Raw genomic sequence first — 105,950 nt, forward strand, 5'->3', positions numbered from 1 at the left:
AGTTATCAATCAAATGTGTTTATAAAGCCCTTTTTTTTTTTTTTACATCAGCCGATGTCAAAGTGCTGTACAGAAACTCAGCCTAAAACCCCAAACGGCAAGCAATGCAGATGTCGAAGCACGGTAGCGAGGAAAAACTCCCTAGAAAAGCAGGAAGCTAGGAAGAAACCTAGAGAGGAACCAGGCTTTGAGGGGTGGCCAGTTCTCTTCTGGCTGTGCTGGGTGGAGATTATAACAGTACAGTGCCTTGCGAAAGTATTCGGCCCCTTGAACTTTGTGACCTTTTGCCACATTTCAGGCTTCAAACATAAAGATATAAAACTGTATTTTTTTGTGAAGAATCAACAACAAGTGGGACACAATCATGAAGTGGAACGACATTTATTGGATATTCCAAACTTTTTTAACAAATCAAAAACTGAAAAATTGGGCGTGCAAAATTATTCAGCCCCCTTAAGTTAATACTTTGTAGCGCCACCTTTTGCTGCGATTACAGCTGTAAGTCGCTTGGGGTATGTCTCTATCAGTTTTGCACATCGAGAGACTGAAATTTTTTCCCATTCCTCCTTGCAAAACAGCTCGAGCTCAGTGAGGTTGGATGGAGAGCATTTGTGAACAGCAGTTTTCAGTTCTTTCCACAGATTCTCGATTGGATTCAGGTCTGGACTTTGACTTGGCCATTCTAACACCTGGATATGTTTATTTTTGAACCATTCCATTGTAGATTTTGCTTTATGTTTTGGATCATTGTCTTGTTGGAAGACAAATCTCCGTCCCAGTCTCAGGTCTTTTGCAGACTCCATCAGGTTCTTCCAGAATGGTCCTGTATTTGGCTCCATCCATCTTCCCATCAATTTTAACCATCTTCCCTGTCCCTGCTGAAGAAAAGCAGGCCCAAACCATGATGCTGCCACCACCAAACATAACGTTTTGCATTGTTGCCAAAAAGTTCAATTTTGGGTTCATCTGACCAGAGCACCTTCTTCCACATGTTTGGTGTGTCTCCCAGGTGGCTTGTGGCAAACTTTAAACAACACTTTTTATGGATATCTTTAAGTGGCTTTAAATGGCTTTCGTCTTGCCACTTTTCCATAAAGGCCAGATTTGTGCAATATACGACTGATTGTTGTCCTATGGACAGAGTCTCCCACCTCAGCTGTAGATCTCTGCAGTTCATCCAGAGTGATCATGGGCCTCTTGGCTGCATCTCTGATCAGTCTTCTCCTTGTATGAGCTGAAAGTTTAGAGGGACGGCCAGGTCTTGGTAGATTTGCAGTGGTCTGATACTCCTTCCATTTCAATATTATCGCTTGCACAGTGCTCCTTGGGATGTTTAAAGCTTGGGAAATCTTTTTGTATCCAAATCCGGCTTTAAAACTTCTTCACAACAGTATCTCGGACCTGCCTGGTGTGTTCCTTGTTCTTCATGATGCTCTCTGCGCTTTTAACGGACCTCTGAGACTATCACAGTGCAGGTGCATTTATACGGAGACTTGATTACACACAGGTGGATTGTATTTATCATCATTAGTCATTTAGGTCAACATTGGATCATTCAGAGATCCTCACTGAACATCTGGAGAGAGTTTGCTGCACTGAAAGTAAAGGGGCTGAATAATTTTGCACGCCCAATTTTTCAGTTTTTGATTTGTTAAAAAAAGTTTGAAATATCCAATAAATGTCGTTCCACTTCATGATTGTGTCCCACTTGTTGTTGATTCTTCACAAAAAAATACAGTTTTATATCTTTATGTTTGAAGCCTGAAATGTGGCAGAAGGTCGCAAAGTTCAAGGGGGCCGAATACTTTCGCAAGGCACTGTATTTCTGAACTTTCCTAATATTAAGCACATTGTTGATCTTTACAGCAGGAGTATAGCCTACCTGGCTGGCATGAAAAGGAACCACTGGAAAGGCGTCCTCCATTTGCTATTGAGGTGCATAGACATTTTTTTTTTCCCCGGACCCTATTTCGAGACAGGTGCATGATAATGGTCCATTCTAAATCAAAACATATTTCACACATATAAGATTTAGTGTAAAGACAAGATTAAATCAAGAATAGTCTGATGGGTGACAATATTAGCCTATCACTTGTGAATTATATATTATCACTTGTGAATGATGCCCAGCATAAGGCAAGAAACAGAGCATGTCTTTTTTTGCAACTTTTTCAAATCATAGTCGCACACTTCATGTAGTCTAGCCCATAGGCTTATATGATAAAGTTTGTATCACAACTAAAGTGGCCAAATAACTTCTTAAAATTAAGCTTTACAAGGGGTTGAGCGCCTAACTGGCATACATAAGCAGCGTATGAGTTTCAAGTTTGGGGAAGATAATTTTCACCATAAAAATGCACTTTTATAATAAAAGCATCACATGCATAATTGCATTTGCGGTCACTTTTGATAATGGTGTTTTCCCGCTAATGGAACATTTGTGCTTACCATGAGCGTATTGCTGCACTTATAATGTGAAGAAATAGCCTAATAGTTTATCAAAATTGTAAGCTAAACATTTTGATCTGTTGCGTCAACCCCATTGCGTAAAAAAAAAATTATGCTAGTGGTTGTATTAATTTGGGATCTATTGCATCCCACAACTGTTCCAAACTATGTTTGGAATATTTATTTTTCGCACAGAATAGGTAGACTTTTGTCCTATGGGGATAGTAGATTGACATAGGCTAGTGCTTTTGCTGTTCCTTAGGCCTACTCATCTTGTTCTTCCAATATCTTCAATATGCACTTCAGAATTGGATAAGGACGCGTGCATTTGCATCCCCGATGTGTCTGTCTGTGTCTGTCTTCACTTGTAGCCTGTGAGAAAGACCCAATCACCTGATGGAGAGCCATGTGAGTGAGAGGCACTTCGGACTGCGCGGCACTCATAAAGAAGGGCACAACACAGCATTCCGGGCCAAGGGCACAACGGCCACTGGCGCAAGAGGCATGGACTTTTTTAGGGTGCCTCTTTCCCCCTTTTTCCTCTCTCTACCCTACTGATGTTACATTTGCAAAACCCTTGGTTAACATAGAGATTCTGGGAACATCAGAAGGTGGGGGGAAATTAACTATATTCTGGTAATCCAAACAATTTAACATATGCGGTGGTACTTAATGAATATGATGTCAGTTCGGGTTGTCATCTGAGACATTCTCATCAATGATTTTTAATTTCACCTTTATTTAACCAGGTAGGCAAGTTAAGAACAAGTTCTCATTTACAATTGCGACCTTGCGAAGGTAAAGCAAAGCAGTTTGACACATACAACAACACAGAGTTACACATGGAGTAAAACAAACATACAGTCAATAATACAGTATAAACAAGTTTATATACGATGTGAGCAAATGAGGTGAGATAAGGGAGGTAAAGGCAAAAAAAAGGCCATGGTGGCAAAGTAAATGCAATATAGCAAGTAAAACACACAATGATAAGATGACAAACTCTACAGTGGAAAGTCTACACATCAGAGTTATCGGATTCACATGGAATTGTTGTTCAATTTAAATGTTTGAATATGAAATTATTTGTGATGGGATGAAATGTGATTTTAGCTTCTAAAATGTGAGATTTGGGTTTTCATAAGATCTGCTCAATCAGTGGCCCGCCCCTGTGAAGGGACATGGGCTATAAAACTTTTCAAACAGGCCCCCCTCTCCCTTCCTATATAAGCCCTTGACGACAATATAACCTCCTGTTCCGAGGACGACGGTCCGATGTCAGAATGGTTCAGATAATAACTACAGAATGAAGCCAACATCAGTGTGAGCTTTGGTTGCGAAGGGTATGAACTTTGAACTCTTATTCACTACAGAAATGATACCTCCAAGCCATTGAGTTAGCAACAGCAGATGCAAACGCAGGTTAGGAAAGAACAGACAGAGTATCCAGTCTACCACACAACGACGTTACTACAACGTATTTACCAGCAGAGACATTCTTCAAAGGACAAAGGACTCTGTGGGGCAACACGGCCTTCCATCTACCACTAACCTACCGAAGCGCAGCTCAGCGTAAATATTTACATTCTCCTTTATGACGTAATTTGTAATCAAGTTATGATTTAATTATGTGTAATTCTGTGTGATTAGTTAGGTATTTAGTAAATAAATAATTAAACCCAATTTTGTATTGCTGGTTCAACTTGTTAGCCAGGATTCGTGCAGATAACCAAGAATTTAGAACTTTCAGATGAGACTGAATTAAGGTGACGATTAATATTGACTGCTATTGATGTAAAATATTACTAGGTCTTTAAGAGTTTATTCGGAAGATAACAGCTCTATAAATATTATTTTGTGGTGCTCCGACTCTCTAGTTAATTACATTTACATGATTAGCTCAATCAGGTAATATTGATGACGGAGAAATTATTTTATAGATTAGCATGTCATATCACTTAATCTGGCATAGCCAAAGATACGACACTACAGTATATGCAATAATTTCATATACAATTGCATGGTTTCCCTCAGTAAACAGCTGCGGCTTCCGTCCGTATAGCAGGCGTGAGTACTCTGGAGGCATGGACGCTGCTGTTGTGTGCAAAGATAATTACCTTCAGATTGTCCTTCCACCATTCCTGGTACCCGTCAAGGGACTTGCCCGTGGCAGTCCCGTTGGTCCCTTCATCCAAACCTGGAGTCACCATACATATACACATTATATATAACTCACTGTACTATCAGTGTCCATTTCGAAAACTCTAAATTACTGGACACCTATGTGAAACAATGCAACAACCATTACATGTAAGCTGACATTGACTAAAACCAACTAGTGTTGGATCCTGTGTTTTACATTATAGCCATTACCATATATATGATTGACTATTATCTGCTGTTGGCTTGTGTGGATGTATGTATGTGTTTTGCAACATAGCTGACTTGAAACATTGTTAAAAGTTTCAAGGCCATGGGCCTTTCTCATGATGGAAAAATACAGAAGACAGGGCACATTCAGAGCGTGGGGTTGCAGAACAAGCGGTCTTTTGTTAGATAACAGGAGCCAGGTGCGAGATAACGGTATGGAGCATGAGCGCATGGATGTTCTTCACAGCAACAGTTACATCTATCAACAGAAGCGCCAAGAGGCGGGGACCCGCCAGAGCGCCTGCAATAGGCTGAGTAAGTTTAAACCACGCCCAGCCTCTACTGTGATAGACAGTTCCAACCCGTCTGTTGGCCTATCACAGTATAACGAATACTGTTTACATACATCTTGTCAGTTCTCTGTTTTGCCCTGCGAGGTGGGACAGAGAGCCCGTATATACGAAAATTGCATTTACCACTTATTGCTTAGCTAATAAAAAATACATAGAATACAATCGGTGACTCATTGTCATATTTATCCTGATACCAGATTTGAATTGACGCAATTCTAACACTAGCCTAGAGCTAACTAGCTCTTAGTCAAGCAAACTTTAGTTAGCATCAAACTAGCAAACTGTTAAACGCTATTTTCGTACGAATATTAGCACTAACACATTGTGACATCACATATTTACATATATTACCTAAAGTAAACTGAGCCTTTGTTCATAGAAAATAACGTTGAAAAAATGTACAGAAAGTTTGGTCGCCATCTTAATCCCTTCTCTTAAATGTAAACCATTAGCAACCTTGTCTAACTCCATTACTTACAATGGGTAAAGTACCAACCAATTTTTCACTCTGTTAAAATTGCCTTCAAACATCAAACTCAGAGACTTTGTAATTAACCGTGTTACCTCAATATTTTGAGTCATATTGCACGTTTGCACATTACATACCTGAATTAATAGAGTAAAATGATGAGAAGGAAAAACATTAGTGTTCAGAACTAGTCATTCTCCAAGAATGAAAAAGAAATCTCCAAGACCTCACGATCTCACTAATGCATTCCATTGACGTCACAGCTCCCCTAGTGGCAGTAATTATATACATTCATTAAATGTATAATATAACAAACAAAATAAAACATCAGAAATATGACCATACATATGTTATCAACTTATCAACAAATTGTATTATTTTCAAATAAATCTAATTAGACCTATAAACACAGTAGCCCTAAATATTTCCTAATGATATCATAACTTAAATTTAGCCTACTTACTCCTCAATTGGATCAAGGACATCTTGGTAATTATTTTCATCATCTCTAAGGAAACTAACTGGGGCAGACATTCAAAAATCGCTTCTGCCGCTTGTAAAGAAAACTAACAAATGAATGTCTGTGTCGTCGCCGAGCTCTCAAATACTGTGCCTGTGTCTCCTACTCTATGAACGGTCACTGCTATCCAGATTCCTTGGGACATCCTTACCCTGAACCCGAAACCCGAAACTAACACTAAACCATTTTATATTCATACTTGATAGAGGAAGAGACATCCCAAGGATCACGAATAACACGGACCCTCTCGGAAAGCCTATGAACTCCTCTATTCAACTGAAAGCCGTGGACACAACTCTTATTGGTTGTCTGATGTAGGCTACTGGGAACTGGTAATAACACTGTTTGTGATTGGCTAACATACCATAACATACCATACCAATACCATGAGGTGTTGAAGGAAAGACAGATTACCTATAGATTGGACATAATCTTTTCTAGGCCATTAGCGATAACAGAAAATACACAAGCCGTAGGCTACACTCGGAGGCTACTTTGGAATGTCGGCTTGCACAGGGAAAATGGTAAGTTCATCACATTTATGGTTGAGATGTAATTAATATACTGTGCACCTTATGACTTTCATTAACACGCAGGCATCACACAGACGTTAGTAAGGCAGCCACACAGTGGTACGGTTGCCTAGGATTAATTATGTCTGTTATCACCCCCCATACTACATCGGCCGATCTAGCATGTATACATTGGGCACACGTAGGCGAGATGTATGTGTGCTGTCTGGGGTGATGACATGCATGAATGATTGATTGATATATTGATGTAGGCTTTTAGGCCAATATGTAAATTATGTTAAGACAGCTACAGTAAACAGGACTCTAAGTCCTACATCTCAGTGTCATTTCATTAAAAACCTTGAACCCACCTGTCACTGAAAATGGTCTGTTATATTCCATTTCATTCTTAAAATATATGTGTTGACTGAATATACGCAAGTGATGTCTGCTATTGGAATAAAGTATTTGAAGGCAACAAATTGTTGCTTACTGAAACACCCAAAGTCATCCAATTGTTATAATAGGATTTGAAACAATAGACTACCCGTGTGTGGTCAACTATTTCAGCACAGTTTCGTGCTGCTCTGAGACAAGCATGGGACCTGGTCTTGATAAATTAATCCGATATTTATTTTCACTGAATCTCCGTTTGGGTGTGAAATTAGGAGGTGGAAATGTTAGGATTATTTTGCTCTTCACTCGCAGTCGAGAGTAGCCTAGGAAACCCTGAGGTCTACATAGACTAATGTAAAATGCATTTTTGTTCTTCGGAGAATAGAAACACCATAATTTTAATAAATGTATGCAACATTTCTAACAGTATAAACAGCACAACAAATTATAATCAATCCCATATGGTCTGTTCTAACAAAAAAGGTTTTAAAGTCTAGTACAGCCAATATTAAAAACAGTCAAATGCATTCGTGAATTCAATTGCTTTAGTCGACATGTTGAGCTTTATTCATTGTTTATTCACGGCTCCCTTTGTTATTTCATTTTATAACTAAAATGCTTGACTGTATTTAAAGACATGGATGACTTGTATGCTGTGCGTTGACATGCACAAATGAATGAATGATTGATTGATATACTGTATACTGAAGTTAGCATAATTTACCTATTGGCATAAAGGCTAAAACAGCTACAGTAAACAGGACTCTTAGCCTACAACTCCATGTAATTTCAATAACTTCTCAAAGATGCCCTCTGGTGGTCAAACTAACATTAATGGCAACAATGGCTGACAGTAATATATTACGCCATTCACTCAAACTTGCCATACTATTCCGTAGCATGGGTATGACACAATTTTAAGGGAAGAACCACTGTAGGAGGGCCAAGCACAGGAAGTTGCCCTTTCAGTGGTTTAGTTAGAATAGGGTCCAGTATGCAGCTGGAAGGTTTAGAGGACATTTAAAAAAATTAAAAAACAACTTTTGTGCCTCCATTGATCCTAGGTCCTGGCAGTTCTGTGCTTGAAAAAAACTTTGGAGAAATATGCAGATTCAAAGAGGAGTCCGTAATTTGCTTTCTAATGATCATGATATTTTCGTCAAAGAAGTTCATGAATTAATCACTGCTGAAGTGAAAGCCATCCTCTCTTAGGGAATACTGATTACATTTAGATCCTCAGTTAGGTCCTTGGGTAGGTGGAGGGAGTCTACAAGGGCATCTAGGAATCTTTGGGTTGTCCGAGAATGTATAGCACTTCTTTTGATAATCCTTGGTTGGGATCTGAGCAGATTATTATAGTCCAGGATTATGAGGGAAAACATTTAGATCCACAATATGTATTCCACGGGACAAAACTAGATCCAGGGTATGACTGTGGCAATGCTTAGGTCCGGAGACGTGTTGGGGAAAAAACCCACTGAGTTGTTGATGGCTCCGAAAGTCTTTTGGAGTGGGTCTGTGGACTTTTCCACCAAAAAATGTGAATATTATCTGCCATGACTACAAGGTCCGATAGGAATTTAGGGAACTCAGTGAGGAACGCTGTATACGGCATAGGAGGCCTGTAAATAGTAGCTATAACAAGTGATTGAGTAGGCTACATAGATTTCAAGGCTAGAAGCTCGAAAGACAAAAACGCAGTCATTTTCGTTTTTGTAAATGTATATACAAATGATATATTTTTGGTTTTCACCCAGCGATTGAGTTGTGACACTTTGTTGTAAAGCTCATCACTCCCCCTAACTGGGAGAGGGCCAGAGACAATTACTTGATGCCAACTCATCTTTCTTGCTAATTTACACTCTGAAGCTATGTTGTGCTTAGCAGTGGCGATTTTAGCATGTAAATCTTGGTGGGGCAAACTCCCCCCAATTTTTTTTAAATGCATGCCATCAAAGCCACTACACAACGCTAAACAATACATTGATTGCACTATAACGTGACAAGCAGTGCCCACAAATATTTTGGGCCTACATAAAGCTGTCCCAACAGCAGAGCTTTCTTTCCAGCACAATGGAGTGGATCCTTACCACCGATACACCTGGCCATCAGCGGAGCCTTGTCTGGCAAGGAAACAATTCCTTCAGCCTCGTGTACTGCCTTTTAAAAAGCATAGCTGATATGGCTGACCATATCTCCCTAGCATATTACATTATTTATGCAGCAGCGTATAAGACATTGTTGGACTTACTTTGTTGTGCGCGGTGGTCCTTCTTGGCAAAGTTTGTCATCAAAGAAAAAGGTTTACAATTCCGAGTCGGATGACCGCTCAAAACATATTTCCCAGTCTGACTTCCCAGTTGCAATGCTTGCGGTTAGCCACTGTCACTGATTCCTTCCAAACAACTCATCGTTGAATTTGCTATACGTTTTATCTATATTTTCTCTTCATTATTTCTCTTCATATGACAAAGATTAAAAAGGATTTGCCAGTAGACTTGATTCAAGATGATGACTGCTTGCTAAAGTTGTGAAATTAAGATGTTGACTTGATCAGTTCAATCAAAGCTACTGTACATATAACGTGATTTGACGTCATTTCTGTGGCCAATGACCTTGACACTTCTTGGAAGGGTACTTGCAATATAGCACTATGGTAGGATCCAAAGGGCTGAAATGTTGGATGTCTACCCTTACTAAAGGACTGAAGCTAGGCGATTGCGCAAGATCCCCATGAGTGACAGAAAACTGAGCCAATCACGGCGCAATGTTCCTATTTTCTGCTGGCCCGCCCCACCACCACAGAAAGCACTGAGCTAGACTGAAACACCTGCATTTTGGAACTGCCTTATTCAAGAAAACAAAAAAGAGACCATGGTTGTCTGCAGCTTTATTAACTCAATTATATATATATATTTGTTTTTACATTTTTTGCAAACTGATACTGACACGCCCCCCCCCCCCCCCCCCCATTTTTTTGTATATATATATATATATATATATATATATATATATATATATATATATATATAATATACTGTATATTAATATTTTTTTTTTATACAAAAAAATGCAAAACATGTGGGTCTCAAAACAGGTGGGGCAGAACCATGGATGTCTGGTCGCCACTGGTCCTTAGTGACCTCTGACTGTATTATCCTAACAATATTGGTGCCAACGTAGATAACAATATTCCTATACTCTCTACACTCACCAGTTTTAGCCTTAACCAGCACCCTCTTCAGATTAGCCTTAAATCGGTAGCCATGCCCCTTGGTAAACAGTGTAGGATCGCTGGATGATTATTTTTAAGTCTAATATTGCGGTTATTGGAGTAGCCAGTGACTAGGGTTTTCCATTTGTCATAGCTAATGGTGGGAGGCTTTGGTGGTTCAGACCCCGTAATGGGTGGAGGGAGAGACCTGAGAAGGCTCAGCCTCTGACTCCAACTCATTGCTTTAATGGGGAGAACCGGTTCAAAGTTTCTGTCGGTTGGATAAGCGACATCGGTTGAGCATGCCGACAGTATTTATTTACAGAAGCCTTGAGAAAATTGCCTGGTTGCGGGGACTGTGCGGGGGGATTTATATTACTTTCTGTACTTACTGGTGGCACAGACGCTGTTTCATCCTTTCCTACACTTAAATTGCCCTTGCCTAACGATTGCATCTGAAGCTGGGCTTGCAACTCGGCTATCCTCATCACAAGGTGATAGTTCTCCTGTACAGCGGCTGCAATTAGATGGCATAGCGTTCATGTTAGCTTTTTCGGCTGGTGGAGGTCCTGTGAAACCATGTCCGAGGTGAAAAAGTTTAATTTTAAAAAGTTGAGCGAGGAAAAAACTAAGACATTGATACATTTATTAAATGCAGAGTTTTGATTAAACGGTTATTAAAAATGAAAAGTTTGGCAGGTTGCCAAGTAGCAACAAACATCACAGCAGTACGGAGACAACGCGGAAGTGTGCCATTAGCTGGGGAAGCTCATACCTATCAGTTGGTAACTGACCAATTGGGAGTGGTGGTGGACTGTTGTTAAAGTATGGGAAGGTTGCAATTCAAATTAGGGATGTGTTGAACTTTGCTAGTGTTAATGAATTTACCTGCAAAAAAGCTGAGAACTATTCACACAGACCCGATACCTATATTTTGGTTTCAGGTTCTGTGAAAATGTAGGTTTCATGGCACGGTCTCGAGGTGGGATTTAATATACTTTTTTTATTTTTTATATTTTTTATTTTTTTACAACATACCCCTTTCAGGTACATAAAAAAGCTGGTAGAAAAGGTGAGATTTCTGTCTGTATATGGAAGAGGTATTACTTTATAGACAGACAGGCACTTAGATTTTAGTAATTTAGCATACACTCGTATCCAGAGAAACTTACAGTAGTGATTGCATACATTTTCATACTGGTCCCCCGTGGGAATCGAACCCACAACCCTGGCGTTGTAAGCACCATGCTTTACGAACTGACCATGCACGCACGCACACACACACACACACACACACACACACACACACACACACACACACACACACACACACACACACACACACACACACACACACACACACACACACACACACACACACACACACACACACATCCAGTGCCATCAAATCTACTCTGTCCTCCAGGTAGGCTTTGGTCCAGGCCTGGGGCTCCAGGAGGCTTTGAAGTACCCGACGGACCCCAGGGGCAAGCTGTTCGGCCTGGACGTCTCAGAGTACATGCACAAGGTGGCCCGGGAGCATCTAGGTCCACAGCTGGCCTCGGGGAAGGTCCACCTGCTCCAGGGCAGGGTGGAGTGTATTCCCCTCCCGGACCACTGCGTTGACGGAGTCTTCCACTCCAACTGCCACCTCTACTGGCCGGACATGGCCATCGCCACCGCCGAACTGCTCCGTGTCATGAAGCCAGGTTAGTGGAAGCACGGCCCACACATGCGTATGCCAGTCACACAAGTTGCAATGTGAGTGCAGTCAGAGCCATACTATATAAGCTGTAGAACATGCGCTAAACTTTTACTGCATCTCTACGGCACTGCATATCTATAGAGTTATCACAGTAGCCTTTACAGGAAGACAGTATTGCAGTGCACAGAACCTGTTGTTGTTGTTGTATCTCTCTGTATGATGGTTACCATAGAAATAGAAGGATCGTTCTAAAGAATACTACAACCCCCTCCTTTTCTTCCTTCCTGGTAGGAACAAGGATGTTGGCAACGTGTGACCTGGGCTTCCTGCGTCATGGGGTGGAGCAGGGCTTCTTCAAAGGTGTGATGGTGGAGCCTGAGCCCTACATGCAGGCCCTGGGGGCTGTGGGCTTCCTGGGGTCAGCATGGAGGACCTGATGGACGAGGGTAAGAGCTTCCAGGTCATCTATGCTACCTCTCCACCTCCCTCCACCACTGAGACTCAGAACAGTTAGGAACACGCTCTGTATGTACACTCCCGATGTATTTGATGGATATAACAGCATATTGTATCATAAAAACGAATGTTACATCCAAAGAGAGCACGTCTGTTCATACTCAAGGTTTTAAATTGAGCACTTGTCTGTTACCGTGATGTTTGGTTGTCAGAAATAAAGTATTTACCTGTCATTCACTTTGCATGGGAGGGTTATACACAGTACAAGCCTTGAGTTTTTTTGGTGACCAGAGTGCCTAATGTTAAATAGCAGGTTTACAGTATAGACATATTGAGGATTTTGTTATCAGTGACAAATGCACGAATGTTCAGCAATCCATTTTATTATAATTTTCACTTATTTGCATGACAGATTTCTGTCAATAAAAATCAATCAATAAATCATTCAAACAGGGTCTCACAGTCCATTCTCCAAATAGACTACATTTGAAGGAAACAAAAAGGATCAAGACATTAGTTTATGTGCGTGAGCTATTTTATCTATCTGAAGCCAAGACAAGACCTTGGTTTTTAAATGCAATGGTTGTATTAGAGCGCTTTTTCTGACCTCCAGCAGAGCGTTTGGCACCACTCAGTGGGCTGTAGGGAACTCGGCGAGGGAGGTGGTGTTCAGGTATGCGGATCACGTGGCCGAGCCAACAGAGATGTCCTTCAGCCATGCTTGCTTTCATGTAGGTCGACTTGGGTCTCGATTCAATCTGTATCGCTGTTCAGCGCTATAGCGCGATTGAAATTTCCAAATGAGCCGACATATGCAGTGCTTACCGTGAATGCAGTCTCTAATGTGGGAAAACGATTCCAGGATGATGTTGTGCTCCCTATATTGGGTCCAGGTCTCTGAGCCATAAAGCAGACTGGAGAAACAAACAGCATTGTATACTACCACCTTAGTGTGGGTATTATCGATCTTCCAAGACTCTGGCCCGAGGCATCCGAAGGAAGCAAAGTCTCTATTTACCCAAGTATGAACTTCTGATATCAAATAGAGCAGGAATGTATCCTCTCTCTGGGGTCTAAATGTGTGGAAGGATGCCTTTCAAATGCCTTTTTGAGAGACTGAGAGGAGGTAGTGTATAAACACATCTGATTACTCCATAGAAATAGCTAGATAAAAGTTCAAAGGAAAGGAGGAAAGACTATGAGTGGTCGAGTCTGGTCCTTGGTTGTTTACAAGTTCATTGTTCAGACTGTTCGTCTAGAGCATGGTTCTAACAGCATTAAAATGGCTGCCTAGCTCTAGTTTGTCACAGAGGGTAATGTTTACCAATGGTCTAAATAAACCATATAATTAATAGGCATTGAAATGTACGTGTGTGTATTGTTGTGTATGTTTTCCACATCCATCCCACTGGTCACCGACGTCAGTTCAACATCTAGTTTTGATTTAGAATGAATTCAACATGAAATTAACAAGAATTGTCACCATGTCAATGGATTTAGGTTAGAAGTTGGGTGGGAAAAAAATACAAAATTCCCTTTTTGCAAATCCAATCAGTTTTCCACGTTGATTCAACGTCACCACAATGAATTTCTTTGTTGAAATTATGTAGGAAACAACGTTGATTCAACCAGTTTTTGCCAAGCGGGATTGTCTAGCTACAGTACAATGAACTCCATTAATGGTCAAACTGAATATTTATATTAGTTATTGGACGTACCTGCGGTGGAGGACTGCCATTTCCCTCCCTCTCCTTCAACACATCCATAGCAGCACAGGCTGAAAAAAGAAAAGGGCCTCCCGAGTGGTGCAGCAGCCTAAGGCACTGCATCGTAGTGATAGAGACATCACTACAGACCTGGGTTCGATCCTGGGCTGTGTCATAACTGGCCGTGACCGGGAGACCCATGAGGCGGCGCACAATTGACCCAGCGTTGGTCCAGCGATGTCCTTGTCCCATCGCGCTGTGACTGGCCGGGTGCCTGCACGCTGACTTTGGTCGACAGTTGTATGTATTTCCTCTGACACATTGGTGTGGCTGGCTTCCGGGTTAAGTGAGCAGTGCGGCTTGGCAGGGTCTTGTTTCGGAGGATGCATGGCTATCAACCTTCGCCTTTCCTGAGTCCGTACGGGAGTTGCAGCAATGGGACAAGACTGTAACTACCAATTGGGGAGAAAAAAGGGGTAATACGTACACCCAAAAATTCACTAAAATAGCTTCTTAGCAAAGGGCAATATCTCAAGTGGGGAAGGGAAAATTTAAATTGGCTGTTATCGGCAGAGAGGTTTGGAACACTTTGTTATTGGTCTGTTAAGTAATCCCTAACTAACCCCCCAAAAACAGGCTCTTTTCACAAATTCACAGTATTATTCCAAGCTCACAGTGCGGGATATATATAAAACACAGGGAAATCACATATTTGACTGCACTGTGCCTTTTAAAGTCCACTTAAAATATGTTTTCAATTAATGTCTTCACTGACCACACGCTTCTCCAATTGGTCCTCGAGGTTCTTAATCTGCCAGAAAAACAAGTAACAAAAGTTATTAAAACATTTCTGCTTAATTTGACCCAGACGTGATTGAACCAGAGTTTGTGACAGTATTCATTAGGGGTTGAATCCTGACTGACCGATTTTCACTTAGTCCTGTATTGATGTCAATGGGAAATGTGGGAGGGTCTAGCAAAAAGCTTGAATGTGTTTGAGGGAGACTGCCAGCCTTGCTTATATATATTTTTTGTCCATTTCCTCCATCCTTTGTTTCCAGACCTTGACCACATCTATTTCTTTGGAGAAGTCGGCCTAATTCTCACTCTGCTCTTGGCTGTGAGACATCTTGGCCTTGTGCAAAAATTACGCATTTAAAAACCTTTCAAAAGCAGTTATGCAATAGTCATTTGATGATATCACAATAGTATTTTCAGTCAAGGAAACTTAGGAGCATGTCCTTTGCACCAATCACACTTAAGCTCACAACTTCCAAGAATAACTTCTGAATACCTCTTACTAACAACCTAATACTTATGAGGGTGAAATCCAGAAGTTACTTTAAATGACTTCCCTGAACTCTAAATCTGAAACAAACACAAACAATGTTATCACAGAAATGTGTAGTGAATAACTTAATGTGTAACTCTAAAGATCGGCGTCCTGTATGAACTGTTTGTGAGCTTCACACCTGCAAAGCATCTAACGGTCAATGTGACAATGTCACAGCCTCAGGAGACTCACCAAAGGTGTCTCTGGTTAAAAGAGTGGTGGCCTCGATTGGCTGATGCTATGAAAAAAAAACATGTTTTAAGTCAGCTGATAAATCAGTGCTTTTAAACCGGTACGGTTGTTGCTCAATATGCGATAATGTGACTAGAATGATGTTGTAAACAACAGCCAATTCTGGGACATAGACATGTCTTATATGGGTAGAAAGCTTACATTCTTGTTAATGTAATTGTGCACAACAACAAAACACTTTTATCACAGCAACTGGTTTGATACATTCACTTCTGAAGGTAAGTAATGTACTTACATTCAGTAATCTTGCTCTGAATTGTCATCCTGAGGGTCCTAGAGATAAAATGTAGAGTAGTTTTGTTTGAAAAAAATCTATTTTTATACTCAAATATAGGAATTGGGTTCTACAGTTTAACCCCACTGTTGTCTATGGCTCCACACACCCCAGCCAAGTTCTTTATTTGGTCAGTCATCTCCTGGGTGATCATACCAGGCTGATTATGACAGCATTACAGCTTTGGAGCATTACAGGTCTGAGTAACCTCACCGATGTCTGCACATTAAAGCTCTACTTCATAGCTAGCAAAACACTTAACATGTTCATGTATACACATTGTATAACTTGCTCACATCCTGCTCTGTGGCTTTTCTCTCAGAGCTCAGGAGTCTGGCCTCCTTCAGAAGAGCACATTGCTTTTTCAATTCAAAATCAAATCAAATGTTATTTGTGATAAGATAATTTTGTTCTCCAGGTACATAATCCAATTTAATTATATTACTCTCAGCCTGAAACCCAGAAATGTTTACTTACAAGCCCTTAACCAACAATGCAGTTGGTTATACAAAGTGTGGGGGGGTCAATGTATGGTTTGGAGGTAGAAGCTGTTAAGGAGCCAATTGGACCTAGACTTGGCGCTCCAGTACCGCTTGCCGTGCGGTAGCAGAGAAAACAGTCCATGACTTGGGCGACTGGAGTCTTCGATAATTTTTTGGGCCTTCCTCTGACACTGCCTAGTAAATAGGTCCTGGATGGCAGGAAGCTTGGCTCCAGTGATCAAATAAAATCAAATTTTATTTGTCACATGTGCAGAATACAACAGTGAAATGCTTACTTACAAGCCCTTAACCAACAATGCTGTTTAAAAAAATATATATCAAAAATATAAGAAATAAAAATAACAAATACTTAAATAGCAGCAGTAAAACAACAATAGTGAGGCTTTATACAGGGGGTACCGGTACAGCGTCGATGTGCAGAAACACCGGTTAGTCGAGGTAATTGAGGTAATATGTACATGTAGGTATTAAAGTTATTAAAGTGACTATGCATAAAACATAAATAGAGAGTAGCAACAGAGTAAAAGGGCAATGCAAATAGTCTGGGTAGCCATTTGATTAGATGTTCAGGAGTCTTATGGCTTGGGGGTAGAATCTGTTTGGAAGCCTCTTGGACCTAGACTTGGCACTCTGGTACCGCTTGCCATGCGGCAGCAGAGAGAACAGTCTGGCTGGAGTCTTTGACAATTTTTAGGGTCTTCCTCTGACACCGCCTGGTATAGAGGTATTCAATCGTTGTCCTGTCTTGACGCTTTGCCTGTTTGATGGTTTGTCTGAGAGATTAGCGGGAGTTCTTACAAGTGTCCAGAATAGTGTCCCGCTCCTTGAAGGCGTTTAGCTCGGAAGGCCTTTAGCTCGGTGCAGATGTTGCCTGTAATCCATGGCTTCTGGTTGGGATATGTACACATGGTCACTGTGGGGACAACGTTGTCGATGCATTCATTGATGAAGCCGATGACTAAGGTGGTATACTCCTCAATGCCATTAAATGAATCGCGGAACATATTCCAGTCTGTGCTAGCAAAACTGTCCTGCAGTGTAGCATCCGTGTCATCTGACCACTTCCATATTGAGCGAGTCACTGGTAGTTCCTGCTTTAGTTTTTGCTTGTAAGCAGAAATCAGGAGGATAGAATTATGGCCAGGTTTGCCAAATGGAGGGCTGGGGAGAGCTTTGTATGCGTCTCTGTGTGTGGAGTAAAGGTGGTCGAGAGTTTTTTTCCTCTTGTTGCACATGTGACATGCTGGTAGAAATTAGGTCAAACTGATTCAAGTTTGCCTGTATTAAATTCCCCGGCCACTAGGAGTGCCACTTCTAGAGAAGCATTTTCTTCTTTGCTTATGACCTCATACAGCTCCTTGAGTGCGGTTATAGTGCCAGCATTGGTTTGTGGATGGTAAATAGACGACTACGAATAATATAGATGAAAATAATCTTGGTAGATAGTGTCAGTCCGTACACGTAATACCATAGAGACAGAAAAAAAGACAGTCAGTATGATGACACATCAAATGGTAGCGTCTAGAGGATTGGATTAATATGCTACCCTTGTGAAATTGAAGAAGTAATCAGTCTAAATGACAATAGCTTGTGAAAAGCACTGTGTATTTGAGGTCCGCTATCTGGAGAAGTGCCTCATTCTTCTCCTTAAGAACTTTGCTGTAACACTGTTCCAGCTTTCTCCTTTCACTATAATGATACAGTAAGAGAGATTTGACGTGAGCTCTCTTTTACTCTTGATTAAAGGTCACAAATAAGCGGTATTAACATACTGATGTTACTGAAGATGCCTGACAGTGAAAACGCACACAGGTGGTACTTGAATTTGACCTGAGACAAAAATAAAAAACAAAGATAAAAAAATAAAAAAATAAACATGATTTGCACTAGTGCGGAACATAAATAGTAAACAAAAACAACAACTTTCACTCACAAAGAAAGCACTGTGACTATGATTATAACAGTTATGAAGACTTACTGCTAACACATTAAGGACTATTGCCATCACAGCTGCTGCTGCAACGTTAATACATTCCCAATGAGCGCTGTGATTAGTTCTTATCTGTAGGGCCTGAGCACCCTGGAGGTCATGGACAGACCTGGGCAGGGATGCAGCAATCCGGGGGTGGAGCAGGGCTTCTTCCAGGACATGACGGTATGGGAAAACCATTAGGGTGTGGAAAACTGGTAGGCCTACTCCACACACAGAGGCGTAGGAGTCGTGAGAAATAGGTTGTCCAGGAGTGATCGAATACGATTGGTGGCTGGTGTCCATTCCTCGGGAAGTGTGGCAACCTAGAAACATACACACCCAGCCAAAAACACATTTCAGGGTGGAGGCAGCGACAGAGAAGACACCAATTCAACTTCAAATAAATCAAACAACTTAGATTTCAAAACAATGTGCAGCTGAAGTAGAGCACAATAAACAACTAGGCCTACTGTGTTATGGTAGCCTATTAACTGTAGGCTAGTCGGTTTAGTATAGTCAGTAGCCTATAGTGTCTGAAACCCCTTCATTTTCAAATAAGACTTCCTTAAATAAATAGAGAGGATTTCATGGTAATTTTGTATCACTGCACATACACTTTCCATCTGCAACACCCGGAGACAGCATTGCTTATGCAGTATCAGAAAGCGTATTTAGACATAAACTATGCTGCAATACTGACATCAACAAAGAGTAAAAGCCCATTTAAGCTTGAAGACAGACACATCGTGGACGCAACTGCGGGTGTCCTCATCCAATTCCGAGATACATATTAAAGATATTGGAAGAACTGTACACATTTCCTTTTCGTCAGCCAACAAGATGAGGAAGCTCATGACAATGAACCACGGCAGCTTGTACACTCTATTCATAGGTTTTCTTCCAGAGGGCGTCATAAATGTACAGGGAACGCATTAAGTTCATCATAGCAGCTACATAGTATCTTTATTGCTCGCTCTGCCTTGTAGGATCTACACCTGTGAATATGGTCCTCCTTTATCATGCATGTCACATTGTGTCTCTCCAAATTGTGTCCCATATTTGAGTCTAGCTCAGTCAGAGCCAAACTTTGTTACCCGCTACACCTGCATACACTATTGTTAAAAACAAATTGTAATAGAAAGCATAAAAACCTTGATTTTGTGATGGTCTCGGGATAGGAGTAGTCTAGTGAGCCGTTTTATACCATAGTAAACACTAGATATATTTGCCCTATCTGACTCAGTGCACAATGCAGCGCTGAAATACATTGTTGTATGTAGATAATAGTGGTCCCATATTCCACTTATAGGCCTATTCACTTCCTATCTGAATTCTATTACTACATGCTACTGTGGCATTGTCTGAAGGATTTTGTCATGCAAAAAGACATTACATTTGAACTGATGGATAGTTAACAGGTCAAAAGCAGAGAGACAGTTGATGCTGTAGCGTTTAGTCAATTATATAAAAAAAAGTGATCTTGTACAATGTTGCAACTTGCATGGGGCACATAACTGTCGGTCTCAAGTAATTGACCGTTAATTAACAAACACATTTAACATATCTTGGCTTCCACACATGCAGTGATGCAGACCTTTGGAAAGCAGACCACTGATGCAGACCTTTGGAAAGCAGACCACTGATGCAGACCTTTGGAAAGCAGACCACTGATGCAGACCTTTGGAAAGCAGACCACTGATGCAGACCTTTGGAACATCAACATTTTTAAAAAGTCTAATAATTCCATGTAATATAGCCTACACCTTCAAGCAGTTAAATAAAGGTTAAATAAATTCAAATATATATATAAGGCATGAGATCTGCTTAGTTTTTTGCGCAGGATGTACACACTTCATCAGTCTTGCGTTCACAATTTGACAAGCGCTTGATAATGCCTCGAAATTCACGGTGACAGTCCCTTAGTGTGTCCGTAATGCACCCTAAAAAAATCCAAGATGGTTAGGACATCTACTTTGTGCATGACACAAGTAATTTTTCCAACAATTGTTTACAGACAAATTATTTCACTTATAATTCACTGTATCACAATTCCAGTGGGTCAGAAGTGTCCATACACTAAGTTGACTGTGCCTTTAAACAGTTTGGAAAATTCCAGAAAATTATGTCATGGCTTTAGAAACTACTGATAGGCTAATTTACATAATTTGAGTCAATTGGAGGTGTACCTGTGGATGTACAGTGGGGAGAAGAAGTATTTGATAACACTGCCGATTTTGCAGGTTCCCTACTTACAAAGCATGTAGAGGTCTGTAATATTTATCATAGGTACACTTCAACTGTGAGAGACAGAATCTAAAACAAAAATCCAGAAAATCACATTGTATGACTTAAGTAATTAATTGGCATTTTATTGCATGACATAAGTATTTGATCACCTACCAACCAGTAAAAAGTCCAGCTCTCACAGACCTGTTCGTTTTTTTTAAGAAACCCCCTATTCTCCACTCATTACCCGTATTAACTGCACCTGTTTGAACTCGTTACCTGTATAAAAGACACCTGTCCACACACTTAATCAAACAGACTCCAACCTCTCCACAATGGCCAAGACCAGAGAGCTGTGTAAGGACAACAGGGATACAATTGTAGACCTGCACAAGGCTGGGATGGGCTACAGGACAATAGGCAAGCAGCTTGGTGAGAAGGCAACAACTGTTGGCGCAATTATTAGAAAATGGAAGAAGTTCAAAATGACGGTCAATCACCCTCCGTCTGGGGCTCCATGCAAGATCTCACCTCGTGGGGCATCAATGATCATGAGGAAGGTGAGGGATTAGCCCAGAACTACATGGCAGGAACTGGTCAATGACCTGAAGAGAGCTGGGACCACAGTCTCAAAGAAAACCATTAGTAACACACTACGCCGTCATGGATAAAAATCTTTGGAGATGCTTTTCTGCAAAGGGGTCAGGACGACTGCACCGTATTGAGGGGAGGATGGATGGGGCCATGTATCGCGGGATCTTGGCCAACAACCTCCTTCCCTCAGTAAGAGCATTGAAGATGGGTCATGGCTGGGTCTTCCAGCATGACAACGACCCGAAACACACAACCAGGGCAACTAAGGAGTGGCTCCGTAAGAAGCTCTCAAGGTCCTGGAGTGGCCTAGCCAGTCTCCAAGACCTGAACCCAATAGAAAATCTTTGGAGGGAGCTGAAAGTCCGTATTGCCCAGCGACAGCCCCGAAACCTGAAGGATCTGGAGAAGGTCTGTATGGAGGAGTGGGCCAAAATCCCTGCTGCAGTGTGTGCAAACCTGGTCAAGAACTACAGGAAGCGTATGATCTCTGTAATTGCAAACAAAGTTTTCTGATTTATCAAATACTTATGTCATGCAATAAAATGCAAATTAATTACTTAAAAATCATACAATGTGATTTTCTGGATTTTTGTTTTATATTCCGTCTCTCACAGTTGAAGTGTACCTATGATAAAAAATTACAGTCCTCTACATGCTTTGTAAGTAGGAAAACCTGCAAAATTGGCAGTGTATCAAATACTTGTTCTCCCCACTGTATTTCAAGGCCTACATTCAGATTCAGTGCCTCTTTGCTTGACATCATGGGGAAGTCAAAAGAAATCAGCCAAGACCTCAGAAAACAAATTGTAGACCTCCACAAGTCTGGCCTGAAGGTACCACATTCATCTGTACAAACAATATTACGCAAGTATAAACAACATGGGACCAAGTTCTGTCTCCTAGAGTTGAACGTACTTTGGTGTGAAAAATGCAAATCAATCCCAGAACAGCAGCAAAGGACCTTGTGAAGATGCTGGAGGAAACGGGCACAAAAGTATCTATATCCAAGGTAAAACGAGTCCTATATCGACATAACCTGAAAGGCCGCTCAGCAAGGAAGAAGCCACTGCTCCAAAACAACCATCAAAAAGCCAGACTATGGTTTGCAACTGCACATGGGGACAAAGATCGTATTTTTTGGAGAAATGTCCTCTGGTCTGATGAAACAAAAATAGAACTGTTTGGCCATAATGACCATCGTTATGTTTGGAGGAAGAAGAGGGAGGCTTGCAAGCCGAAGAACACCATCCCAACCGTGAAGCACTGGGGTGGCAGCATCATGTTGTGGGGGTGCTTTGCTGCAGGAGGGACTGGTGCACTTCACAAAATAGATGGCATCATGAGGTAGGAAAATTATGTGGATACATTGAAGCAACATCTCAAGACATCAGGAAGTTAAAGCTTGGTCGCAAATGGGTGTTCCAAATGGACAATGATCCCAAGCATACTTCCAACGTTGTGGCAAAATGGCTTAAGGGCTACAAAGTCAAGGTATTGGAGTGGCAATCACAAAGCCCTGACCTCAATCCTATAGAACATTTGTGGGCAGAACTGAAAAAGTGTGTGCAAGAAAGGAGGCCTACAAACCTGACTCAGTTACACCAGCTCTGTCAGGAGGAATGGGCCAGAATTCACCCAACTTATTGTGAGAAGCTTGTGGAAGGCTAGCCAAAACGTTTGACCCAAGTTAAAGAATTTAAAGGCAATGCTACCAAATACTAATTGAGTATGTAAACTTCTGACCCATGTGATGAAAGAAATAAAAGCTGAAATAAATCATTCTCTACTATTATTCTGACATTTCACATTCTTAAAATAAAGTGGTGATCGTAATTGACCTAAGACAGGGAATTTCTACTAAGATTAAATGTCAGGAATTGTGAAAAACTGAGTTTAAATGTATTTGGCTAAGGTGTATGTACATTTCCAACTTCAACTGTATGTGTTTGGGTAAAATGAACATTTGTTTTATTCTTTACTACTGACAACATTTCTCCCAAATTCCAAATAAAAATATTGTCATTTAGAGCATTTATTTGCAGAAAATGGCCACTGGTCAAAATAACAAAAAAGATGCAGTGTTGTCAGACCTTGAATAATGCAAAGAAAATAAGTTCATATTCAGTTTTAAACAACACAATACTAATGTTTTAACTTAAGAGTTCAGAAATCAATATTTGGTGGAATAACTCTGATTTTCAATCACAGCTTTCATGCGTCTTGGCATGCTCTCCGCAAGTCTTTCACATTGATATTGGGTGACTCCACTCCTGGCGCAAAAGCAAGCAGCTCGGCTTTGTTTGATGGCTTGTGACCATCCATCTTCCTCTTTATCACATTCCAGAGGTTTTCAATGGGGTTCAGGTGTGGAGATTGGGTGGTCCTCCATCCACACCTTGATTGACCTGGCTGTGTGGCATGGAGCATTGTCCTGCTGGAAAAACCAATCATCAGAGTTCAGGAACATTGTCAGAGCAGAAGGAAGTAAGTTTTCTTCCATGACAACCTTGTACGCGGCTTGATTCATGCATCCTTGACAAAGACAAATCTGTTCCGATTCCAGCCTTGCTGAAGCATTCCCAGATCATCACCAATCCGCCACCAAATTTCACAGTGGGTGCGAGACCTGGAGAGGCCTACAAGCCACAGTGTCTCGCACCCACTGTCAAATTTGGTGGAGGATCGGTGATGATCTGGGGGTGCTGCAGCAAGGCTGGAATCGGGCAGATTTGTCTCTCCATCAGCACCGGCCTGTACCCTACCTGCTCTAAGCTCTCTCCTGGACCCATACACTTAGTCTGAATGTGTCCTGCTAGGTGACCTAAACTGGGACATGCTTACACCACCTGACCAAGTCCTAAAGCAATCTGCTGTCTCAGCCACTGCCTGTCAGCAAGGGTAAAATCGCAGCCATTACGAACGTAATCGCTCCTCTTTCACCCCAGCTGCCAAATGAACCCTGATTCAGATGACCGTCCTACCCATGCTAGATTACGAAGACGTAATTCATAGATCGGCAGGTAAGGGTGCTCTTGAGCGGCTAGATTTTCTTTATCATTCGGCCATCAGATTTTCCACAAATGCTCCATATAGAACAGACACATCACTGCACTCTATACTCTTCTGTAAACTTGTCATCTCTGTATACCTGTCGCAAGACCCACTGGTTGATGCTTATCTATTAAACCCTCTTAGGCCTTAGTCCCCCCCTATCTGAGATATCTACTACAGCCCTCATCCTCCACATACAACACCCGTCCTGCCAGTCACATTCTGTTAAAGGTCCCCAAAGCACACACATCTCTGAGTCGCACGTCTTTTCAGTTCGCTGCAGCTAGCGACTGGAACGAGTTGCAACAAACACTCAAACTGGATAGTTTTATCTCGATTTCTTCATTCAAAGACTCAATCATGGACACTCTTACTGACAGTTGGGGCTGCTTTGCGTGATGTATTGTCTCTACCTTCTTGGCCTTTGTGCTGTTGTCTGTGCCCAATAATGTTTGTACCATGTTTTGTGCTGCTACCATGCTATGTTGTCGTCTTAGGTCTCTATGTAGGTGTCGTGTTGTCTCCCTTGTCGTGATGTGTGTTTTGTCCCATATTTGTATTTTATTTATTTTGAATCCCAGCCCCCGTCCCCGCAGGAGGCCTTTCGCCAGGCCGTCAAATAAAAAAAATTGAAGAATCATGCATCTGTCTCGAAACAGGGGCAGCGGGAAAACATACATATTTTGTGCACTTAAATAGCAAATGGAGGATGCTTTTCACGTGATTTAAGCTGATGGGAGAAGCCTAATTACCGTGACATGGAATTTGACTCCCTTCATGACCGCTAGGTGTTGCGGTAATACGGTCACCGCAACAGCCCGTGTCACAACACACAAAGGCTAATATAGCACACTGTTTTCCAGGGCTACCGTGGCACGTAGTGTAAAGAAGTTCTGTAAAAAAGTATTGGTGTATTTAAGTGTCAGTTAGGCCTACACCAATACTTTTTTACAGAACTGCTTTACATAACTTGCCACAATAGCCCTGCATCTGAGGATTTCTTCTATATATAAAGGCTACTGAAAATGTAAGACATGTGTCCCAACCTTACATTGGATCCCCCTGTCAGATTCCCATCACCTAAGAGCCTCATGTGCACCAACAAGTTCTTCCATGGCTTGACCCCTCTGACCTGCTCTGCCCCCCTCCTGCGGTCTTCTGTTCCTCAGACTTGGACTTCTCACCCTTCGTATTCAAAAGCTATGGGTGTGACAAGATTGCATGCGACTTAGTAGTGAGGAAACACATTGAGGATCAAGTTAGTTGATACCATACAGGCTTATAGTAGCCAAATCAGGCCTTGTAGGTGTTTAATTTGAGCCACCCCAAAAACCGTCCAGTTTCTCTTCGCACAAATACTCTACTGAGCACCAGAACACAGTCACATTAAAACATAGGTATATTTAATTTCAACTGTATAATGCATACATATGATTCTTTTAAATAATTCATCTGAAAACAATCAGTGGTGCTGAACTTCTATGGAATCATTTACATACAATTTTTTTAATCTGATTTCAGTGACCAATGACTTGAAGAAAAAAAAAGATCACCAGACAATTCCCAATGGCATTATTTATTTTTGTGAGTGACTGATTCCATCCCTTCCAGCTATTTGCCGTTAAATAATATATAAAAAAGACAATAAATACAGCTGGGCATAAAATAAGATGAGTACATAGACGAGCACTGATATATCATAGTCTTCATATATCATAGTTTTCCTGACCAGTTAGACACCCTCGTACACACCGAGGACACATGGAAAGACAGGCCCATGTTATGTTGCTGTAGGATCGGGCAAGTACGTTCTGTATGTGGATTCTGAGTGGGAGGGGGTTCCCTTTCATTAAGATGGCCAGATAGAGGGAACAATCCTTCTGCCTTTCGTCCTGGCGGTGAGCACTACTTTCTGTTTGTGGGATTATGCTAGATACAAGCCCAGAGGTCGAGGAATACAGGACATGAGTATAGCTGAGGGGGTGTGCTAAGGCCTCAGGCCCAAAGCCCTCATCGGCCTCCAGTAGATACCAACCAACCACACCGACAGACACAGAGCAACAAACAGAACTTGACCGGCGACACAGTACAAAAATAGGTCAATAAACCAACGTCAATCGCATTTATACAAGCGAATTTCCCCTCCTTCTAAATTGTTGTTTTTGTTAAAAGAATTGTGCTATGATAAGAAAGTGCTCTCCCTGACACAGTTACCGTAGCAACAGCAAATGTCTGAGAAAAAAAAAGAAGAAAAAAAAGAAGGTCAGACACCACATTTACTAAACATAGAATTTACCTGCTCAGCATTCAAGTAAACCACAAAGTAATACAGAACACATGATGGTAACACTTCAAAACAGACGGTCACTTTCAGAAAAAAAAAGTCACTGAAAACAACCAAGTTCAATTTCATCCCATTGTTCTCAGATTTCACCAATACTTGAATAAGTGAATTTCAGTGAACCTTAAAACCTGAACAACAAGAAACAAGGCAAAAATAGGTCCTCTTCCAGAGCCAAAAGCATGTGTTCGTTAGTACTCAGATTAAGTGCCTGCTCGAAAACAAAAATAGTTGAATTTAACCTCTAACCTATTCCTTCGAGACAATTTGTTTTTGGTGCAGCCTTTGCACACAGTCAGTCAGTACAGTGATTCCTCTGGAATAATATGTACATATTGAACAGTTTGTACAGTGGCCAGGGTGGCGCTATGACTACAGCAAAGGATAGAGGATTCAGCAGGGTTTGGGGGGCAAGGGGCTGAAAGTGAGTGAGGAGGAAATATGAAGATGATATTGCCCACACACACACACACACAAATTAACTGGCCCCGCTCTTTCCTTTCATCTATCACAACTTGCCAGACACACACCAACCAATACAAACAACCACAAACCGAAGCACCCCTGTCCAAACACAGTGTGTCCATGTGTGCCTCATACAGAAGGTTGTGTTGACGATCAGTGGAACCAGCAAGCCAGTCACAGGTGCGTGGGGGGGGGGGGTTCCACCGAGCAAGAACCAATAAGAGAGCTAGTATTACAGGTACACCAAACCCTCTTCTCTGACAGTGGGGGGAGAGAGGGGTATTTTCATATGAGAATTCAGTGAATACTGAAAAAGATTGACAAGTTAAAAATAGAGCAGATGGAACTCAGGCCAGAACAGGAGCAGGGCCAGTGGTCGCCCAGCAATGAGTCCTGAGAGGAGAGCCAGTGTCAGTTCTCTGCCGCCATGCCACGTCCCGGTTCCAGAACCACAGCCAGGAACCAAACCACAGAGGTCCAGGCGTGGTGGGGGCACAGCGAGGGGCGGGGGCAGCGGCCCACAGGGGTCATGTGACGTTAACCTCCATCACGTGGTCGTCAGTAACAGGCAGCACCAGCACCTGCCGCCCCTGGCTCCAATAGAACACCTGTCCCGGACTGAAGGGCTCCAGGCGGGGCATGGGCAGACCCCTCTGCTGCTCCCCACTGCCCACCGAGTGGATGCTGCCCCGGCTACGGATGCTGGCCGTGTCGCCCTGGTCGTCCAGACCTTTGTCCAGCAGGGACATGGTGTCGTTCTCTAAGCAGCTGTCTGTGAGCGGCCAGAGAGAGAGAGGGAGACGAGCGCGAGTGCATGTGACCGAGTGTGTGTGAGAGAGAGAGTACAACACATGCTGTAATAACGCTTGTAAGCAAATAATATAAACAGCGTATAAGAGGTTGACAAAGACGGCACAAAATATTGACCACCATTTTGTTAAGTAATGGGAGACATGGCTACGGACTGAGCTTAAGTATCGTTCTGCAGCTGTGGGTTACATACCTGTGTCCGGCTGAATGGCTGGAACGGCACTGTGGGGCAGGTACTTGAACACTTTGATGTTGGGGAAGGGCAGGTGCCCAGCGAACAGGGGCATGACCTCCATCTGAACCCTGTGTGTGGCGCTGGCAGCCACAGGCATGGACACCACCCCCGAGCTCTTGCCACACACCGCCCAGTTACTGCTGTTGTCCACCACTGCAGACAACACACACCAGGGTAGATAGGTAAATAACGGACATGGACGGACACACACACACCTTCCCGTGTCCTACCTTCATACATGAGCTTGGTGGTCCTCAGGCCCTCTATTTCTGTAGACTCCTCCTCCTCCCCTTCAGTCTCGCTGGGCTCTGCCTGCCGTGTGATCGATACCTCGAGGCCACAGAGGGCGCCGGTGCGACAGTGCTGGTCACCAGACGACGGCAAGATCTCGGCTTTCAAGCTGTAAAGGGTCTGGAGAGGAGGGTTTAGCAGAGTCCACGGTTAGCAACATTGAGCGATGTTCGAGAACCAGAACGGCGTTTGTTTGTGATGAGAACAGGGTTGTGTTCATTCGTTTTGCAATGAAAAACAAAAAATATGTGTTTTTCTTTCATGTGGTGCCTAATGATGGGGACCCAGAGTTGGGTCTTGAGTATACGCACAGAGACCCGGTCCAGCTGGAACTCGTAGCGGTAGGGTTTGAAGGCTGTGTGTGCGTCAGAGGCGGAGACGGGCGCGAAGCTGGCGGAGAATGCACACTGCAGACACAGCGGGAGGTGTTTGACCCAACGCATCTCCCACAGGCAGTAGACTGACTGCTGACTGCACACCGTCTGAGGCAAAGAGGATCCGAACAGATGAGTGAGTGAGCGAGTGAGTGAGGGATGAAGTGTGTGTGCACCGTCAGTTACTCACCTGTTGTGTTTTAGCATTGAATGAGAGCAGCTCCACCGGGATTGTGGGCTGGCGCTCTGTGAGGACCGGGTCCGCCAGCTGGAAGTTTGTGTCGGACACGTTCTGGAGACACACCTGTATATACTTCCTGTGGGACCAGTCAGAGGAGTCAGATTCTCAACGTCACCATAGATTCCTTACTAAATGACTGAGCAGACACGTCAATGAATAGACACCGAGGGCTCAGCTATTTATTTTTTGGGGCATTTCAAATCCTGTAGACGAGAAGGTATATTACCCAACGCAAGTTCCAAATACTGCAATTGGAATTTGCATTGGGTGCATCACTCAGTAAATACATTTTAAAAAGGTTCAAATTGAATCATGCTGTATTTTTTTGAACACATCTGTGACTGTGCGTGACAAAAATGTTTCCCCATACAGTAAAAGCAGATGGAGTGTCTCCCCTACCTTTTCCCAGCAGAGAGTATTGAGTGCTTGGCTTTGAAAGGGACATAGAAGGTGAGGGATATGAGCGTGGAGTAGATGGACCAAGGACAGTCGATGGAGACCTATGGAGAGAGAAAGAGAACACACAGGGCTGTAAACATCTGTTAGGCATGGTCATGTTCATTAGGGCACAGCGTAACAAAACACTTTCAAACATTTTGAGGCGGAATACTCATTGGACAAATCCAGGTAGTCCCTACGTTTCAGTCTGTTGTCTTCCGTTGGGAGCCTAATGAACATGACCCAAATAAATGACATAAAGGTGGTCCTGGGGTTCTATAGGTTAGGAGGACAAACGGTCTTCTAACCTTCTGGTCGATGTGGATCATACCACTGTCTGCCTGACTGTGGCTCTTGGGCCGGTGGCGAACCTCGCCATTGGTGAGACGCTCGATGTCGGGCTTGAAGGGCGTGGGGGGGATGTGGCACAGCACCTCCAGCTGGAACTCCAGGGTGTGGTAGGGAGGGGTTGGGGGCAGGGAAATGCTGGTCACCTTCTCCGATGACTGGACAGAAAGAGCACGCTCCCCCACGCACTCTGCAAAGAGATGGAGAGAGGGTTCGAGAGAGCGAGAACAAAAAATAGTTAGCAACAGCATAACTAGGGAAAGGCAGTCAGCATGGAACGCTAAAGGTGTCTCCCCCTAAGGACCGAGGGTCATTGATCTCCATGGTAATATTAGTGATTGGAAGCAGTGTCTAGTTAAACAAAAGGTGTGGATTGCAGTCTCTCCCGTCTATAGACTACTTTCAATGTAACGAGGAAAATTTGTTCATCTGGATGCACTATCCCTTTAACCTCTCTGACCCTTGACCCAGAGTGGATGGAAGGAAGGCTGACCTCCCGTGCTGGACAGGATGGTAGCAGAGCAGCAGCTAGAGTGGAGGATGGGCATGGAGTCTGTATTGCTAAGCTGCAGCGCGTCACCCTTCTTCACATTGTAGTGGCCTGTTGCTATGGTGAACTTCACCTTCTGGGGAATGCCTGCCAACAGGTTGTCTGGAGGGCAAACACAGATACACACAGTTACACAGTCACAAATGTCAAAATACAAGGATGACCCAGTCCAACAGGCAGCGATTAGCATCCATTGTTTATGGCAAAAGAGGGGGACAGACAGACAGACCTGAGAGGGGCTCGATGGTGAGCTGAGGCTCCTGGGAGTAGACCTCGTACTGCACCACAGGGTAGATGTGAGACTGGACAAACTGGACTCTCCCCACACTCCCGCACAGCTGACGTAACGTGTACGAGCCCGGCTCTCCAGTCTAGAGAGAAAAGGGCGAGAGAGTAGAGAGAGGGGGAAGAGAAAAAGAGAGACCGACAAGGAGTGATAAAGTGACACTTGACCTCTAACTGACAGCATTCCCCATTCTGCTTTAATGGAGAGGACGCAAGGAGATGACAGATTTCTTTAGACAAATTGAAAATGATCCATGGGGTGGACTTGGACTCGAGACATGACTGTTGATATTATAGGAGGCTGAAAAAAAACAAAAAAAACGTACAGGGGCCGTGAACAAGATGCTGTTGTCGCCGGGCTGTAGCGTTATGTCGCGTGCCCTCAGCATCTGGGCCCCGTCGTCCACGGCAACCGCTGCCGGGAGGGCCCCGGCGGTGGGCGTGTCTAGGGAGGCTGAGCTGTCGTGGCGCCGCAGCAGCAGGTGCATGTTCTTACACACCACCCCCGTGGAGTTGAGCGAGCTGTCCGACGGGCTGCGGTCCTGCATTTCATAAAGCTCCAGTGCAGGGGGTAGCGAAGCGCCCATCCCGGCCCCAGCTAGGGGGCTTCCCTGGGGGAACAGGACCACCCCGTCCCCCTGGCCTTGTGGTCCCTGGCCTGTCCTCCTCTGGGTGCCGCCCGCCCGGCCCCTCGCCCCGCCCTGCTCCAGGCTGAAGTGGAGAGTGGCAGCCAGCTGCTCCACCTGCACGGCCACAGGCATCAGGCAGCGCACGCGCAGCTCCAGCTGCAGGGCGGCACCCACGTGCACCACGGCGCCAGGCGGGCTGAACTGCATCTGGCGCAGCTGGGCAAACGCCGCCATGCTCAGAGCCACAGTCTGGTCTGGAGAGACGAGAGGAGGAAGAGGGGGATGAGAGAGGGAAGTGACAGAGGGCATGGCATTACATGGCAACATTGTGAAGTCAGAGTTATGTAGGTCTTTCTGTTCTCTTATGGAATTGTCAGGCTTGACAATGACAATGGAGCAGGCAAAATGCACAAACAGATCTAGGGACCAGGCTAATGTTGATCAGTCTTGGGCGAAAAGCTAGCCGCTGTTTACATGTTTGACCAGTTTAGTTGGAAAGTCTCTCAGAAGTTCTTCCTGCATCAATGAGGACAAACAACTGACTGTTCCTGCCATGTCTCGAGTGTACGTGGTGTGTGTGTGTTCACCTGAGGGTGCCGGGGGCTGGCTGGCGAAGGTAAGGATCACCTGGTAGAAGTGCTTCCTCTCCTCCTCTGTCAGGTTGGCGTCGCCCGCCAGCAAGGCACTGGTCTGCAGGTAGCTGGCACAGTGAGTCAAGGAAACCTGAACTAGAAGATAGCCAGGTGTCTGTATCTTGACTATTTCAATGCAATGGGAGAGTGAAAGGAGAGAGAAAGCCTTCAGAAAGGATTCCCTACCGAGCATGCGGATTGGATAGGAGTAAAATAGTAGCCAACCTTCCTTTGTGGTCATTATTCATCTAGCTACCCATGATGGAAATCTTTAGTCCACCCACTCATTTAACAGATGACCTCTCAAACAAGTGACAGCACAGAAGGCTGGGTTGTGTTCAGTAGTCACAAAATGGGGGAAAGAAATAATGCTCCGAAAAGGTATGAACCAGGGAGGTACTATCTTTCCAATAGGAGTCCCACGTTTTTTTTTTCCATTGAAAAGAACGTGGCTACGGTTGGCCCTATTGAACATGACCCTGGGTCATATAGAATGTACACCAATGAAGATATTGTCCGTGTTGAGAGCATCTAAACCGTGATGTATTATGGGTAAACTGTGGCGGACTGACCTACAAAATAACATTGAGTAGTTATTTATGATGCAAGGTGATTCGTAGTCAGTCTTGATTAGCCTTTAAAATTGGTTGCAATGTCAAACACGTCCACTGAGACTGATTGACATTGGGTCATATACACAAGGCACAGAACAGAAAAAAACAGAAGGAAACAGACAGGGACTACCTGAACTTGTCCAATGGCAAACACTTGTTTTGTTTTGCAACAGTGTGCTATAATGAATACGACCCTGTAGTGAGGTGGTCAGTGTGTAAACTCTTTGTCAAATCACGAGGTCAGTGATCTTCAAGTCAGAGCTCTAGAAAGAGGCCTGAAAGAGGCTCAAGTTTCCGAGTTGGAATTCTGAGTTGGATGACCATTCAAAACGATTTTTCCCCAGTCGGAGCTTGTGCCCCCCCCCAGAGTTCCCAGTTGTTTTGAACGCAGCATTTTTGAAGGATACTCTTCAGTCTGCTGCAAGAGCTTCTGACACTCGGCCATCTGCTTCCTGGTATGAGTCACCTGCAGGCTCCACCCCTCTGCCACGTAGGACCTCAGAGAGTCATCAAGGAAGCCCTCTGCTCTCTCCGGGTCACCTTTCTTCCTACGCACACAAACCACACACACAGTTAACACAGTTTTTATTCATTTAGCATCAATCAATTAGAGCAACCCTATAATCTTTCATTCATTAGTCATTAGCACATTTAGCTGACTGGGGCTAATCATTTTTTCCAGCAACCTTCATCGTTTTAAAACTTACAACAGGTATACTACATTTAATCTAAATGATTCCCTCACTGGAAACACCATTCAGAGATGGAGAGTGGGAGGCTGAGGGCAGAGAGAACACAAAAAAAGATAGAGAGAAATGCTTACATGTAAAACTCAGCTAGACTCTTTCCAATGAGCCGGGATGAGCGCATCCTGCCTATGGCTCTGTACATCTCCATTGCAGCATGAGACAGCTCCTGAAAAGAGGGAGGGAGGGAGAAAGGGTAAGAGAGTGGAATAGAGGGGGAGAGAGAGAGAGAGAGAGAGAAAGAGAGATAGGGAGGGGGAGAAGGCTCATCAGAGGACAAAGATGACATTCACTAAATAAGAATGTTTAGCTCTGTGATGGCTTTCTGCCCCAGTGCCTAAAGAGAGCAGGCCCGGAGGGCAATGGGGCCCAATGAACTAGATACCAAAACTATAAACAGAGGCACTCTGTCTAGGAAGTGTCCCACACACACACATAACATTATGAAGCATAATCAAAGCTCTAAACAAGGACTACTGTTACTGGCTACACCATTATCCACCTAATCAACATGGCACTTACCAGATAGTGTTTTTCAAATGCCTCCACAGACGATAAGGCCTCATTGAGTTTTTTGTAAGGGCTCTGCAGGCTGTTGACTGTAAGAGAGAACACAGGAGAGACACTTAGACTTTCTCTAAAGACCATTTCAGCTTTTTCCTTGGCGCAAAGAACTTCCAAGTCCTCACAATGATGCGTTTGCGTTGACAGTAAAAGTAACCCACTTCAACCTCAAACAGAGTCATCTGCACAACAGAGGGCTAAGCGGTTTTGACATGGCATACAACACAGCTCAACCATTATCAAATGACACCATCCAACATTATCCATTCTAATGCAATGCTCAGGTACTACTACTTTATAACTAAGGGCCTATTGTGAACCAACTGAGTCTCCAGCACACCTGTGTTAGCCTGCTGAGCTAAAGCCTAGGGCATTAGTGTGTGTGTGTGTGTGTGTGTAATACCCGTCTCTGGTCTCTCTTCCCCCAGGCCAGCCAGAAGGTCTACGGTGCGGTTTAGGTCCTCGGAGGTGGGGCCCTTCTCGGCCACCAGGCCACACAGGTAGCCCAGAGACTTTAGCTGGGAACACAACAACACACGCGTCACAACATACATAGGGCCACAATGACAAGCTGGAAAAGGAATATTACGACGATCACCAGAAAGTGTGTTATCAGAGTTTCTTGACCACGTAAAACCCCTCGGGCCAGTTTCGCAGACACAGATTAAGCCTAGTCTTGGACTAAGAAGCACTGATGCACTAATGAAGCACTAATGAAGCACTAATGATGATCCTCCATTGAGCAGAAAACAAGCCCCTTGTGACTTTAGAACAGTGTAGGTCCGCAAGGTAGGGGCTAACATAACAGTGTACCTGCAGTGGTGTGCGTTAAATCAGAGGTGCAGTCGGTACAGTGCATTCGGAAAGTATTCAGACCCCTTGACTTTTTCCACATTTTGTTACGTGACAGCCTTATTCTAAAATTGATTAAATAATTTTTCCCCCCAATAAACCTACACACAATACCCCATAATGACACAGTGAAAACAGATTTTAGAATTGATTGCAAATTCATTAAAAATAAAAACCAGACCTCATTTAGGTACAGTTGATGTTGGAAGTTTACATACACCTTAGCCAAATACATTTAAACTCAGTTTTTCACAATTCCTGACATTTAATCTTAGTAAAAATTCCCTGTCATAGGTCAATTACGATCACCACTTTATTTTAAGAATATGAAATGTCAGAATAATAGTAGAGAGAATTATTTATTTCAGCTTTTATTTCTTTCATCACATGGGTCAGAGGTTTACATACTCAATTAGTATTTGGTAGAATTGCCTTTAAATTGTTTAACTTGGGTCAAATGTTTTGGCTAGCCTTCCACAAGCTTCTCACAATAAGTTGGGTGAATTTTAGCCCATTCCTCCTGACAGAGCTGGTGTAACTGAGTCAGGTTTGTAGGCCTCCTTTCTTGCACACACTTTTTCCAGTTCTGCCCACAAATTCTCTATAGCATTGAGGTCAGGGCTTTATGATCGCCACTCCAATACCTTGACTTTGTAGCCCTTAAGCCATTTTGCCACAACTTTGGAAGTATGCTTGGGGTCATTGTCCATTTGGAACACCCATTTGCGACCAAGCTTTGACTCAAGACTGATGTCTTGAGATGTTGTTTCAATATACACACATAATTTCCCATCCTCATGATGCCATCTATTTTGTGAAGTACACCAGTCTCTCCTGCAGCAAAGCATCCCCACAATATGATGCTGCCACCCCCGTGCTTCACGGTTGGGATGGTGTTCTTCGGCTTGCAAGCCTCCCTCTTCTTCCTCCAAACATAACGATGGCCATTATGGCCAAACGGTTCGATTTTTGTTTCATCAGACCAGAGGACATTTCTCCAAAAAGTAAGATCTTTGTCCCCATGTGCAGTTTCAAACCGTAGTCTGGCTTTTTTATGGTTGTTTTGGAGCAGTGGCTTCTTCCTTGCTGAGCGGCCTTTCAGGTTATGTCAATATAGGACTTGTTTTACTGTGGATATAGATACTGGAGGAAACGGGTACAAAAGTATCTTCACAAGGTCCTTTGCTGTTGTTCTGGGATTGATTTGCACTTTTCGCACCAAAGTACGTTCATCTCTAGGAGACAGAACACGTTTCCTTCCTGAGCAGTACGATGGCTGCGTGGTCCCATGGTGTTTATACTTGCGTACTATTGTTTGTACAGGTGAACGTGGTACCTTCAGGCATTTGGAAATTGCTCCCAAGGATGAACCAGACTTGTGGAGGTCTACAATTTGTTTTCTGAGGTCTTGGCTGATTTCTTTTGATTTCCCCATGATGTCAAGCAGAGGGGCACTGAGTTTGAATGTAGGCCTTGAAATACATCCACAGGTAGACCTCCAATTGACTCAAATTATGTCAATTAGCCTCTCAGAAGCTTCTAAAGCCATTACATCATTTTATGGAATTTTCCAAGCTGTTTAAAGGCACAGTCAACTTAATGTATGTAAACTTCTGACGAACTGGAATTGTGAGTGAAATAATCTGTCTGTAAACAATTGTTAAAAAAATAACTTGTGTCATGCACAAAGTAGATGTCCTAACCGACTTGCCAAAACCATAGTTTGTTAACCAGACATTTGTGGAGTGGTTGAAAAACGAGTTTTAACGACAACACCCTAAGTGTATGTAAACTTCTGACTTCAACTGTATGTATTCAGACCCTTTGCTATGAGACTCTAAATGTATTTATTTTTATTTAACTAGGCAAGTCAGCTAAGAACAAATTCTTATTTACAATGACGGCTTAGTCCGGGCCAAACCCTAACGACGCTGGGACAATTGTGCACCGCCCTATGGGACTCCCAATCACGGCCGGTTGTGATACAGCCCAGAATCGAACCAGGGTCTATAGTGACGCCTCTAGCACTGAGATGCAGTGCCTTAGACCGCTGCGCCACTCGGGAGCACAAGTGCATCCTGTTTCCATTGATCATCCTAGGAGATGTTTCTACAACTTGATTGGAGTCCATCTGTGGTAAATTCAATTAATTGGACATAATTTGGAAAGGCACACACCTATCTATATAAGGTCCCACAGCTGACAGTGCATGTCAGAGCAAAGAGATCGAAGGAATTGTCAGTAGAGCTCCGAGACAGGATTGTGTCAAGGCATAGATCTGGGGAAGGGTACCAAAAAAGCACACTGTGGCCTCCATCATTCTTAAATGGAAGAAGTTTGGAACCACCAAGACTTTTCATAGAGCTGGTCACCCAGCCAAACTGAGAAGTTCTTCTGTGGAGATGGGAGAATCTTCCAGAAGGACAACCTTCTCTGCAGGACTCCACCAATCAGGTATTTCTGGTAGAATGGTCAGACAGAAGCAACTCCTCGGTAAAAGGCACATGACAGCCCACTTGGAGTTTGAAAAAAGGCACTTAAAGACTCTCAAGACAATAAGAAAACAGATTCTCTGGTCTGATGAAAACAAGATTGAACTATTTGGCCTGAATGCCAAGGGTCACGTCTGGAGGAAACCTGGCATCATCCCTACGGTGAAGCATGGTGGTGGCAGCAACATTCTGTGGGGATGTTTTTCAGCAGTAGGGACTGGGAGACTAGTCAGGATAGAGGGAAAGATGAACGGAGCAAAGAACAGAGAGATCCTCGATGAAAACATGCTCCAGAGCGCTCAGGACCTCAGACAAGGGCGAAGGTTCACCTTCCAACAGGACAACGCATGAGTGGCTTCGGGACAAGTCTCTGAATGTCCGGGAGTGGCCCAGCCAGAGCCCGGACTTGAACCCGATCGAACATCTCCAGAAAGACCTGAAAATAGCTGTGCAGCGATGCTCCCCTCCAACTTGACAGACCTTGAGAGGATCTTCAGAGAAGAACGTGAGAAACTTCCCAAATACAGGTGTGCCAATCTTATAGCGTCATACCCAAGAGGACTATGCTGTAATCACTGCCAAAGGTGTTCAACAAAGTACTGAGTAAAGGATCTGAATACTTACAATACCAGTCAAAAGTTTGGACACACCTACTCATTCAAGGGTTTTTCTTTATTTTTACTATTTTCTACATTGTAAAATTATAGTCAAGACCTCAAAACAGCTTTGCACACGCTTGGCATTCTCTCAACCAGCTTCAACTGGAATGCTTGTCAACAGTCTTGAAGGAGTTCCGACATATGCTGAGCACTTGTTGGCTGCTTTTCCTTCACTCTGCGGTCCAACTCATCCCAAACCATCTCAATTGGGTTGATGTCGGGTGATTGTGAAGGCCAGGTCATCTGATGCAGCACTCCATCGCTCTCCTTCATGGTCAAATAGCCCTTACACAGGCTAGTGTGAAAATGTTTAAAAACCTGTTTTTGCTTTGTCATTATGTAGATTGATGAAAACATTTAATTTAATAAATGTAATCAATTTTAAAATAAGGCTGTGCAATAACAAAATGTGTAAAAAGTCAAGGGGTCTGAATACTTTCCTGAATGCACTGTATACATAGGTAGGTAGGTAGGTAGGTAGGTAGGTAGGTAGGTAGGGTACCTTCTCTGTGGCGTAGGTCCACAGGCCGACAGTGTGGGAGCAGTTGGCCTCTAGCTGGGCGCGGTCGCAGCAGCCCTCGATCCTGTGCAGCACTTCCAGACAGCTGAGGAACACCCAGCAGTCCAACGCCCCCTGGACCACAGACACCTACACACACAGGATGAGGATCTCTAGATTTACATTTGATAGACTTTTTTGAATCCACAAACCTTCTCCATCTGCACCCCACACACACAAACACACCGCTCATACACAACCCAAAGCCAATGTATGACACCAAAATTAATGTTTCCAACCAAACTTTTTGTTGTCAGGAGGCAACAGAGTTACACAATGGTAGGGGAAACACTGGAATGTGCATGGCCAGAATCAGAGTGTTTGAGGGGATCAGTTTGAGCAAGATGAGGTGCACTGCAGAATAGTTCATCTTCATCACATAATGAGTAGTAATTTGGGACCGAAGGTGATTCGTATGTCAGCAGTTTGGCCCAGTCGGACTTCAATACAGTACTCAAAAACACACTATACCTCGAGCAGGCGCAGCTCCTGGACACAATTGTGCAGCAGCTCCAGGGCTCGTTGGGTGACCTCCCAGGGCCTCTGGAGGAAGATGAGCAGGGTGCACTGGCGGGAGAAGAGGTAGCTGCGCAGGTCCAGCAGGCTGGCCTCACCACGCTGGATCAGCTCGCGCTTCTCCATGTCGATGGGCCGCCGCAGGAGCAGCCCGCTCCAGCGCTTCACCGGGGCACAGAACGAGCCCAGCCAGTTGGCCCCGTCTGAAAGACACAACATAGAAAGAGACACAACAGACATGGACACAAGAATAAGATTTTGCCCTGAGTAGTACAGTAAACATACACACAAATAGGCCTATAGTACAGGTAGGCAGTGCTGACCTTTTTACAAGGAGCACGTGTGCACCTAAGTTGAAAAATGTAGGCGTACATGAATACATTTTGAAGCACAATTAAATATTTTGGGGAGTAATAAAGCTGGAATACTTTATTTCTTAGCACACTGGTGCTGCTAAATAAAAATTCTAGATCATACGGCTAAATATTTAGGCGGATATGCATGTAAAATGGTCACACTGTAGAGCCATGGTAAGGGTAGTAAACAATGCCACTCTACCTCCAGCCCCAAAATTGAGGACATACTGAGTGAAGAGAGCGTCCAGCTCGTCATACTGAACCAGAGCATCCTCAAACTGCTGCAGCATCTCAAACACAAAGGCCAACTCCTCCTGCACAACACACACACACCCCCATTGGTTAAATAGGTTACAACTGCTTCCCCTGCAGTAGAGCATGGATGATTGACAGGCGGTGGGAGGGACCCACCTGCACCATGAAGTAGTCGCAGAAGCTCCAGCCGGGCTCGGTGCGTTTCTCGCGGAGCGTGCGCATGTCATCCTCGAAGCGGCCCAGGTTCTTGGTGAAGGACATGAGCAGCAAGGTGCGCAGCTTAGTCAGGAAGGAGCTCCACGAATCCTGGGACCGAGACGACTCCTTCAGAGGGTCAGACAGAACCACACACCTGAACCATGTTGAGGGGAGAGAGAGAGTGGGGGGAGGTGGTGTTAGAGAGAAAAGTCCTCCTGGAGAGCCACACTCCTGCAGGCTTTTGCGCCATCCCTCATCTAACACATCTGATTCTACTAAATGAGTTGCTCAGGTCCTTGATAAGATGAATCTGGTGTGTTACACAACAGAAATGGATCAGAAGAGAGCATGCCCGCCCAGTAGATCTCCAGGAGGGTCCCTTGGTAGACAAAATAGCTCGGATTCTGTTCTAACAAGACATAAGAGCGGTGATGTTGCCGACCTGTCGCTCTGCTTGTTGCAGAAGTCGTTGCGGATCTTGTCTACGATGGAGGTGCGCGGCAGGATGTTGGTCTTGTTCTTCTTCTTGGCTTCGCTCTCCACCACCACGATGAGCCAGTCCACCGAGCCGTGCAGCCGCAGGGTGCTCTGCCACCGCAGCATGTCATCCTTCACCGACGCCTTGTACATCTCTGTGTCCTGAGACACACACACACACACACACACACACACAGAGTGTACAAAACATTCAAAACACCTGCTCCTTCCATGACAGACTGACCAGGTGAAAGCTATGATTCCCTATTGATGTCACTTCTTAAATCCACTTCAAATCAGTGCAGATGAAGGGGAGGAGACAGGTTAAAGAAGGATTTTTAAGCCTTGAGACAATTGAGACATGGATTGTGTGCCATTCAGAGGGTGAATGGGCAAGACAATTGATTTAAGTGCCTTTGAACAGGGTATGGTAGTAGGTGCCAGGCGCACCGGTTTGTGTCAAGAACAGCAACACTGCTGGCTCAACAATATCCTGTGTGTATCAAGAATGGTCCACCACCCAAAGGATATCCAGCCAACTTGACACAACTGTGGGAAGCATTAGAGTCAACATGGCCAGCATGTGGAACGCTTGACACCTTGTAGATTCCATGCTAGGGATGCAAACTGACCCTCATTAAGCGGTCAACAAACAGTAAAACATTTTCCAAACAGTAAAATGACGTGCCCCCAAAAAATTATATCAGATCTGTATATAATGACGAGATGCTTATGTTCCCGCCCTAACAATGTGAGTCATCCCAAGGCGGGAAGGCAGGCGACAAGCTTAGGCCCAAAATAAGCCCATAGAAACTAATTGGACAGATTTTGGCTAGAGTGAAACCTCTCGCTTTGCCTCTTCCTCTCTAATACGATGCATGCATATAAGGACTGGCCATTTTTCATTAAGAGCTTAACGGAAACATGCAACAATAGCAAGCCTATCATCTTACAGTCAAAAGGCTATAGCCTATTATTGAACATGCAACTCCTGTAATGGAGGAGCCAATAAAACGTCATTTTCAAACATTTGCCAAAATGAAATTAGTGGAAAACACAGTTCAAAACAGCGTACCTAATGTTCCATATGTGACAGAGATGAAAATCTCTGTCAGAAACTTAGAAAGAGGGGGAATCTAATAGCAACTACTATTGATGGCTTGCTACATGACTAGGATTGTGCCATTGGCTTATGGACAATGAAAGAAAGTTGATACGAAAACCATTAGAACAGGAGAGAAACGTTTGTTAACGGCATGACAAAGTCCATATAAAATAATTGCCTCCACGTTTCTATGGATGGATTTTCACAAGGCTACTTTGAAGCAAGGTAAGACGTGCCTCATTATTTGAAGTGAAGTAAAACGGACAGGTTTCAAACAATTATACTGCCTCAAGCTCACATTGCAAAGTGGTGGGTGACGGGCTGATAGTCAATGGTAGACAGGCTACAGCCTATGCATCCGAATGGCCAATGGGAGGCGTGCTTTACATGTTGAGATTTAGAAATAAAAATAGCATTAATACATCCATATAAGACGTGCACACAAACCGCTATTGGAGCTGTTGTGAATCATAATAAGGTGTTGAATGTTATGATACCAACAATGCCGGTCTGTCCAATATGTTCTTACTAAATCAAATAGTGACTAGCTGACTACTCACACAACAGTCTGTCCAGTATATGTGCAGGAAGGGGAAGGTGAGCAAGGCTCTATTTCCGTCCTTAGGAAGCAGCTCCTCTTTGAACTGAACAAAGTTGGCCTCGAGGTGAATCATCTTTGGTGCGCGTCCGTAGGACCTTCAGATGAGGAGACATTGGCATTGAAAACAAAGGAACTTAAAACAGTCAGCCACACACTCAAACACGTACACACACAACTTTGCGGTAATCACACAGTTGCGCATGCCTGCACACACACATCTGATAGCGAAGTGCAAACATCCCAATAGCTCACCTCCTCCACTCCATGGGCTCCTTGGGTAACTGCTGTGCCAGAGAGGTGTAGAGGGAAGTGAACAAGCTCTGGTCGCCAGCACCTGTGTGTCGGGGTTGAGAGACAGAGTAGTGAAGAGAGAGAGAAAGGGAAAGCAGACAGGTACTCTGCTTCCAACCAGCATCTTATTCCATTTTCAGGGATCAACAAGATCTGTGACTCTTTTGTTTCGTTACATTTTATTAGCTAGCCATCTAGCTAGGTCTCACTGCACACCTTAGGCTACATCATAGCGAACTACACTAGCTAGCTAGAAAATATGTTCTCAAAAGTACGTCCTGTCAGGGTATTGTCTAGGTTGCCTCTTCAACCATCAAGAGCATCCTGTCGGGCTGCATCACCGCCTGGTACGGCAACTGCTCCGCCCACAACCGTAAGGCTCTCCAGAGGGTAGTGAGGTCTGCACAACACATCACCGCGGGCAAACTACCTGCCCTCCAGGACACCTACACCACCCGATGTCACAAGAAGGTCCAAACGATCATCAAGGACAACAACCACCCAAGCCACTGCCTGTTCACCCCGCTATCATCCAGAAGGCGAGGTCAGTACAGGTGCATCAAAGCTGGGACCGAGAGACTGAAAAACAGCTTCTAGCTCAAGGCCATCAGACTGTTAAACAGCCATCACTAACATTGAATGGCTGCTACCAACATACTGACTCAAATCTCTAGCCACTTTAATAATAAAAAATTGGATGTAATAAATATATCACTAGTCACTTTAAACAATGCCACTTTATATCATGTTTACATCTCCTACATTACTCATCTCATATGTATATACTGTACTCTACACCATCTTGTCTATGCAGTTCGGCCATTGCTCATCCATATATTTATATGTACACATTCTTATTAATTCCTTTACACTTGTGTGTAAAATGTAGTTGTTGTGAAATTGTTAGATTACTGGTTAGATATTACTGCATGATCGGGACTAGAAGCACTCGCATTAACATCTGCTAACCATGTGTATGTGACCAATAAAATTTGATTTGAACTTGTCATTGATACATTGACAGTCCTCTGCTCAAACTTGAACAGCCAGCGCAGTGTACTACTTGTTGCTCTTCTTATACAGGCCTCGTTTGATTAGTAGCTTGTTAACTAGCTAGCTAAAAAATCACGAGCAGACTTTGTAAAATAAGAAAGTGAGGGGATGCCGAAATGCTGCATAAGGAATAGGCTATTTTATTGGCTAGTTAGCTACTAACTGTAGCCAAGCTAGCAAGCTATGCCCTTTTCAAAATTGTCAATGTAGGACTTCTGAAACAATCTTTAAAAACTGTATACGGTAGCTGGCTAGCATGCCGGTTAGACAACATAGATTATCTGCAGCGGCCACTGCATTGGTTGAGGTGTCACTCAGATTCACACCGCACAGCAACCACTGAGGTATACTGTAGGCTAACATTGCTAGCTAGCTAACGTTAACGAGACAACTCAAAGGTTAACTAACATGTCACAATCGGCTTGTTTTCCATTGTGTAGATTATTGGCGTTTCTTCATGGGTCTCCATGGATTCCGAGAGTCAACATTAGTCCTCCATTTGAAAGTGAACAATATCACTAGCGTTGTTATCAGAGCTGTACATTTCTGTTGGTATCGAATTTGGGCCTTTTTCCTCTTCCTTTTCATTTCCTGTATGTCCCTGACAACATGACGACATCCGGCACAAAGTCAACGAGAATAATGCCGCGTTCATGACTTCATGATATGACCTCGTTTTTCTTCCCGAGTTCCCAGTTGTCTTAAAAGCACCATAACTATTATGTGTGTGTGTGTGTTGGAGTGTCAATATAAGTATGTGTGCATAGTCAGAACGAGTTTGTGCAAAAGCGTCAATGCAGATATTCTGAGTAGCTATTTGGCTTACTATACTGAACAAAAATATAACACAACATGCAACAATTTCTACGATTTTACTGAGTTACAGTTCATATAAGGAAATCAGTCAATTGAAACAAATTCATTATGCCTTAATCTATGGATTTCACATGACTGGGAATATAGAAATGCCTATGTTGGTCACAAATACCAAAAAAAAAATGGGCCTCACTATGGGCATTCAAATAGCCATCGATAAAATGCAATTGTGTTCATTGTTCGTGGCTTGCCCATACAATAACCCCACCGCCACCATAGGGCACTCTGTTCACAATGTCAGCAAACCACTCATCCACACAACGCCATACACGTAGTTTGCAGTTGAACGTACTGCCAAATTCTCTAAAACGACAATGTTAAAAAAAAAAATGTATTTAACATTTATTTAACTCGGCAAGTCAGTTAAAAACAAATTCTTATTTACAATGACGGCCTACACCGGCCAAACCCAGACGATGCTGGGCCAATTGCACGCTGCACTATGGGACTCCCAATCACGGCCGGTTGTGATACAGCCTGGATATGTAGGTGGCCTATGGTAGAGAAATTAATATTCAATTATCTGGCAACAGCTCTGGTGGACATTCCTGCAGTCAGCATGACAATTGCATGCCCCCTCAAAACTTGAGACATCTGTGCCATTGTGTTGTGTGACAAAACTGCACTAAGAGGGATGTAAACACATTTGTGCATATGGAACATTTCTGGGATCTTTTATTTCAGCTCATGAAACATGGGGCCAACACTTTGTATGTTGCGTTTCTATTTTTGGTCAATGTATTTGGCAATGTTGTTACTTGGGGGTAGAATCTTGGGTAGAAGCTGTCCAGTATTTACACGTGTTTTGTAGAAGGTGGGATTAGGGGGCAAGTGTTTAAACTGTGCAGTATTTAGCAATAATAATACGAGTCTTGTAGCAGTGTGTGTGTGTGTGTGTGTGTGTGTGTGTGTGTGTGTGTGTGTGTGTGCGCGTGCTACGGTGCAGAGAGTCAGTGCAGGTGGTCAGTCCAGCTGAAGTGTTAAGCAGTTTGATGGATTGTAGATAGAAACTTTCTCTAAGCCTTTTGGTATCAGACCTCATGTTATGATACCGTCTGCCCGATGGTAAGGGAGTGAACATCTTGTGTGTGGGGTCCTTGATGATACTGCTGGACTTCCTCAATATACAGAATATTCAGTATGTCATGGATGACTGGCAGCACAGCCTCAGTGATGTACTGTGCCATCTTGACCACCCGCTGGAGGGCCTTGCAGTCGTGGTCGGACATTCTCGATGGTGCAGCGATAGTATTTGGAGTACACCTGGGGTGGCATGCTGAATTTCTTCAGCAAACATAGGAAGTAGACTGTTGCGCCCTCTTGATAAGAGTGGTAATGTTGATGGTCCATGTCATGTCCTCTGTGATGTGGATGCCGAGGAACTTAAAACTGCATCTTTCTACTGCAGTCCCATTGATGTGGATCAGGGCATGTTCCCTCTGCTTCCTGAAGTCAACAATCAACTCCTTTATTTTGCTGATGTTGAGGGAGAGGTTGTTGTCCCGGCACCACAATGCCAGTTCACTTGTCTCCTCCCTATAGTCTGATTCATCATTGTTGGTTATCAGTGCTATAACCGTTGTGTGGTCAGAAAACGTGATGATGGAGTTGGTGTCGTGCAAAGCCATGCAGTCGTGGGTGAACAGGGAGTACAGCAGAGGACGGAGGACACACCCCTGGGGGGCCCCTGTGTTAAGAGTCAGTGTGGAAGAGGTGTTGTTGCCAATCCCCACAGGCTGTAGTTTGCTCGTCAGGAATTCCAGGATCCAGTTGCAGAGGGTGGTGTCCAGACCCACGTTGTCTGAGTTTGGTGTCCAGCTTAGAGGGAACAATAGTGTTCAATTCTGAACTGTAATCAATGAACAGTCAAATCGGAGTGGGTCCAGTGTGCCTTGTATGCTAGCCTTGATGTGAGCCATGATCAATATCTCGAAGCACTTCATGATGACCAAGATGAGTGTGACGGGGTGATAGTCATTTGGACATGTCACCTTGTTTTTGTTGGGCACTGGGGTGATTGTGGTCTCCTTGAAGAAGATGGGGATTACAGCTTGGGACAGGGACAGTTTGAAGATGTCAGAGAAGACACCAGCCAGCTGGTCAGCACACATTCTGAGGATGCAGCCAGGGATGCCATCTGGGTTTGGGCTGACGGCTTTGTGAGTATTCACTCTTTTGAGAGTTTTTCCTCACGTCAGCCTCAGAGTGTGAAAGGGCCTGGTCATCCGGAGCAACGAGAGTCTTCCTGATTGGCTCGGTATTGTTTGCCTTGAAGCGAGCAAAGAATGTGTTAATAAAACTGCAGTGTCCAATTTACAGTAGCTATTACAACAAAAAATACCACACTTATCACGGCAACTGGTTTGATACATTCACCTCTGAAGGTAAATAATGTACTTACATTCAGTAATCTTGCTCTAATTTGTCATCCTGAGGATTTTAGAGGTAAAATGTAGAGTAGTTTTGTTTGAAAAAATCTATTTTTATACTCAAATATAGGAACTGGGTTCTACAGTTTAACCCCACTGTTGTCTCTGGCTCCACACACCCCAGCCAAGTTCTTTATTTTGATGCATCTCCTGTATGATAGCCTAGTCAGTCAAAAGAGAAATGGGTGATCATGCCAGGCTGATTATGACAGCATGACAACTTTGGAGCATTACAGGTCTGAGTAACCTCAACGATGTCTACACGTTTAAGCTCTACTTCATAGCTAGCAAAACACTTAACACATTGTATAACCTGCTCACACCCTGCTCTGTGGCTTTTCTCTCATTGTTCAGGAGTCTGGCCTTCAGAAGAGCCCAGAGCTTTTTCAAATCAAAATCAAATCAAATGTTATTTGTCACTTTACTTACAAGCCCTTAACCAAAAAATGCAGTTCAAGAAATATAGTTAAGAAAATATTTACTAACTAAACTAAAGTAAAAAATAAAATAAATAGTAAAAAATTAAGTTACAATAACGAGGCTAGGAACGGCTGTGCGTGAGAAACTACGTGGAAGTAAAAAATAAAATAAATAGTAAAAAATTAAGTGATTGACCCAGGATGACGCTTAAATGCGCAATATGTTTAAGTTGCAACTTATTCTGTTTAGGTTTATTAGATGTTAACTACAATATCCTGGATAGGGAGAATGAAGCCGGAGGCTTCAGCGTTCATTACTATACCAGAAGAGGTAGGGTCATACAGACCAATATCTCTCCTTAATACAGACCAAAAGATTTTAGAAAAAACTCTGGCTAACAGGCTTAGCACTTTAATTGGCAAATTGGTCCATTCGGATCAGACCGGCTTTATCCCTAACAGAAACTCATTCTTCAATCTCAGACGCCTCTTCAATGTTATGTAATCTCAGAGGTTACCCAACGTGGACCTTGCCGTCATATCTCTTGACGCCGAAAAGGCCTTTGACCAAGTTGAGTGGCCCTATCTATTCAAGGTCCTACAGAAATTTAATATTGGAGATAGGTTCATAAATTGGATCCAGCTTTTATATAGGAACCCCTGTGCCAGAATACTCACTAACCAATCATTGTCGCCCCGATTTAACCTCAACAGGGGGACAAGGCAGGGTTGTGCGCTGTCGCCTATGCTCTTCGCCCTAATTATCGAACCGCTCGCTCAGACGATTAGATCTCATGCAGCAATACACGGCTATAATACTAAAGATACTCTAAATAAGATCTCCCTATACGCAGATGACATCCTCCTCTATGTAACAGAACCCCAGGCTAGTATCCCAGCTATTCTTGATGTGATCAATTTGTTTGGTACCTTCTCGGGATACAGAATAAATTGGAACAAGAGTGAATTAATGCCCATACGGTCGCAAAATACCTCCTGGCTAGAACATCTCCCATTTAAGTTATCTTCAGAAAAATTTACCTACCTAGGAATTGTAGTTACCAAACAATACTCCTTACTATTTAAAGATAATTTCCCCTCTCTGATACAAAAACTCAAATCAAACATACTATTTTGGAGAACTCTCCCAATTTCTCTGCTCGGAAGAATTAATGCCATTAAAATGGTCTTCCTCCCACAACTGCTCTACCTATATCAGAACATCCCAGTATTCATACCTAAATCCTTTCATAAACAACTGGACTCAATTATCAATCCTTTCATCTGGGATTATAAAACACACAGGATAGGTAAAAAACACCTCTGTAAATCTAAAATGGAAGGAGGATTGTCTCTCCCAAATGTTATATTTTATTACTGGGCCGCTAACCTCCGCATTGTTACGTTTCTGCTGGATGACGTACTTCCGGCATCCAACTGGCTTAGTATGGAGCGTGAGGAGTGTCACCCCTTCTCTATTGGCGCTGTGATTTTGTCGCCTGTTAATCTGGAGATGTCACTTTATTGTAACAATCCTATTATACATAGCACAGTTCGAATCTGGAAGCAAATTAAAGTCCACTTTGAGCTTAGACCAATGTCATTCATGCTCCCTGTCGCCAGGAATCCCTCCTTTGCCCCTTCTAACCTTGATAACACCTTTGAGCGATGGGGAGAGTTGGGGATAAGTACCATAGGGGATTTATACATAGAAGGGACCTTTGCTTCCTTTGAGTTGCTGAGGGAAACTTATAACCTTCCCAGAAGTAATTTTTTCAGATACCTACAAATTAGAGACTACGTTAGAAAACACCTCCCAACATTTGGGAATGCTAAACCTTCCATGTTTGACGGATGCATAAAAATATGCCCCACCTCCGATAAACTGATAAAAAATTAAGTTACAATAACGAGGCTAGGACAGGAGTCGGACCGCTTGGACCACCTTGAGTGGAGGGCGCATGCCCTGCGTCAGGAGGTTGATATCTTCAATGACGACGACAGCTGTTCCCTGTTGGCCAGTGATCGGCTGTTCCTGCGGGACGATGCTGACACTGTTCACCACCGTGAGCTGGGCTACCAGGCTGACAGGCCATCCGAAGCCGGCAGCGTGGCTTCATCTCCCCCAGCGGCTCGAGAGGCTATGAGGAACCTACTCACTCAGGTAGCCTCTGCACTGGATATCAAACTGGTGGACAGTGATGACTCCATCTGTCCCCATCTCTGCTGAGTTCCGTGAGGCCTTGCAGGAGAGCTGGGCCTCTGTCAGGGGGCGCTTCCGACTCACAGCAGAGACTGGACCATGGAGTTATGTTGCGGGGGCAGAGTCACTCGGCCTCTGGGAGTACCAGACCATGGACACCATGATAGCTGCCCTGGAACTCCCGGGGCCGGGAGATTATAGGGGGGAACCCGCGACTGAAGCCGGGACCCTCCAGAGTCTTTGATCTGGACTTGAAAGCCACATATGGGTCCCTCTGCTCTCTTGGCTGCCTTACCATGCTGCTGCAGGCCTACCTGCAGACTCTGTTGCCCCGGCTGCGGGAGGGCGCAGAGGAGCTCTTTCTGGAACCGATGAAGGTGTCTCGCCAGAGGGATGTGGCCCGCGCCAACAGACTGGCCATGGCACAGGTGGTTACCTCCCAGTGCCATCTCTGGCTGGCCCAATCCCGTCTGCCAGCTGCTCTCCAGAGCACATTTGCCACTCTTAGTAAGACGTTTTCAGAAGTTATTCTTGGAAGTTGTGAGCTTAAGTGTGATGATGCAAAAGATTTACTTCTAAGTTTCCTTGACTGAAAATACTATTGTGATATCATTACATTACGGTTGCATATCTCCTTGTGCAAAGGTTTTTAAATGCGTAATTTTTGCACATCAAGTGCAAGTTGTCTCACAGCCAAGAGTAGCGAGAGAATGAGGCCGACTTCTCCAAAGAATTAGATGTGGTCAAGGTCTGGAAATGAAGGGTGGAGGAAATGGACACAAAATATGTAAGCAAGGCTGGCAGTCTCCCTCAAACACATTCAATTATGATAATGCCCGTTTAGTGTAAGAGCTGTTTGACAATAGCATTCCAAACCTCTCTGCCAATCAGTGGCGACCCGTCATTTAGGGCATGTGGGGCTCTCATATTTTTTGCAAAAAAAGTAAAGTCATTTTTTTTGGGTGGGGTTGCCTCTTTTGCATAATATTTTCACATTAATACGTGTCACATATCAGTTTGTAAAAATGTTAAACATTTTTTGGAACATTGAGTTATTAAAGCCTCCATACAAACATGGTCTTGTTTTTGCTTTCTTAAGGCAGCTCCAAAATGCAGGTGTTTCAGCCTAGCTCAGTGCTTTCTGTGGTGCTGAGACAGCCAGCAGAAAATAGGGGTTGGTAATGTTCTCTAGTTGCGCTGTGATTGGCTCAGTGTTCTGTCACTACGTCGCTGCCAAATCTATTGGTAGAGCTTGAAAATGCATGCCCCTTCAGTGCTGCCACGTTAGAGGTGCCCATCCAAGAAGGCTCAAGGTCATTGGCCGAAGATAAAATGACGTCAAATCTACAGTAGCTTTGATTGGACTGATCATGTCAACGTCATACTTTCAAAATCTTAGCTAGCTGTCCTCATGAATCAAGTCGACAATCTACTGGGAAATCCTTTTTAATCCTTGTCATTTGAAGAGAAATAATGAAGAGAAATTATAGATAAAACGTATCGGTGCTCATCGGCCATTAGACATAAACATTACACAACAAGTTGGAAATCGCAAATTCAACAATGAGTGGTTTGGAAGGAAATCAGTAGCTAACTGCAAGCATTGCAAAGCAATCACTAGCCTGCTATTCAGTGGAGTGGGTGTGTGGTCCCAATTCTCGGTTTAAGGTTCTCTTTTCCAAGCTTAAAATTATAGACATTCAACATTGGCAATGTTGTCAATCCAGCATGATTTCTGCCATGCTCAAAATGACTGTCAACTCAGAACTTGGAAATCTGACCTCAGTGAGTTCAAGACAACTGGGAACTCAGGAAAAAACTAGCTCCAACTGGGAAAATACCTTTTGAAAGGTCATCCAACTCGGAATTGTAAGTCGGGAACTCTGGCCTCTTTCTAGAGCTACAACCTGAAGATCTCTGACTTCATCATGATTCGAGAGTTTTTTTCCCCCGAGTTCCCAGTTGTCTTGAATGCACCATAAATCCAGAGAATGCCAGACTTTGATGACAAAGTTAATGACAAAATTTGCCCAAGAAGGACAACGGCGCCACCTTCCTGTTCAAATGAGCACAGCACAACAAGGTGTCCAAAAATGTATTGTATGCTGCTGCATAAATGATGTAATATGCCAGGGAGATATATATACTGCTAAGAAAGTAATACTAAGTGTATGTTGTGTGGTAAGTTGTTAGTAGCCCATGTGCCTCACCCTAATATTTTGGTCTATTTTCCCCTCTTAATTTCACCTACTGTTCTGACTTTGTGGTGCACATGTAGCCTATAACCTGTTTTTAAAGAAATTAAATCATTGAATATTGTAAGAGCTTTCATTGTCTGCTTTATGTGCCCCCTTTATTTATCCTACGGTTCTGACTTGGTGTACAAGGAGAACATTTTAACAGTGCTGAACAATAAGTTATATTGACTACGTCCATCCTAGCTCGCTCATTAATGTCTTAATCCAAATTACGGATTGCCTCTTATCCGCTTGTCGTCCCCTTATGCCATAGTTTGTACATCTCAATTGCCAGTAGAAACTACATTTGTTTAAGCAAGTCAGCCATATCAGCTATGTTTTTGTAAAAGGCAGTAAATGAGGCTGAATGAACTGTTTCGCTGTCAGACAAGGCTCCACTTAAGTAGCCAGGTATAGCAGTGGTAAGGTTTGGGGCAGCTTTATTTAGGCCCTAACAGTTTGTGGGTACCGTTTGTCACAGTTCTATTGCAATTAATGTATTGTTCAGTGTTGTGGTGCCTTTGCACGTTGAATCAACGTGGAAAACTGATTGAATTTGCAAAAAGGGAATTTCGTCTTTTTTTTCACCCAACGTTTAACCTAAATCCATTGACATGGTGACATTTCTTGTGGATTTCAAGTTGAATTCACGTTAGTGGACAACTCATCCAAATGTAAATCAAAACTAGATGTTGAACTGACATTGGTGACAAGTGGGATGGATGTGGAAAACACACAACAATTCACACACGTCATTATATGGTTTACTTAGACCATTGTTAAACATTATCCTCTGTGGCACACTAGATCTAGGCAGACATTTTAATGTTAGAACTATGTCTAGATGAACTGTCTGAGCTAATCAGAAAACACTATTTAGGCATGGATCTTCTGCTGCTTTCCCCCCAGGCTCACACAGAATGTCTAGCAAGTCCTACCTGGTGCCCAAACCCCACCTGGTGCCCACAGACTCTGAGGCCAACATCACTGGGAACAGTCACCACCCAGGGGACAGTCCCCTGGAAGGCATATCTCACATGCCCCTGAAAGAGCCCAACTCCTCCCTGGGGCTTCTGTCCAGCTGTGGCTGATCATGGACTAGCAGCTCCATTGGTGTTGGATATGCTAGCTCTGTTCACTCTACTGAACCCAGCTCCTGCTTTGCCCCCCAGCAACACTGACACCACCCATGGGTGACACTGCCTGTGGCTAACTTAGCAGGGAGCCTATCAGGGCACAGCCACTAACTATATGTGCCCTGAATACAGAACAAAAAAACTCTGGTAAACAACCAAGGACCAGACTTGACCACTCTTAGTCTTTCCTCCTTTCCTTTTGAACTTTTATCTCTCAGTCTCTAAGAAACCCTATTGGCATCCTTCCCCACATCTAGACCCAAGAGAGAGAAAACATTCCTGCTCTATTTGATATCAGAAGTTCATTCTCGTGTCAATAGAGCCTTCTCTTCCTTCGGATGTCTCGGGCCAGGGTCTTGGAAGATCAATAATACCCACACCAAGGTGGTAGTATGCAACGCTGTTTGTGTCTCCAGTCTGCTTTATGGCTCAGAGACCTGGACCCAGTATAGGGAGCACAACATCATCCTGGAATCGTGCCACATCAGTTGCCTCCAACTCATCTTAAGGTTAACCTGGGAGTACAGAGTGAGCACCCTATAATGAGATCCTCGCCGACACCAAGCGCTCAATTAAATCTGTAGTGCTGAAGAGCTGTGCTACAGCACAATACAAATGTAAAGGCAATGTGTTCACGTTAGCGGAGACTGCACTCACGGTGAACACTACATATGTCGGCTCAATCGGGAATTACCTTTACATTTCAATCGCGCTATAGTGCTGAACTTCAGCGATATGGATTGAATCGAACCCCAAGTCGACCTGCATTAAAGCAAGCATGGCTGAAGGACATGTGATCCACATACCTGAACACCACCTCCCTCGCCAAATTCCCTACGGCCCACTGAGTGGTGCCAAATGCTCTGCTGGAGGTCAGAAAAAGCAGTACAACCAAGGTCTTGTTTTCAGATACTGCAGATCAGATAGCTCACCCACATATTCTAATGTCTTGATATTTTTGTTTCCTTCAAATGTAGTCTATTTGGAGAAGGGACTGTGAGACCCTGTTTGAATGATTGATTGATTGCTTTTTATTGACAGAAATCTGTCATATGCAAATAAGTGAAAATTATGATCAAATGAATTGTTGAACATACGTGCATTTGTCACCCATAACAAAATCCTCAACATGTAAACCTCGTATTTAACACTAGGTGACCGTGTGCTCTGTGGTCACCAAAAAAACTTTTCTAGTTCAGGCTCGTACTGTGTATAACCCTCCCATGCAAAGTGAATGACAGGAAAATACTTTTATTCTTAAATTATTTCTGATAACCAATCATCACGGTAACAGACAAGTGCTCAATATAAAACCTTGAGTATGAACAGACGTACTTTCTTTGGAAGTAACATTTGTTGTTATGACACACATGCTGTTATATCCATCAAACATCCGGAGTGTGCACGCTGAGTCTCGGTGGTGGAGGGAGGTGGAGAAGTGATGTAGATGACCCGGAAGCTCTTTCCCTCGTCTGTCAGGTCCTTCATGCTGACCCCCAGGAAGCCCACAGCCCTCAGGGCCTGCAGGTAGGGCTCAGGCTCCACTGTCTTGCCCTTGAAGAAGCCATGACGCAGGAAGCCCAGGTCACACGTGGCCAACATCTTCCCTCCTACCGGGGAGGAAGAAATGGAAGGGATTGTATTCATAGAGTTAGAATGATTATTCTATTGCAATGGTTGTATTAACCGTCATACAGAGATACAACACCAACAGGTTCTGTGCTGTGAACTGAAATACTGTCTTCTGTGTATGCTACTCTACTGCCCTCTACTGCTTGCAATCAGGAATTGCAGCTTGTGTGTGCCTGTGATAATACGTTTACACTAATCTGGCCTCATGACACGGAACATTTTGACGGTGACCATGTCCGGCCAGTAGAGGTCGCAGTTGGAGTGGAAGACCCCGCTAATGCAGTGGTCCGGGAGGGGAATACACTCCACCCTGCCCTGGAGCAGGTGGACCCTCCCCGAGGCCAGCTGAGGGCCCAGACGCTCCAGGGCCACCCACATATTCTAATGTCTGAGTCCAGGCCTAACAGCCTGCCCCTGGGGTCCGTCGGGTACTTCAAAGCCTCCTGGAGGACAGAGTAGATTTGATCACACTGGATCAAGTGTGTGCGAGTGTGTGTGCGTGCGGTCAGTTGGTAAAGCATGGTGCTTGCAACGCATGGGTTGTGGGTTCAACCCCTTTTGGGGGACCAGTATGAAAATGTATCCACTCACTACTGTTTGGATAAGAGTGTCTGCTAAATTACTCAAATATGTGTGTGTGTGTGTGTGTGTGTGTGTGTGTGTGTGTGTGTGTGTGTGTGTGTGTGTGTGTGTGTGTGTGTGTGTGTGTGAGGTGAGTGAAATACAGTAATACTCCTTTCATACACAGGCAGAAATACCATCTTCTTTCTAACTGCTTTTTGTGTATCTGAAAGGGATGTGGTGTCACAAAACAAGGTATATTAAATCCCACCTCGAGACTGAGCCATGAAACCTGCATTTTCACAGACCCTGTAACCAAAATACAGGTATTGGGTCTAGGTGAATGGTCCTCAACTTTTTTGCAGGTAAATTCATGAATACTTCCATTATTTTACATGTCCCAAATTTGAATTGCAAACCGCCACATGGTTTAACAACAGCCCCCCCACCCCTCCCAATTTGCCAGTTGCCGACTGATATGTATAAAATGGGTATTCAGTACCTGCAAAAAAGTGGGACATAAGGGTTTGAAAGCGGGTCATGTAAACATTGCTTTGTATTTTTTTGTACAGGTAACCACATCTTCTGTCTGAAATAGGTATAAGAGTTACCTTAAGTTACATAAGCTGTTACCTCCAGGATAGCACGATGGGCCTGGATCTGACACAGTTTGACAACGTTCTTGATCATCACATTGTTGTACTTCTCTATGTCCAACTTAGTGTAGAGGCCCATCAAGCTTTTCTTGGGGTGCGCCAGATTGCGTGTTATTCCATTAGTGAAAATGTCCGATACACAAGGTGAAACAAGTGCCAAAATGAATGACAGTTGAAAAACACACATGATACGTTCACATAAACGGGCACTAACTGCTGAACTATTTTCTAAACATTCAAACATCTACGCTGATCAAATAGAACATGAGTTGGAAGTGGTTGTTATAAATTATACTGAAATGTTGTGTTAAAAATGTAGCAGGGGCTGAATACTACCAATAAATCGGCCTGGCCATATCTGACACACCAGCCCACCAGAGTCAAATGGGCCAGTCCAGTAAACTATTTTTAGCTAGTGTTTTAAATGGGACAGCTTCCCATTAGCCAAGTTAGAATTTTTTACAAAAAATCATAACATTTCTTAAGAGGCCTTTTTTGGGGGGCATGAACAACCCTATGGCCATTCTGTTTTCTGGGCTGCAGTTTTGGACTTTGAAAAAAAGTTGTAATTGTTTTTCCAATTATGATTCTGTTATTACTAAGAAACAGTCAGGAATATAATAGAAATATAAATCAAATACATGACCTGGAAAGAGAGAAATATCTCTCAGTAGATCTTTATGCTTTCTATATTTACTCATAATGCTGTGGAAGTTTTTATCCTACAGGGATAAAAACACCAGAGGGTAAGTAAGTAAGTAATTAAAGTCAATCAATTACACATAAATAAAACATTTGAAGCGAAAGCTTTTTGACACAATTTCTTCATAATGTTTTTTTCACAGACATAGTGAGTAATTCTAATGTAGTCTACAAATGTTTGATTGAAACGGGAACAATGAATGATTCACTTGCTCAGACATCGATTGAAAAAAGACACTTATCAGGTAATATCTTACATCTACACTCTTATTCTACACAGAGTTCCTAGTTTTGGGAATAAAAGGAAACTGACCTGATTGGTTTGAGGGGATCTGGGTTCAGTTCAATATGGAGTCCCTCGTTGTAGCAGAGAAGACCGAACTAACACATAAAACAGAATCCTGGTTTATCTGACTTACTGTCCTGTGAAAGTCCTGTAGAATTATTTCAAAAGGTGTATCAACTCTCTATCTCTGATATGCAGTCTTTTAAAGCCACATTCGGACAATGGAAATGTCTTCACATTATGTTCCTCAATATGATATTATAACAGTCAAATTAGCATTGAAAGACGGCTTGCAGTACCCTCTGTTTGGCTCAACAGTCCTTGACTTGAATAGCAGCAATACCCTGGTGCCATTTTCAACTCCGTTACTTACGTATAGGTTGAGATTTATCTATATGATTAGACATTTACTGATGATACAGTGGGGCAAAAAAAGATTTAGTCTGCCACCAATTGTGCATGTTCTCCCACTTAAAAAGATGAGAGAGGCCTGTAATTTTCATCATAGGTACACTTCAACTATGACAGACAAAATGAGAAAAAAAAAAAACAGAAAATCACATTGTAGGATTTTTAATGAATTTATTTGCAAATTATGGTGGAAAATAAGTATTTGGTCACCTACAAACAAGCAAGATTTCTGGCTCTCACAGACCTGTAACTTCTTCTTTAAGAGGCTCCTCTGTCCTCCACTCGTTACCTGTATTAATGGCACCTGTTTGAACTTGTTATCAGTATAAAAGACACCTGTCCACAACCTCAAACAGTCACACTCCAAACTCCACTATGGCCAAGACCAAAGAGCTGTCAAAGGACACCAGAAACAAAATTGTAGACCTGCACCAGGCTGGGAAGACTGAATCTGCAATAGGTAAGCAGCTTGGTTTGAAGAAATCAACTGTGGGAGCAATTATTAGGAAATGGAAGACATACAAGACCACTGATAATCTCCCTTGATCTGGGGCTCCACGCAAGATCTCACCCTGTGGGGTCAAAATGATCACAAGAACGGTGAGCAAAAATCCCAGAACCACACGGGGGGACCTAGTGAATGACCTGCAGAGAGCTGGGACCAAAGTAACAAAGCCTACCATCCGTAACACACTACGCCGCCATGGATTTAAATCCTGCAGTGCCAGACGTGTCCCCCTGCTTAAGCCAGTACATGTTCAGGCCCGTCTGAAGTTTGCTAGAGAGCATTTGGATGATCCAGAAGAAGATTGGGAGAATGTCATATGGTCAGATGAAACCAAAATAGAACTTTTTGGTAAAAACTAAACTCGTCGTGTTTGGAGGACAAAGAATGCTGAGTTGCATCCAAAGAACACCATACCTACTGTGAAGCATGGGGGTGGAAACATCATGCTTTAGGGCTGTTTTTCTGCAAAGGGACCAGGACGACTGATCCGTGTAAAGGAAAGAATGAATGGGGCCATGTATCGTGAGATTTTGAATGAAAACCTCCTTCGTGGCTGGGCCTTCGTGGCTGGGCCTAGCCAGTGAAACGTTGCTGGGCCTTTCAGCATGACAATGATCCCAAACACACTGCCTGGGCAACGAAGGAGTGGCTTCGGAAGAAGCATTTCAAGGTCCTGGAGTGGCCTAGCCAGTCTCCAGATGTCAACACCATAGAAAATCTTTGGAGGGAGTTGAAAGTGTGTGTTTCCCAGCAACAGCCCCAAAACATCACTGCTCTAGAGGAGATCTGCATGGAGGAATGGGCCAAAATACCAGCAACAGTGTGTGAAGACCTTGTGAAGACTTACAGAAAACATTTGACCTCTGTCATTGCCAACAAAGGGTATATAACAAAGTATTGAGATAAACTTTTGTTATTGACCAAATACTTATTTTCCACATTTTTTCTCATTTTGTCTGTCATAGTTGAAGTGTACATATGATGAAAATTACAGGCCTCTATAGTCTTTTTAAGTGGGAGAACTTGCACAATTGGTGGCTGACTAAATACTTTTTTGCCCCACTGTATATATTGAAGGTGCAAACATCTAATTTAGACCTATGATACCATAAGCCATAAACTGGTGCATGGCAAATTTGCGTCCTACAATTTTGGTCTTAAAAGAAGTGCATCATTCAGGTCTATGGGGTAGGCAACTTTAGATTCCACTGTTTTGTATTTTTGTTTATTTGCCTGGGTTTTGTGACTGTGATGCCACAAATATGTACCACCCATAGAGTGGCGTGCCGCTAGTGTTTAAATATGAGGGAACGCAGTTCAACACAGGTAGGTCACATTGGGTGCGTTTTGTAAGTTCTCTCTGGCTATCTACTCCAATTCAGAGCACTTTCGTCTGTGTGCCAGAGCGCAGAAGAACTGATGAATTTACAAACCTGCGAAAAAAAAACTTTATTCAATTGTTATCAGCAACAGTCTGTCACTTGTAAATATTTTAAGAACGGTAATGACCGGTCTTTTGTATTGAACAGACACAGACCACCGAAGAGGCAGTACTGTTAAATATAATATTGTATACAGAACCATCCTAATCAACTGTGTTCAGCAGTTCCTCAGATCCAGATAAACACCTGTGTTTCTTTAAATGAATATTCAAAAACATTGTGTTCAAAACAAATGTTTTGCAACGGAATAACAAATACGTGCGTTCTTATACAAGCTCAAGTAACTCAGTTTCAATGTTTTCTCTGTTCTAAACACAACCCAGGTAGCATATGAGAACATAACAAAAGACATGACACAGTTTGTTCATTTCCAGGCTAACCTACGGTTTATTTAATGCAAATTACAGTACCAGGTAACTATTTCTCTGAACCAAGTCACATAGAGACAGAAATATTTACAGGGAGAGGGGACATTAAGCATACCTTCACAGAACAAAAGGTTTATATTCAAAATGAAATCAAAATTTCAGTCAGAGGCATTCAAGTAGAAGTAATGTTAGTTTTTTTTCTGTTGTAAAGTCTTAATTTTTGAATATAACCCAGTCCTTCATTCTTTTTAAAATTGTATATATATATATATAATTTTTTTTAAAACATTGTGTTTTGTACATATATTATCCTTAAAGACAAGAAGTGGTCACATTGTTTGTTTTACAGGCCAAATGATTGGATAGCAACACATTTACGGATGCAAGCATACAAATATATGCTTTAAAAAATGTAATAAAAAACATGAAGGATTGGTGCTACATGACATCTCTCCCAGAGTGCTGTTGAGAATGTGGACACACAAATCCTACAGACAAATTGTTTATTGCCATAGTTGAGAAAGTAATACTGAATACGATAAGACTTCCCCCCCCCCCAAAAAACCATGTGGGGTTGTACGTGCATCGCTCATAAAACCATAAAAACACATTTTAAAATCCACCCCAAACCTTCCTGGAAAGAGAATGTATTTTTAAAGTGTCTGAGAAAATCAATGCTACAACTCCCCCAACCCACCACCACCAAAGGGGATCCCAAAGTCAAAGACACATAGCCAATCGTACAAAAATAAACAGTGACGAGGTGATGTGATGAGTGTGGTCTGTGTGACGCCTGGCTTTGCAGTGAATTGTGGACCATGAAAGATCAAAGAGGTGGAAAGGGGAAGTCAACAGCACTCCACGAAGGAATAGGGTGAATCTGCCCTGTACGCTGGTCTCGAGTCAGTTTTGTGTTTTCATACTATGGTTAGGATTTCGGGAGGCCAAGCTGATCCTAGATCTGTGCGTAAGGGCAATTTTACAACAGAACCTCCAGGTAGGACCATAGAGGGAGGAGACCTGGGGAAGAGAGGAGCGAACGAGTGGAAGCAAAGGCACTCCAACCTATAGATACACTATACATTACTGGTTATCCTTACAATGATACAGCTCGCACCTACTGTACAGTCGAGATTGAACTAAATGGCTGGAGGAGAAAAACAAAGCTGATCTACAGTTTGACTATACAATAACTTTTAACCTGAATGTTTTTTTCTTTTGTATTCTTCTTTATATCATTCATTTTTGTTTTTGCTCGTTAACAGTTCTTGGGTCTGCCTATTTACATACCATACATACCACAGGAAGACACGCACACGTAAGCCAGTTTGGTGAGGAGCATCTACTTACCTAAATACATACACATTTGTGTGTACTTTTTGTATAGGTCTTCAAAGTGTTGAGGGATGGGATGGAAGGACTTTCAGTTGCAAAAGGAGAGCAGGAAAGGGTGAAGTCAGAATGAGGAAGGACTTCCAACAGTGGTTTAAAATGACATGGGGCTGCATCTGAAATGACACCCTATTCCCTACTACTTTTGCCCAGCGCAATGTGGACTGTGGTCAAAAGCAGTGCACTAAATTATAGGGAACATTCGGACACAGATGGTAACAAAGAAAGATTGTGATGAAATTCAGCACAATCAACAGCATACGCCCTCATCCAAGCATCCTTCATAGCCAGTCCCCAAAACCCACCCCAACCTAACAATACCAGGCTTTACTAGTCATAATGTCTATCTGACAACAGCAGGAAAAGTAAAACAGAGGTCGTGGTCTTCATTGAAATCACATGAAAGACCAGCAGAATCTCTTGCTCTTAGGTCTGTTCTCGCAAAGTTCTGTCGGTACGGCATTACCCTTAGGGGGAAAACTCATTTCTGCACCGTTTCTGGCAGCTAAAACGGGGACAAACCCAAAAAACATGCGGAGGTGCGAGACAACTGTTGCCTTACGAGCAGAATCACAAAATGGTGCTGCATACAGTAGCAGAATTGTGATTTCTGAAGCAGGAGAGAGAGTAGCTGACACAATTCTACAATATATCAACTGTGTATGTGTACACTGAACACAGACAGATATCGAGGTCAACCAATAAAAGTCACAATGTCATCAAGGTCTTCAGATGTATATGTATGAATGGGTGGGGTGGGGTTGACAGAGGCCCCAAGGGGCCACAGTCTGAACGTAAGGCTGTTGCAAGAGGCATGTAGAGGCCTCCCCTACACGGAGAGAGCGTAAGAAAAAAGGAAGATTGTCTATGGAAACAAACACATCAAAGTACTTTTGTATACTTATTTAGCTATACATTATCTCTACACTAAACACACCCGCACTCAGTCCCCTCCTCTTCAAAGCACAGAAAGATGAAGAGCAGCTCTGAGAACATATCACGGTTGTCCTTTTTGTACAAATAAATAATCAAACATTAAAACGATGGGAGAGGGTGGAGGTGGTAGGGGAATAACGAAGTTCCGATTCGGTTTTCCTTGCGTTCATCTTTATCGGGCGTCAGTTTTCTTGCTTTGCTTCATTAGTTGGTTGGTGTGCAGCCATGCCACTGTTGTTGTCCAGGAGCTGGGGCATGGGCAGCGGGCAGACGGGTCAGGAAGAGATCTCAGGTGGAGGCGGCGGCAGCGTTGGTGGTATGGCCACGGTCTCCGCTGTTGGCATCTGGAAATGGAAGCAGTACGTTACACTACTCGCCTTTAATGAGGAGAGCTCTGGGCCACTATTCACAAAGCGTCTCAGAGTAACAGAGCTGATCTGGGATCAGGTCCACCCTTTCCATATCATGTTATTCATTATTTTCTAAAGGGGAAATCTGGTCCAAAATCAGCACTCTAGACGCTATACTCTGGGACGCATTGTGAACACGGGCCCTGGTTAGTACTGAGAAGAGACTAGCCAGGGCTGAGGGTGAGGACAGAGGGGGAGAGAGAGAGGTTCCCAATCTTCCACTGACCCCTGCCACAAGAACCCTAGTTTACACCTATCCAACCCTGTCAGATATACAAACGTGTCTAGGGGTTGATTTAGGAATGGCAATAGTGGGAGAGGCAGGGTGAGAGAGAGAGAGAGAGGGTGAGAAAGCGAAAGACAGGTAGGTGGAGGGTGTACTGACCTGAGGGTGCGGAGGCGTTGGTAGGGGTGAAGGCCCCGGGCTGATTCCGGGCGTGGGCGGGGATGAGGATGGAGGCTAGGGAGGGGTTACTGGACAACTCTGGAAGCAGAGAGAAAGAAACATCATGTCAGACACAATCACCTATAGACAGAGAGCACATCTTAGATGTACAACTACAGACTCGACTATCACCACCATCCTACCGGAGTCACAGCATGCATTGATGACCACATCGTAATCAATCACCATCCTCAAATTCAGTAAGTCACATTCTGTGTCTATGGACAAAATTTGCATACTCCCAAAGTTTGCACTTGCACACTCCCCATCATGGATTTAAAATATTTGGATTGGTGTAAATAGTGACTAGAGGGCATTTCCAACAATGTCACATCCACAACAAGAAGTGTGAAAGTGCACACTTTGTGAGAAGGGTGGAGAGTCAGGATATAACCACATCTACCAGTTACAACCACAGAGCCAACCACCCAAATACAGTTACCTATAGACACACATTCTACCATTTGGCCTACAACCACAGGCCCAACTTTGACATTCCCCTTCATAGCATATTTAGCCTTTATTTTAGCAGGGCCATTGAGACCAAGCTCTCTTTTACAAGGGAGCCCTGCATTACAAAGCAGCAAGGAATAGTGACACAATTACATCAATCATAGTCACAGCATTAATTCGCTGTGATCAAATTTCAATCTTAATCACAATTATCTAATGGAGTAATAGTCACATTCCCCATTATCAACCACCACGCTAATCAGTAGTCAAATTTGGCATGTATAGAAATACAATTACTAGAACAGACATTCCTATTCAAGTCAAAGTTCTGTGATGAGTAGACTGGCATCCATATTTAGTGGTCCCATGAGTGTTCCAGTCAAATTTGCAGTCGTCTGAAGGGCTTTGTCCATTCTAGTAATTCTGTAGGAGATACAGAGCTGTGTCTGAGCTCCCGCCATACCCTGTGTGGAGAAGTTGAAGAGCAGGGGCTTCTCGCGCCCGTTGGGCAGCTTGAGGTTGGGGTCCCGGAGCTCGTCGAAAAAGGTGTGGGCACAGGCCTCCAGGGGCGTGAAGCGCGCTGTGGGCGTGTACTCCAGCAGCCGCGAGCACAGAGCGATGGCCTCAGGGGGCGTGCGCGGCCGGAACACCTGAGAGCCAATCACACAAGGCTGAAACCGGTCAATGACACAGGTTAGAGGTGACACGTCGGCTAAAGCTCCTGGGTGAAGATTACCCTAGGTACAGATCTAGGATCAGCTTCCCCCAATCCTAACCTTAAGCATTAGTGGGGAATATGCAAGACTGACCAAAGATCAGCCTCCAGAGACAACTTCACCCTACACCTGCTAAACCAATGACAGGTAAATATTATACAGTGCCTGTGCAAAATCCCAATTCATTTTTTTATTTAAATCTATGGCTGCAAAATGTGCAAGTGTGAAGACTTTCACTAGGCACTGTATATACACACACACGACAGGTGGAATGACAGGGTTTTAAAATCTTGCTCCACTTTAAACAACTTTACAAAGCTTTATATATACACACACACACACACACACACACACACACACACATGGTTCTTACATCTGTAGTTTTTTTGCTTATGAATGTTTTCTGAAGCATTTATAGACTTATAAAGGGTTTATAAAGGCTTCATTAAACCTTTGAAGTGGCTGTTTAAAGTGGGACCTAAAATGTATTGTAGATTCACATTTATTCAGACACCAACAGGCCAGAGGACAGTGCAGTGCAGTACTACACCACCAGAGGGAGTGTAAACATATCTTAAAGGTGCTACATCAATCCCGATCTCTGCATTGGTTGTGCAGAATTTAAGGTGATACGGCCTCTGCAGAAGCGGGGCATTCATACTTCTTGCACTTCACCGAGCAGCCCAAAGCTGTTTTGAAGGAAGAAGTGAGTTTGTGTTTATACAGGACCTCCCGCCCTCACCTACCGTCAACCAATCATGTCAATGCGGAGCCATACGGAGCCCTCTGCATTGTTACAGAATTTGAGAGGCGCAAAGAGATGCGGTACGGAGCTCAACTTGGCCACACCACCCATACAGCACCTCCGACCACATTTTCAGATCGAGCATAAATTGTCTCTTGCAGACGAGAGAGCTGGTGTAAAACCGTGGGACAAATATTGCGGTCCCAATTACCTCCCTAACTGTATCCCTTCCCCTTGGCCCTAACATGCTGACCAAACCACACGCGCACAAGTTGATTTTGTTCACCAACACCAGAAGTGATCAGGACACGCAGGTTGAAATATCAAACCAAACTCTGAAACAATTAAAGCTAGGCTGCCTAGTAGTTAGAGTGTTGGACTAGTAACTGAAAGGTTGCAAGATCGAATCCCCAAGCTGACAAGGTAAAAATCTGTCGTTCTGCCCCTGAACAAGGCAGTTAACCCACTGTTCCTAGGCCGTCATTGAAAATAAGAATTTGTTCTTAACTGACTTGCCTAGTTAAATAAAGGTAAAATAAAAAATATTAATTTGGGGACAGGTCAAAAAGCATTAAACATGTATGGCAATTTAGCTAGCAAGTTTGCTGTTGCTAGCTAGTTTGTCCTGGTATATAAACATTGGGTTGTCATTTTACCTGAAATGCACAAGGTCCTCTACTCCGACAATTAACCTTTTTGGGATAGGGGGCAGCATTTTCACTTTTGGATGAATAGCTTGCCCAGAGTGAACTGCCTCCTACTCTGTCCCAGATGCTCATATATGCATATTATTATTAGTATTGGATAGGAAACACTCTGAAGTCTCTAAAACTGTTTGAATGATGTCTGTGAGTATAACAGAACTCATATGGCAGGCGAAAACCTGAGACAAATCCAACCAGGAAGTGGGATATCTGAGGTTGGTAGTTTTTCAAAGCTTGGCCTACCGAATACAGTGTCTATGGAGTCAAGTTGCACTTCCTACGGCTTCTACTTGTCTTTAGAAACTGGTTTGAGGATTCTACTATAAAGGAGTTAGTTAGCTCTTGTTCCAGTGCTTGTCTTCAGACATAGGAATTCTCCGGTTGGAAGCTTATTGATGTTTTATGTTAAAAACATCCTAAAGATTGATTCCATACATCGTTTGACTTGTTTCTACGACCTGTAACGGAACTTTGAGTTTTTGTCTGGACGAAGTGCTTGCGCCTCATGAAGATGGATTACTGGGCTAAACACGCTAACAACAAGTGGCTATTTGGACATAAATGATCGACTTTATGGAACAAAGCAGTCATTTATTGTCAAACTGGGATTCCTGGGAGTGCCTTCTGATGAAGATCAAAGGTAAGTGCTTTTTTGAAATCTGACACAGCGGTTGCTGGATTTTTGGATATAAATATGCACATTATCGAACAAAACATACACAATACATGTAACATGATGTCCTATGAGTGTCATCTGATGAAGATCAAAGGTTAGTGATTAATTGTATCTATATTTCTGCTTTTTGTGACTCCTACAGTGCCTTGCAAAAGTATTCGGCCCCCTTGAACTTTGCGACCTTTTGCCACATTTCAAACATAAAGATATAAAACTGTATTTTTTTGTGAAGAATCAACAACAAGTGGGACACAATCATGAAGTGGAAAGACATTTATTGGATATTTCAAACTTTTTTAACAAATCAAAAACTGAAAAATTGGGCGTGCAAAATTATTCAGCCCCTTTACTTTCAGTGCAGCAAACTCTCTCCAGAAGTTCAGTGAGGATCTCTGAATGATCCAATGTTGACCTAAATGACTAATGATGATAAATACAATCCACCTGTGTGTAATCAAGTCTCCGTATAAATGCACCTGCACTGTGATAGTCTCAGAGGTCCGTTAAAAGCGCAGAGAGCATCATGAAGAACAAGGAACACACCAGGCAGGTCCGAGATACTGTTGTGAAGAAGTTTAAAGCCGGATTTGGATACAAAAATATTTCCCAAGCTTTAAACATCCCAAGGAGCACTGTGCAAGCGATAATATTGAAATGGAAGGAGTATCAGACCACTGCAAATCTACCAAGACCTGGCCGTCCCTCTAAACTTTCAGCTCATACAAGGAGAAGACTGATCAGAGATGCAGCCAAGAGGCCCATGATCACTCTGGATGAACTGCAGAGATCTACAGCTGAGGTGGGAGACTCTGTCCATAGGACAACAATCAGTTGTATATTGCACAAATCTGGCCTTTATGGAAGAGTGGCAAGAAGAAAGACATTTCTTAAAGATATCCATAAAAAGTGTCGTTTAAAGTTTGCCACAAGCCACCTGGGAGACACACCAAACATGTGGAAGAAGGTGCTCTGGTCAGATGAAACCAAAATTGAACTTTTTGGCAACAATGCAAAACGTTATGTTTGGCGTAAAAGCAACACAGCTCATCACCCTGAACACACCATCCCCACTGTCAAACATGGCGGTGGCAGCATCATGGTTTGGGCCTGCTTTTCTTCAGCAGGGACAGGGAAGATGGTTAAAATTGATGGGAAGATGGATGGAGCCAAATACAGGACCATTCTGGAAGAAAACCTGATGGAGTCTGCAAAAGACCTGAGACTGGGACGGAGATTTGTCTTCCAACAAGACAATGATCCAAAACATAAAGCAAAAACTACAATGGAATGGTTCAAAAATAAACATATCCAGGTGTTAGAATGGCCAAGTCAAAGTCCAGACCTGAATCCAATCGAGAATCTGTGGAAAGAACTGAAAACTGCTGTTCACAAATGTTCTCCATCCAACCTCACTGAGCTCGAGCTGTTTTGCAAGGAGGAATGGGAAAAAATGTCAGTCTCTCAATGTGCAAAACTGATAGAGACATACCCCAAGCGACTTACAGCTGTAATCGCAGCAAAAGGTGGCGCTACAAAGTATTAACTTAAGGGGGCTGAATAATTTTGCACGCCCAATTTTTCAGTTTTTGATTTGTTAAAAAAGTTTCAAATATCCAATAAATGTTGTTCCACTTCATGATTTTGTCCCACTTGTTGATTCTTCACAAAAAAATACAGTTTTATATCTTTATGTTTGAAGCCTGAAATGTGGCAAAAGGTCGCAAAGTTCAAGGGGGCCAAATACTTTGGCAAGGCACTGTATCTTTGGCTGGAAAAATGGCTGTGTGTTTTTTTGACTTGGCTATGACCTAACATAAATGATATGTTTTCGCTGTAAAGCATTTTTGAAATCAGACACGATGGGTAGATTAACAAGATGTTCATCTTTCATTTGCTGTATTGTACTTGTTAACTTCTTGGTGACAGGGGGCAGTATTTTTACGTCCAGATGATGCATGCCCAAATTCAACTGCCTGCTACTAATCCCCAGAAGATATGCATATTATTAGTAGATTTGGATAGAAAACACTCTGAATTTTCCAAAACTGTTTGAATCATGTCTGTGAGTATAACATAACTTATTTAGCAGGCAAAACCCAGAGGACAAACCATTCAGATTCTTTTTTGTTTTAGGTCACTCTTTTCAATTTTTTTTCATTGGGAATCCAGATTTCTAAGGGACCTTCTTACAGTTCCTATCACTTCCACTGGATGTCAACAGTCTTTAGAAATTGGTTGAGGTTATTCCTTTGTGTAATGAAGAAGTACGGCCATCTTAAACGAGGGTCCTATTAGAGGCGCGTGACCAGAAAGCATGCTTCAGTTTGTTTTCTTCCTGTATTGAACACAGATCATCCCGTCTTCAATTTTATAGATTATTTACGTAAAAAAATACCTGAAGTTGTATTACAAAAGTAGTTTGAAATGTTTTGCCAAGTTTACAGGTAACTTTTGAGATATTATGTAGTCACGTTGAGCAAGTTGGAATAAAATAAATTGACATTTTGGATATATATTGACGGAATTAATCGAACAAAAGGACAATTTGTGATATTTATGGGAACATATTGGAGTGCCAACAAAAGAAACTCGTCAAAGGTAAGGCATGAATTATATTTTTATTTCTGCGTTTTGTGTCGCGCCTGCAGGGTTGAAATATGGTTTCTCTCTTTGTTTACGGAGGTGCTTAACCTCAGATAATAGCATCGTTTGCTTTCGCCGAAAAGCCTTTTTGAAATCTGACATGTTGGCTGGATTCACAACAAGTGTAGCTTTAATTTGCCATCTTGCATGTGTGATTTAATGAAAGTTTGATTTTTATAGAAATGTATTTGAATTAGGCGCTCTGCATTTTCCCTGGCTCTTGGCCAGTTGGGACGCTACCGTCCCACATATCCCAGAGAGGTTAATGTGTGAAAGTTACATATTTCTAAAACTATTTTTGAATTTTGCGCGCTGCCTTTTCAGTGGAATGTTGTCGAGGGGTTCATCCACAGATAAAAAGGTAAACCGAATACCTTTCTCGTCATCTCTCCTCCTTCCTTCAGGCTTCTTTGGACTTTATATGATGGTTGGCAACCAACTTCACAGCATTGCTACAACTGACCGGAGTGTGGACCTAAGTTCATCTTTCAATCACCCACGTGGGTATATGCTCCTAAAAACTAATGAGGAGATGCGAGAGGTCGGACTTGCAGAGAGTTGAGCTTCACAAATAGAACCAATTTCTATTTTAGCACCTAGCCATGAAGACGCTCGCTGACGGGCACGAGCAGTGTGGGTGCAATGATTGAATGACATGCACGTGTACATTTATTTTGCAACGCGAGAGGTGTGATCAGCATGTAACCCTTCGATGTGTGCAGATTTGTAAAGGTGGAATACTTATCCAACCCTTCAGATGTGGAAACACTCAAGGGTTAGAGTCTACGGCAGAGAACAATAGTCAGTGAATTTGGACCAGCTGTCCCTTTTGTCACCAATGTGGTGAGGTACATAGTGAGTCCTGCACCCACTGAGCACATGCTGTTCAACCTGCAGATTCTAAAATGAGCACTGTGTGAGTGTGTGTGTACACTGCTGTTCCTCTGCTTGCCCCTGAGGCTGGTGACTGTGTGAAAATGTTTAACATGCTTATCTCAAGAACACTGATGCATGAGTGAGATTTGAAGACGGGGGGAGAATCCGAACTTCCTCTTAAATTATATTTTCACTCAGCGACAGAGAAAGAGACACTCAGATGTAGGCGACAGATTTTAAAATAGTAAAAAACGGTTCCTGTACCTGTTGACTCACCTTAGTCCATGGGTGTGCCTTGATCTGAGGGAACTTAAACTCAGTGTAGTTGGGATTCATCTCTCTGATCTGCTCCCGAGTGGGAGTGCCGAGAACCTGGGAAGACACGGAGACAGAGGAACCGTTTTCCCATCGATATGTACATTTGAAGTATCAGGTGTGTACTTAGTACTTGTATGTCAAAACGGAAGTTAAACACTCATTACATTAGTTACATTACCACCAGGGTTGTTCTCAATTCAGAATTTGGGAATCGATTGAATCTGACAGGTCACACAGACACCAAAGAATACATTGGTTTTCTCTGGAAACAATGTTCACACTCTTAACCTTAGTGCTTAGAATAGCCAATTATATTTCCACAACCCATTTAATTTGTTTGGCTTCTTTTTTAAGGCTCTAGGGTCAACTTGAGGGATAAACTAATGCATTCTGGGAAATTTAGTAGTTTTTATTTTATGTACACTAATCACAAATATAAAACGCAACATGCAAAAATGTCAAAGATTAGTGAGTTGCAGTTCATATAAGGAAATAAGTCATTTTAAATAAATAAATTAGGCCCTTAACTACGAATTTCACATGACTGGGAATACAGATATGCATCTGTTGGTTACAGATACCTTAAAAGAAAAGGTAGGGACGTGGATCAGAAAACCAGTCAGTATCTGATGTGACCACCATTTAACTTATGCACACATCTCATGCACAATCTCCTTCGCATAGTTGGCTGTTGATTGTGGCCTGTGGAATGTTGTCCTACTCCTCTACAATGGCTGTGCAAAGTTGCTAGATATTTGCGGGAACTGGAAAGAGCTGTCGTACAGGTTGATCCAGAGCATCCCAAACATGCTCAATAGGTGACATGTCTGGTGAGTATGCAGGCCATGGAAGACTTGCGACATTTTCAGCATCCAGGAATTGTGTACAGATCCCTGCGACACGGGGCCATGTTTTATGCTGAAACATGAGGTGATGGCGGCGGATGAATGGCACGACAATGGCCTCAGGATCTCGTCACGGTATCTCTGTGCATTATTTTGGTTGACGGTCCGGCTTACCGTCCGTCTGTTGACATTTGAAGGCAGGTGTTTTTACCTTGATGATCTCCACTAGCTGATCCACCCCACTGTCGCCGGGAAAAATGGGTTGCCCTAGCAACAGTTCTGCTAGAACGCAGCCAGCGGACCATACATCTGCAGAGGATGGAGAAATACTGTGAGGACTCACACACAGACTCGCACACCCACACACACTAGTAGTGGGAGTGTACATATGCTGGATGTATAGTTGGTGTAACGTGTAGGTAGTCAGTGTAAGGTGTTAGTAATGGGAGGTGTAGTCAGCATAAGGTTTTAGTAGTGGAAGCGTACCTATGCTGGAGGTGTAGTCAGTGGCCCCAAAGATGAGCTCGGGGGCTCTGTAGTACCGTGAGCAGATGTAGGACACATTGGGCTCACCACGGACCAGCTGCTTCGCACTGCCAAAGATAACCAAGGATGAAGGAAGGAAGGAAGGAAGGAAGGAAGGTCAAAAGGAGAATTTGAGACTTGAAACTTCTCTTTCTTTTATGTATACCAGTTAGCAGTTTGCGCAATTCCTCTCAAAGGAAAAAAAGATGGAGGAAGCAAGGTAACGAAGCTAGTAACGTTCTCAGACATATCTTCAGACACAACCCTAACCTCATTAAAAAACTCAGGCCCAGACCACAGCAAATTGCTGTTGTGTAAGCCTGAGGGGCTTTGTCCATTCTAGTAATTATATTTCTATGAGCTGGGCTAGGTTGGGTTTATGTTCCTCCATCAATATGGCTTTCAATGTTCCAGCCCACCTGCCAAAGTCACAGAGCTTGAGCACGGCTGTCTCCGGGTCCAACAGCAGGTTCTGGGGCTTGATGTCCCGATGGCAGATCCCAAAGGAATGGATGTAGGCCAAGCTCCGGAAGAGCTGGTACATGTACATCTGCAGAGAAAGATGTGGACACACACAACTTAGTACATGCTCTAAGCTAGCTACACATAATGACATGAGTGGTAGGCCTATAGAGTAGAGGCAATTCATGCTCCCTCGTATTCAATGGGCTAAAAATAACAGCGTGCCAGTGTCCAAATCCCCCAGAAGCCTCAGCCAACAGTCCCTGGCTCTGACTCCAGTCCAGCCCTTTGTTTATGCCACTACTTCCACTTCCTTAAGTGGCAAGTTGGAAAGGCAGAGATGGTGGGGGCGCTATAATAAGGCCGCTGACCCCATCTCAACTGGCCGCTACACAATGACGCAGGACAGCATGGTGAGGAGGACGGGAGGGAAATGCCCAAAGGAGTCTGTCTGCCTTCCCAGACACACAACCATCCCACCACCACTCATTGTGCAAGACTATTCTGTTGGTTCTACAGTACCGCGCAAACATTTTTATTTGTACCCCTTTTTCTCCACAATTTCGTGATAACCAATTGGCAGTTACATTCTTGTCCCATCGCTGCCTCTCCCGACTCCGTACGGGAGTTGCAAAGGTCCAGGGCCATGCGTCCTCCGAAACACGACCCCGCCAAGCCGCACTGCTTCTTGACACTGCTCGCTTAACCCGGAAGCCAGCCACACCAATGTGTCGGAGGAAACACCCTACAGCTGGCGACCGTAGTCAGCATGCACAAAATCGGTCCGCCACAATGAGCAGCGGTGCGATGGGACAAGGACATCCCGGCTGGCCAACACGCTGGGCCAATTGTGCGCTGCGTCATAGCCTTGGATCGAACCCGGGTCTGTAGTGACGCCTCTAGCTCTGCGATGCAGTGCCATAAACCGCTGCGCCACTCGGGAGGCCCTGTACCGAGCAAACTAAATCAAGAACAGCTCAAGTATTTGACATTTGTATTTGACCCAGGTCTACCGCATCTAAAGCAATGTTTCTCAGTCCCCTAACAGTAAACATTATTATTATAAGGCCTGGACAAGAACATCAGATTCAACTTGCCAAATAATCATCAAGCCCTCGATGAGTTGATTCGGGTGTTTTTGTCCAGGGCTACAACAAACATGTGTGCTGTTGGGTGCGCGACCCGAGTTGAGAAACACTGATCTAAAAAGAAACATACAGAGAGTAGTATCTTGATGACGCGATAAGACTTGAGGGGGTCTTACCTTCACATAGACCATGGGGAGGGTCTGCTTGGCTCGGCTGTAGTGTCTAGCCACTCTGTACACAGTCTCAGGAACGTAGTCCAGAACCAGGTTGAGATACACCTCGTCCTTCTGTAACACACACGCAGAGACATTTAGAGTATGGGTCAGACTTGGGACAGTTGGCTGAGGAGGTTAGAAGCATGTATGAATTCCTTTGGAGTGATCACAATGTAACATGGTTCTTGCTCATTAGGCACCAAACGGAAGAAAACGGACTGAAACGTTGAGTGGCTACCAATAAGAAAGGCTCATTTTCGTTTTGTGTGCCTAATGAACACAACCCAGGTCTCGCTGGCCAGACAGACAGTGAGAGAGAAAAAAAATAAGAAAAACAGTTACTGTATGATCTGGCAGAGACACGTAAGCTAGACTTAACATCAAAGGAGTCAGATGGTTGTTTTTTTGGCAGGGCAACAGAGGAACAGATGACTGTTCTAGTTAGGGCAATGGGATATCACACTTTTTCTACGAATCCGTCCCCGCAGATGTCTTCAATGAACCACTAAAAGATTAAGAATGATCACATATACACTGAGGGTACAAAGCATTAAGAACAGCGTCCTAATATTGAGTTGCATGCCCTCCACCCAGCCCTCACGTTTGCCCTCAGAACAGCCTCAATTCGTTGGGGCATGGACTCGACAAGGTGTCGAAAGCGTTCCACCGGTATGCTAGCCCATGTCGACTCCAATGCTTCCCACAGTCGTGGCAAGTTGGCTGGATGTCCTTTGGGTGTTGGACCATTCTTGATACACACAAGAAACTGTTGAGCATGAAAAACCCAGCAGTGCTGCAGTTCTTGACACAAACCGGTGCGCCTGGCACCTACTACCATACCCTGTTCAAATCCCCCATTTGTCTTGCCCATCCACCCTCTGAATGGTCCATGTCTCAAGGCTTAAAAATCCTTCTTCAACCTGTCTCCTCCCCTTCATCTACACTGATTGACGTGGATTTAACAGGTGACATCATTAAGGGACCATAGCTTTCACCTGGATTCACCTGGTCAGTCTTGGTCATGGAAAGAACAGGTGTTCTAAATGTTTTGTGTATATGTTTTAACTGTATATAATCTGTTCCTACCACACAGGAAATTAAAAAGGCCAAGTCATGCTGAGATGTGTTTGATCCCTGTGCCTTATTAAGTCTTCTCAAGACCCACACAGTCACACACACACACTTCCTGATAGAGCCATGCTCTAAAATAAGCCCCCACACAAAGGATGACTCACTCTCCTGCCTTTCTCACTAGGCAACAGCAGCCCCTAAATTACACCTCTGATTGGCTCATCGGCTCACACAAAAGGCAGGTGATTGGATCCTTCCCTTGTTCCCTCCTGACCATGTAAATAACTGATTGGTTTGACAGCAACAGGTAGTGACTGCTTAGTGCTCTGCCCCAAGTAACAGTGTGTGTGTCCGTCTATTTTATGCATTTGCCAGTATTCGCTAAATGAACTGAGAAAAACATAGATTATCTGTAAATCATGTGGTAGGCTATGATGTTGGGCTGGAAAAATATGGCACAAATGTCATAACAATGTGATTTTTTTAGATGGGGGATGTCGTTTATGTGCCAATTTGTGCCATGGCTACATGTGTCTAAATGAGATGTTGTTTTCCAGAGGCTCACTACAAGCCTTGTATATGCTTATAAATGACACAAAGCTGTGCTTCACCAATCAAGAGGAAAGGCAAATCTGTTTGAACAAGACCACTTAGGACCCTGATTAACCATAAGATGGTGGGAATTAAACAGTATACAAGTAGTAATTCTGTGTATTTTCCGGAACGATACAGTTAAGCAATAACGCCCGAGGAGGTGTGGTATAAGGGTTGTTCTTAGGCACAACGCAACATGGAGCTCTTAGCCATGGTATATTGGCAATATACCACTAACTACGGAGGTGCCTAATTGCTATTATGAACTGGTCACCAATGTAATTAGAGCAGTAAAATTACATGAAATAGCACGGCTTTCAGCCAACCATCTTTCAGGGCTCCAACCACCCAGTTAAAAAAATTATACTAATCTGTTGCATGCCCTAATGAGCACCACCCTCTCTATGGAACGACAGTGACTCCCCTTCCACAGCAGACAGTCTCATGTGTCTATGAAGTCACAGTCAGAGGAGGGGAAAGGGCAAGCAGGGACACAGATCAGTGTACAGACCTCCAGACACTAGGTCCTGGTGTTCGGTCTGGCTGAGGCTAAAGGGTCACATCTCAATAGTGTAAAGTGGCTTCCTCTCCTAGTCCCCACCCAAAATAATACCCTAATAACTGTATAAATGTTTTCTCCCATCACAAGAGGCGAGGAGATGAAACTCCTTGAGAAGCACCCGTGGTCAGCCAGAGAGACGCAATACTGGGCAAGGCAGGGCAGAATAGGAGCCGTCTCTTTTAAGGTAGAGCAGCAGCCTTTAGTCTGTTCACATAGCAGGCTTCGTTTCCCTCTGGCCCACATCCAGAGGCCAGACACCCAGTGTCAGCATGCCCACCACACTGTGCCAGGCTGCAGGATCACATCACATTAAACACACACTACAGGTCATAGTGGCAGACTGACTGTATCACTTTATCTATGCAAATATACCTTCACTGCACACCAACATAGGCCACAATGTCAGTCTGTCTAGCCACAATGACACAAATATAAATGCACCACATGCCTTTTTTCTTATTAACAGGTTAATGCTACAACCCTAATGTCCCCTTGTTCACGTATATATCCCAACTAGGGCTGTCCCCCCCCCAAAAAAATAATCTTGTTTGATCAAGAGTCGTCTGTTCCAATTGATGGGTCGAGATTTTAAAATGTGTATTTTTCCATATATTGACACATCCTATGTGTTTTAATCAAATATTCACTGAGCTTGTCTGATGCTTTAAGCACACTGTTTGATTAAATAATTACGACACACATGACTAGAGGAAGTCCGACCAGGCCAGGCCAGGCTCAGACTTGCTGCGCTCTGTAATTAAAAAAAAAAAAGCAGTAACTGTCTCTCTCTCAGTGACCACCACTGAATATCAAAGTGTTTATCGTACTGTCCGTGTTGCTGAAGCTGCAATATAATTACAGCCATTTCTGACTGTAAAGTTAAGTTACCAAAATCTCTCATTTGTTTAGGAAGAACATTCCCTATTCCCTCAACCCTTGCTCTCTTTACGTGACACATGTATGTATTGCATGCACTTGAACAAAGACCTATTGGCATGGGACTAGTATTATTAGAAAACGTTAGTTATGCAATTATAACTCCAGAATGTCCTTTATTCCACAGAACTTTTTGGGCGTGATTAGATTTTTTCAAAACTGCCCCCTGTAATTTTTTATTTTTTTTATAAATACATTGAAAGTTATGACTGGAGGTTTTTATTCTAGGAATGAAGATATATTTCAATATGTCCAGGTGATAGTATGTCCACTGAGACTGGTTCCCAAGATTTTAAACCATACCAAACCATGAATAGGATATTTTAGCGATCCTCAGTACAGCCTAAATGGAATTGTTACTCTCCTGCCATTTAAAAATGACTAACATGGCAGATTTGGGCGGGACTAAAATGACAGATGTGGTGTTTTGTGTTCGTGCACATAATGACATTACCCGACCTCCCCCAGTAAAACTAATCCCGTCTGAATAGGGCACAATGGGGCCTGACTTATTGCATATCATAATCACATCAATACATTGGTCATAACAAACTCTGAACACCGTAACACCAAAACGGATGGAGAGGACACCCCAAACCGAGCACTCCATTCTGCCACCTCAGGTTCTTTTGGCCCTCCCACTCAGCCCAGTCCAAGCTATTCTCAGTCCTGGCACCCCAACGGTGGAACCAGCTTCCCCCTGAAGCATGGACAGCAGAGTCCGTGCCCATCTTCCGAAAACATCTGAAACCCTAACTTTTCAACAGTATCTTAAATAATCCTCCTCCCCCCCAAAAAAACAATTATACATTTAACCAGCACTTGACCCCCCCAACCTCCCTTCCAGCTCTTACTCTACTGATAGCTACGTTGAGGGAAAATGTACTTTCTATTCCTGTGATATGTGGTTGTCCCACCTAGTCGCTCTGGATAAGAGTGTCTGCTAAATTACAAAAATGAAAATTACATGACAAATAAACTCGAAACAGGGGAATGTTTACTGGTTGCTGAGGAGGTGAAGGGCAATTCAGATGTGTGGAATAAATGTGACTACTGGATAACACTGGAGATCAAGAAAAAGAAGGTAAGGAGCAAGCGCCGCATGTATATTATGTGTGCCAAACAGATGCTGTATAGAATACAATATAATTTTCCTGACCGTTTGGAACAATGTAAACAGTAAATAAAGTCTATTGTAGTGTTTTTTTTGTTAGACCTTTATTACAGCAAAGACTAAAAACAGTCGCATTAATTCATGAATGCAATTTCCAAAATGGAACATTTTATTTATTGTTTAAGCTAATTATTCAAGGCTCGCGTGATTTAATTTGACTAAACTGCTTGACTACAATTCAAATCATGAATGACTCGTATGCTGTGTGATGACATGGACAATGAATGACTGATTGATAGATACAGTAGACTATAAAAGTATTGAAATACAGGCCTAAGTAAGTTACGGTATTAAGACTAAACAGGAGGCGCTTTCAGGCCTACAGCTCAGTGGTGGTTATACAAGGCTGCTACACTAAGCCTTCCAATGATAATGACATTACTTATGATCATAATAATAACAACAATAAGGAGATCAAGAAAAAGGAGCATTGTAAATAGTTTTGACAATTTGGAACAGTGTAAACACTAAATGAATGATAAATAATGTCAGAGAGGATGTTGTAACAAAAGAAAAGTGTAAAGCCTTTATTATAGCAAAGCAAAGATTAAAATCAGCCGAATTTGTGAAATTGTTTACTTGACATGTTGCGTGAGCACGGAATCAGTAGGCTATTAAACACTCAAACAGGTAACAAAAGCAGGACATGTCTTATTTCTGCAGATATATTGATGATTTATAAAGCCAGGTACATTTAACAGTTAGGCTATTGATTATATACCTAATTAAGTTGGGGTTTCCGCTCTCCTCACCTTTCTGAGACAATAAGGCAAGGGCTGTTTTCTCTCATTCTCCTCATTCTGCTGCTGCCTCAAACGTATTGTTCTCAACACCAATATGCTGGTTAACTTTGCTATTATGCACAGATAAACATGGTCTAGGAAAAAGGCACCAATTCAACAGCCCGTTGATATGTTTCTGAACCGCGGACAGCGACCACTATCCAACGCGGGAGAAAGCGCATGTTATAAAATATTATTTTTATTGGTGTTGAACCATTGTTCTTTTGTAATATAACCATATACAATTTCAGGAGCATGTCTTAGAGTGATGGACCGTGCTATCCCCATGACCTCCACAATGGATCAGTCGACTTCAGACAGGCGAGAAATCAGTGTCTTGTACACCATGATATTTACAGTACCAGTCAAAAGTTTGGACACACCTAATTAAGGTTTTTTATTTATTTTTTTATTACCATTTTCTACATTGTAGAATAATAGTGAAGACATCAAAACTATGAATAACACATATGGAATAATGTAGTATCCCACAAAAAAAAGTGTTAAACTCAAAATATATTTTATATTTGAGATTCTTCAAAGTAGCCACCCTTTGCCTTGATGAGAGCTTTACATACTCTTGCCATTCTCTCAACCAGCTTCATGAGGTAGTCTCATGGAATGCATTTCAATTAACAGCTGTGCCTTGTTAAAAGTTATTTTGAGAATTTCTTTCCTTCTTAATGCATTTGAGCAAATCAGTTGTGTTGTGACAAGATAGGGGTTGTATACAGAAAATAGCCCTATTTTGTAAAAGACCAAGTCCATATTATAGCAAGAACAGCTCAAATAAGCAAAGATAAAATGACAGTGCATCATTTATTTTTGTACTTTGAAAGTTTCTTCAAGAACAGTTGCAAAAATCATTGAGTGCTATGATGAAACTGGCTCTCATGAGAACTGCCACAGCAAAGGAAGACAGTTACCTCTGCAGAAGTTCAGCCTCAAATATCAGCAATTAACTGGACCTCAGTTTGAAGCATTTATTTGGGCTGCAGAGTTCAAGTAACAGACATCGCAACATCACCTGTTCAGAGGAGACGTGAATCAGGCCTTCATGTTCGAATTGCTGCAAAGAAACCACGACTGAAGGACACCAATAAGAAGAAGAGACTTGCTTGGGCCAAGAAACATAAGCAATAGACATAAGACCAGTGGAAATCTGTCCTTTGATCTAATGAGTACAAATTTGAGATTTTTGGTTCTAACCGCCATGTCTTTGTGAGACGCAGAGTAGGTGAATGGATGATCTCTGCATGTGTGATTCCCATCGTGAAGCATGGAGGTGGTGGTGTGATGGTGCTTTGCTGGTGACACGGTCTTATTTATTTAGAATTCAAAGCACACTTAACCAGCATGACTCCCAGAGCATTATGCAGCAATACGCCATCCCATCTGCTTTGCGCTTAATGGGACTATCATTTGTTTTTCAGGAGGACAATGACCGAAAACACACCTCCAGGCTATGTCAGGGTTATTTGACCAAGGAGGAGAGTGATGGAGTGCTGCATCAGATGACCTGGCCTCTACAAATCACCCAACCTCAATCCAATTGAGATGCTTTGGGATGAGTTGGACCACAGAGTGAAGCAACCAACAAGTGTTCAGCATGTGAGAACTCCTTCAAGACAGTTGAAAAAGCATTAAAATAAAAATGTATTGTCACATACACATGGTTAGCAGACGTTAATGTGAGCGTAGCGAAATGCTTGTGCTTCTAGTTCCGACAGTACAGTAACACCCTAACAAGTAATCTAACAATTTCACAACTACCTACTACACACAAATGTAAAGGGATGGAATAACAATATGTACATAGAAATATACGGATGAGCGATGGCCGAGCGGCATAGGCAAGATGCAATAGATGGTATAAAATACAGTATATACACATATGAGCTGAGTAAGGTGAGATATGGAAACATTATTAAAGTGGCATTTTTTTAAGTGACTAGTGATCCATTTATTAAAGTGGCTAACGATTCGAGTCTGTATGTAGGCAACAACCGCTCTGTGTTAGTGATGGCTGTTCAACAGTCTGATGGCCTTGAAATAAGAAGCTGTTTCCAGTCTCTTGGTCCCAGCTTTGATGCCCTGTACTGACCTCGCATTCTGGATGGAAGCGGGGTGAACAGATAGCGGAGTGAACAGGCAGTGGCTCGGGTGGTTGTTGTCCTTGATGATCTTTTTGGTCTTCCTGTGACATCGGGTGCTATAGTTTGCCCCCGGTGATGCGTTGTGCAGACCACACCACCCTCTGGAGAGCCTTACGGTTGAGGGCGGTGCATTTTCTGTACCAGGCGGTGATACAGCCCGACAGGTTGCTTTCAATTGTGCATCTGTAAAAGTTTGTGAGGGTTTTAGGTGACAAGCCAAATTTCTTCAGCCTCCTGAGGATGGAGAGGCGCTGTTGCGCCTTCTTCACCACACTGTCTGTGTGGGTGGACCATTTCAGTTTGTCGACAGGGGAAAGAACCTCAGATTCACAAGTCCCTTCCATCAGGTGGCTGATGAGATATGTTGGCACGACTGCCATATTGCATCTCCATCCCAAAGCCCTTGCTCGGAAGTGTACTTCGCCAGACTGCCAAGAACCTTGTCCTCATCCAGGCCAAGGTGGTGAGACACGGTAGTGATGACACCATAGGCCTTGTTGATCTCTGCACCAGACAGGACGCTCTTGCCAGCATACTTGGGATCCAACAGGTACGGTGCAGTGTGTATGGGCTTCAGGCAGAAGTCTTCGCACTTCTTGATGTATTTCAGAATTACAGCTTTCCTCTGCTTGGCGCAACAGTGAAGTGGGAAGGGCAGTACAGATTTCTTCTCTTACATCTGCAAGCAGAGTCTGAACATCAGACAGGAGGGCATCGTCTCCCTCAATCCATGCAATGGCTACTGCCATAGGTTTTAGGAGTTTCAGGCTGCTTACCACTCTCTCCCAAATGACATCATCCAGGAGGATCCTCTTGATGGGGCTGTCCATATCGGCAGACTGAAATATGGCCATTTCTTGGAGAGGCTCCTTCCCCTCCAGGAGACAGTCAAACATGACAAGACCACCCCAGCGGGTGTTGTTGGGCAGCTTCAATGTGGTGCTCTTATTCTTCTCACTTTGCTTGGCGAGGTAGATTGTTGCTTTAACTTGATGACCCTTCACATACCTAACCATTTCCTTGGCTCTCTTGTGGAGTGTATCCATTGTTTTCAGTTCCATGATCTCCTTGAGGAGCAGATTCAATGCAAGAGAAGCACAGCCAATGGTTGTGATGTGAGGGTAGGACTCCTCCAATTTAGACCAAGCAGCCTTCATGTTCGCAGCATTGTCTGTCACCAGTGCAAATACCGTCTGTGGTCCAAGGTCATTGACTGCCTTCAGCTCATCTGCAATGTAAAGACCAGTGTGTCTGTTGTCCCTTGTGTCTGTGCTCTTGTAGAATACTGGTTGAGCGGTGGAGATGTAGTTCATTATTCATTGCCCACGAACATTCAGCCACCCATAAGAGATGATTGCAATACAGGCTGCTTTCTCTATGATTTGCTTGACCTTCACTTGAACTCTGCATCCAGCAAATGAGTAGATAAAGCATGTCTGGCTGGAGTGGTGTATGCTGGGCAAAGAACATTCAGAAATCCCTTCCAATACACAATGCCTGTGAGCATCAGAGGTGAAATAGTTGCATACACAGCTCGAGCAAGACATTCCTCTGACTACATTCCTCCATTGAGTCAAAAAACAGTCTAATTCCAGGAGGACAATGTGCTGTTGCTATCGATAAGGTGTCGGCTTTGTCATTTTCACCTCGAACAGAAGTAGAGGGACTTTTGTCAGAGGTTGGTTGTTGTGAGCGACGAGGGAACTTCATGCACTTTGCCAGATGATTCTGCATTTTGTTGCATTCTTCACATATGATGTGGCACAGTATTTGCAAATGTGCACAGCTCTTCCTTCTACATTAGCTGCAGTGAAACGTCTCCACACATCAGATAGTGCGCCAGTGGCATTTTCCTGTAAAGATTAGAATAAAATGAAAAAATAAATAAAATACAATTTCATGTACAGATAAATAATTGAGCAGTTAGATTAAACAACTATTTTGTAAGATAGTTTATAAACTATGTATGGAAACAGGTGAATTAACACTCCTCAGTTAGCAGGCTCAAGCAAGCTAAAACCCACATGGCAGCCAAACCTAACTAGCAGAAATTGTTAACAAGTTAGAAATGATTTGAACACTTTGCTGTAGGTTACTATTTACTAGTTAACAAAAAAATAATGTATGTCATAAAATATATTCAACCCACCCAGTATTGTAATCAAAACTTACCAGAAAGCAGTCCTTGGCTCAGACAGTGTAGTAATGGGGGCTCGATAGCATCTCATTAGTCGGCAAGATCTTGAGAATCAGCTACACATGTGATGGAAGAATGCAATGTGCATGGAGAGGGTTGCAATTCCATTGAATTGGGGACAGTTGAACCAAAATATGCCACAAGACCTAGAATTTCCTTATGTGTATCCCACAAAAAAGGTTCACTGTTATAAGCTGACTTTTTTCATGAATTTGACCTCTTGAAGCTAGGGGGCACTATTTTTGTTTGGAAAAATAACGTTCCCAAAGTAAACGGCCTATTTCTCAGGACCAGATGCTAGAATATGCATATAATTGACAGATTGGGATAGAAAACACTCTAAAGTTTCCAAAACTGTCAAAATATTGTCTGTGAGTATAACAGAACTGATATTGCAGGCGAAACCCTGAGGAAAATCCAATCAGGAAGTGCCTCTTGTTTTGAAACCCTTCTGTTCCTACGCATGTCTAGCCTCCATTTAAAGGGATATTAACCAGATTCCTTTTTCTGTGGCCTCCCTGAGGTGTCAGTCTTCAGACATAGTTTCAGGCTTTTATTTTGAAAAATGAGCATGAAGGATCAGATTGCGTAAGTGGAGAGCTGGGGGCTCTGAGTGAGTTTGTGCCCAATTGAGTAAAGCCGCCATTTTTCCTCCCGCTGTTATGGAAAAAGCTACACACTCGGTTGAAATATTATCGAATATATATTTTTAAAACTACCTGAAGATTGGTTATAAAAAACGTTTGACATGTTTCTATGGACATTATAGATATTATTTGGAATATAGCGGTGACCGCTCTTTCCTGTGGATTTCTGAACATAACGCGACAAACCAACGTCGGTATTTTGGGTATAAAAATAATCTTTATGGAACAAAAGGAACATTTGCTGGGTAACTGGGAGTCTCGTGAGAGAAAACATCCGAAGACCAAAGGTAAACGGTTAATTTGATTGCTTTTCTGATTTGTGTGACCAAGCTTCCTGATGCTAAGTGTACATAATGCTATGCTATCGATGAACTTACAAACGCTTGGATTGCTTTCGCTGTAAAGCATAATGTCAAAATCTGAGACGACAGGGTGATTAACAAAGGCTAAGCTGTGTTTCACAATTTTGCACTTGTGATTTCATGTATATGAATATTTGTTAGTAATATTATTTGACTGTTGCGCTATGCTATTCAGAGGTTGCTGACAAAAATGATCCCGCTACAAGGTTGGGTAGCGTCAAGAAGTTAAGCAAAATTCCCGGGCTTAACCTCCCATCAAAAATGTATAGGAATTTACTGGAAATTGTCCGACCCTTTGCAACCCTATTGCCGAGTAATATACTCAGAAGCGGTGGGTGGTGTGCATGCCTTCGAAGTCTGACCAGGACGCTGCTCCGTCTACCTCTTCTACGAAGACATTGTTTTGGGCCGGCCTATAGGATTAGATCCTATGTCCTGGGTGGTGGTCCGAACAAAGGATCCACTTTGAGAAAGTCGTATTCCTGGTCGTAATGTTGGTAAGTTGACGTCGCTCTTATATCCAATAGTTGTTCCCGGGCTGTATGTAATAGCCCAGAAAATCTTAAATGTTAACAATGTAAGAAATAATACATTAAAAAAAAGAAATACTGCATAGTTTCCTAAGGACTAGAAGCGAGGCGAGTATCTCATGAAGCTGTTTGTAAGAATGCCAAGAGTGTGTAAAGCTGTCATCAAGGCAAAGGGTGGCTACTTTGAGGAATCTATAATATATTTAGATTTGTTTAACACTTTTTTGGTTACTACATGATTCCATATGTGTTATTTCATAGTTTTGATATCTTCACTATTATTCCACAATGTAGAAAATAGTAAAATAAAGAAAAACCCTTGAATGAGGTGTCCAAACCTTTGACTGATACTCTATTATATATCTTTATTTTTGCTACTGCTTGACTAAAGAAATCTTGGTCGACCAACAGCTTATTGAACAAATAATTGACTAGTTTATTAAAATGGGGTCGGCCCTAATCCCAACAATATAAGAGTATAAACCTAAACAGCTTAACTTAATATGAAAATATTCACAACGGAAAGCCTAAGAATATAAGTGGTAGAAACAGAAGTTCAGGAGCAACATTTAGCCTAGCCAGTGTCAAACAAAAACTTGTTGAATAGGGAGTCTCCATCACCTGCAACAACACACAGAGACAGACTGATGTATGAGCAGCAACCACCCACCTTGTCTCCACTGGAATAGAAGAAGTAGCGTAAACGCACAATGTTGCAGTGGTCCAGTTTCCTCATGATCTGCAGCTCCCGGTTCTGAGACAGAGAGACATTGATAAAAATCTGACCAGTGAGCATTAGACAAGTCAAACAGGCTAGAGAAGCTACTGTCACACTGAGCTAGTTGCACTCTCCCAGAAGAAACATTCCTCTGATTCTGGACCAGTCAGACACTCTTCAATGAGTCTTAAAAGGCTTTTGGAGGCTCATCGGAGATGGGCTGACAGATCCAGGATTAGAGAAAAGGCTGTTGCGAGAGCGCAAGAGAGAAAGCGCGAGAGAGAGAGAAAGAAAGCGAGCGAGAAAGCGAGCGAGAGAGAGAGCGCGAGAGAGAGCGCGCGAGAAAGCGAGCGAGAGAGAGAAAGCGAGCGAGAGAGAGAAAGCGAGCGAGAAGGGGGAAGCGAGCGAGCGAGAAGGGGCAAGCGAGCGAGCGAGAAGGGGCAAGCGAGCGAGCGAGAAGGGGCAAGCGAGCGAACGAGAAGGGGCAAGCGAGCGAGCGAGAAGGGGCAAGCGAGCGAGAAGGGGCAAGCGAGCGAGAAGGGGCAAGCGAGAGAGAAGGGGCAAGCGAGCGAGAAGGGGCAAGCGAGCAGGCGAGAAGGGGCAAGCGAGCAGGCGAGAAGGGGCAAGCGAGCGAGCGAGCAGGAGGAAGCGAGAGAGAGGAGGAGGAGGAAGCGAGAGAGAGGAGGAAGCGAGAGAGAGGAGGAAGCGAGAGAGAGGAGGAAGCGAGAGAGAGGAGGAAGCGAGAGAGAGGAGGAAGCGAGAGAGAGGAGGAAGCGAGAGAGAGGAAGAGGAGGAAGCGAGAGAGAGGAGGAGGAGGAGGAAGCGAGAGAGAGGAGGAGGAGGAGGAAGCGAGAGAGAGAGGAGGAGGAGGAGGAAGCGAGAGAGAGGAGGAGGAGGAGGAAGCGAGAGAGAGGAGGAGGAGGAGGAAGCGAGAAAGAGGAGGAGGAGGAAGCGAGAGAGAGGAGGAGGAAGCGAGCAAGAGGAGGAGGAAGCGAGCGAGCGAGGCCTGGTTCAACACCTTGTTGGTTAAATCAGGTGTACTAGTATTAGAATAGATCAAACAAGTGGAATGGCAAGGGGTACTCGAGGAGAGATTTGGGAAACAGCTAAAACACAACCATGTGTGTCCATCACAGAGCTAGTGAAACGTTCAAGATAAGAAACTGAGAATATCTAGTCTGAGTTTGGCACCCTGTTAGGGTCTTAAATTAGAAGCCCACACAAGGATAATTTAGGCCAGCTACTATCATAGATCATTGTAAAACAGTGACAGCCATAATTGAATGGGGGTCAAATCATGTCAGTGATATCTGAACAGGGAGTAAATTACCCACAGAGACACATTATAAGCTATTTCAAACACTGGCACTGTGCAGCCATTGCAGCACTTGTTTATTAGCACAGTTACGTCATTCTAAGGAAATCCATGGGTTGAGTTTCCTTTCGGGTGCGACAAGAAGAGATGAACTAATCATCAACTCAATGCTTGAGCTGAAGATGGACTAGGGAGGGACGAGACTCCGCCCCGTTTCAGCTCCAACAGGAAGGGGCGTGTTCTGACAAGACATGACATCACTGGGGACTAGGGCATCATGCACAGGCCGACTGCCAGGATGATTAACCAAACGCCTATCAGTGTGGTACGGCAGGCTACGATCACCATGAGAGAGCAGTCTCACAGCGGTAAGTGACCTGACAAACCTAGTATTTTCAGTCAAATGACAGTATAAATGTGAGCCCATTTAATGTGAGACTCCAGTTAGGGATCTAGTTTCAGTGACGTCATACTGACAGCGACTCAATGGCCTCAAGACAAAGAACTGTCGTTACTCAAAAACACACGGTGCAACAAATACTCTCCGATGTATTCGCCTCTGCAGTGAAATGGTACTCACCTTGAACCTCTTGTCCTGCAGAACCTTCTTGATGGCTATTAGCTCCCCGGAGTCACACAGTTTAGCCTGGTAGACCACGCCGAACGAGCCGTTGCCGATGACCTTAGTGTCTGTATAGCTGACCTCCTGCGGCCGGTCGGGGCCCTGGCCTGGGGTCGCTACCACTGTGGTCACCTTACTGCCATCTTTGTCTCCTGAGAGAAAGAAAGAGAATAAAGCAATGTCACACAAGAGATGCAGTATAGGACAACTCATTCAGCCACACAGTCTTTACACCAAGAAGCTCCTGTAACATTTCTCATCCTCTCTCGTCACTGCATCTCTAGACGTAGACTCAGACTGAAGCATGTGAGCCAGAAATTGGAAGCTGTACTAACCCACTTTTTTTGCTATGAGTAATTTCCTAGGAGCAGGGCTACCCATGTTAACAGGCTCTGGCAGACACCGTAATGAAGACAGCCTGAAAGTACAGTAGAAGGATAAAAGGTTTAGGCGTAAAGGTTGTGGTGAAAATGAGGATGTAGTTTTAGTCTAAGATAATGTGTGGGTGGCGTGCACTGCAAACGGCTAAGCACTTTCCTAGTACTGTTCCTAGTTTGAAGCAGCGCTGCAGGCACCAAATGTTTCCCCACAAAACAGCTCCAATTCAACAACTGCACATCGCCATCGCAACTTTTGACAACATGAAAATGAAAGTCTACTGGAGGTGTGAGTTGACAGGCAAAGTCGAACACTAACAGCCGGTCCGAAATCACTCTTTACCCATCCCGCTTGGCCCTAAGCCTTCATTGTATGCAGATCGCAAGGGCTCTTCTAACCTACCGTTATGGCTGGCACCTGGCCGTGGACCTCAACACAAACCCAAAGAGCACCAAACAATCCTAGACTGCACTGTTTTCGGACCACTATTGTTTTCACATATATATTTTACCTCTTGGTGATGTAATTCGGAAACATAATGTTAACTTTCACTACTATGCGGACGATACACAGCTGTACATTTCGATGAAACATGGTGAAGCCCCATAATTGCCCTCCCTGGAAGCCTGTGTTTCAGACATAAGGAAGTGGATGGCGGCAAATGTTTTGACTTGTGAACTCGGACAAAACAGAGATGCTAGTTCAGATCCCAAGAAACATAGATATCTTCTGTTGAATCTGACAATTAATCTTGATGGTTGTACAGTCGTCTCAAATAAAACTGTGAAGGACCTCGGCGTTACTCTGGACCCTGATCGCTCTTTTGACGAACATATTTTTCCATCTACGTAACATTGCAAAAATCTGAAACTTTCTGTCCAAAAATGATGCAGAAGAGTTAATTCATGCTTTTGTCACTTCTAGGTTAGACTACTGCAATGCTCTACTTTCTGGCTACCCAGACCGGGATTCTCTCCCTCTAACCCTATTACGGGGGCTGAGTCACTGGCTTACTGGTGCTCTTCCATCCCGTCCCTAGGAAGGGTGCGTCACTTGAGTGGGTTGAGTCATTGACGTGATCTTCCTGTCCGGGTTTGGAGCCCCCCTCGGGTTCATGCTGTGGGGGAGATCTTCGTGGGCTATACTCAGCCTTGTCTCAGGGAAGTACGTTGGTGGTTTGAAAATATCCCTCTAGTGGTGTTGGGGCTGTGCTTTGGCAAAGTGGGTGTGGTTATATCCTGCCTGGGTGACCCTGTCTGGGGGTATCGTCGAACAGGACCACAGTGTCCCCCGACCCCCCGTCTCAGCCTCCAGTATTTATGCTGCATTAGTTTGTGTCGGGGGGTTTTGGTCAGTCTTATGTCTGGAGTATTTCTCCTTTCTTATCCGTTGTCCAGTGTGAATTGAAGTATGCTCTCTCTAATTCTCTCTCCCTACTCCCTACCAGAGGACCTGAGCCCTGGGACAATGCCTCAGGACTACCTGGCCTGATGACTCCTTGCTGTCTGCAGTCCACCTGGTCGTGCTGCTGCTCCAGTTTAAACTGTTCTGCCTGCGGCTATGGAATCCTGAACTGTTCACCGGACATGCTACCTTGTCCCGGACCTGCTGTTTTCGACTCTCTCGCAACCGTACCTGCTGTCTCCAACTCTGAATGCTCAGCTATGAAAAGCCAACAGACATTTACTCCTGACCTGTTGTACACTCTACAACCACTGTGGTAATTATTATTATTAGAGCCTGCTGGTCATCTATGAACATTTGAACATCTTGGCCATGTACTGTTATAATGTCAACCCAGCACAGCCAGAAGAGGACTGGCCACCCCTCAGAGCCTGGTTCCTCTCTAGGTTTCTTTCTGGGTTCCTGCCTTTATAGGGAGTTTTTCCTAGCCACCGTGCATCTACATCTGCATTGTTTGCTGTTTTAGGCTGAGTTTCTATACAGCACTTTGTGACATTGTCTGATGTAAAAAGGGCTTTATAAATACATTTGATTGATTGTTTGACAAAGCTTTATAAATAGCAGTGCCAGAACCTGTCAATCCCTAAAGTACTACTCTTCTACGAACTAAAATGTGGTTGAACGCTCCAAGAAGTGCATCATCATGATGAAGTCTACCACAATGCTGTTTCTGGAAATTGACAAGCCAAAACGACATTATACAGCCTAAAACTGCTAGCAAACTCCACCAGCATGCCCCATCAAAGCAAATCTTATTAGTTACATGCACCGAATACAACAGGTGTATTATAGTGAAATGCTTAATTATGAGCCCCTAACCAACAATGCAGTTTAAAAAATACAGATAAGAATAAGAGATAAAAGTAACAAGTAATTCAAGAGCAGCAGTGAAATAACTATAGCGAGACTATATACAGGGGGGTACCGATACAGAGTCAATGTGCTGGGGTAGTATGTACATGTAGGTAGATTTATTAAAGTGACTATGAATAGATTACACCACTGCTACTCTCTGTTGTCAAGAGGGGGTACTGCAAAAGTCTGGGTAGCCATTTGATTAGATGTTCAGGAGTCTTATGGCTTGGGGATAGAAGCTGTTTAGAAGCCTCTTGGACTTAGACTTGGCGCTCTGGTACCGCTTGCAGTGCGGTAGCAGAGAGAACAGTCTATGACTAGGGTGGCTGGAGTCTGACAATTTTTGGGGCCTTTCTCTGACACCGCCTGGTATAGAGGTCCTGATGTAAGAAAGCTTGATGTACAAGGCCGTTCGCACAACCCTCTTGTAGTGCCTTGCGGTCGGAGGCCGAGCAGTTGTCATACCAGGCAGTCGATATTCAACAGTATTCATGCCACATTCCAATTGGCATGAAAGACACCTGTGGTGAAGTATTCCATAAAGTGAATGATATGCCGAAGGAGTTTGGTCTTGAAACATAATGAATGAAAAAACAGATCTCACAAGAACAGCTGGACCTCTGTCCATGAGTGACTTGACAGAGTCCCCCTGCATAGGAATTAGCAACATGAGAAATGGAGAAGAGCCATTATTACCATTGAGCCTTTCTACGCCACTGTTTGCAAGGAAGACACGCGGGGAAGTAAAATCCATGACTTGCTTGGAAAATATTAGTCCTGGTTATCCATTAGACACCAAAACGGAATAATTAGAAAACACTCTGGAAAAAGGAGAAACTACCTGGACATGTTCAATAAGAAAAAAAAGCCTAATTGCTTTCCTTGGCTAAATGTTTTAAAGCATTCCAGTTGCGAGTCCTAATGAACATGACCTTGGCCTGGCAGCCACTCTCACCAATTTACTAGAGATAATTTAGCATCTCAGATCTTGCAAGGAACGTAGAGTGGGCTTGATGGTTTGTTAAATACAAGGGATTCTTTTTTCCAGACGCTTTAAAATGGCCACTCCATACTTTGAAGATTTAGTTCTAGGCCTATATATTAGTGATTATACCATGTAGGAGTGTTGGTGTAGCACTGACCTCTTAGCACCTTGCAATCTGTTTTACAACCAGAACTTACATATATCTCTGTGTGCACACACACAGAGAGTGCCCTTATGCCCCTCTAACACTGACCTCTGATATTACTGCCGTGGCTACTGCAGAGGCTTGACGAGGGAAGAGACATTGCAGCAGCAGAATTTCACAACGGCTACATCGGGGGATCCAGCACTGAACTCTGTACAGCGTTGCTACCGTCTGGGTCAGAAGTCAAGGGATAGAGGAAATACTAGAGTTTTAACAAAATGTTAAATACACATTATCAATGTGCCAATCCTGTCTGAACACGCTGCATCTCTATGTAGGAAGCCACTGAGCTCGTAATGCGGTAGAATAGATGGGAATTTGGTCTCGCGGGTCAGACCACTCCAGGTCACGCACTTCCTCCCTTTCTGTGCTGAGTAGCAGGAAAGTGGAGCAAAATGTCAGAGCTGCCAAAGCCTGACGGGGAAGGGAGGGACAGAGCAGAGAGTACTGCCAAATTAGGCATCTCCTCCTCCTCTGAACACACACGCACAGAAAACAAGCACCCAACCGGAAGCCTGACACCATGTTACTACTGCAGGGGATGGAATTGTAATGAGGACAATGTTGATTATAATGGTGATCACTGAAGTTAAAGACTGACAATCAGAGATTACAGATTTGACGAGACTGTTCATTATTCTAATGTGTTTGACAGTGTCTACAGTCAGTGACTATTGTTTATCCTCGAAATGTCAAAAGAGAAACCCGACACCAGGGTGTAGGCCTCAACACCTCTTCCTGTGGTAAATCCTCTAACAACACCCCCCGTACTCATCTCTGGGTCTGAAAGGAGAGACAGAGCAAAGCACATTAGAGCAAAAGGCCCTTAATGAAAATCCCTACCCTGACCACTGCATCACGCTTTTGGCAGCTGTGCAATAATCCTCTAGTCACACACTGGAGCGTCTATCCATTGGCTGCTCGCTCTCAGTTTAGCACTGCATGAAGAGATTGGGTCTGATAGGAATCCAATTGGCCAGTCTACCACAGAAATACAATTACTAGAACAGACATTCCTAAGTCCTGTTCTACAATGAGTATTGAGTAAAATTGCACTGGCCTGATGGGTCTTTATCCCTTCTATTTCTGTGGACCTGCCCCTGACTCCTGAACAACACTTTAATTATTTGTTATTCTTCTCTCTTAATTATTTGAGGTATTTTCTTAAAATGGAAGAATTGCATTATGGTCCCGAAAAGCACAGAAACATAGTGTCCCCTGCATGTATCCTAGAGGTCGACCGATTATGATTTTTCAACGCCGATACCAATTATTGGAGGACCAAAAAAAAAAGCAGATACCGATTAATCGGCTGATTACTTTTTAAAAATTTATTTATTTGTAATAATGACAATTACAACAATACTGAATGAACACTTTTATTTTAACTTAATATAATACAATCAATCAAATCAATTTAGCCTCAAATAAATAATGAAACATGTTCAATTTGGTTTAAATAATGCAAAAACAAAGTGTTGAAGAAGAAAGTAAAAGTGCAATAAGTACCATGTAAAAAAGCTAACGTGTAAGTTCCTTGCTCAGAACATGAGAACATATGAAAGCTGGTGGTTCCTTTTAACATGATTCTTCAATATTCCCAGGTAAGAAGTTTTAGGTTGAGGTTATTACAGCAATTATAGGACTATTTCGCTCTATACCATTTGTATTTCATATACCTTTGACTATTGGATGTTCTTATAAGAACTTTAGTATTGCCAGTGTAACAGTATAGCTTCTGTCCCTCTCCTCGCCCTACCTGGGCTCGAACCAGGAACACATTGACAACAGCCACCCTCGAAGCATCGTTACCCATCACTCCACAAAAGCCGCGGCCCTTGCAGAGCAAGGGGAACAACTACTCCAAGTCTCAGAGCGAGTGACGTTTGAAACGCTATTAGCGCGCACCCCGCTAACTAGCTAGCCATTTCACATCGATTGCACCAGCCTAATCTCGGGAGTTGATAGGCTTGAAGTCATAAACAGCGCAATGCTCAAAGCATTGCGAAGAGCTGCTGGCAAACGCACAAATGTGCTGTTTGAATGAATGCTTACGAGCCTGCTGGTGCCTACCACCGCTCAGTCAGACTGCTCTATCAAATCATAGACTTAATTATAACATAACACACAGAAATACGAGACTTAGGGCATTAATATGGTCGAATCCGGAAACTATTATTTCGAAAACAAAACATTTATTCTTTCAGTGAAATATGGAACCGTTCCATATTTTATCTAACGGATGGCATCCCTAAGTCTAAATATTGCTGTTACATTGAACAACCTTCAATGTTATGTCATAATTACGTAAAATTCTGGCAAATTAGTTCGCAATGAGCCAGGCGACCCAAACTGTTGCATATACCCAGACTCTGCGTGCAATGAACGCAAGAGAAGTGACACAATTTCACATGGTTAATATTGCCTGCTAACCTGGATTTATTTTAGCTAAATATGCAGGTTTAAAAATATATACTTCTGTGTATTGATTTTAAGAAAGGTATTGATGTTTATGGTTAGGTACACGTTGGAGCAACGACAGTCCTTTTTCGCGAATGCGCACCGCATCGATTATATGCAACGCAGGACATGCAAGATAAACTAGTAATATCATCAACTATGTGTAGTTATAACTAGTGATTATGATTGATTGATTGTTTTTTATAAGATAAGTTTAATGCTAGCTAGCAACTTATCTTGGCTTCTACTGCATTCGCGTAACAGGCAGGCTCCTCGTGGAGTGCAATGAGAGGCAGGTGGTTAGAGCGTTGGACTAGTTAACCGTAAGGTTGCAAGATTGAATCCCTGAGCTGACAAGGTAAAAATCTGTCGTTCTGCCCCTGAACCAGGCAGTTAACCCACCGTTCCTAGGCAGTCATTGAAAATAAGAACGTGTTCTTAACTGACTTGCCTAGACAAAAGGTATAAAAAAATTTGGCAAAATCTTCGTCAAAAAAAATACAGATTTCCGATTGTTATGAAAACTTGAAATTGGCCCTAATTAAATCGTCCATTCCGATTAATCGGTTGACCTCTAATCCAGGACCTATATAATAGGCGGTGTCAGAGGAAAGCCCATAAAATTGTCAGAGACTCCAGTCACCCAAGTTATAGACTGTTTTCTCTGCTACCGCACAGCAAGCCAAGTCTAGGACCAAAAGGCTCCTCAACAGCTTCTACCCACAAGTCATACCATGAGACTGCTGAACAATTCATAAAATCGCCACCGGACAATTTACATTGACCCCTCCCCGCATCCCTTTTGTACACTCGCTGTGTTTGTTTGTTACCTATGCATAGTCACTTCGCCCCCACCTACATGTACAGACTACCTCAACTAGCCTGTACCCCTGCACACTGACTTGGTGCCGGTGCCCCCTGTATATAGCCACGTTATTGTTATTCCTGTGTTCCTTTTATTATAACTTTTTATTTTAGTCTACTTGGTAAATATTTTCTTCTTCTTGAACTGCACTGTTGGTTAAGGGCTTGTAAGTAACCATTTCACGGTCAAGTCTACACTTGTATTCGGCGCATGTGACTAATAACATTTGATTTGATCACATGACCAGATCCATTAGTTCAATGGTCTACTGCAGAGCTCTCCAACCCTGTTCTTGGGGAGCTGCCTTCCTGTAGGTTCGCTCTCCAACCCCGGTTGTAACTAACCTGAAGCAGTTAATCAACCAGCTAATTATTAGAATCAGGTGCACTAGATTAGGGTTGGAGCGAAAACCTACAGGAGGGTAGCTCTCCAAGAATAGGGTTGGAGAGCCCTGGTCTACTGACAGCCCAACCCTCCCACCATTCCTATAAGGGACTCACTGACTGGCCCCTAACACTGGCGGCTTCCCATTTCCTAAATCAGGGCTCGGATGTGGGTTATGGAGGGTCAGCCCCACAGAAAACATGGAAACAATTGACCAGATAGAGCTCTAACCATTTCTGAACAAAGGGTTTAGTATTATTGCTCTGTCAACAGGTTTACACCCCTTGTTGTGGGACACCCTTAAGGCTTAGATTGGAAAGGTTTAGACTGCCTTAAGTCCAGAGAGAAAAATGACCTCTTGCTGAACAGACAGAGATACTGCCTGACTGACAGTCAGACAGTTACAAGACTGTCTCAGTGTCACAGGATTTTTTTGCCATATTATGTTGATACCTTCAGATTAATGTTATCCCCCATTAATCATCATTGGGGTTAATACTATGAAAATATTATGTTTGAAATTGTTATGTTACTGATACACTTTCCATAGCATGAATAGCATTGTGCTATGAGCTACACATGAAAGCCAGGCATCTTACAACTTTTAATTAGACATTTCTCAGAGTTGTGTAATGGAAAGGTAATGCGAAACCTCTTGGATTGCAGAACTCATGTAATGTGTTCCCGGTAGTACCGAGTTCTGAGCACAGATACCTACATTTTCCTCGCACATTCCAAAGCCTGACTAGTGGTGAGCCATTTCCCCTCCCCACAGGGACCAGAGGCTCGGCCCACGTCAACAGCTACATCAAAGCCTTTCATTTCCTTCTGTACACTGACTCACACTATCATCATAACATCACACTGGCTACCATTACCAACACTGAGTCGATACACTACCCAGATGCACATTATCAAATGTACGCAGGGAGGGATGCAAGCTGAGAACCATTCACACAGACTTGCAGGCAACGCAAACAAGTGGACACAGACAACACATGATGCTCTTAGGTTGGAAATGATAGAGATCTGGTTTCAGAGACACCGCTGCCATTTGGTCACTCAGTTCTTGAAAACAAGCTTCGCAATCAAAACGGTCCTCCTCACACAAATACAGGGTTGGGGAGTAAATGATTACATGTAATCTGACTATGAAACAACTAACCAGCTTCATGACCAGCTAAAATATTGTAATTAGATTACAGACACTTGAAAAACTCGATTACTTCTTGGATTACATTCAGAAAGTATGTTTGTGAAAAAATATATTATCGCACCTTTGTTTTCTCAATGACATTAAATTCAGCGTTGAAACAAGGCCCAAGTCAGAGACCACTATGATGATGCCAAATACATTTGATAGATACTTTGTCTTCTTCTAATGCCTAATGGAAAGTAATCCAAAAGTAACTGAAAGTGATCAGATTACATTACAGAGTTTGGGTAATCCCAAAAATTACATTACTGATTAACATTTTGGACATGTAACTAGTAACTAACAGATTACATTTAGAAAGTAACCTACCCAACCCTGCATACACAGAGTACTGTCATTGACTGCAGTATAGATTTCATTTTAAAAATCTTTATAAGGGCAGGGGATAAAAGCTAAATACTTTTTTTGTTCATGGCCAGCTGCTTTGGAAACTCCTCAGAGGGGGCAGGAAGCAGAGCGAGTAACTAAGCAAGCGAGCGAGCCACAAGCTGTTCTAGGTTTGCAGTTGCATCATGATGCTGCTAATACCAGTTCTTCAGATCTGGGGCCATGTTCCCAGCCGCCACATTCAGCAGACAGACTGAGACCAATGCGTTCACACAGACAAATGCGATTACGATTGGAGCGCAGGCCTGCAGGGCCTGAGCACTATATGGTTAGCCGTTATATTACAAGGGTCTACCTTCTGCACGCACTGTAGCAGGGCAGTACACTGGGGAGAAAGTGAAGCTCATCGCACACAACAGCTTATCCACTAGGAATAATGTCTCACTTCAACGTGGCGAGGGGATGAATGCAATGAGGGTTTGATTTGCTTGAGCAATCCTGTAAAGGAAAGGCGTGTGTTTTTGTGTCTTAGCCCAATACTGCCAAAAGCTGGTGTGTGTGTGTGAAGAGAACTGAAACAAGTTAGTGATACTACTGTAGGCGTGGGTGTGTGAGTATTCAACATTGCCTTACAGCATGTTTGATTAGGGCCTTTGGATCAAAAGCTGTTCCTCGGAGAACAAAGTGAGCAGAGTGACGAGGAGCCCGATAACGGCTCAGCACTTTGCTATGTGATGAGTCAGAGCAGAGCCTGTGACAACACAGGCACATTTCCCACCCACCCAAAATCTCTCTGACACACACAGGCTGTGAACAACCTTTTTCATACAGAGCCACCTTTACTTTTTTTTTTAAAGAAAGTATTGCTATTATCATCCAATTCCCTAAACTTTTTTCAGTTTAGCTGTGAGAGATGGGTGGAACCAGCCTTTTCTTGCCGTCATTCAGAATGTTGATGGACAATACTCATAAGCTATCAACTGACAGAAATTCATAATTTCTATAAATTTCAGCTTTTTTTATGAGAATGTGTCTTAACACATTGGCATTCCTTCTCCAACACAAACCACAACCAGGTGAGGACGTATCCTAACGCTGCTTGGTTTGTAGGTTGCCATAGTGCCTCTGCCACGGTGAGTCAGCACGTGATTCCCTCTGATAAGGTGCGGTTTAGCACAACGGGGAGGGAAAGAGCACCCGTGCCACTAAGTATAGTGTTGTAAGCGGAGGATGCTTCTCTGTTGCTACATACACACACTCAGCCCAAAATACTGCCCTGTAGGTGAGGCCAATCCCGCAAAATAAACACAGACATAACCCACACACTGAGACCAAGGGCTTAACACCTGGGGGATGTAACAAAATCCCAAACCCTTTTCATTGACGTGTAATGTACATATTCAGCTATACTTTGCTTATGGCTACATTAGCTGATGTCAAGACTACCATGTGCACGAGTCAAATATATGTATGCCGGTGGCACAACCGCCAATAAGGACATTGATTTATTTGAGGTTCCTTACCAGCGGAGTTAATCCCAAAGGCCAGGGGGAGAAGCCCTGACGCCGGAGCAGCAGTAGCTCAGCAACAGGAAGGAAACAGGACACCAGAGGAGACACACAACTCACTGAACTGGTCACAAGACCCTTGGCATGTTTGTGACAGTCGGGTCGTAGTAAGCCTGCTGAGAATAAACAGCAAATGTAATCCTATTTTTCATTCAGAGTGAGTCGGTGCGGGGGGGAAAAAAGGCCAATTCAACGAGCCAGGCAGCTAGCGACAATCTTGAAGGATCTGCTGAGGTCTCATATCTGGCTCCAATTTTCTCCCCTAAGCGTTACTAAGAGTGGATCAAGGGCAGCTGAAATTGAATTATGTAACGGCACCTCTCTTCTTTATGAGCATCTCACAGGTTACAGCATAACGCAAGGTCACATGGAAGAATAAGACAAATTAGGCGCTTTTGATGATAACATATGGAGGTAAATAATATATGATGACTTGAACCAACCATAAAAAGGCTATTTTTGAAAATGTGGTGGACTTTGGTCTTCTCATATGATCCAATTAGATGAGGACTTTAAACTTACTTTTCCCTTCAGTAGACTCCCAAATCAATTAGGGTTCTTTATCAGCTGTTTTAACTGCATCTTCAAGACTGCGTTTACACAGGCAGTCCAATTCATATTAAAAAACCTTTAACCCTAAATTAGTCCTTTGACCAATCACATCAGGTTTTTTCACATTAGATATTTTTCAAAGCTGACCTTCAGAAATGTGCTGCCTGTGTAAACGCAGCCCAAGGCATGTCAACTGACCTTCATTACCATGTTTAATGTTCAGTAGGACTCACCATAGCAAACAAATGAAGATTTGTATTTCTAATTGGGCATACCTAGTAAGTTGCACAACTGAATGCATTCAACATAAATGTGTCTTCCGCATTTAATCCAAATTAATCTACGTTCACGTCATTGGCGCCCGATAGCAGTTGTTGTTGGGGGTTAACTGCCTTGCTCAAGAGCAGAGCGGCAGATATTTTCACCTTGCCGGCTCTGGGATTCCAAATCAGCGATTTTACAGATACTGACCCAACGCTCTTAACCGCAAGGCTACCTGCTGCAAAGATTAGGGTTTACTCTGTTTTCAACTGTTTGGTGCCTACTGAACGTTTCCCTTGGAGAACATATGGAGAACATATCTAATTATGATCAATGCCGCCACCTCACCCACCCGCATATCACCCAGTCATCCGTCCATGTTCACATACTCAGCCTTCACATCCTCCTTCTCCTCCTCTCCCCAGCTGGACATTACATCTGATGCTTTCTTCTCCAGATCCCTATTTCCATTTCCTCCTGGCTAGTACACAATAGACTATGTAATACACCACTAGGGGGCAAAGCCTTCTCCGAATATACAGTGCCTTGCGAAAGTATTCGGCCCCCTTGAACTTTGCGACCTTTTGCCACATTTCAGGCTTCAAACATAAAGATAAAAAACTGTATTTTTTTGTGAAGAATCAACAACAAGTGGGACACAATCATGAAGTGGAACAACATTTATTGGATATTTCAAACTTTTTTAACAAATCAAAAACTGAAAAATTGGGCGTGCAAAATTATTCAGCCCCTTTACTTTCAGTGCAGCAAACTCTCTCCAGAAGTTCAGTGAGGATCTCTGAATGATCCAATGTTGACCTAAATGACTAATGATAATAAATACAATCCACCTGTGTGTAATCAAGTCTCCGTATAAATGCACCTGCGCTGTGATAGTCTCAGAGGTCCGTTAAAAGCGCAGAGAGCATCATGAAGAACAAGGAACACACCAGGCAGGTCCGAGATACTGTTGTGAAGAAGTTTAAAGCCGGATTTGGATACAAAAAGATTTCCCAAGCTTTAAACATCTCTAGGAGCACTGTGCAAGCGATAATATTGAAATGGAAGGAGTATCAGACCACTGCAAATCTACCAAGACCTGGCCGTCCCTCTAAACTTTCAGCTCATACAAGGAGAAGACTGATCAGAGATGCAGCCAAGAGGCCCATGATCACTCTGGATGAACTGCAGAGATCTACAGCTGAGGTGGGAGACTGTCCATAGGACAACAATCAGTCGTATATTGCACAAATCTGGCCTTTATGGAAGAGTGGCAAGAAGAAAGCCATTTCTTAAAGATATCCATAAAAAGTGTCGTTTAAAGTTTGCCACAAGCCACCTGGGAGACACACCAAACATGTGGAAGAAGGTGCTCTGGTCAGATGAAACCAAAATTGAACTTTTTGGCAACAATGCAAAACGTTATGTTTGGCGTAAAAGCAACACAGCTCATCACACTGAACACACCATCCCCACTGTCAAACATGGTGGTGGCAGCATCATGGTTTGGGCCTGCTTTTCTTCAGCAGGGACAGGGAAGATGGTTAAAATTGATGGGAAGATGGATGGAGCCAAATACAGGACCATTCTGGAAGAAAACCTGATGGAGTATGCAAAAGACCTGAGACTGGGACGGAGATTTGTCTTCCAACAAGACAATGATCCAAAACATAAAGCAAAATCTACAATGGAATGGTTCAAAAATAAACATATCCAGGTGTTAGAATGGCCAAGTCAAAGTCCAGACCTGAATCCAATCGAGAATCTGTGGAAAGAACTGAAAACTGCTGTTCACAAATGCTCTCCATCCAACCTCACTGAGCTCGAGCTGTTTTGCAAGGAGGAATGGGAAAAAATGTCAGTCTCTCGATGTGCAAAACTGATAGAGACATACCCCAAGCGACTTACAGCTGTAATCGCAGCAAAAGGTGGCGCTACAAAGTATTAACTTAAGGGGGCTGAATAATTTTGCACGCCCAATTTTTCAGTTTTTGATTTGTTAAAAAAGTTTGAAATATCCAATAAATGTCGTTCCACTTCATGATTGTGTCCCACTTGTTGTTGATTCTTCACAAAAAAATACAGTTTTATATCTTTATGTTTGAAGCCTGAAATGTGGCAAAAGATCGCAAAGTTCAAGGGGGCCGAATACTTTCGCAAAGCACTGTAAATGAGGGCTAAAAAGGTAATCTTATGGTGATCTATTTCCCAACATCTTTGTCCAGGTTCTTTAATTTGTACATCAGCAAACAAACACCAAGGCATAGCTCGACATTAACGCTTGTCCTCGACAAGTAAAAATATAGATTTTAGTAAAAAATATATATAAATCACAATATCAAACAATTACTTCGATCAGAATAATATTCAAATACATTTTTCATATTCAAAATGTCTACATTTCAAAGTGTAGGTGATATGCATATTGGCTAGTCTAATGTCCAAAACGGTGCTGATATGAGGAAGGCGGCAGAAAATGTAGGCAAACTTTAATGAGACTTTTAATGAAATAAATACAAGTTAATCGCCAGTCATGTTTGACAAATATAATGAAGGATAATTAACATTAATGTCTAAAGGCTTGATTAATATGCTATTGAAACCAGCATTTCTCATGTTCCATTGGTTTTCAAATCAACTTTATTTTATTGTCCAGCAGCCAAAGCATTAATTCTAGTCATAATAGAAACCCATGCTAGTTGACGCATCTTTAAAACTCCCCTATTTCTTAATTTCTAAAGGATATTTTCATCTCCGTCACATTAAACAGATTGTCTCAAAAGCGTACCACACGCACAATGTTTTCCCCCTTATTGCATTTTGGAACATTCATGCATAGCCTACAGCCATGTGCGTATTGTTGAGCATATAATATGAAGTAATAAATATTTATCAGCATTTTAAGCTAAACGGTCTGACCTGCTGCATCAGCCTCATTGCTGTTTATAAAAAATATATGTGCAGTGGTCCCATAACTGTCCCAGAGTCTGTTTTGGACTGTAGGCATGATTTTTTATCGTCCCAGGGATGGCGGGACACTCTTAATTTCGAGCCCTGGAGGGAATTATTTCATAAAAACATAAGTACTTGGTTGTCATTGTAATGTTGCAATATTTTATAGGCTACCAAGGGGGGGGCAACCATCCTCCAGGAGAGCCTTAAAAAAGCCTAAATAATAATAATAATAATAAACGTAAAAAATGTAAAAAGCATGTTGCCTACATTTTTGTCTGATTCTCTATGGTAAAAAATATGTATTGTATTTTGTAAAGAGGACAAGTGACTTGATATTTTGGACAAGTAAAAAAAATTCTGTCCAAGGACAAGTGACTAAAAAGTTAATGTCAAGCCCTGTAAGTCTACACTGATGTGAGAGAAAAGAGCATAGCCCACTGTCATCTTATGTGCACACATAAACAGGATGACTCTCCAAAGATGGGAACTTGGTTTTGGCCCATTTATAAAGTAATTAAGTCGATGTGTTGAAACGAGACAGTTATTTGCTCTCCAAGGGTTGACCAGGCTTTTCAGTAGACAGACATTTTAAAAAGCACTAGCAGGTCAGGACTGACTGGAGTCATATGACCAACCATGGATACCTTTAGAGACGCAGGCAGACACCCGATTCTGCGGACCAATCAGAAAGTCCCGGTGCTGCCCCCATTTTCTGGGGTCTGCTGATGCTGCACGGCAGAGCAGGGGCCAGCAGCTCTCCATGCGCTGAGCAACTTGTCAATTATTGAGCTGAACAAAGTGCTGATGAGCTGTGTGACCTGGCTGGCTGTGTGTGAAGCTCCAAAAGTAGTAGTAGTCAGAACTAGCCTCATTTACCAGATGTTGAAGCTTTACTAGAAGTAGACCTATGCAGCAAAAGCATCCAGTATGGAGAATTTAGATGAAGATCAATGAATTTGGTGAAAGGCTGATGCTTCTATGTGCCAGTTATTATTTTGATGAACCAAGCAATCTTATATTGGCATTAGATGCGAGTATAATGAAATGGAGCTACAATGGAATCCTACAGAAAAGTTAAGTGGCGTTTTAGGTTTTTATCCCACTTTCACAAACCCTTTGGCAAAGACCAATGATACTGTGGGTGACACCTGACCCAACAGTCTAGCAAAACCGACCTGCAGTACATACTGTAGGCTCTCCAATCTACTGGTCTGGATTAATTCTGCAGCCGCGGGGCTTCATCTGACCTAACCCTGCTCGATACCCGAGAGAGCTCAATCAACACTACCCATGGTGTGTCTGCCTCAGAGCTGCAGGGTGGGGAATGAGTGGATTGGACATGCCAGTGTTCCCCTAGGCATGCCCTATCAGCTCTTTCACCAATCCATTGTTTCGATACTCCCAAAAATCAAAGGGTAAATCTCTAAAGTAGAGGTAAGGCTCAAATGCAGTGATCACTCCTCCTGCCAGAGGCATTTTGACTAGTTTACACATTGAGCACTACAAGCAAACATACTTTTGCATCTAGGCTATTTTATGGTGGTTAATAATATGATCAGTGGTCATTTGGAAAGCTCCAATGGTATCTTACCATCCATTTACATGTTTTATGATCACGTTTCTCAATAATCCCAGACATAATGCTAATAACGTCATGCAAAATACCAGACGGTGGCTCTAAGTGCACTGGTTGGGTCTAGGTGACAACGGTTAACTAAGCATATGACTTGGACAGTGAATGGGAAGGTAATGTTACTGTCTGAAAATGTGTGGACCCATATGGCATTTCAGTATTAAATGTGAATTAGGCTAGGCCTAGTCCACTTCAATATATCAATAATTTACCCTTTTCTCATAATAGCAGCAGCATAATATTATGACAAAAAAAAGCACAGAGAACATTTCAGATTTTTTGTTGTCGTAAACTAGCGTTTAACTCTATGGTCATACTTACTGCTGACTTTCATACTGCCAAATGCTGAGGGCTGCGGCACTGTCTTGCAGCTCTCCGCAAAGGAGGTGGTTCTGGGCCGACCCGACATATTCCAATCCAAGATATCCCCGCTTCGTCTTCAGTCGAATCGTACTTTTCCCAGTACTATTAGTCTTTTGACTTTCCAGTTCTATTAGTCTTTGACTTAAAAGATAATTGGTATCTAATTCCACGATAGAGGTCTGCTTCTTCTTATATCGTTCTAGCACGAACTAGCCAGCCAGCTAGCTAGCTAGCAAACTAATTTCGAACCGGTCAGCTGTGTCAGGTCTCGAGCTGTCGTCCAGCCACATTCAGCAAGAATCTGTCATTCCTTTTATTTTGTATGTTCTTTTCACTTACCTAGGCTAACGTTATAAAGGCATTCTATGAAATAACGTCCTGAGATAGGTGTCTCATAAATTGGGCCTCTCAAAGTTGCCAGTACATTTTTTTAAAACACAACGGTAAACAGGAATAGGCTACATACAGTGGCATGAACGTCAAGTCTGCTTACATTGAATGATTCCCCAAAGAAACCAATATCAGGTCCAATAACAAATCTTCATATTCTTATATGGAGACTAAAGGATCCGACAGCACCAGCCATGGCGGCTCCCAGTCTCAGACCGACCAACATTCAAATCGGACACAAATGAACAAAATTCACGATTTTAGGCCGAAAGAAACGCACGGACGTTTCAGTGACAACTTCGCCCCCATAAACACGGAAGCAATTGTGGATAGTCCTTGCTGGCTGACGGCGACGTGAAAGACTATCGCAAATGTTTTGTTGAAAATAGTTATGATACAGCTCCACTAAATCTGAAATTCTCTTTTGATTCCTTCTTTCTCTGTCTGCTACTTCTCTTTGTCAGACTACGAGCAGAACAACGCAAATTACTTAAACTATTGAGTGGGTGAATCTCTTTTCACGATTTCCACTAGATAGCACAGCCACAAAGTCAATGTGCCCCTATTGTAAAGATTCATTAAAAGAAAACATACATTTTTGGTCTTAATTACAGGTCATGGTTAGGTATACGGTAAGGATAAAAAAACATTTTAAGAAAATATATTTTAGAAATGGGCGGGGTTTATGACTTTGTGACTGTGGTAACTAGGGACGACAGTCTACGCAAATCTTAAACTACGGGAATATCGAATTGTGCACGCTCAATCAGACGCGAGGAGGTCACGTCGACCAATCCAAAGCGAATCCATACGAAATTTTGTGTAGAGAACGAACGCCCAATGAGCGCGTTGATGAGCGCGTCTACTACCGCTACTGTCAAGAAAAAATGTATTTAAAGGTATTTCGACATACCACCTAATGGTGCAGTAGAGTGTATTCATGGGTGCCAAGGAAAGCCAGACTTAGCCAAATATTTGACAAATAAAACAAATGTAAAAAACATTCCCTTTCGTCTCTTGCTTTCTTTTAATAATTTTCCGTCAATTGGCAAGTGTCTGATTCTCACCAGAGAAAGCATCCAAGCGAGCGAAACAGCTCCCTTCTGTTTCAGTATGTGTTCCTTCGGAAAGTATTCAGACCCCTTGACTTTTTCCAAAATTGGTTACATTACATCCTTATTCTACAATTGATTCAATCGTTTTTTCCATCATCAATCTACACAATACCCCACAATGACAAAGCAAAAACATTTTTTAGAAATGTTTGCTAATTTATTAAAAATAAAAAAGTTAAATATCACATTTACATAAGTATTCAGACCCTTTACTCAGTACTTTGTTGAAGCTCCGTTGGCAGCGATTACAGCATAGTGTCTTCTTGGGTATGACGCTACATGCTTCTCTGCAGATTCTCTCAAGCTCTGTCAGGTTGGATGGGGAGATGTTCGATCTGGTTACAGTCCGGGCTCTGGCTGGGCCACTCAAGGACATTCAGAGACTTGTCCTGAAGCCACTCCTGCGTTGTCTTGGCTTTGGGCTAAGGGTCAGTGTCCTGTTGGAAGGTGAACCTTCGCCCCAGTTTGAGGTCCTGGGCGCTCTGGAGAAGGTTTTCAATCAAGGATCTCTCTGTACTTTGCTCCGTTCATCTTTGACTGGATCCTGACTAGTCTCCCAGTCCCTGCCGCGGAACAACATCCCACACCATGATGCTGCCACCACCATGCTTCACCGTAGGGATGGTGCCAGGTTTCCTCCAGACGTGACGCTTGGCATTCAGGCCAAAGAGTTCAAACTTGGTTTCATCAGACCAGAGAATCTTGTTTCTCATGGTCTGAGAGTCTTTCGGGGCCTTTTGACTAACTCCAAGAGGGCTGTCGTGCCATTTACTGAGGAGTACCTTCAATCTAGCCACTCAATCATAAAGGCCTGATTGGTGCAGTGCTGCAGAAATGGTTGTCCTTCTAGAAGGTTCTCCCATATCCACAGAGGAACCCTAGAGCTCTGTCAGTGACCATTGGGTTCTTGGTCACCTCCCTGACCAAGGCCCTTTTCTCACTATTGCTTAGTTTGGCCGGGTGGCCAGATCTAGGAAGAGTCTTGATGGTTCCAAACTTCTTCCATTTAAGTATGATGGAGTCCACTGTGTTCTTGGGGACCTTCAATGCTGTAGAAGTTTTTTAGTACCCTTCCCCCGATCATGGCTTGGTTTTTGCTCTGACATGCACTGTCAACTGCGGCACCTTATATAGACAGGTGTGTGCCTTTCAAAATCATGTCCAATCAATTAAATTTACCACAGGTAGACTCCAATCAAGTTGTAGAAACATCTCTAGGATGATCAATGGGTACAGAATGTTCCTGAGCTCAATTTCAAGTCTCAAAGCAAAGGGTCTGAATACTTAATAAGGTATGTCTGGGTTTAATTTTATACATTTGCGAAAATTTCTAAAAATTTGTTTTTTCTTTGTCATTATGGGGTATTGTGTGTTGATTGCTGAGGTTTAAAAAAAAATCTAATTTAGAATAAGGCTGTAACGTAACAAAATGTGGAAAACACTTTCTGAAGGCACTGTATCTGATGCTGTCTGAACCAAAAGAGTATGTTGCTGCCGTAGCATCTGATTGATGCCAGCAAGCATTTGGCCTCCCTTAATAAAATAATTAGCCAATCAGCATTAAGCTGAGCTCAACTGTGTGTTTTCCTGGTGCAGCAAAACGCCCCCCAAGGGAGGCCAGTTTGGATTTGGCTTTACAACTATAAACCAGTCATTTCCTAA

At 43.2% G+C, this 105,950-nt stretch overlaps 2 protein-coding genes across 5 annotated transcripts; both read right to left on the minus strand.

Annotated features, from left to right (window-relative positions):
• Nucleotides 1–25,914: 25,914 nt before the first annotated feature.
• Nucleotides 25,915–43,922, minus strand: LOC139373261 (trafficking protein particle complex subunit 10-like). Of its 2 annotated transcripts, XM_071113572.1 has the most exons (23): nt 43,740–43,922; nt 42,240–42,321; nt 41,947–42,082; nt 40,247–40,443; nt 39,763–39,958; nt 39,554–39,665; nt 38,951–39,198; nt 38,423–38,569; nt 34,321–34,435; nt 33,876–33,952; nt 33,431–33,522; nt 33,015–33,155; nt 31,949–32,061; nt 31,059–31,615; nt 30,677–30,818; nt 30,391–30,549; nt 29,858–30,087; nt 29,511–29,611; nt 29,061–29,187; nt 28,808–28,978; nt 28,436–28,616; nt 28,164–28,358; nt 25,915–27,932 (listed from the first exon to the last, which is right to left on the minus strand). In XM_071113572.1, exons 1-23 carry the CDS (start codon nt 43,798–43,800, stop codon nt 27,688–27,690), a joined length of 3,825 nt encoding a protein of 1,274 aa, XP_070969673.1. In that variant the 5' UTR covers nt 43,801–43,922; the 3' UTR covers nt 25,915–27,687. The 2 variants fall into 2 exon arrangements, with proteins under 2 accessions (XP_070969673.1, XP_070969674.1); XM_071113573.1 differs by lacking the exons at nt 41,947–42,082; nt 42,240–42,321; nt 43,740–43,922 and adding an exon at nt 41,685–41,772.
• Nucleotides 43,923–59,188: 15,266 nt separating this feature from the next.
• Nucleotides 59,189–103,665, minus strand: LOC139373263 (glycogen synthase kinase-3 beta). Of its 3 annotated transcripts, none has more exons than XM_071113577.1 (11): nt 102,742–103,665; nt 86,271–86,464; nt 84,328–84,411; nt 72,608–72,718; nt 71,301–71,431; nt 70,843–70,949; nt 70,568–70,665; nt 69,470–69,565; nt 63,297–63,483; nt 62,321–62,419; nt 59,189–61,869 (listed from the first exon to the last, which is right to left on the minus strand). In XM_071113577.1, the coding sequence occupies exons 1-11, from the start codon at nt 102,827–102,829 to the stop codon at nt 61,814–61,816; spliced, it is 1,251 nt and encodes a 416-aa protein (XP_070969678.1). In that variant the 5' UTR covers nt 102,830–103,665; the 3' UTR covers nt 59,189–61,813. The 3 variants fall into 3 exon arrangements, with proteins under 3 accessions (XP_070969678.1, XP_070969677.1, XP_070969676.1); XM_071113576.1 differs by having other exon boundaries at nt 69,458–69,565; nt 102,742–103,654; XM_071113575.1 differs by having other exon boundaries at nt 63,297–63,504; nt 102,742–103,650.
• Between the last annotated feature and the right edge of the window lie 2,285 nt (nt 103,666–105,950).

Source organism: Oncorhynchus clarkii, chromosome 18 (assembly GCF_045791955.1).
Source record: "Oncorhynchus clarkii lewisi isolate Uvic-CL-2024 chromosome 18, UVic_Ocla_1.0, whole genome shotgun sequence".
NCBI classification, from domain to species: domain Eukaryota; kingdom Metazoa; phylum Chordata; class Actinopteri; order Salmoniformes; family Salmonidae; genus Oncorhynchus; species Oncorhynchus clarkii.

Coding starts and splice junctions, on each gene's coding strand:
- LOC139373261 (XM_071113572.1), bottom strand. CDS start 43,800: ATGGAGACCCATGAAGAAACGCCAATAATCTACACAATGGAAAACAAG. Junction 33,156..33,430: donor AGTCTAGCTGAGTTTTACAT/GTAAGCATTTCT, acceptor TTGTGTGCGTAG/GAAGAAAGGTGACCCGGAGA. Junction 29,612..29,857: donor TGATCCACATCGACCAGAAG/GTTAGAAGACCG, acceptor CTCTCTCCATAG/GTCTCCATCGACTGTCCTTG.
- LOC139373263 (XM_071113575.1), bottom strand. CDS start 102,829: ATGTCGGGTCGGCCCAGAACCACCTCCTTTGCGGAGAGCTGCAAGACA. Junction 84,412..86,270: donor TGCAGGACAAGAGGTTCAAG/GTGAGTACCATT, acceptor TCTCTGTCTCAG/AACCGGGAGCTGCAGATCAT. Junction 72,719..84,327: donor TCTATTCCAGTGGAGACAAG/GTGGGTGGTTGC, acceptor TGTGTGTTACAG/AAGGACGAGGTGTATCTCAA.